Source organism: Psittacula echo (genome assembly GCF_963264785.1).
Source record: "Psittacula echo genome assembly, chromosome: 3".
NCBI lineage: Eukaryota > Metazoa > Chordata > Aves > Psittaciformes > Psittacidae > Psittacula > Psittacula echo.
The window spans coordinates 124,013,598-124,156,885 of NC_137736.1; the positions used below are offsets into that span (position 1 = coordinate 124,013,598).

A 143,288-nucleotide genomic window follows, 5' to 3' on the forward strand; every position below is an offset into this window, starting at 1 on the left:
ACTCTGTTCTACTCTACTCCTTTCCACTCCATTCCACTCCACTCCACTCTACCCTATTCCATTCTATTCCAGATGATCTTAAGGTCCTTTCCAACCCTAACTATTCTATGATTCTATGATTCTATGCTACGTTACCCTGAAGCAGCCAAGGTTGTCTGGAGAACACGGCTCCAATATTGTGCCTGTAAATGCCTTTTGGACACTAAGGCCACCTAAACTTGCCACACACCCACTCAGTTAAGACATATATTTGCATGCAGGATCAGACCTGTGGGTGAGCCCCAGTGCAAATAAATGGGAATGATGAGCCCACACCATGCCTTGCTTTGCTGGACCCCTTTGCCCAGCTGGGGTGGGAACAAACATGCCCCTAACGCTTTCTCATGTGGAAAGAAGGGCTGCAGCATCCCTTTGCAATCTCACCAGTATCCCTTTTTCATTGACACAAACAGCCTCAATTTTCAGGCTTTCTTTTAATGGAGAATCAGGAACAGCCATAAATCACTTTTCTTCCTATCCATGGGAAACAACTTGGGAAAACCCCTTCCGGCTCTAAACCCTCCAACCTGCCTCGTCAAGCATGCAGGACTGATTGAAAGTATCTTGTTACACCAAAGAGCAACATGATTTGGTCATCAGACCAAATTAGTTACCACGTTTGGGTTGCCATCCCAAGGCAAACGCATGTAAGGCTGCTAAGGCTGCACTGGTGACCAGACCCATTTGCTCACCAGATCTGAGTTGCCATCCCAAGGAAAATGCATATAAGCCTGCTTTAGCAATGCCAAAGCAAAGCAAAGCAGATTACCTCCAGGACTTAATCCTCCTACTGCCTATTTTCCTCTTTTAAAACTAATCTTCCCACTCACTGGAACCAGGACACCAGGGCTTTATGCCCCCCGCAGTCTGGACAAGGATTTTGTGCATCCAGTCCTGTGGTATAAGTATGGCACTTTCCCTGTGTGGGCTTGGATTAATATAAAGCAGTTAACTTAACTAGCAACATATGTCTGCATCTTTTTTCCCACTGCCATCTAATCTCTCTCATCCACTGACCATGCAAGTCTCCCCTAATCACTGCAGAGTAATTATGTCATTATTCCAGCCCTCTAAATTACAGCTGCAGAGTGGACCCTAGCAATTGCAAGTGACACAGCAAGGCTGACTTTCTCCACTGTTAGTTAATTACAGTAAGGCAGAAAGCAAAACCAACCACACCAGGATAATAATAAAACAACCTGCCAGCAAATGCAACTACTGCTGAGAATTTTCACCCCAATCTTTCTCATCACAAGGAAGATTAGAGTGGGAGCCATTAATAAGATGGCAATTTATGTTAATTTATCAGCACCTAAGCCCAAGAGCCTTAATAAAACTAGCTAAAAGGAGATTTATGACAAACAAAGGCAGTTATGTGGTTGCAGTTAGTACAGCAGCCTTCCAAATCCTGTTGTGCTGGGTATTACTGTCTAACTGGCTTGGGAGGGGAGGAGGAGGATGGGGTGTGCAGTGAGAGGGCTCGTAGGAGGTCAAGGAGAACATCAGATGGAGTCTGCGTGTCCTCAGCAGACCCTGTCCTGCACATCCAGCAAACCACAAGGTTTAAAAAACAATGAAATCAGTAGAAATAAGGCTTTTACAAGGGAGAAGAACTGCAACAAGACCAACCTGCTGTCCCTCTCCTTGCCTTTACGGCCCTTCCCCGAGTGTGGCTTTGCAGTGTCAGGGTCTATCTGATGCCATTGGGCTGAGATCTCCCCTCGCAGTAGGGAAGGGAACAAGGATCTTAAGACAAGAAGATCGTAAAATAACAGGAAGTACAGAGGTAGGAGAACATCCCCCCAAAATCACAGCCCCCCCTCCGTTTTTCCCCTAGAATTTCCGATGAGAATTCCCAAAATCTCGGTGCCTTCACGACTGGTGAAAGAATGGTTAAATGTTAGACATCTGCAGGGCTGGGCCTTTTCTTTGGCTGTTACACTGATTGTGGATTGAATGAGATCTATGAATGTCCCTTCTGAATCTGGCAAGTTTCAGCCAACTCTACAGCAGGCTGAAGTGCCCTGACCTTTCCTTCCCTGCATCCTGACATCCCCAGCCTGGGGAAGAGAAGTAGGGAAGAAAGCTGGAAAGGGCATGAATGAAAATGAAAGGAGAGGTGATCTCCATCAGACATGAAGAGGATACAATCTTCATCCCATGATGATCTAAAATCTCCTGAAATCAGTGGAAAAGCCCCAGATGATGTTTTGATTCTGATGCGGAGCCACGCACTCTTCTGCCTGGGCTGAGAAGAGCACACAATGATGTAATTCCTCCATGGATGTAAATCCTCATTACCTGCAGGATTTGATCCAGTGTTTCTGTCTGGTCTCTGCTTATTTCCTTTCCATTCAAGCTCAACACCCTGTGCTGCAGCATGACTGAAGACAGGTCGTTCATCGCACTTAAACTGATCCACTGGACACACCATGTTGCCCGGTTGCTCCTGGGTTCTTTAAGGGCTCACAAAGGGGCCATGAACTGGAAGCATGGCTCTATCTGTAACTCTAATTGATGGCATCAGCAAATTCAGAGCCACATTTAGGGCTGAAATACTGAAAGAGGCCATTTTAAGAAAGAAATGGTGTTGGGTCAAATGCTTTATGGCGGTAATGAGCAGAATCCTGCAGAATAGCAAACATGTCTATGTACAAATACCCATGGGGCACTTAGACCTCAAAGAGACAATGTTACGGTTTTGCAACATGGCATCACAGGGCAATAAAAATAAAAGGAAAGGGAGGAAAAAGCTCTGGTGATGAATTGCAAAATAAACTGGTTTTCCAGCAATAAAGGGAAAAGAATATCCTCCATTTCCAGAGGGAAGATGGAGAACGGCAAAGATGCACTTTACAACCCATTCTGCTGGTAGAGAGCAGCGGTCTGCTGACATTACTTTTACACATTCCCTTCTCTTCCCTCCAAAGAAAATCAAGCAAACCACTATGACTTAAGAAATGATAGCCCAACAGGCTTGCACTGCAGGCAACCTTCATCAAACATTAGCCTCTTGGCTGCACTGCAGAGCAGTCAGCTTTCAGTCTGGTTTAGAAGATCCTTTTTGTATCGCTTGCTGGTTATGATCAGAATATTTCATCTATTTCCACCAAAGCCTTCTGCCAAACTCCCTGTTCAAGTGGAAATAGCAGGAGTTTCTCAGTCGCGTGTGGGAAATAGTCATTAAAGTTCAGAAGGACTTTGCTGTTGGCATCACGCTTTACGAAAGAGATTAGAATTGAGTTTGTTAAACCACACTTCAAAAACATAAAGAAAGGAAAAGTTTCAGCTCGTCTTCTAACCTGGCTCTGTTTGCTCTGTATTAATCTGTGAAGTGTTTATGTCTGAATTCATGTTAACAGCAAGCAAGCACAGCAGTCAATTATTTCTTGTGTATACCACATTTGGGCTATTGAGTGCAAGGACCTGAGTGAGGAAATGGAGGAACATCAAAGTGATCAAACCAGCCAAAGATAACATGACTCATTGGTGTAAATGGGAATGAAAGGCAAGTCGTCTGGCTTGGCAAGGTTCCTGGGAGCTGTTGGCAGTGCCTGCACCGGCGCTTATGGCCAACAGAGATAGTCACAAGGTGACCAAGTGGTTCAGAAATGCTCCTGGCCTTACAATAGGATGAGAAAGGAGCATAAAACCACCAAACACTTCTGACGCATTACTTACACCAGGGAATTAAACATTCCCATGGCAGTGCCAAGCCCTGCTTGTATTTGCATTCTGGGAGGATGCTGTGTCCTCTCTTACACACAGCAGTGCTAGTATTTATTCATCCAAGCTGTAGTAAGCCAGCTTCTGCTCTCCCTCTATCCAAACCTGGGTGCCTCAATGGCTACTCTAGACATCAGGTTTTTGGATGCTTTGTGGATGGAGCTAATCTCAGTTCTGATTTCAGCTGAAACACTCGGAGCCAGGAGTGATCAAGAACCCAGAGTCACCCCAAGAGGGATGACCTGGTTGTGGTCTGTGCTGTGAAGACAACACTACACAAAAGAGCAATGTTTGTTGAAGCAGAGCCCAGGCCCTTGTCTCTCCTTGAGCTCTCTGGGTGCAGGGCTACAGGTTAATGCACATTTTTCCTCATACCAGATAACACAACGCACCCACATCTCATGGGACAACCTCAGTGAAAGGTGCTGAGACCACTAACCCTGGGACAATGATGGCAGCAAAGAATCCAAATGCAAAACCCACTGGAAGAGGAACCAAATGTGATTCCGTCTTTCTGGAAAGGTGCCCCAACCACCACATGCTGGAAGTAGGGATCCTCTACTCCTCCAGCCTTGGTCAATGTGGAGCACAAGGTTCACACCATCACTCAACCTCAGCTCACTACCCCTAATACTGAGAAGCTTCAGGCCAGGGCCAGATTTGGGGTGTAAGGGGAGGTTAAGTAGCAAAAACACAAGTCTGTGAAGAACACAGCCACCTACAGAAAGAGAAGCAACCAAGCAGGGCAGGAGGATGATCTCCACTTTGCATCCCATTGCCTGCAGGGCAGTCATGCTCCTCAATGACCATAGCCTTAGGTACTTTAAGCACCTCCAAAAAATGACACCTTCTCCTCAGTGACTTGTTTAATGAGGTCCAAGCACTGCAGCCCTCATCCTAAGGGAAGGACCAAGGATGCTGCTAGGGAATCCATTATCTTCTTGTGCTTAGCTCACACTGTTCTGTTTAAAAGATTAATGAGACATATCTTCTCAATCAAGAAGCTATTTCAGAAGCTCTTACTTCCAATCAGTTGTACAGTTCACTTAGCAGCAGCATCTGCCCTTATTTTGGTTGGAGGTTTTAGCAAAATGATTTATGGATATTTATTTCCCAGGGAAGCATTTGCACATTGATGGACTGAATATTGATGGTGCTAAAGCCAAATAATCAATGCACGTCTAATGGGGCATGGAGTGTGCTAAACTGCTCCACAGTAATTTGGGGTAGGAAGGTGCACAGATGAGAATCCCCGAGCTTCTTCCTTGAGTGATGTGTGTCTTTTTGCAGTTGAAGAGCACATGCATGTTGTCAAGAGGTGAATAAGGAGGTGAATAACATACACTCATCTTACCACCTATGGTTGTAGATTAGTGAGGATCCACAGATGGTGGGTCTCAGGCTGAGCTCACCTGGCTGAGCTGAAAAGGACTCGTCCCACTTAAGAAGATATTACCCTATCTCAAGAACTCATAGTTTGTGTCTTGTGGGTCTCATCTTGTCCACACCAGTGCTCATTCTCCCATGTGATATCTGGTCCAGCACAAATCTTCTTGTCACCATATAGCTCAGCATCACGCCAGGGCAGCAATATGTGCAAAGGGACACCTCCAAAGCAGCATATTTCTGTCCTCTGACTGCAAAGATAAGCTAAAAGAACCAGTAACACCTCCACTCTAGACACCTATAGTGGAATTACATGACTTGCAACCAGAATAGAGAAAACCAGAGGCCATGTCCTGCCTGGGATGCTCAAAAGGGAAGGTTTGGACCATGGATTTGATGGAGGAAGAACCAAGGCACTAAGGGTCTCATCAGGAAGGCAGCCTGACACTGAACTTGCAGTAGAAAAGTCAAGTTACAGTTCAAACATTAAGCTGACTCCAGAAGCCTCCCAGCTGCTTTTTGGGCATATCTGGGCAGTATCACCTTGTTTCTTGTTCTGGAAATAGTCAATATCCTCATAACAGCACAACCCCTTGTTTTTCAGCAGCAAATTAGCTCACATTGCAATTTGTATTACAGCACTTAGGGAAAAAGAAACCCACATTCAGCTCCACTTTAACTGTTTTAACAGCACTCAGTGAGTCTCTCAGGAGCTCCCAGAAGCACTGTGTGTGCTGGCTGCTCTTCTAAGAGGCCCATCCATCTCTGTCCCTCTGCTCATTCCTTTACAGCTCTGCAACATTCTCATTTTTAACTTTACTTTTAGGGCTATTTCTGCAGGTTTCATAACCCTATTGCTCTTACTCAGAATAGCTTGCAATTGCACTCAGATCCTTCCACAAATCTTCCTTAGGAGTTTCTATCTCCCTAATCCTCTGCAGCCAGCTGAGCCTCTGCAATACCAATGTGTTCACCAACTGCAGGGTTTTGAACCCCTGGGTTCTTCTGATCAGATTTTGGGGGCCACACTGCAGACATCGACCTTTGCAGATAGGTTTTCTGCATGGGGCAGAGAGGAACTCAAATCCGTGAGCAAATACAACTTGTTTGAAGTCTTGTCCACTGAAGCAGCAGGTTGTTCCTGCTTGTAATTATTGCTGGGATCCTATATCTGGCAAGTATCAGACTAATGTGAGTGATGATGGGTTTGGTGATAGATTTTCCACTAAAGCAATCCTAGGGCACGGTGAATAAGCATAACTAAGAGATAGTCACTGTTCTATTAGTCACTGTTCTATGTATGTATCACAGTATCACAGTATGTTAGAGATTGGAAGGGACCTCAAAAGATCATCTAGTCCAATCCCCCTGCCAGAGCAGGAACACCTAGATAAGGTTACATAGGAATGTGTCCAGGCGGGTTTTTAATGTCTCCATGTGGACCATGACTTCAAGAAGTTCTGATTTATCAGCATAAGTTCTTGTCCGCACTGCATTTTTCATCAATTTCACACATTTTCTCTATGTTTCACTTTGCATTTTTTGGCCTCAAAAGTTCCTTTTAGGCCCTTCTTCAGGATCTTTAAGTACATCCACTTAAAATTCCGTATTTTTCTGAAGCATTTCAAAGGACACAGCACCTTTGAAGCCGATGTGGTTATCCCTTCAGACCGTTTGCCATGAATTGGCACAGTGCTTCAGTTGGAACTGGAAATACCAGTTAGGTGTATGATTCCCTGGCCAGCACACAATCCCAGCCGTGATGGTTTCCATCTCACCCTCTGATGTAAATTTATTCCACGCTGGTTTTGAAACTGGATGATTCTTTCTGATCAAACATGCTTGTATTATACTCTTCCCTGTATCAGTGTCAAGTACAGCCTCATCAAATACTCTCAGGAGTATATCAACTATCAATAGTTTTCTTGGTTGATCCTCTACTTCACTTCCTACATCTGACACTGGAACTGCAGCCTCTGTATTACAGAAGAGATATCAGTCAGTGCCTTTGGTGCTGTGAATATAAGATGTCCAGAGTCAGGTTTTTGCTACAACCTGTGAACTTATACATAGCATTCCTCATCTGGCTCCTTTTCATTTCATTTTAAACAGTAAAATACTCCTGTTATTCCAGTGAAATGACTCTTGCATTGGAAACCATGATTAGCTATTTAGCTTCTCCTTGTCACTCATGATTTTATAGACTCCTGTTTCCTTCTCAGCTGTTCATACAGAAACCATGCCATACCTTTCATTATCTTCTGTAGTGATAGGACAAGGGGGAATGGGTTTAAATTGAAACAGGGAATATAAGGAAGAAGTTCTTTATTGTGAGGGTGGTGAGGCACTGGAATGGGTTGCCCAGGGAGGTTGTGAATGCTCCATCCCTGGCAGTGTTCAAGGCCAGGTTGGACAGAGCCTTGGGCGACATGGTCTAGTGTGAGCTGTCGCTGCCCATGGCAGGGGGTTGGACCTGGATGATCTTCAGGTCCTTTCCAACCCAAACCATTCTGTGATTCTATGATCCTCACTGCTCTCCTTTCTGCCTTTTCCACTTGTAATAAATCAGTTTCGAGACAAGGGATGCAGAACACAGAACTTCAGAGGGTTTTGCCCAACAGCACGATGGTATCTTCTGCTTTTACCTGTATTGTTTTCCTTTCCAATTGTTTGCTTCCCAATAATGCAAATACACCCCACGCATGCAATAGTGCTGCAGACTGAAGTGCTTGCATATGTTTTATCTTTATAAACACTGATAAAATAGGTAGGGAAATTACAAACTTGAAAATAAGAAGCATCAATATTGTTGACTTGCAAAAAAGAAAGGTTACATCCTCTCATATTGTCATGCAAATGGGGAAGAAAATCTTCATCATTCTGGAAGAAAGCTTGGGGAAAATGGCATCTTTATATATATTCAGTATAATTCAGTATAACAATGCTCTGTAAGTAGCAGTAGTAAAGTCTAAAATTGCTGGAAATCGTTACTACTAATATTATACATTTTGATATACACTGACATAATTCAGAATATTTATTAGTAAAAGGAGCAGTAATATCATAATAGTTACTCTAAAAGTTCCCAGGTTTTATTCGGAAGGTTATATTTCACACAAAGTGGTTTTTCTTCATTTCCCCAAATTTTTAAGTTTTCTACATTAGACTCCAGAAGGAAACTAAAGGCAAGGCAGTCAGAAGAGAAACTGCAGAAGTCAGGTTCTTTCCATCTCTACTGGCAATACAGTGCAGCACTGGGACATCAGTCAATGCTCCTTGGCTTGTTCAGTCCTGGCTTTCCAAGGACAATTTGATTTCTAAAAGGCTTGATGCTTTTATGCATAGAATTTGGCTTTGCCCATCCTGAGGCTTCCTTGTGTTTAGCCACAGATGGACGAGCTGGGTCGTGGTGTAACCATGGAGTGTGTCTATTTAGGCAATCAACAATAAGGAATCTGATTTCACTTACATAACGTTCATAGAATCCCAGATTGCTTTGCGTTGGAAGGGACCTTAAAGCTCATCCAGCTCCAGCCCCTGCCATGGGCAGGGACACCTTCCACTGGAGCAGCTTGCTCCAAGCCCCTGTGTCCAACCTGGCCTTGAACACTGCCAGGGATGGGGCAGCCACAGCTTCTCTGGGCACCCTGGGCCAGCGCCTCAGCACCCTCACAGGGAACAGCTTCTGCCTAAGAGCTCATCTCAGTCTCCCCTCTGACAGGTTAAAGCCATTCCACTTGTGCTGTCACTACTTGCTCTTACAAAAAGTCCCCCTCCAGCTTTGTATCCCCCCCTTTATGTACTGGATTTTAACCATCAGAAAATCATATATTTGGTCATAATTATCTACTTGAACATCTTCCACAGCAAGCAGAGAAGAAACACTTAGAAGAGGGATTCGTCTGATCTTAAATAACCACAGAGCTCTCTTCAGCCAAGCTCGATCGCGAGCATCCCAGTGAACCAGCCAAAGGCATAGAATCGTAGAATCACAGAATCATAGAATAGTTTAGGTTGTAAAGGACCTGAAGATCATCCAGTTCCAACCCCCTGCCATGAGCAGGGACACCTCACACTAGACCACATTGCCCAAGGCTCTGTCCAACCTGGCCTTGAACACTGCCAGGGATGGGGCAGCCACAGCTTCTCTGGGCACCCTGGGCCAGCACCTCAGCACCCTCACAGGGAAGAACTTCTTCCTTATATCTAACCTGAACTTCCCCAGTTTATGCTGGTGGTGTAGCTTCCACCAGCATAGCATAGAGATATCCTTTGAGCACAGCAGCAAATCCAGAAGAGCCAAAGCGTGCAGCATTTCAAGACAAGCTCTGCAATAACATCATCTGCAGCTTGGCATCGCTTTCATGCAGCCCAGAGGTGGTCTGATGGGGTCTGAAGCATCCACTGTGGAGAGCTGCGGCTGCCTTCACACAGACCACCCAGCCACCTACAGACAGAAAGGACTTGCTCACCCAAACTGATGGCCGGCAGATGAGGTGCTCCCTGATACTGTGCAAAAAGCCTTCTCCTATGTCCATGCAGCTTCCTTAATGCAACCAAAAAGACATTTAAAACAGTTTTACAGCACAGTTAATTTATCATCTCGAGCCAAGTGCCCAAGATTTCACGGGAAGTCGGCAAATTCAAGCTTACTCAAAGTAATTCCTTAGAATAATTTACCAAGTCAACTGCTTTTTGACTGTATCTCCTTTGGACCTCCATTAGTTTTATATTAACACGTCTTAAATTAAATATACAATTCATTACAGATAAAACCGTGGCTCTTTGTAACTGGTTCATTGCAAATCAAATGAATATGTCATACACCCTTGGACTGTTTAAAAGAAGGACTTGAAAAGCTTTTCATTATCTTTATGCTTTCTTAAAACTCATTAAACAAGTATTCCCTCCGCTCTCCAAGGTGTAATATCATTACTTGGTGTTCTCCTCTCAAGATTAAGTGTCTTCAGGAAAATATACATTTGTCAACACCAGGTTTGGGGCTTAAAAGAGGAGTAACAGGGTGGAATTGAGCGGGCTGTTATACATCCAGTCACATCAAACAGCTCTTTTGGCCTTAAAATCTACAAACATAAAATTACCCCTTCTCTTTCCCTCCCTTCTCCAAATCAGTAGTTAAAAGATGGCAATCCATATAAGCTAAAGCTTGTATTTTAATTACTAGCCTTGTGTTTACATAGGAACCAAGTAGTTCAAAGTTGAATGCACAGTAATTAAAGCATTTCCAGATGTGTTCAGTGATCCCACTCTGTTTTTACAGCCTCCAGTTGTCATATATTTCCCTTCTGCAGCTGTACTAGACCCCAAAGTTAACAATTTTAGTCGAAATGGTGTTTTCTGAACAAGAAAACAGAAAAGAAATAGTCCCGGATCTCAGAGCTGGTGTGACCAATATCTTGATAATGGGAGCTCTGATCCAGCAAAGCACTTCAAGATGATCCTGGCTTTCAGCAGTTGAACCGTTCCCTATTGGCTGAAATCTCTGAAACCCAACAGAGCTGAGAATTCCATAGATAATGTGAACCACATTGTGGGATTAAAAACAGGAGGAAAAACACTTTCCCACTAAAATCTGCTACAGAAAACGTTCTAATTTTCCTTTCAAAATTGTGCTGGTTTCCTTGACAGGCTATAAAATATGATTATTTATCATGCTTTCTATTTATCTTCTCAACCTGGAGAAGAGAAGCTGAGTGGAGGCCGCAGAGCAGCTTCCAGTGTCTGAAGGGGGTTACAAGGATGCTGGAGACGGACTCTTCATTAGGGACTGTAGCAATAGGACAAGAAGTGATGGGTTCAAACTGAGACGGGCAGTTCAGGTTAGATCTAAGGAGGAAGTTCTTTATTGTGAGGGTGGTGAGGCGCTGGCACAGGGTGCCCAGAGAAGTGGTGAATGCTCCATCCCTGGAAGTGTTCAAGGTTAGACAGAGCCTTGGGTGGCATGGTCTAGTGTAAGGTGTCCCTGCCCATGGCAGGGTATTGGAACTGGATGATGTTAAGGTCCTTTCCAACCCAAACCACTCTATTATTCTATGATTCTATGCTTGTGTTTTACATCGGTGAGTGATGGGGACTGTTGACTTCCCAGCCGGCTTTGCAGGTGAAACACAAATAATGGCATTATCAGCACATGAGTTAAATGTTCTGAGCTACCAGAAAAGTGCAAAGTGAAAATCTAATCTCCACCCTGGCAATGCCTGAGTGCTCCTGCCCGTCCCAGCAGGAGAATTACCAATTGAGCAAGAGGCAAAGATGATAAAAGAGGCTTCTCATGCAGAGAGATGCGCTATAAGCAAGGGAGCGCAGCTGTAAAATTGTTAGGATGAATAAATCTGTGCACAAGGCCAAGAAAAAACCCTTGGTGCAAATATAAAAAGCTTTGCAGCAGCGAACAACTTGACAAACCTTTGCTTTTCCTGATTGGTTTTGATAGGCCCTAATTAAAGTCCTATCTGGCAACTCTCTGTGAAATCAGAAGAGTTTAAGAGAGTCATCTCTCATGTTTTCAGGCTTCGGAGCCATTCCCTTCCATACACACCTACCTCTACCCACTCGGGAGATTAAATATAGCAGTCCAGACAAGATGAAATGCAGTGCTTCTACAGTTTTATTTGATTTATTAAAAGGAGAGAAGTAACCCAGTGGGAGGAAAAAAGGTCAACTGTTCTAGATCCTTACAAAAGGCTAAAAGCATCGCTCTTGGTTTTCAACCTTTCTTTCCAATTGGTACTGTGTGTTTCCAAGCAGAGATTAAGGTATAAGAGGGGGCTGGAGTTGAAGGAGGAGACCTGGGTTGCTTAAGGATGCTGATGAGTGGAGAGAAAAGCAAAAAGATGACTTTCTGATTGCCATGTGAACATCGCACCGCCCAGAGGCACAGCAATGGTGCCACACAGCAGCATTGAACAGAACCGCCTGCCGTGCACACATCTATGAGCCGAAGCTGTGGTCATCTCATCTCCATGAAGTTGTGTAAAACACTTTCCCATGAGAAACATTTTCTCCTTGCCATTAAAAGGGAGGTAGGGGCTTATTGAACAAGAAAAAGCTATTTCCCATCTCTTCCGCCTCTGTGGTTTCTGTGAGCCTCCACCTCACCTCTCTTGATTTGTCACCATGTCCCTTAATGCCATATTTCTCCATTAAAACATCCAGCTGTCTCGTAAACCAATCTTTGCTCCTTGTTTCAGTGGCATTATTGGGTTTATTACTCCATATATTACCACAGGCTGGTCCTCTGAGGAGTATATCCTTTTTCTTCCAAGTGTAGACCTTGTTGTTATCAGTCCTGGGACATGCTGCAAATAATATAGTCCTTTAATTGACCACCAGTGGAAAATAGCTGGGGACCACAAACAGCTACTGAGTGTGTATTCTGTGATCAGCATTAGCAGAGTGCCCCTGTTTGACCATGTTCAAGTCAGCTTTCGTGCCTGGGAGAATGGACTGAATACGAAGAGTGGTTAGACACTGCAGCCAAGACAGAAAGTAAATTCAGATGGGAATACGGAGTGACTTCCTTAGGGATTTCCTGGGAAATTACCTATCCAGGAATACAGCAGCTTCTCCAGAACTTGGAGTCTTTAAATCATGGGTCAGTGTGTGTTGGTAACTTTGGAAAGGCCATCAAAAGAAGACACAAACATGAAATCCTGCAAAATATGACAAGTCCCCTCATGGCATCTTTGGTTTGGATTCGAGCTGGTCCTCCTGGCTCTGGGTCCCCATGGCAGATGCTCAAGCACAGCCTTTATCTCAGTCTTTCCTGCAGGCATAGCACTTTGCACTCAGCCTCCACACCTTCCCCCTGACTCCCTCTGGCTTATCCACTGCCAGTTTTACTCTTTAGAGGACACAGAGATCAGCAAGGATAAACACTCCCCCCCTCAACATTTGGCATAGAAATTGTTTTGATCATGTCATGTCACTTTTAGAAAGCATCTTCAATCTTCACCAGATAACTGAAGGCTTTAGAGGATGCTGTCCCCCTGGGCCAGACCTTGTTGCCATTTTAGAGGTCAACCAGCAGCTGTGTCTTCACATTAGCTTTCTTGCATGCGATAAAGGATAAACTTATCTTCAGAGCCCTCACAGCTAGGCACAGGTTTGTTTTCTCCATGCGTCCCACCAGGAAGCATATCGCCTCCTCCAATGTGGAGTAAAACATCTTCAAATGTATGGCAGTGATCTCACATCCAACAGAATAAGCAAAGTAACTCTAGGCTACATTAGCTTTTGCTAGGAAAAGCTTTTGCAAGAGCAAAATGCTGTGATGGGGGACAGCACTACTGCCTGACACATCATAAAGCAACAAAACACAGCAGGTTAAACTGATCTCTCTGAATAACAAGGTTCTTCACCATATGGAAAACACATTCAAATGATAGCTCTTTAACCAAGTCTGTTCTTACCGTCTGTTAAACCAGACTTACAGCTGCATGGGTGTACCTTTCCTGTAAGTTTGATGTTGGCCTATCCATACACATTCCTGCAAAGAGTACCATGCTTGTTCATGAGGTTGTTGTATAAAGATTAACTTGTGAACTAAACAAAGGAAAACCTTTGTCCTTTCTAATCTGGTACATAAACATAAAGCAAATGGTGAATTAGGTGGGCTAAACCCATACACCCCTCCCGCTGATGGGTTCCTGGTGTCACATAGCCCAAGGAAGAACATTCTGCTGGTGTTAGGGCCATGCATGGTGATAGCCACAGTTTCTCTGTGATAATGTCTCAGGGATGTGTCAGGCTCTTTCTTTGATCAGGGCACTGACTGCCTGACATTGCTCTGATCTTGCAATGAGCAGGGTGTAAGATATATCAACAGAGAACATTAAATGGATGTTTTACTCCCAAGCTGAAATTACAATGTTGTGCATAAGTCAACACAGAAAATGGGGTTCATAACTTGATGCACGCATTCGGGTTGGCCACATGAATTATCTTGCTAAGAGATGTGCTACAAGCTCAAGCAAAAATCATGAACTCGACACAGACGTTAGTGGCTGATGTTTTTTGTGCTTTGTGATGCAGAAGGTGGGGCTATATAATCATAGTGGTGTCTTTAGAATCTATAAATACAAAGCCCCCCTTGTGATTAAATCGTCACGCACCTCCATGAGGAAAGGGACTTATTGTCTCCCCTTTATGGAGTGGGAAATTAGGCACAGCTTTACACCAGCCATAATTATCTTCTCCACCTATGGGTTCATAATGCTTGCTGTGCGGAAACACTCTGCTGTGCACGTAATTCATGAAAATGACCATGACTCATTTTTAACCTATCCCCACCACAAAATAGCCCAAAATGTGTAGTTGTAGATGTGCCTTTTCTGCTATCAGCAGGAAGGCTCCAGAGATGGGAATGGAAAGACAAGATGCATGAAGACAGGCTCAGAACATTGGGGCTGTTCAGCCTGGAGAAGAGAAGCTGCGTGGAGACCTCAGAGCAGCTTCCAGTGTCTGAAGGGGGCCTACAAGGATGCTGGAGAGGGGCTCCAGGAGTCCATCAGGGACTGTAGTGATAGGTCAAGGGGTGGTGGGTTCAAACTGAAACAGAAGTTTAGATTGGATATAAGGAAGAAGTTCTTTACTGTGAGGGTGGTGAGGCACTAGCACAGGGTGCCCAGAGAAGTGGTAAATGCTCCATCCCTGGCAGTGTTCAAGGCCAGGTTGGACAGAGCCTTGGGTGACATGGTTTAGTGTGAGGTGTCCCTTCCCATTGCGGGGGGTTGGAACCAGATGATCTTAAGGTCCTTTCCAACCCAAACCATTCTATGATTCTATGTGGTCCCAGGGTGTTTCCAGGGGGATGGAGAAAGCAAGAGGGTGGTTGCGCCTGTGGTTTCTCCACCATGCTCTGAAGGATGAAGGAGACTGACTCTCCCCTGAGCTGGGAGGACCATGGGTAGAGGAAGTACCTCCTGGGCTACAAGCCTTGCAGGTCCTCAGCCTGAACATAGGTTTGAACATGGGGAGCTGCCTCCCATCACCAGAGTGAATTGCAAAGGGATTTTGTGCTTCACACAGCCTCTTCTAAAGAGGAGAATGCTAGGTATATAATTTGGATTTCATACGCCAGGCCTCTGTGGAGACACTGGATTCTCATCAGAAATGCCTCATAGAAAGCAAGCCTGCAGGGAAAGGCTATTTCACTGCCTTTTGAATTCTAACAGCAGACTATTTTGTGCTGTTACCAAGCGCCTGGAAATCACCTGGATTCTCTAGAGAAACAGATCCCTGGGAGATGCGTTGCCTTTGTTTCTTGTGTAATGTTCTGCATGGGGATGGTGGTCTATAAATGTCAACATGTTCTAGTCCAGGAGTGACCAAAGTCATCATAACTGGGTTTTGCTTTACCCATGTTAAATGACATTGGTGACTATAGTCCGTTTATTGTGGGACAGGCTGGATTATCAGTGTTATGGCAAAAAGAAGAGTAGAGACTTTGCATGGGACTAAAGGTCTTGGGATATTTGGAATAGAGATCTTGAGTTTCTGTGTTAGGTTTGTGATGGAGAGGACTTCAGGCAGGAAGAGAAGAAATCTAGGGAATTACAGTACAAAGGGCTCTGGCCAGGAGGGACTGGGCATTCCCTAACCTTCCTGACCAGGACATCTCCAATGGAAACCTATATGCAGGAAGAACAAACTCCCTGAGAACCTTGTTCCTACCTCCTTCTCCTGTGGGAAATAAGGTCAGCATCCAGACTGGATGGATCCCAACCTCTCCTTTCTTCTGTAGAGGATCTTAGCACTGGTGCTGGAGGATCTGAATTAGGAGGAAGCCAGAGGTTGGTTTCAGCTCTGCGTGCAGGTGTCGATGTGCAGGTATCTACATTAGCCACATGTATGAGCTCCTGCTCACGTATATGAAGAGCAACTGAGCCATGCAGATGGAGGTGTTTGCTTCCATACACGCTGAATTGCTCCTGATCTCCATGGGTGTATTGACTAGCAGCTCTATTTAGCTGCCCATGCATAAGTATTCATACATATAATATGACCTGGTGTCCAGTTGCTGAACCAGGAGTGCACAAGTGTCTTACAGATTCTGTGTGAAGACTCACCAGCCCTCTTTCAGGTGTCCCAGGTATCCCATGGCCTCTATGTTGCACCAAGTGCTTCCACACAGGCAAAGCAATGAGCCTTAGACCTTCACTGACTTAACGCAAACCATCTAGTAATGGGCATCTAGTCTAAGTCGACCCCTGGGCTTCCCCCATCATCAGTGAACAGGTGAGGGAACAAGGTCCCAGGGAGTGAGATAGCTGCTGGGCTTCAGAAGTACCATTTCCCTTTCCTACCAACACCTGCAGAGCAGCAAAAGGCAACAATCCCCATATGATCCATATATGAGGAGTATAAACACTGAATATTAATGGTAATATTGTGGTCAAATTCTGCATGGCAATACTAACTCACAGAAACTCAGCTGAGCTGGCCTAGCAAAGGGTAAACCTGATGCTTTAACAATTGCAAAGCTTTTTGGTCTCCACTTTAATTAGAATCATAGAATCATAGAAGAGTTAGGGTTGGAAAGGACCTTAAGATCATCCAGTTCCAACCCCCCTGCCATGGGCAGGGACACCTCACACTAAACCATGGCACCCAAGGCTCTGTCCAACCTGGCCTTGAACACTGCCAGGAATGGAGCATTCACAACCTTCCTGGGCAACCCATTCCAGTGCCTCACCACCCTCACAGTAAAGGATTTCCTCCTTATATCTAATCTAAACTTCCCCTTTTAACCTGTTACCCCTCGTCCTGTCACTACAGTCCCTAATGAAGAGTCCATCCCCAGCATCCTTGTAGGCCCCCTTCAGATACTGGAAGCTGCTTTGAGGTCTCCACGCAGCTTCTCTTCTCCAGGCTGAACAGCCCCAACTTTCTCAGCCTGGCTCCATACAGGAGGTGCTCCAGCCCCTGATCATCCTCGTGGCCTCCTCTGCACTTCAATTAATCCTCATTTCCCTCGTGGAGGATGGGAAAAAAACATGGGGCAGGAAATGCAAGCACAAAAAGATTAAGAATAATGCTTTAATCCGCCTGGAAAACTATGATCAAACTCAGGACTAGATCTCTGGAGCACTTGACTCCAGACCAGCTCCTAATCCAACCTTAGCCACAAGCCTTTTGCGCAGTGGCACAGGAAAACCAGCACTGTTTCAGGGCTGTGGGATTTTATCCTGCCACATAGAGGACCGCAGCCTCCAGGGTTGTCTCAGCACCTTTTGCCAAAACTGAGCTATCACGAGATTTATGCAGTTTTGCTTGATTTACTTTGTTCCTTTGATGTGCAAGGATTTAGTGGCATGCTTCGCAATACAGCAGCATGAGACACATTGCATAAAATCAAATCACTGCTGGGGCAGATGCTTCCAGATTTAAAAGCTCAATTGGCACCACAGACACGTAGCTGCCTAACTGCAGGCTGTTTCGCCTGAGACTGAGCCTGTGGGGGCTTCTCAGGACCCCTTTTAATCCCAAAACCGCAGTAACAAGGCTTAGAAGTCATCCTTTGAACCTCAAGGTGAATGTTTTAGGTCAGCGATAGCTGATCTATAACATTCAGGCTGTGCCAGTGTCTCTAACGATCTGCTTTCAGCTCTGATGCATCAGCAAGTGCCACCCTTCTCCCTTCCCGTTGCCACTCTGCCAGCTGTGGACATGGCCAGGGTGACCTAGATAGTTGTCATCTCCAGGGTACATTTTACCTTGATTCACAGTTTCTAATAGAGGACATGAAACAGATGGATAGTTCCTAGCTGGTCCACATAGGAACTGCTTCATGCTTTGGGACCTGTCAAGCGATGTTCAAGGTGATGGGCCAGCTCCCAAACACAGCCAGGCTCTCTCCGTGATCCATCAGCCACCACCTGAGCCATGTGTCCTAGGGACAGGGCAGCTCCCACATCAGAGGATGAAGCATGTGAAATCAGGCAAAAAGCATAATCAGTGACTTCAGTGGGAATGAGGTATCTGTGTACTGGTTTATGAATATTCCGCCTAGTTATACCTGCAGAAGCTTAAATATCTTTCTCATCCTGTCTGTGCCATCCCATCCCTCCTTCTCCTCTCTCCTTTCCTCTCCTCTCCTCCCCTCTCCTTTCCTCCCCTCTCCTCTCCACTCTGTTTCCCTCTTCTCCTTTCCTCCTCTCCCTTACTCCACCCTACCCTGACATATTCCATAGGTTCAAGTGGACACACACTAGATCGCTCAGGACATACAGGAAATGATCTCTGACCTCTTCCTTCCAAGCAATAGTTTTCATCTCACCCAAGTGTCAGCAATTAGTCTAAGTAAGTGACTCATCTAAGCTCTCCCTTTGTGGCCAACTGAGAGACACGAGCTTCTCTTGACTTTGCCTTACTCCTATTACTCCTCCCTACTCCTATTTTAGATGTTCATGTTGGGAAGAGCAGAATCATTTTGGGGAGTTATCTACCCAGCTGTTTTGTCATATGCGGATCCTATACTGCCAGCTTAGTTTGACTGCCTACTATTTAGATGGCTACAATGAACTACGAGACATCATTCCATAGAAACCTCCATCTCCACTACCAGGAACAATTAGAGCACGACATCAAAGAACTAATATCATCCTTTCTCCTTCATTCAGCTGTGGATTGGACTGACTGATCAGAAAGAAAAATGCTGGGTCAGTTTTCCATCATAATGCACCACAACAGCTCTTTAGGGCTGTGATCCTGCATGATTGAAGTCAATAGGAGTAGATGGTCAAGGACTTACCATGAAGGTCTACCAGTATGTTATTGCTGCCTTCGAGGGTAAAAATCATACTGCAGGGAAAAAAAAGGCAACAACCACAATGACTATAGGAAATAAGGTGGAAGCTTCATCTAGTCACTGGCAAGAAGCTTGAAATACACTTTGTAGTTCTGCAATATCTGAAAGATTCAATGTCTTGGTATCTCATCTCCTCTGCTGTGGTTTGGACAAGAACAAAAGCCTGGGCCATGCCCAAGAGCTGCAGGCACTGAAGATTCCTGTTGAGGCTTCAGGTTGGAAAATTTCATAATGAAAATCCTCCTTGTAAAATATTGTCCCAGAATCTGCTATGAAACTAAGAGTAAATCACAGAGAATGTCTCCTAAAGAACATAAATCCTCCTGAGAACACAAATCACAGCCTCACCACAGAATACCTTTGTACAGATCAGAGACCTGATGCAGAGCTCTCTGCTAGACCACAGTTTGAATCAGCCTCCTCCATAGCATCCCAGATACAGAAATCACCCATTGGTTGACACATGTGTCAAAACCCTTAGCCTTTTATTCCCTGTTATCTGTACCAGGTAAAGGTATGCCTGATAGCAGCACCATTTATAATGAAATAATTCTTTCAAATCCCCTTTTCACTCCTTATCTACCCCTCTCAATTATCTGGCCTGTATTCCACCAGGAAGAAGTAATCACTGCATGCACTAAAATCCTCCCATCCATCCATCCATCCATCCATCCAATCTTTCCATTCTGTCTAAAACATTTATACCCACATTTAGGTGCCAATTCCCAATTATCACAGAATTCCACCTATTCCTTGGGAGCTCATCTCTGTGTCTGCAGGTGTTGTATAGGTTGTACAGGGCTGGAGAGTGTTGCAGTTGCCTGTGTCTGTGAGCATTCCCGTTGGATTAAACGAGGTGGGTAGTGTCCATCTTCAGAGAGCACAAGCCTAGTTTAATACACAAGGCATCGAGTAAGGGTGAGAGAAATACTTAGGGATAGGATGGGAATGACAGAAGCAGGAAAACACACACAAGTAGCTACACAAAACTCCCCAAAAGGGGGAAGTTTTGACTTCAATGTAGTATTTGTATATAATCTGACAGATCGATAAGTAGATAAAGAGTTGTTAAAAGGTGCCTGGATGATTTGAGGCACCGAGCGGGCTGTCCCAGCCATGAACTGCCCGGTATAGAAGCAGTACCTGCCCTAGGTTCAGAGCACTCCTTGGTCTTGTAACTCCTTGTTCTGAGACCTCTGCTGTCATCTAGTGACAAAAGGGAAGAAGTAGCCGAAAAGGAAAAGGAAAATCTTTGGATGAAAGGAATGTCAGTGCAGGTTGTGATGGGAGAAGCAGAAAACGGTGTATTTTGAAGACCTGGCTCACCAGCAGCGGTGAGGTCCCACCTGTACACACAGAGCCAGCTGAGGTGGTTTTTAAGATATTCCCCCCAGTAATGCAGGAGTGCTTTAAATCCTCAAGCATTGCCTATAGCAAACACATCTCAGACGGGTACACCTCTCCTAATCATGGAGGCCTTGCCATCTGAGACTGCTATCTCAGGCACCCTTGTGAGCATACACCCAGGCTATTTTGGATGTCTGCTTCAGGATGAGAACATCTTTGTCCCTAGAGGAGCTTATTTGTCTCCATCAGCTACAGGAGTTTAAACAACAGTTCAGATGCAGACAGACATCTGCATGGAAACACTCTGGAGGTAGATGTCTGCAACATAAGGACATGGAGCTGTTGGAGCAAGTCCATAGGTGGCCATGAGGATGATCAGGGACTGCAGTACCTTCCGTATGGAGGCAGGCTGAGAACATTCAGGCTGTTCAGACTGAAGAGAAGCTGCGTGGAGACCTCAGAGCAGCCTTCCAGTATCTGAAGAGGGCTACAAGGATGCTGGGGAGGGACTCTTCATCAGGGACTGGAGTGACAGGACAAGGGGTGATGGGTTCAAACTGAAACAGGGGAAGTTTAGGTTAGGTATAAGGAAGAAGCTCTTCCCTGTGAGGGTGCTGAGGCGCTGGCCCAGGGTGCCCAGAGAAGCTGTGGCTGCCCCATCCCTGGCAGTGTTCAAGGCCAGGTTGGACACAGGGGCTTGGAGCAAGCTGCTCTAGTGGAAGGTGTCCCTGCCTGTGGCAGGGGTTGGAACTGGTTGAACTTTAAGGTCCCTTCCAGCCCAAACCAGTCTATGACTCTATGAAATGGCTGCTATCGCTTAACTTGAAGGTGACACTCTCCTGGAGAACAGCTCAGAATTTCTCCTGGAACCTTTTTATCCCTATAACCATTTTTGCTGGTTTTGTAGGGGAGAAGCTCAAACTGGCCATCCTGCAGAGCAGCACAAGGCAGCTTCTTCCTTCTCACAAAGGAGGTTGTCCAGCCTTTTGGGGACATATGAGAACACACTGGAAGCAGCAGAAAAGCATCATTGGCAGCTGGGAGAGACTGAAGGCAGCAGAAACTATCTGGAGTGAAATGAGGCATGAATAAAACAAGAGCTGATATGGCACGCACAGAACAAGACATCTTGGCGGTGTTCAAGGCCAGGTCGGACAAAGCCTTGAGTGCCATGGTTTAGTGTGAGGTGTCCCTGCCCATGGCAGGGGGTTGGAACTGGATGATCTTAAGGTCCTTTCCAACCCAAACTATTCTATGATTCCATGATTCTATCTTAAGGTTGGAATTCAAATCCCACGCGTGACCTTGACCTTTTATGTGATTTAGGACAAGGTGTTTCACCAGTGTAGCCCAGTAGCACAAGAGGAGATGGGTTTCCCATGAGAATTCTCCAAAGGCATAAAACACCACAGTGATGCTGTGCCCAGTACATTGCAGATACTCCAAAGACAATTCTGGTTTTGCCAACAAAGAGCTGGTTTCTTCTCCCTACTTTTTAAACCCTCTGGTCACACTAAAGGTTTCATTTGTCTCTGAAGCAACTGAATCTGAATTTTGCCTTTCCCCCACAGTATTCTTCAGCTGTGTTGCAAAAGTGGGTATGAAACCCTACCAATGCTGCCTGCTCTGCTAGTAACAGGCCCTCGGTTCCTTCTGTATCTCTATGAACCACTTCATTAGGCTCCCAGACCTGCCAAAGGATATTTCAGAGATTCCCTTTTAAGTCTTGAAAACAGAATATTAAGCACAATCAATCATTTCTTGTGACAGCTTCTTTGCCCGTGAACTCTTTCCACTCATTAGAAACCATCTATTTAAAGGCCACAGTGCGTGGGAGAGGGGTTGGTATTAAAGAAACCCCAAAAGGCACTTTTTGATCCTAACAGTGTCAAAGCATGGTCTAATTTTCTTTGTTTTCCTGCTACAGTCACATATTTGAGGCACAGCCATACCTTGAGTAAGGCAGGAGTACTACGGATGCTCAACTAGGTCCCAGCATCTAGGGCACCGCGCTAAGGGCAAAGACTTGGCTTTCACAGTGGGGAAGTTTCCATTCACATGATGAGCAAATGAAGCTGAAAGGGTTCAGGAATGTCATCCTGTGCCTGCTGAGGATGTGATCCCGATGTGAGCTCCGGAAGGATGAGTTCATGCTGGGAGCTTAAACCGCAGGAGGTCTGAAGAGTATGATGCTCCTCGAGACCAGCTAATGCTGGAGACCACGTTGGGCATCAGCAGTGACACAGGTTCATGCCTCCAAATTAATTCCTCCTGCTACCCCAGAAAGTAGCAGGAAATAATCTGCCATCTCTATGTTTTCAGGCCAAGTGGGATATTGCTGAGCAGGGCTAAGGGCTTTTATCTTGTCCTGCTGCTAAAGGCAAGTTGAGGGTGAGGGCAGGACAAAGGTCTAAGCTTACCCTGTTCTTTACACTCTTACACAGCAAGAAGCCACAGCATCTCTTCATCAAGCAGATTTTCTTACAGCCAAAGGATGCTGTGAGAGTCACCCATGCACCCCACATTGCTTTGGAAGGGGTTACAGGGCCCCCAACCCAAAGAGAGAAGTGAAAAGACGTAGTACAGGGTAAATAAAGGCAGCACTTCACAGCACCACATGGCACAGGCAGCTCAGCTCAGGTAAATATGCCATGGTCGGATAATAAAAGCACACCAGTAGCTCGAAGTGGAGGCTGTCATGGAAACCCTGGCAGTGAGCGGCATCGCTTAGGAGAATCATTTAGGAGTGACAGAATAAAGGGCATTGTTTCTTGGGAGGCAGCAAGATTCAGAGATTAAACACACTGAAGTTTGGGAGCAGGAACTCTTAAGCAGGTTGCCCATCCAGCCTGGGAAATCACAGCCTTTTCAGTTCCTCTCCTGCAAACAGGGTTGGATTTCCCCCTGTTAGACCCTGTTGAATAGGTATAAACCCTTCAGGACAATAAACATCTCTGTGTGTTATTACTTAGGCTACCACGAGGAGACTCTTTGTAACCATGAAAAGGTGGTTGTTGTGAATATCCACCGTGGAGTTTGGCAGCAGAACCTGAAGGAAAAGTGGTGGAAGGGCCCTGCATGCATCATCCTCCCTCTGAAACATGGCCCAGAAGGTCACAGTGATGGGTTCATACTTAAAGAGGGGAAGTTCAGGTTGAATATAAGGAAGAAGTTCTTTACTGTGAGGGTGGTGAGGCACTGGAATGAGTTGCCCAGAGAAGTGGTGAATCATAGAATCATAGAATAGTTAGGGTTGGAAAGGACCTTAAGATCATCCAGTTCCAACTTCCCTGCCATGGGCAGGGACACCTCACACTAAACCATGGCACCCAAGGCCTCATCCAACCTGGCCTTGAACACTGCCAAGGATGGAGCACTCACAACCTCCCTGGGCAACCCGTTCCAGTGCCTCAGCACCCTCTCAGTAAAGAATTTCTTCCTTATATCCAATCTAAACTTCCCCTGTTTCAGTTTGAACCCGTTACCCCTTGTCCTGTCACTACAGTCCCTAATGAAGAGTCCATCCCCAGCATCCTTGTAGGCCCCCCTTCAGACCCTGGAAGCTGCTCTGAGGTCTCCACGCAGCTTCTCTTCTCCAGGCTGAACAGCCCCAACTTTCTCAATGCTCCATCCCTGGCAGTGTTCAAGGCCAGGTTGGACAGAGCTTTGAGTGACATGGCCTAGTTGAGTGACATGGCCTAGTGTGAGGTGTCCCTGCCCATGGCAGGGGGTTGGAACTGGATGATCTTAAGGTCCTTTCCAACTCTAACTATTCTATGATCCTATGGTCAGCAGTGCACACTCTCTAGTCCAGCATCTCTCAGCGCTGAAGTTTCAGGGCAGCTCCATGCTCTCCATTTGACCTGAATTAACACTAACCCCCTTTTCCAAACCTGGTTTTATCCCCTTCTCATTGGAAGATCTCAAACCAGGATGCCCCTCTTGCTCCATCACCTCACCAACGTGCAAGTATCCTCCTGCTGGCATTTGGTGCTGAGGTTTATCTCTTAATTGTCATCCCCCAAACCACTCCAGCATGAGGACAGACATCCCAATAACCTTCCTTTGGTGCCTTTCCCACCATGCTTCCCCTTCCAGGCAGCATGAGCTGGTTTATCTCTTTCTCAGAAGGAGAGCTCTGCCGAGTCCCCAAACCTCAAAGCAGCAGAACACTGGAGATAAGGCAGGGAAAACACTTCACTCGCAAGGAAACGGCGCTCGTCTCGCACTAACATCCCCATCCTCTGGAATCCAAGGCAATAATTACAGCAATTTGTAGATAATTATTTGTTAATTAAAACCAGCCTTGCTGGGTACAGTCACCAATTTCCTCCGCTGGCTGCATAGGGCTGCGCAAAGAGGCACTGGGGGATTGCTGGTTTCATGCAATCATTTGCTTGCTTGGTTCAGAGAAAAGCCCCTGGTGCATCATCTCCCCCTTCTCCTCACATCCTGATTCATTCTCCTAAGACATCCCGGAGAGATCCGCGCCTGCCTTTCCCTTGGTGATTTCCAATCAAGGTGACTGCTGCATCCCCTCACTGCAGCCTGTTTCTCCAGCTGATTTAATGCTTGCACAGACTCGTTTCCGAACACATTTAATCTTGTAACTCCTAAAGAAGGAGTTGTGACCCCAAGTTGAGGTTATGAGCCTGAGAGAAGCTCGTCTCCATCCCATGTTTACATTAGCAGTAATTAATGAACAGCGTGTAGATGGAGTTACGGAAGGGAACATGATGCTGCTGGTTTAAACAGCGCTGTTGGGGGCTATTATTCTACCCTAGGTCGGGCAGTCTGTGGTTCTTGGTAGCTTCCCAGGCATAGCTTCCTTGCCAGCTGTGAGAAGAAGCAATGATGGGATTTAAGATGCTCCCCACTAAATACTGCATCCACAAGGTGTGTGTATCAGCATGATGGCCTGATGTGCAAGGATTTTCAACCTTGGGAATCCTGTCTCTGTTTCTCCTATCGAGTACACCTTCTCCTGGGCCTACCACCAACCCACCAACATGCTCCAGGGTCCCACAGATCCAGAGCCAGGAGGAATTATTTAGCCTTGGAAGCAGGAAAATCCCATTGCTCCTGCTGGATTGAGCTGGCTCTGGGCAGTTCCTTCAGATGTCCCTTCTCCTGTGGCACTGAGGAAACAACTCATGGACATCTGAGAGTCAGCTGTGTGAGTTGTACACCAAAATACTACCTATAACACCCATATAAACCCTCGCAGAAAAACAAGTCCATGGGGAACTATGGTGAGAAGGGAGAGGGAGCATCCTCCTCCTGGTTGTAGCAGAGCAGCTTGGACTCATGGTGACAAAGATGGAACCAAGGAGTAACATGGCCATTTTGTCATCAGAAGATTGTTCCCATTACCCTTAGCAAAGCAGTGGCATCGATAAGAACAAATCAGTGCTAATGGGGAGGGGAAACAAATTAGACTGTCAGCATCCTCTTCATGGAAATGATCTCCCAGGTTGTTAGTCACACAGGGCTGGCTTCTCCCCTCTAATTTTCTCCTGTACGTGGGCTTCCATGTTCCTCCCATCACCTTAGTGGCTCAGTGCCTGCACCACGTGCAGAGGAATCACAATTAAGCAACGTGGCTGGATGTCATGATATATGGGACTACATCTCTGCTTCTGCAGCACAGAAAGCTAGCAATGAGCTGAGATTAAACACTGGGTTAATTAGTGCATTTAATTAGCTCCCAGTTATTAAATCCTTGCAGACACTTAGATAAATCGCTCAAAGGACAAAGCATTTCTTAGAAATGCTCTTATTTATCCCTCTCTTCTCTCTCCAGGTGAGTGCAAGGCTGGGGAGCTCTGGCTTTCCTCCTGCAGCTTCTTGCAGCAGTATCATAGAATCATGGAATGGTTTGGATTGGAAAGGACCTTAAGATCATTCAGTTCCAACCCCCTGCCATGGGCAGGGACCCTTTCCACTACACCAGGCTGCTCCAAGCCACATCCAAGCTGGCCAGAGGTTGGAACTGGATGAGCTTTAAGGTCCTTTCCAACCCAAATGATTTTCAGTTCCATTTCTGAGAGACCTTGGAGACCTACCTAAGGCATTTATCCCTTGGATATCTTGAACAACAGAAGCGCAACAAGCTCAGGCTCTGATCTGGCTTGAAAACTGGTTCCTATAGAGTCGGATCTACACACTGTTCTCATCATAGCTCCCTGGGAAACTGATATTTGGGTCGAAGGAAAGGGGTTTCAGCATTTTCAGCACCAAGCCTTTTCCCTAGTTATTAACAGCTGGGATGGTGGGCAGGGAATTCAGCTCCTTCTGATGCTGGTGACCTCAACCCATAGGCTGAGACTTAATGGGAGTGAAGGGATACATTGGATGTGGCTTGCTTAAGGGAGTTTGCTTAAGGAAAAATAACAGTATAGGATGAAGCTGAGTGATATTCCTTGTTAAACCATGAAAGATACCACACAACAATGACTTACCCAGCACTTGCTTGTACTTCTAATACTCTTAAACTATTAGAAAGGAGAAAGCAAAGGCTGGGTAAGATGCTGTTACCCAAGCCAACATTTTGAGAACAAGCATGCATCTTCCTGGAAGATAATGTTCTCTCCCTTTTTTCCCCTGCTCAGTTTCAAAAGAAAGGAATTTAATCCTTCCATAAATAAGCAGGAATGTATTTGTTTCTAGAAAGTACAAAATACATCTGCACCAAAGCAATGTGGAGACATTTGCGAATGGAGTAGCTAATTTGGTACTCGTAAGAAACCATCCCTATAGCCTAGGACTGTATCTCAGAGGACTGGGCTGACCTTTCAGCAGCTGATGATAGTTCTAAAATGGTTTCTCGTCACTGAAAGCCCAATCTAGCATCAGTTAAAATAAATTAAAAGCTATCACTGCCTTCTGCGGATATTGGATTAGGCCATATAAAACCCACTTGAATGCTGGGAACCCAAGGAAATGATCATGGTAAATCTGAATTCTAGTGAAGCCTTACAGGCTTTAAAACATCTCTCTGCAGCCCCATTAAGAACGGGTTTCTACTTAGCTCATTAATAATCCACCTTTCTTCTTCTTCTAATAGATGACGAATACCACCACAATGAAGCCTAAGCCCAGCACAAAGCCCAGCGTTACAGTCATCTTCTTGCAGTGTTCAAGTTCAGATTGGAAGGGACTTGGAGCAACCTGCTGTAGTGGAAGGTGTCCCTGCCTGTGGCAGCAGTTGGAACTGGATGAGCTTTAAGTTCCCTTCCAACACAAACCAGTTTGTGACTCTATGAAAAGCCATCTGAGAGCCTGTCAGCTTTGCACTCTGCTTCATCACCATTTTGACTTGGGACTGATGGACCACTGAGTGATACCATTTGGTCTTTAGAAGAAAATATATCCCCACACCACACCATAGGATGTCAGCTCAGCATATAGAGCTGGGGGAAGAAGGAGAAAGAGGGAATGCTGGGAGTGATGGCGTTTGTCTTCCCAAGTCACCATTACGTGTAACGGAGCCTATCCTGGAGATGGCTGAACACCTGCCTGACCATGGGAAGTGGTGGATGAATCCCTTGTTTTGCTTTTGCTTTACCTGTTAAACTGTCTCTATCTCAACCCATGAGTTTTCCCACTTCTCCAATTCTCTCCCCCATCCCACTGGGGTAAGTCAGTGAGGGGCTGTGTGGGGTTAGTTGTGGGGTTAAACCACAACACACTCTGACAGAGGGTCAACGTCTCCCCTTTATCTCCCAGGACGCATAAAGCAAAACCTAAAGGACATGGTAGGAAGTTTTTGCATCTGCTTTGGGTTTGTTTTCAGCAAAGGATTCAGGAAAAAACCCTGGAATTTGAGACAGAATGAATGAAGCATCTAAACTAGTGGTCTGCTTAGGGAAAATCAACTGTATTTATTGGAAGGAATGTGTTACATATTGTATCTCATCTCACTGGGAAGTTACTACTGTGAAACAAAGAAATACAGATTCTTTGCTTTGGAATAAAGACAAATGTGCTTCATTTCAGGTTACCAAGGCATCACTGCAGAAAAAGGCCAGCACTTTCTAACCACAGTGTTCCCATTCCTACCTCTAAGGCACAGCAGGATGTTGGCTATCTCGCACATCCAAGTTTCAAGCTAGGACCTTTAAGGACACCAAAGGGCATCTGCTGATACGGTGAGAAGATTTCATAACCACAGGGAGTCTGTCAGGTTGAAGAACTGCATATTATCCACAGGTTAACAAGGATTTATCTATCTGCCTTACTCTCCTTCCTTCTGGGAGGACATGCTCATGCTCTGCATGCATAGTCCTTTATCTGCCCTGAGGCCACTATATCAAGCTTTAAGTAGGAAGTACAAGTTGATGTCCTAATGTAGTCAAAAGGATGCTGGACTCTCTAGGGATACTCAGGACTCCAGACAGATCCATGAACAGCGGATCCTGCTGCTAATAAAAGCCCTCACTGAAAGATGCCACTGCTGGCAAATGCATCTTCAGGGCTCTCAGAAGGAGACATGGAAAAGAATTCCACATACTTAGCCCTGAGAGGAGTTATTCTGCAACAGCATCTCCAATTCCAAACTACATGGACAAACCAGGACAAACCAGACACCAGTCAGGTGAGTGTCATCATGGAGGAGGCAAGATCTGATTTCTTGCTTTGTACCATTCCCACTGTTTCTTGCCTTTGTTAGAGTCCCACTCCCTGGCCAGGTCTGGAGGATCTCCGAGTCAGAATGGAACAAGGACAGATTCACTTCAATGGCAGGACTGCGTGGAGCTCTTCCTCCTCCATCCAGTGGAAAGGACAAAGTGAAGGAACAGAAGGATGTAGAGGGCACGGGTGAGGAGGCTCCATGTGGAAACAGTCTGGAGCTAAAGCATCAGGCTGAAACATCCACAGAGGAGGCACTTCAGAGAACTTCTCCTACCAGGTTGGACATTACTATATGGATGGTGCTACAGAGGTGACAAGCATAAGGCTGATTCTCCACTCCTGCCTGTTTGATGGCCTTTTCCCACCACTGCTCCATGCTTCCTCTACAGCCCCTGCACCCCACTGGGAGTAGGGAAGCATCATTATTTCTCACCATCCTTTAAACCTCCCTCCCTGCAGACACCCTGACAATCAGCTTCCTGCCTCCCAGCCAGACTTACATTAAAGATCTGAGCCACAAACAGCAGCAATGCCCTCTGGAGAGCCGTTAGAAGAGCTCTGTTCTGCAAGGAAAGAAACAAAATGTACACTCAGACGCTGCCATGTCTTTGCAGGCACCTGAAATGGCTCTAAAGCACCCAGGTCATGTAGAAGAGAACGAACAAAGCAATAACTTCACTTCAGCACTGCATGGACCCATACAGACCTACTGAAACAACCTGAGATCTAGTGTTATCAGCGAGGCCATGGTTCAGCTCTGGAATAAACTGATGTTTGCTGGAGAACACAGCAACCCTTACCTATTCTAATGGCATCTTAATACAAACTGCTGTCAGCACATGAGCACTGTCTGCACTCCAGGAGCCTGGAAAAGCTCACAGCAATGTAAGAAAGCCCTGGTAGCATCAGCCCCAGGTGAGGAACTCAGCAAAAGGGAGTAAGGTGTAGATCAGGGTGTATGGAGCAGGAGCTGAGGCAGAGCTGAGACCAAGAGCAGAACAAGTAGAAATAAAAAGAAAAGTCAGAAGAGAGTAAATTTACATTAGCCCCTAAGCAGAAGCTCTTCCCTGTGAGGGTGCTGAGGCGCTGGCACAGGGTGCCCAGAGAAGCTGTGGCTGCCCCATCCCTGGCAGTGTTCAAGGCCAGGTTGGACACAGGGGCTTGGAGCAAGCTGCTCTAGTGGAAGGTGCCCTTGCTCGTGGCAGGGGTTGGAACTGAATGAGCTTTAAGGTCCTTTCCAACACAACCCACTCTGTGACTCCATGAAAAGCCATATGAGAGACCATCAGCTTTGCACTCTGTTTCGTTACCCTTTTTGTTTTGAGGACCAAATTCCTGCCCTCTCCGGTGATATTATTTGGCCTTTAGAAAAAAAATAGATTCATCCAGATGGAAAAAGTTCAGTTCCAGTCTTATAAACTTGAGGCCAGACTTTCCTCTTCCTTCCAAAGACCCATAGCTGGCCCTGGAGCAGATGAGTATGAGAGGAAGGACCTTACCCCTTTCCTGGTGTATTTAAACTGTCATTGGTGTTACTTCCTAATTTTTCCCTAAATTAATTCTTTATTTGGCCTAAAAAGGATTTTATGAGTCAAATAACACTGGAAAAAGATATTCTATTGCAGTATGGGCTGGACAAGAGAGAAAAACCTAGAGGTGAGAGCAGTAAGAAATGCACTGTCTGTGACCGGACAGAGAGAACACATAACATGCACTGAACAGCCATTACACACTTGTTTAATCCTCACATTAAGCCAGGAGTTCCCTGAACGATTGAGCCCTCATTTTCTACCACTTTACATCCTGTATCTCTGCCTGACACTGAAGCAGCACCAGCTCCTTCCTGAGCTGTGATTGTCTCAGAGAACACATCACATCCCTGTACCAACAGCCACCAAAGCTCAGTGCTGGCCCTTACAGGAGGGGATGGTGCCTGGCATTAAAACAAAACTCATTTCGTTCACTTAAGAGCACCAAGACATGTGTGTCCCTGTGTCCCCAGTGCTAAGGCACTAACCTGCATGTGTACAGGCAGTCTGGCTCATTCCTTGGAGCAGCATGGAAGAGACAAGTTGTCCTCACTGGCTGAGGATGCGCACTTGCAGCCCTCCCTGCAGTCTCCTGTGCTTCCTCTTTCTTATCCACCCAGTTATGTTGTGCCCTTGCCCTGCAGCTCTAATTCCTCAGGACGGCCTTTCAAGGCAGCTCAGAGCTCAGGTCTACACTAAGAGCCACAGGCAGGGACAGGGGCTAAATGAGAGCAAAGGCAGAGGTGAAGGAAGGCCCTGGCAAACAGCATGGGGACTTTGAGGACAAGCAGCTTTTCATGCACAGATAAAAAGCACCGCAGGGGAAAGCTGAAACCAGGCATCTACAAAGCTTTGCTCTTCTCTTTCCCATGAGCCCAGCTTGTTCCTTTTAAATGAGGTCTCTGGCTGGCAGTTCTTTTCGCACCTGAGACTTTGACTTTCAGCGAGGCAGGGATTTGCTTCCCTAGCAAAGCTGCCTCCCAGCATCTCCTGGCCCTGGGGCATCACACTGCTGCTGTTTCTTGTTTCACCCACCAGACTCCAAACATCAACGCACAGGAGCGAGACAACCTCTGACCACAAGCACAGCAGATACGTTCTGCTGCTGCCTTCCTGTGGTGTGACTGTGCAAGAAGAGGAACACACATGGACCAGGCAAAGGGCAGAGTAGGGTGGCAAAGCCTGGGCTGGGTGGGGAAGCAGCACTGATGTTATCCCTTTTTCATAGAACACAGTTTGGGTTGGAAGGGACCTTAAAGCTCATCCAGTTCCAACCCCTGCCACAGGCAGGGACACCTTCCACTGGAGCAGCTTGCTCCAAGCCCCTGTGTCCAACCTGGCCTTGAACACTGCCAGGGATGGGGCAGCCACAGCTTCTCTGGGCACCCTGGGCCAGCGCCTCAGCACCCTCACAGGGAAGAGCTCTCCTTCACGTGCAATCTAAATCTCCATTCTTACAGTGTAAAACCACTGTCTGAGCCCTGTCATTACAGGCCTTAGCAAAAAGTCTCTCTCCATCTTATAAGCCTCCTTTAAGCATCAAAAGGCTGCAATAAGGTGTCCATGGAGCCTTCTCCTGGGGCTGAATGATCCCACCTCTCTCAGCCTTTCTTCACAAGAGGTGTGCTCCAACCTTCTGATCACTTTCTGGACTCGCTCTAACAGGTCCATGTCTTTCTGGTGCTGGAGATGCCACAGCTGGACACAGACTGCCAGGTAGGATCCCACTAGAGCGGAGCAGAGGGGTAGAATCCCCTCCCTCGACCTGCCAGCCATGCTTCTAATGCAGCCCACAATAGGGTTGAATCTCAGGGCTGTGAGCGTGCATTGTCCACGTTTTGCCCACCAGCATCCCCAAATCCTTCTCCATAGAGATGGAAACACTTCTCCTTCTGCAGAGCTGGAAGGCCACAGGGTTGTGAGGCTGAAAAAGGGACAGAAGAAGGGCTTTGTCCCCCAGCAAGGCCTGCAGAGCAGAACCACATCCTGCGTCCCTGATTAGGAAAAGCACAGCTCGATCCAGTGCTTATCGCCCTGTATAAGAGAGGGAATCAGCAGCACAGGAGGTTACAGATCACCCCTGAAATACACTGAGGAGGGCAGCTTCTCCCTCCATCCTGCTCCTACGAGTGCTGGGTGAGGAGCAGGGCTGCAGCCTGGCCTGGCTGAGATCCCAATTGGAATTGTCTTGTGCCTCAGGTGTTTCAACCTGGCCCCTTCCTCTCCTTGTGCAAAGGAACTGGTGGGAGACCAGGTAGAGCTCCTGAGGCAGAGGAGGCACCCACAGCACTGCCAAGGTCCCAGAGAGCAGCAGCATCCCTTACTCGAGCCATGGGATCCCTTGTGTCCCAAAACAGGGATCCCTTCCCGCCTGCCATACGGATTCCTTCTCTCCTGTCACAGGGGTCCCGTCGTCCTGCCATTGAACTTTACGAACTACATTTCCCATCAGCCCTTGCGCCGTGGCGGCGGAAGAGGCGGTTCTCGCGATGGGTGCTCTTCCGTTCCGATTGGCTCTCTGGGGCAGCCCCCTGCGGCTATTGGTTGAGGCGGTCACATGATGCTCCGGGAGACGTGTTGCCTCACGGAAGCCGTGCGGCAGCGGTCGGCCGTGGCGGGATGTGGCCGGGCTGCTGTCGGGGGCGGTCCCGCTAGGCCTGTGCTATGCTGCGGGCCCCGGGCGGGTGGTGGCGGGGCCTTCGCTCCTGCTCTTCCCTGCCGCGGGCGCTGCGGGTCTGTGAGGCGCTGCGAGCCCCAGAGCCGGTGGAGCAGGTTAAAGTGCAGGTGTGTGGCGGGGAGGTCGCGGTGTTCCTGGTAACGACCGTCACGTACAGCCTGAGCGGGCGGGAGGGGGCCTGGGCTGTGCTGGCCACCCTGGTGCTTCAGGGAGATGAGATAGAGCCTCTGCAGAGCGTTTTCGTGGGGTTACAGATTCCCTTTACAGTCTGCAGAGCCAGGTTTCGCTGTGTTAATTCAGTTTGCCATTGTTAAATCAGCTCCAAAGCTGTGAAGTTACTCAGGATGTGCAGGGAGAGGCTGCTACTGTAACGGCTTGTATTGAAACATGCTCTTTGCACGTTTGGATTTATCACATGGTTGGTTTGGGAGAGTGAAGCATTGCCTCTGTGCTGGTGATTTTACAGCTTTGAGGGCAAGATTCCTGCCAGGCTGTGTAAATGCAGCGTTCCCACAGAGATTCAGGGGTTTCCATGGCATGGGGTTGGAACTGGATGAGCTTCCCACCCGCTTCCAACCCACACCATTCTGTGATTTGCTTTAAGCCTTGTTCTGCATCTAGGTTTATAGCAGTGTCAGCTAAAGCCAATGATAACAGTTTCATTGGTGTTCATATCCACCTCCTGGTGTGCACCAAGGTAAACTGGGATAAATGGGCTTTTTAGCAATGGAGCTCTTGCACTTTCCTCAGCACACAGTTGTGTGTCCCCCTGTTTTCTGGTGCTCTCCACAGACAGAGCAGTGGTTGCAGGTCTGTAGTCCCTGTTTTAGTGCAAGGCCCTTGGCTAGGACTGCGCAGTTGTCAGTATTTCTGGGTGAATCTGTAAAGGACTGGGCTACTTGTAACAGTGTTAAACTGAAATGACAGAGGGGAGACTGAAATGAGCTCTTAGGCAGAAGCTCTTCCCTGTGAGGGTGCTGAGGCGCTGGCCCAGGGTGCCCAGAGAAGCTGTGGCTGCCCCATCCCTGGCAGTGTTCAAGGCCAGGTTGGACACAGGGGCTTGGAGCAAGCTGCTCCAGTGGAAGGGGTCCCTGCCCGTGGCAGGGGTTGGGACTGGATGAGCTTTAAGGTCCCTTCCAACCCAAACCAGTCTGGGATTCTACTAACCCAAAAACCAGTTTGAAACACACTGGTGTTCCTGCACACACATAGATGAAGCTTAATGGGGTAGGAGGAAGCTCATCCAGTACCAGGTGCTTTTCAGTTGTAGTTCTGTGAATAATGCAAGCTGGAATAAACTGATGCTGAAATTGGCAATGGTGCCTTTTTGTTACCCCAGGTGCTTGCTGCTTTGTTGCTCTGGTTCTATGCTGGCAAAACCGTGGGTGTTTTTGTATTAAACTGGGTTGGGGAACTGGTCAGGCTTAAGCCCAACCTTCTTCTAGCCAGGTTGTTGGAATGTGCAGTCTGCTCTGAGTTGGGATTGTCATTACACATTGCTTCTGGTAAAGCCTGAGCCTGCCGCAGCCGCTGCTGCTCCCATACAGGCCTGTGGGTATGCTCCTATTTCCTGTTGCAGAATGCAAGGCTCAGCTCCTTAACAGATCCCAGAACAGCCTGATGAGGTGGAAAATGTTTCATTGTTCAGGGGTTTTGTGTGTTTTCTTCAGGAGCACTTAAAAGGAAAGAAATTAAGAAAACCATCTGCCATTATACATTAAACATGCATCAAGTATAATGTATATGACAGGTTCTGGGGATTTAGTGGAATGCAGAGGATGAGCACAACAGCTTCAGGTGTGTTACTGTGTGAAATACCTTTTAAACACCTGTTTCTGTAGTCATAAGAATATGAGGGTGCCCAAATGATCAGACTTTAGTTTTAGACTCTTGTTTCTTGCAGTAGTTCTTGCCTCAGGTGGAAACACCCTGCAGAGGTCATTTAGGTAAATGTCTGAAATCGTGAGCCTGGAGCAAAAGCTGAAGTTTCATTGATTATTGGGCTTACGGCTTTAAAACCTTCCATAGTTCTTGTATGCAGTTGTCCTCTTCCTGCTATACAAACCTGGCTAATGCCTGGTGTGTGTTAGTGGTAATGTTGTAGTTTTAAGAGTGCTTTTGGTACTATTCAATGCCTGAAGATGGTTTAGTCTAGACAACAAAAGTTGATGGATTGACATTTGTTTGGCATAAAATCCCTAAAGCACTTGTGCAGTTTAAAGTTACTGGAACAATGAAACTGCTTGGAAAAGAGGCAGTTTGGTTCTTTAATCAGCACTGGTTCTGGTTGTTCTCTATAGTATTATTATAAGATGAGCTGGGAGCTCCCCAGCAGATAGTTTTGCTTTTAAGGGCAGCTTTGTCTCAACACTTGTGAACTGGGGAGCAACTGAGGAAGTTGTATTTTGAATGCTGTTTCTTTTGCTTGGTGCCTTGGTGCTGACTTCATTTCTTTTAAAGGAAATGTTGTTTTTCATTGAAAACCTCAAATGAAAATGTTAACGTAACAGGTACATGGTCAGTTCTGTTATTTTGCTGTCACAAAGAACTGCTGTGTTACTGTTTTAATTCTTTTAGTCAAACTGGACAAGAACATGGCTAGATTTCTTCTTAATGCATCTTTTCATATCTGTATTGAATTTGAAGTATAAGGGAAAGCATCCAGGGCATTAGGTTTTATTTTTGTGAACAGATTTCAGTCAGAACCTCCCTACAGGTGATGCAGCAACAAAAATTGATACTAAAAATCATAAAATCATAGAATCATAGAATGGTTTGGGTTGGAAAGCACCTTAAGATCGTCCAGTTCCAACCCTCTCCCATGGGCAGGGACGACTCACACTAGACCATGTCTCCCAAGACTCCGTCCAACCTGGCCTTTGAACACTGCCAGGGATGGAGCATTCACAACCTCCCTGGGCAACCCATTCCAGTGCCTCAGCACCCTCTCAGTAAAGAATTTCTTCCTTAGATCCAATCTAAACTTCCCCTGTTTCAGTTTGAACCCGTTACCCCTTGTCCTGTCACTGCAGTCCCTGATGAAGAGTCCCTCCCCAGCATCCTTGTAGCCCCTGCAGACACTGGAAGCTGCTCTGAGGTCTCCACACAGCTTCTCTTCTCCAGGCCGAACAGCATCCAAACAGTCTTGAGTGTGTTATAAAGGACTGTGCATCTCTGCTCTCTCCTGTTTCAGTACAAAGTGTTTTGAAGGGACATCGCTAATAAGAATATGTACTTTGCTAAAATGCTTTCCATCTTCAGAACACAATTTCTGTATTCTCAGCACCTCAGAGATGCAGGTTGGTTTTAGCTACCCCTCCTGGACTCAGGAGGAGATCTGAAGTCTGCCTAAGGATTTTTCTCTTTGCTTTGAAGTCAGTGTAAAAACTGAAACTGATTTTTCCTTTTAATTATTTTTCTTTTAATTTTTTGTTGTCCCTAAAGAAATGTTTCCTTTGATTTCAATAAGAAGTTAAAATAGGGCTAAAGTAGCTTGTCCTGCTCAGCTGGAAAAAGACTATCGTGACCCTGAGCTGGTGCCAAGAAATAACAAATTCCTTTTTCTTTTACCTCTAGGGCTGGGTCCGCTCTGTCCGATCCCAGAAAGAAGTTTTGTTCCTACATATAAACGATGGGAGTTCTCTGGAAAGCCTCCAGATCGTTGCTGATCCCAGCCTGGAAAACAGGTTGGTCTGTTTGAGATACCTGAGGATATATGTGGTGACCAGTGCTTGGTGGGGTCTGCTCAGGCCTCCTTTCCTCTTGCCAGTCACTTACCTGACCATGGGAAAGGCCGTTTGGCATTCTGGGCTCTCTGGATGTGTTTTTAGGATGGAGCGTGTCTGATTGCTCTATCTCCATTGAGCTGAGGCCTTGTGGTTCAGTGTCTTGTCTTCTGAGATTAATTTGGACCTCATTTTCTTAATAGCTGTAGCAGTGTGGTCGTTCTGGACTACCGCTGGACTTGCTTGGATATCGCACGACATAGCCAGGGATAACCAGGAATAACTGTCTCTCAGGTTTTGTAAGGCTGTTGTTCTTCCTGTAACTACCTCAGGGCAGGCTTGGTAGGCATAACACCTAGATAGGCATGTCTGTTATATTATAATAAAGTAGTGCACTTGGTTTACAGCTTCACTTTGTTTGTTACTCTCAGTTGCTCTTTGGGCTGGGGTTGGGAGTTCTGGGATGATCCAAGAACCTTGTAACTTGATTGTTTCATTTCTCTATAAGCCTGGTTCGTCCCCACAAGAGCCCCTTGTCTCTTTTCTCCTTGCTTGTTCAACATTCCTAACTTGTCCTGAATTCTTCTACAGCTTTGTGAATCTATTCACATTCCCACCTATGCATTTAATAAACTTTCAGTTCATGGATTAAGCCCTATAGCTGCAGTACCTCTTGTGATCTCAAGTGGTCCAGCTACATGAACAGGATTCTGTCTTCTGAATGTTGTTGTCTGTGTATCTGAATGTTGGTTTTCCCTGGTTTTTTAGGGACCTGACTTTTGGAAGCGCAGTGGAAGTGCAAGGGAAATTGGTCAAAAGTCCTCATAAGATGCAAAACATGGAGCTGAAAGCTGAAACCATCCATGTGGTGGGACCTTGTAATGCTTTGGTATGTCACTGCAGCAGGAGCCCAACTGATATGACCACTTTGGAAATGGATTTCAGAAGGTCCAAATATGCAGCAAAGCTTGCTCAGACTGTTTCTTTAAGTCTGATTGATCCTGCAGGCTTTGATTTGTCAGCAGTGTCTGTAGGGTACCTCGAGGGTGAAACATGGGATCACCATGAAAGCTCTTCTGGAGCAGAGCTGTTTCTACATGGAAATGGGCACACATGCTAGCAGCTTGTCCTGCCCAGAAGCACTTGCCTGTGCCAGGTGGTTCACCTGATTCAGTCTGGCTGGGATGTGAATTGGAGAAGCAGTGAGACTGGCAAAACACTCCAGATTATGCAGGAGAAAGAACCGTACCTGCCACAGGCATGTTTGGAACTGGCTTCCTGTTGCAGCAGTGAGATGAACTTCAAGAAGACTCAATGTCCAAAAGGGTGCAGTATTCAGAACACTACTTTCTTCTCTTGTGTTCATGGCTCTTGCTCTGCTGTAAGCATTATGAAATCCACAGAATAACTAGAAGATAGGCAAAAGCATCCAGTTCTTCCCTGTTGTGTAATGACAATTGAGTTTTAGTAGACAGAAATAGTATCCCATGAACGGCAGTAAAACTACACTGACTCCAAGTTCTCATCCTCTTATTTTTCTTTCCCTGTTTTCAGTTGTTCCCCCTGAAAATGAAGGAGAGGCACCCGTTGGAGTATGTCCGCCAGTTCCCTCACTTGCGATGCAGAAACAACACACTGGGCTCCCTCTTGAGAATCCGCAGTGAAGCCACTGCAAGCATCCACTCATTCTTCCAGGTACTCCCCTCTGTACTGAGCTTAGATCTAAACCACTCCCCCAGTCTGGCTTCGTGAGAGCACATTGGGAGGGAGGGAATGTTATCCTGAATGCAAGGTGTGGATTCAGCTTTGAGGGCAACAGCACAAGAGGGACTTGGATCTGTTGGAGTGAGTCCAGAGGAGGCCACAGAGATGCTGCGAGGGCTGGAGCAGCTCTGCTCTGGAGCCAGGCTGAGAGAGCTGGGCTGGGGCAGCCTGGAGAAGAGAAGGCTCCTGAAGGGGAGACCTGAGAGCAGCTCCAGTGCCTAAAGGGGCTGCAGGAAACCTGGAGAGGGGCTTGGGACAAGGGCCTGCAGGGACAGGCCAAGGGGAATGGCTTGAACCTGCCAGAGGGGAGACTGAGATGAGCTCTTAGGCAGAAGCTCTTCCCTGTGAGGGTGCTGAGGCGCTGGCCCAGGGTGCCCAGAGAAGCTGTGGCTGCCCCATCCCTGGCAGTGTTCAAGGCCAGGTTGGACACAGGGGCTTGGAGCAAGCTGCTCTAGTGGAAGGTGTCCCTGCCTGTGGCAGGGGTTGGAACTGGATGGGCTTTAAGGTCCCTTCAACCCAAACCAGTCTGGGATTTGATGATTTTAGACATGATGGTTTTCTTTTCAGGCTTGGGGCCTGTCTGAGGCCTTGGTCACTGTGTTGCTTTTGATCAGGTCAGCACATCTGTGGTCTTGTTAGCATCTTTCCACCCACTTCCTGTTAGTTATTTTATCTCTTTCCCTAAGTTGCAACACATTTGCCTGTGAGTGTGTGTGGTCTGTGGAACACAACATAATATGGAGTTGTTCAGCCCATCCTCTGCAGTGACCTTACAGTCCTTGGATAGAAGCCTCATCCCACACAGAAAAATCTGTGATGCAAGAAGGCTCTGACAAACTGACTCAGAGCTTCACACTTCTCAGTTTTTACCTTTCTGTTACTGGGTTGCAAGTCTGTATGAATGCTGTTAGCTGAGACTGAGAGACTCCTGTTTTGATGCATTACAAACTGATGGGTGGGAAGCACCTCTGTTTTATGAATGTGTCTCATTCAAGTTGTGGGCATGGCACAGGCTGTGTGCAGGTGGTGGGGCTACAAATTAACTCCACAGATACTGTATAGAGAAAGTGTGATTCTTTGTGTGAGTAGATAAAGGTAGCAATTCCTCTGGCACACCTGAGCTCTTTCTTTTAAAGCTATTAATTGAAATCATAGAATCCCAGACTAGTTTGGGTTGGAAGGGACCTTAAAGCTCATCCAGCTCCAACCCCTGCCACAGGCAGGGACATCTTCCACTAGAGCAGCTTGCTCCAAGCCCCTGTGTCCAACCTGGCCTTGAACACTGCCAGGGATGGGGCAGCCACAGCTTCTCTGGGCACCCTGTGCCAGCGCCTCAGCACCCTCACAGGGAAGAGCTTCTGCCTAAGAGCTCATCTCAGTCTCCCCTCAGGCAGGTTAAAGCCATTCCCCTTGGCCTGTCCCTACAGGCCCTTGTCCAAAGCCCCTCTCCAGGTTTCCTGCAGCCCCTTTAGGCACTGGAGCTGCTCTAAGGTCTCCCCTTCAGGAGCCTTCTCTTCTCCAGGCTGACCCAGCCCAGCTCTCTCAGCCTGGCTCCAGAGCAGAGCTGCTCCAGCCCTCGCAGCATCTCCATGGCCTCCTCTGGCCTCGCTCCAACAGCTCCACGTCCCTCTTGTGCTGCTGCCCCAGAGCTGGATCAGGACTGCAGGGGGGGGTTTCCCCAGAGCACAGCAGAGGGGAAGAATCCCCTTCTTTGACCTGCTGCTCACGTTCCTTTTGATGAATGTTTTAGTTGAGATCAACTGGTTTTAGTTTGAGTAAAATCATATTAAAAGCATTCTGATTAAAAATTTTGTGTGTAATGGTTAGCGCAACCTGAATAACGTGAAAATCATTGGGATTCGTTTTCTGGTCCCAAATATGTTTGTACGTGTCTTCTGCAGTGGCAGAGAAGGCTTGCTTGCTCTAGAAGTTATGTGTATGGAACTGGATGGTATTTGGAAGACTTTTATGTAATTTTAATTTTACTTTCCTAATAGAATAAGCATGTCAGGTAAAGCTGCTGCTGTTTCGGTGTTGTGCCAGCTGGAAGGACACAGCACAGCTTTGTTGGGAAGCAGTCTTTGCTGCTGTGCAGCCACTAGATGGCATCGCCTACAAGCATTTGTGATTTCAAACATGGGCAAGGAAGCCAGCCCAGATAAAGCATCTTACTGTGACAAAGGCTTTCCTTCAAATTAATTCCTGTTCAAGCTCTGACATACCTTCCTCTTCAAGACACTCAAGAGATGAGCAGCATTAAAATATGTAAAGTATCATTAATTTAGCAGCAACAACTGCAGGAAAGTTATATTTAAAAGGATGAGGAAGATTTGGTCCCAGACCTGATATTTGCATTACTTATGTCATGACTCTCCTCTCACAAGGAACATCTGTAGTTTGCTCCATTTCTGATGGAAGGAAAACTGCCTTTAAATTGCCACCTACCAAAAATGTTTGCCATTATCCCCAAAATGTTGCAGTTTCCAGCTTGACAGTGTCAGAACATACCATAACCAGGAAGTATAATCACAGTGAATTATACAAGGATGCTGGAGAGGGACTCTTCATCAGGGATTGTAGAGACAGGACAAGGGGTGATGGGTTCTAATTGAAATAGGTGAAGCTTAGGTTGGATATAAAGAAGTTCTTCCCTGTGAGGGTGCTGAGGCGCTGGCACAGGGTGCCCAGAGAAGTGGTGAATGCTCCATCCCTGGCAGTGTTCAAGGCCAGGTTGGACAGAGCCTATTCATTTCCATCAGTGAATGTCTAATGCCAAATGCCTTTGGTTTGGATGCTGAAGCCTAAAATGTCATCTTTAAATCTTTTCCTGAGTCTTGTGGTCCGTGTGGGATAGGCACATTGTTCCTAGGCACAGTGAAATAGTTGCTGTGTGAATGGCAACCTCCACTTTGTGCTTCAACTGACATCCAGGTTTGTCAGAACCAATAATGTGACTTGAATAATTTTGAAGTGTTTTAGGAGCTTTTATAAGGGGAATTACCCAAGAGTCTTCTCATGGGTTTCTCGTCTTTGAGACCTGTGCAGTTCCCATTCCTTTCCAAAGCGTGGAAGGGATCCTCTGTGTGAAATGTGCTTCTTTGCAGCATCTCCTACCACTGTCAGAGGAATTTAGGCAATTTTCCAAACCTCATGTAGGGCTGGGAGGCCACATGAGCAGCAGATCTCTGGAGTATGCATGGAATTGTGGCAGAGACCTGAATTTTGATAGACTGAAACCACCCTCCCCTGGCAAAGCAAGTACTGCTGGCTCCAAAACTTCTTCTGTAGTAACTGGATCTAGGTGAGGAGCTCCTGCCAGGCACTGAGCAAGCTGAGGTCTTTCACCTGTAACCAAGGTAGCATAGAGCTGATGGTAGGGACTTTGCTCCCTCTTGTTGTGTTGTAGTACTTCCACAAAATGCATTGCCTGTCCTTATGAACTCTTTGGTCCAAATTAGTTTAGGTTTGATTCTCAGGATGGGCAGTAAATACTGCTCCTATCTTTCCAGCCTTTTAACTAGCTGATGGTAAGGACCAGGACCATGTGAGTTTTCAGTTTGTATGAATCTGGTACAAGCTGTGAAACTACGGCTTTAAAAACATTTCCATTTTATCAGTGTTTTGAGTAAACAGACAGTGGGTTATGTTACGTCATTGCCTGCGTCATGGTAGTGCTGGCACACCCTGATTTTAAAGGGATTCCCTTGTTACAGTGGTGCAAGAGAGAAGAACAAATCCCTTGTTCACAGCTGAAGTCAGGTTGTTCTAGGTTCTTGTTTGCCTTGACATGCACAGGTGTGATCTGTGCTCCAGCAGTAATCTCTAGAGTGACATTAAGTCAGGAAGGTGATGGTCAGTAGAGTTCTGTTCCTGGTTTTGCCTCTTAACATGCTGTGTGGGATTGTCTGAGGTCAGCTTGATGTACCCATGCACTGAAAATCAGGTTGCAGCTGGTTTAAAAACCATGTTTGCACTACAGACAAACCCAGAGAGCAGGGGCTCTTTCCTCATACAGCCTTGGATGCCTCTGCTGAATCTATGGACTATTACATGAACGTGTAATTAATTCTCCAGGTACCTAAAATATGACCAAGCCAGGGTATAACCTGTCTCTTGAAATCAGTTTGACTTCCATATCTCAGATGATGTGAGGTGGAATTGACATTTTCATGGTGGTTGGGTGTTCTTAAAACCTCTTTTCCTATGCAGTGCTACCTAACACCCTTGATCATTTCTCTTAGTGGAGAACACAAGAGTATCCTCTGCCTAACCACCATCTTCCAAAAACGTGGAAGAAACTGAAGTATTGAGGCCATAGAGGTGAATCTGATGGAAACTGCCAAAAAATATAATATTACTGGAGGAGGTGAGAAGAAATGGGAAAGAAGTGGAGATGGGCAGTTGCAAAACCCCATAGTAATGACATATATCTCATTTCTTTATGAAGCATGGAAGAAAAAGCACAAGTAGTAAATCATGCTAGTATTTAGGTAGTTCTCTGTCCATGAAAGGCAGAACTCGTCTGAAAGAGCAGATATTCTGTCCTGGTTGGGGTCTGATAGCTGAGTTTTGATGGGTGCCGGTTGATGCCATCCTTGAATTTGGTATCTTTAACGTGAGTGTTCTCTCTATTCCAGGACAATGGCTACATGCATATTCATACCCCCATAATTACATCAAATGACTGTGAAGGTGCTGGGGAACTCTTTCAAATTGGGGTAAGTTGGCTTGTTGTGTAAAGTTTGGTTTGATTTTTGTTTGCAAAGCAGTTCTGCAGTCACTGAAGGCTGGAAGAAAGGTTTGTCTTTGCAAAACTTCTCCTTTATGTACTCCTGTGAATATATCTTTAATGTAGCAGTCCTTTGCTTCAACTAATAATTCAGAGTTAAACAGATACATTACTTTATATTCTTGTTGTTATTATTGCTGGTTTGGACATTACTTAGCACCTTTTGTAGTGATGAAGTTTTTCTGTCCCTGGTGCTGTGGAGGAGTTTCCAGCAGAGAATAACAGAGGGAGGTGGAACATCTTAGTAAGCAGAAAGATGTGATTATAAGAGGCCAAGAGATGGGATGGGATGTTCAGGACAGCCCATGACACACTGCTTTCTTAGCTTTTTAATGAAGAATATAATTCATTATGAGTTAACTCCTTAAAGTCAGCAATATCTAAAACCCCTTTCACATAGAACCATAGAATGGTTTGGGTTGGAAGGGACCTTCAAATTTCATCTAATCCAGCCCCCCTGCAATGAGTGGGGATATCTTCAACTAGATCAGTTTGCCACCTGTGTATCTATTCCTACATGCTACTCCTGTTGCATGTTAGAACTCTCCCTCAACATTGCCAAGTCACCCCATCCATCCACCTAAGTACTGCCACAATCTATCATTATTCACAGTACTTCACATCTTGGTTCAAAACCTCCCATGAAACTTCAATCCAGCTAAACCACAAAGAGCTTCCCCACAGACCTCTCATGATTCCTAACCCCTACATCCATGAATCATAAGAAATTCCATCTGCCTTTTATACTTTTGTATTTGAAATTCACTCATCTGTCTCAAACAATTACATCCATTGCCACTTATGCTTGTTGGCTCCAGCCTTGCTGGTGAATCATCTGTAAGCAAAAGAAAGTGTTGAGGTAGCAGTTGCTTGTTGCAAGATCGTGTCTTCCACTCTCTGCAGACAAAAAGCCTCCATGTGCTGGCTCTTCAGGATCTCAAGGTCTAACCTGCACTGCTAGTGATTCCCTTCCAGCCCAGCTCAGCTTTTTGCTTGCTGGAACAATAGAGTTTGATTAGCTGAATTGTTCCTGGTTTAATTGAGATCCCTTAAAGCTACCAAAGGTTTGTTCCAGGCTGTTGCATGTAAATTAAGATGGGAAAACAAGTGAGAGTTAATGATGAGAACATTATACAATTTGCAGCTGTACATGTATTACGTCTTTGGTACAAATTGTATCCACTTGAAAGCTGTAGAGGATGCAGGACTACAGCGTAGGTGGCTGGTGGTAACAGAAGCACTGATGCACATGTTAATTGAGGTGCTAAATTGTGAGCCTGAAACTTGTATAAGCTGTATTATAATAAAAACTTGTATAAACTGCACTAAATAGGCAGTTAAAGGCAAATACCTTTCTCTTTCTCAGTGTGATTGCTTAGGTGTAAGTAATACCTGTCTTGGAGAAATGCAGTGATGGCTGTACTTGAGAGGTGCCAAGCCAGATCCCGTTAAATGGCCCATGCTACAAAGAAAAGGCTTCAGAAACCCACTTGCTGCTAGGAAGTGGGAAGTTCTCCCTGATTTCCTGTTTCTTCTTTAAGTACCACTTCATTGTCTGGCCTAGTTTAGGACTTGGGTTTGTTTCTGCAAAGCTCTGTTGGAGTTGGTCTTGGCTAGCAGAGACCAAGACCACTTCACAGTGACACTGCTTCTTGACAGTGGAATCTGGGGAGGATTAAGCCTGCTTTAGGCCGTGCATGAGAGGCTGTCAGATATAAAAAGAAGGATGACAGAAGGGTGTCAGACATAAAAATGAGGGTGTGGTATTCACAGGAAAGCTCAGAATCTTTATATGCTTTTAATCAAACCAACCATCAAGACCTTCCCCATCTGCTGTATTCAGTCACTTTTAAACTAGCCCTTAGTTCCCTGCTTGAACAAACCAAGGAACAAAGTAAGTTCCTGTTCCTCTTATATTTGAGCAGTAGCCAAGAATTATGGTGAAAGCCACCTGCATATTACATTCTTCAGCTTAACAAATGTTTGAATCCTCTACTTCAAGTTTTAAGACCTATTCTCCAGTTGCAACCAGAACATAAATTGGTATCCTATTGATCCTGCACTTACAGTAGTTCTAATACACCTGCTACTTAACAGGTTGGTTTTTCTACTTTGATTTGTGTGTATAAAAGTGATAATCTCCGCAGTTTTCCTGCCCTGCTACAGGTGGAATAAGGTTAAAACTTTGGTTGAGAAGCCTTTAGGACCCAAGCAGAGGCTGCTTTTGCACTTGCTGTGAGCCACTGCCTTTTAATAGCTGCTTTCTCTTGAGTGGCACAATTGTAATCCTCTGACTAATGTCTGAGGGCTGCTCAGGCCCCTGCATTCCTTGGGACTGGTGGAAAGTGAAGAGGAATCTGTTTTTACATGAGACTTGAAGAGATGGGGTGGGAAAAGTATCTTGAGTTAGAAGGAAAAGGCTTTCTGAAGTCCTATGATCTTTGATTCCTAGACCTCTTAATCCTGTAGGATTTATGTTTGTTTATATGTTCAGCTTCCTTATTATCTTTGTTTGGTTTGGGGTGTACTGATTAGTCTGTGCATAGCTTTGGCTGGGATGTTCCCATACTAGGGCTTGGGCTGGGGGAGAATCCCTTCCCTGTCTGCTGGGCAAATCAACTCAGCTAAACGCTTCTATCATGTAACAGTGAAAAGAGAGTGGTAAGCAGAGGAGGTATGAAAAGAGAAATCAATCATAAGAACTCCAAAGACATCTTTTGCAATTGAGGCTTTCCACACCTGGAAAAGTGAAGGTTTGAGGAGACATCACCACAAGTGGTCAGCCAAGCCGCCCCTATCCCACGTGGAGAACATCAGCAGCACCAGCCTGTGGATTTCTGCACCTTGGGTGGTCCCTTCCTTTGGTGGAACCTTGTGTGTGTGGGGGTAGCATCTTGCTTGTGCTGCCCTCTTTAAAGTAAAGGTACTGAAAACACCAAAAGAGCTTTGAATATTGAAAGCTGGGTTGTAGTGGAATGAGGGGGAAAGTAGATCCAACAGCGTGAGACAGCCCTTTTAATTTAATCTAAGTTAGTTCCTCTGTACCAGCAGTCTGAGCACTTCAGGGCAGATTCTTTCCTTTCTTCTTTTTGTCCTTCTGAAGTCTAAAATTCTTGGCAGCTTTGTATGGTGCAAGAAACTTTACCCAGTCCCTTTCTGGGGCTGCTTCCTAGGAAATCTGCCTTGCCTTTGTGACCCAGCTGCATGTCTGCGCCCTGCTATTTTCAGTAGCCTCCCACTCTGTCTGCAGTGTTGAAGACTCCCTGTTTTCTGGGTCTTTTGCTCTGTCTTTTCCACTTTGCTCCCTGGAAAGTTTCCTTGTTTGACTGTCCTCAGCTGCTGTGGAGAAGCGGAGGCTCCTCTATACTCTAAGGGGGAGTCTTGCTGGCCCAGGACACTCCAGCTTGTGTGAAGAGGCCCTGGAAAGCCACTTTCCGTGCTGCTTCAATGGAGCCTTTTAGAAGAACTCAGCATGCAGTGAGTTACCAAGCACAGTAGCTCTATTGGCGTTCACGCTCTTTAAAGCAGATCTCACGTGTTTTGTATTGCCTGTGGCCATATTCCTTGGGACGTTGCTCTGTGCCTAAGAACTGCTACACTCTACCTGTTGGCTGCAGTAGAGAGTATGTGCTCTGTATCAGACTTGTCTCTTACCTCGCACATACCTCATTATCTGCGTGGTGTTTAACTAAATCCAGGGTCTGGATCAGACAATTTTATTATTTAAAAGGATCATCATCATAGAATCCCAGAATGGTTTGTGTTGGAAGGGACCTTAAAGCTCGTCCAGCTCCAACCCCTCCCACAGGCAGGGACACCTTCCACTAGAGCAGCTTGCTCCAAGCCCCTGTGTCCAACCTGGCCTTGAACACTGCCAGGGATGGGGCAGCCACAGCTTCTCTGGGCACCCTGGGCCAGCGCCTCAACACCCTCACAGGGAAGAGCTTCTGCCTAAGAGCTCATCTCAATCTCCCCTCTGGCAGGTTCAAGCCATTCCCCTTGGCCTGTCCCTACAGGTCCTTGTTCAAAGCCCCTCTCCAGCTTTCCTGCAGCCCCTTTAGGCACTGGAGCTGCTCTCAGGTCTCCCCTTCAGGAGCCTTCTCTTCTCCAGGCTGACCCAGCCCAGCTCTCTCAGCCTGGCTCCAGAGCAGAGCTGCTCCAGACCTCACAGCATCTCCATGGCCTCCTCTGGCCTCGCTCCAGCAGCTCCAAGTCCCTCTTGTGCTGCTGCCCCAGAGCTGGATCAGGACTGCAGGGGGGTCTCCCCAGAGTGCAGCAGAGGGGCAGAATCCCCTCCCTCAATCTGCTGTTCACATTCTGGGGATGCATCCCGTACAGTTAAGGAGACTTTACTGTAAACCTGAAAAAAACATCCAGGCATTATTCTTCTCTAAAATCCAGCAGCATTTGGCTTTTGGGATTGTTTTTTCTACCCTCTCATAGGAGAGAATGTAAATGTTTCTCAATACCTGAAGGGTTCAGGTTCATGGCTGTGCCTACTGTGGCACCAGAGATGCGTGTCTGCTGCAAAAGATGCAGGCAGCATCTACTGTTCCTTTGGTACTGCTGAAACAGCCTTGTCAGCACCAAGGAAGGATCTGCTGGGGAGTATCACAGTTAAAGGCAGCAGTATTAGTGTCTGTCAGGTGTTTTCCCCTTTAGAGATGCGTCACAGCCTAAGAGGCAGCCAGGCCCTGTGAGACAGGGATTTCAGAGAGGTGCTCAGCATGGAGCAGGGTAGGCTGGAGCTGAGCTGAGGGTGTTTTTTAGCCCTTCAACTTTCTGCTCACTTCTACCTTGTTCATCTCTATCTGTAGTTGCAGTCTGTATTTGAGGTGTTTGTCTCAGCAGAACCAGCTGCTGTTGCCCAGTGCAAGTCTATCTGATTGGGATTAGGACTGAATTGCAAGGAGGACTTCTTGGAAGTCATGAATTTTGCAGTAGTTATCTAAAGAGGAAAACCCAAACATGTTTAGAATGGGACATCACAGAGGGCAGGTCTGGATTAAAGATGTGGTACTGTGAAGCTTCAGCAGGATGATGGTGTGGGCCTGGGTTAGAGCTACAGCAGTGATTTCTATGGGCTTTTCAGATCTTCTCTGATCCCTTCATGCATTTGACTTGCATCGAGTGAAAGACAGAATCAAGTGGTTTATACCTTCCCGAAGCTAATTGCCTCTAGTAAACAGTACTACAAGACTGACATCAAAGGGAATCATCTTAAATGAAATCATTAGCCATTTGAAAAGATGGAGAACAAAACAGGTACTAAATCCAGTTGTTCTTGTATTTAGAATGAGAATAACAAGCTTTTGATGTTGATGTTGAATCCTAGTGTGTTTGTAGCATGGTTATTCTAAAACACCAAAATGTTTCATACAGATTCCCCCTCCGTCTTTCCCCATTGTGTTTTGGGTCGTTTTTGACTAGGGAATGGAGAGAACTTGGAAGCAAACACATTATTCCCCCCTAATCATTTACCAAGTAGGTATTTTAGGGTTGGGAAGTGGGAGAAAAGTCCATCAAATTGAAATAAAAGCATCACAATGTTGTCACTTTGTTTTGCTTATCATGGACATGAAAAACAATGTCAGAGTCAGCAGTGAAGGGATAGCATCACTTACTGTTTATCTTCTATCAGGGGTTATGCTTGTGTATAATGAAGAAACATGCTTGATCTAGAAGGCTGAGCATAAATCTGGGGCACAGGCACTTGAAAACAGGGTCCTGTGCTTGAATGTGTGAAGTTGATTACAGGATACCTCCTTGCTGAAGGGGTCCTTTCTGAAGGAAAAGGGAGATACTTCATTCTCCCTGCCTAGCAAATGGATTGTCTTTTGCAGCTCGCAACCCCTGTTCATCAAGGTTTCTGCCTCAAAATGAGGGAGAGGAGGTGGGCAGCTGTGGAGAGGCAATCGGATGGTGATGAGGAAATAACATTCACCTTCTCTTCACTCTTCATCTTCTGTTGGAAGCCCTCCAGGAGCTGCTCACAAAGCAGACGCGCATCTGGGATCTCTCAGTGGCCTCTCAAACTGGCTGCAGTTTCTAAGCCCACTTGAGCTCTAGACTTTCTCACACTCTTCCTTCAGTCCCTCGCTGTTGTGTCTATTTTCCTTCTCCCTCCCTGAGATTCCATCTGATTTGGAGAATGAAAAATGACACAAAGTCATTATAAATAAACCAAGCCCCAGCTCCTGCAGACAGCTGTATCCTGTTTGTGGATTTGCAGGGAAGCGTGGAGATTTCATGGCTAAGCCCTTCTGTTCTTTTCCTGCTCCCAGTCTGCTCTTTCTCCTTGTTTAGAAGTTGCATCCTACAGGATTAGGTGGGATTTTTCACTGGTGGAATGAGGAATGTAGCGAAGCTAAATTGGCAGTAGGAGGAGCTGGAATGGTACGTGGCCCTTCTCTCTAGTGTTCTGCCCATGGCTCTGGGGCTGTGGCATGTGGATGTTCGTATGTTTATTAATATCCTTATTGTTTTTGAGCAAATACTCTGGGTTTATTTGAAGAAAACAATAGGGGCCTGTTTCTGCATCCTTGGGATTTGTTCTTTGGGTTTTGTTAGAGCTGCAAAACCTATTAAACAAAGGAAGCAAGCCACAGATTGTCGTATTTTCATTGATCTCTGTGGAACAAGGCAAGCTTGCTCTTCCTTCTAGTGTGATGCTATGATGCCTTGTGATCTGAAGGGTTTGGCAGCCTCTGTTTTATCTTTGAGAGGAGCAGCAGAGCTCTTCGAGACAAAAGCAACACCTTCAGATTCTTTGGGGAAAATGGCAGCTTGTGGAATATCAAAGCCTGGCAAACAAGAAGTTCTTCCCTGTGAGGGAGCTGAGGTGCTGGCACAGGGTGCCCAAAGAAGTGGTGAATGCTTCATCCCTGACAGTGTTCAAGGCCAGGTTGGACAGAGCCTTGGGCAGCATGGTTTAGTATTGAGGCGTCCCTGCCCATGGCAGGGGCTTGGAACTGGATGATGTTACGGTCCTTTCCAACCCAAACTATTCTGTGATTCTATGAAACAAGCCTGAGCTTAGCAACATCCCTGTAACTAAGGGGAGTAGAGTGGCTGGAGATAGTTCAATGCTTAGCTGAGCTGGTAACACTGAGCATAATTCCTAGGAACTACACATTGAAAAGTGGGTATTTGAGACCTCACTTGGAGCATTGTGTGCAGTTCTGGTGTCCTCAACATAAAAAGGACATGGAACTGTTGGAACAAGTCCAGAGGAGGCCACGAGGATGATCAGAGGCTGGAGCAGCTCCTGTATGGAGACAGGCTGAGAAAGTTGGGGCTGTTGAGCCTGGAGAAGAGAAGCTGCGTGGAGACCTCAGAGCAGCTTCCAGTGTCCGAAGGGGGCCTACAAGGATGCTGGGGAGGGACTGTTCGCTAGGGACTGTAGTGACAGGACAAGGGGTAACGGGTTCAAACTGAAACAGGGGAAGTTTAGATTGGATCTAAGGAAGAAATTCTTTACTGTGAGGGTGGTGAGGCACTGGAATGGGTTGCCCAAGGAAGTTGTGAATGCTCCATCCTTGGAAGTGTTCAAGGCCAGGTTGGGCAGAGCCTTGGGTGCCATGGTTTAGTGTGAGGTGTCCCTGCCCATGGCAGGAGGGTTGGAACTGGATGATCTTAAGGTCCTTTCCAACCCTAACTATTCTATGATTCTATTTCAAACTTATCTCAGAAGAAAGGGTTCATCAGATTAGCTTTGAAATTTCTTTCTGTCTTGCTCCTGAACCTTTGACTCCTCCAAAGCTTAGGGATGACACTGAAATATAGGAAAAGCTGAAGCAAAAATCTCATTTATCTTCATGGTTTTTTAAAAATCACAAAATTGTGACCTCTAGAGAGCATCTCATCCATCTCACTGTGCTCAGACAGGCAGCTAGAGCAAGTTGCCCAGGACTCTGTGCTGTTAAGTTTTGGATATCTCCCCAGCTGGGGACTTCACAGCCTCTCTGGGCAACCTGTTCTAGTGTCTGACTGCCCTCACAGCAAATAAAAAAGGCTTATTCTTGTTTTCAGATGAAATGTCATGTATCTCTATATAAAATCACTGCCTCTTGTCCTACCAGAGAGCACAGCTGATATGAGTCTGGTTCCGCCTTCATTCCCTTCCATCAGGTATTTATGCCCAAGGATAAGGTCCCCCCAGAGCCTTCTGTTCTCCAGGCTGAATAGTCCCAGAGCTTTCTCAGCCTCTCCTCATATGGAAGATGCTCCCGTCCATTAAGCATCTTCCTTTGGTCCTTTGCTGGAATCACTCCAGTATGTCCATGTCCCTCTTGTACTGGGGAGGCAAGCACTTTGTCCAGTGATCTTCATGAGCCACCAGTGCTGTGCAGAGGGGAGGGATCCCCTCCCTTGTCCTGCCATGTAGAATCATAGAATCATAGAATAGTTAAGGTTGAAAAGGACCTTAAGATCATCCAGTTCCAACTCCCCTGCCATGGGCAGGGACACCTCACACTAAACCATGGCACCCAAGGCCTCATCCAACCTGGCCTTGAACACTGCCAGGGATGGGGCATTCACAACTTCCCTGGGCAACCCATTCCAGTGCCTCACCACCCTCACAGTAAAGAATTTCTTCCTTATATCTAATCTAAACTTCCCCTTTTAACCTGTTACCCCTTATCGTGTCACTACAGTCCCTGATGAAGAGTCCATCCCCAGCATCCTTGTAGGTCCCCTTCAGATACTGGAAGCTGCTCTGAGGTCTCCACGCAGCTTCTCTTCTCCAGGCTGAACAGCCCCAACTTTCTCAGCCTGGCTCCATACAGGAGGTGCTCCAGCCCCTGATCATCCTCGTGGCCTCCTCTGGACTTGTTCCAACAGCTCCATGTCCTTTTTATGTTGAGGACACCAGAACTGCACACAATGCTCCAAGTGAGGTCTCCCGAGAGCAGAGCAGAGGGGCAGGATCACCTCCTTCGACCTGCTGGTCACGCTCCTCTTGATGCAGCCCAGGATACGGTTGCTTTCTGGGCTGCGAGCGCACACTGCAGCCGGCTCATGTTCATTTTCTCATTGACCAACACCCCCAAGTCCTTCTCTGCAGGGCTGCTCTGAATCTCTTCTCTGCCCAACCTGTAGCTGTGCCTGGGATTGCTCCGACCCAGGTGTAGGACCTTGCACTTGGCGTGGTTAAACTTCATAATGTAGATGAGGTCCTTAGTGACATGCTTTACTGGTGGCCTTGGCAGTGCTGGGAAATGGTTGGACTTGATCTTAAGCATCTTTTCCAACCTAGTTGGTTCTATGATTCCATTTGCCATGTGTGCTCCTCCCTGTCTTGTGGTCAGCTTGATTCTGGCAGGGAGATGGTGAAGCTCAGCCCTCATACTCAAATTACTTTAAAAGTGCTTGACACAGAGGTCTTCTATTTTTGCTTTTGTGCCTGTAAATTAAAACCCCAAAATATACCATTCCTTTAAAGGCACTTTGGTTTTTTAGAGTTTTTTTCACCATGAAACACTCAACTTGCTACATTTTCCATTACTCCTTGGTTTTTTTTGCTGAAAATATCTGAAAAAACACACAAAAGCCAACATGAACCGTAGTTTGTTCTTCAGTGCCTGTATGATGTGTAAGCTGTGATGGTTCCAACTCCATATTGTCTCAGTTCTGCTTTTCTTGAAGCCTGAATAACAAGTCTAAAGAGGATGCTGCATTGTTTTTTCTTTGTTCTGATTACTCTTTGTCTTTTTGCAATGGAAACAAATTCATTTGCCCATGAAAAGGAACTAACAGTGGTTTGAGAAGTCTTTGCTAAAAGTTGAGGCACCTCATGTGGAAAATACTCCTCCATTTTATCATCAGATTTGAAACTGGATTTTGAAGGCAATGATGTGTGAAGCTTCGAACTTCAGCATGATAGAGATTTTTCCCTTCCCCCTCACTGTTCATCTTATCATAGAACACTTTAGGTTGGAAGGGATCTTCAAAGTTCATCTAGTCCAACCTCACTGCAATGGGCAAGGAGATCTTCAACTAGAGCAAACTAGATCAGGTTGCCCATCTTGGTAGGAAGGAGTGAAAATCACTGCTTATATTTGGCGACCAGGTTGATAGGATGGCGTCTTTCTTACGTTGCTGGTCAAAATGTTCTTCATCATATGTTTCAGAGGAATTTTCATTTTGTATACCTGCATTTCCCAAAAACATGGGATGTCGTTTCTTTACCTGCTCCCAAACACCTAGGTAGAAATGGAGCGCGTAGCTATGTAGTTGCTGTTCAGCCTGGAGAAAAGAAGCTGCATGGAGACCTCAGAGCAGCCTTTCAGTATCTGAAGGGGGCCTACAAGGATGCTGGGGATGGACTCTTCATCAGGGACTGTAGTGATAGGACAAGGGGTAACGGGTTCAAACTGAAAAAGAGGAAGTTTAGATTTGATATAAGGAAGAAGTGGTTTACTGTGAGGGTGCTGAGGCACTGGAATGGGTTGCCCAGGGAAGTTGTGAATGCTTCATCCCGGACGGTGTTCAAGGCCAGGCTGGACAGAGCCTTGGGTGCCATGGTTTAGTGTGAGGTGTCCCTGCCCATGGCGAGGGGGTTGGAACCAAATGATCTTAAGGTCCTTTCCAACCCAAACCATTCTGTGATTCTATATGTGTTACTTTACAAGGGAGCCAAAAATCAGAGGCTGCTGTAGAAAATCTTAATTTCTACCACTTCTGTTCTCATCCCTGCTTTTAAAATGGTGAATATAGAATCACGAAGTGGCTTGGGTTGGAAGGGACCTTAAAGCTCATCCAGTTCCAATCGCTGCCATGGGCAGGGACACCTTCCACTGGAACAGCTTGCTCCAAGCCCCTGTGTCCAACCTGGCCTTGAACACTGCCAGGGATGGGGCAGCCACAGCTTCTCTGGGCACCCTGTCCTTCCTAACACTTTATTTTGCATTTTGTTATCTTGTACTTTTCTATAAGGAAGAAGTTCTTTACTGTGAGGGTGGTGAGGCACTGGAATGGGTTGCCCAGGGAGGTTGTGAATGCTCCATCCTTGGCAGTGTTCAAGGCCAGGTTGGACAGAGCCTTGGTTACATGGTTTAGTGTGAGGTGTCCCTGCCCATGGCAGGGGGGTTGGAACTGGATGATCTTAAGGTCCTTTCCAACCCAAACCATTCTGTGATGCTATGATTCTACAATGGCTTTTCTAATTCAGCTCATCCATGGTCAAACGCATAAGTTACACAATTCCTTCAGTAAAATTCAGAGCTCCTGACATACCAACATGTGAAGGTGAGAGGTGAAGAGCTGCAGATTCTCTTAGCTTTGTATGAACTCTGTGCTGCCCTCAAAGTTAGGGGGAAACAGTAGACTCCATGAAGCTGTATCATATTAGGTTACTTCCCACTCACTTGAATGGATATAACTGGGGATCCAGTTTACAATCCCTGTTAGTCTGAGAAACGTATGAAAGAACTCTGTATCCTTTCTCTGTGCTTATGTGTCCAAGCTTTCCTGGTGACACTGGGGGTATGTGCTCCAGTTCGCAAACCTGTTCTGCAAGTTGTTGTGATGCCCACAAACCCATGTCCTTATGAGTCATTGAAAGTGGAAGTGGGAGCTGTGGTGTTTCCCACTGAAAATAGGCTTTTCGTTACAGACACACATCATTGTGTGGAACCCTTAGAGAAGTCCTGAGGAATTCTTTATCTTGATGTGTTTTGATTGAGAAGGTTTTAGAGCCAGTCTGAGCAAAGAGGGGGAGTGTTGTGTTGTGACCTCCCACACTGTTGGATTCCATCTCAGCAGTGTTTGGGTTGAATCCCATGGAATTTCCGAAGAGAAAATAGGGGAAATAAGCCAGGAGCTGTGATTTTTAATGAAACACTGATGGGCTGACTTCTTGTTCATTGTTTTGATTTACAGGTGTCAAATGAGGCAAAGGAATCTGCAGAAAAGACCCATTTCTTCAATGTGCCTGCTTTCCTGACTGTTTCTGGCCAGCTCCATTTGGAAGTGATGGCAGGGTGAGTAAAACGAGAAGGTTTTGGCTTGATCTGAGTGGTCGTCCTGATTTTGCCCCATTGGTATCCGTTACATAACTGCCCCATGTGTGCCAGAAACCAGTGGCTGGATGATGGTGTGAGAAACAGGGCAAAATCAGACTGCTTTTTAGTTCCGGTTTATGAGCTAGTTTTAAATACTAGGAGTCTCCTGCTTGCCATGAATTGGGAATATTGGATGGAAACTTAATCTTTATGGGAATGATTGTAGGATTGTTGCTAATCACTGTAATACCTTAAATGTCTTTTTGCTATTGCTCATATCTGGCATGTCTCAGCAAGAAAAGCTCTTTCATTTTAGTTATCACATTCCTTTCCTCTTTACTCCTTTTCTACAAAGCTTTCTTTTCCTGTCTCCTTGAGTCTTCCTGTGTGTTTCTTCCTTCTGCCAATTTTCGCTTCTCCTGTTTCATGGCATTCACACTTGATGCTTTATCACAGAATAGAATCATAGAATAGTTTGGGCTGGAAGGGACCTTAAAGCTTATCCAGCTCCAACCCCTGCCATGGGCAGGGACACCTTCCACTAGAGCAGCTTGCTCCAAGCCCCTGTGTCCAACCTGGCCTTGAACACTGCCAGGGATGGGGCAGCCACAGCTTCTCTGGGCACCCTGGGCCAGCGCCTCAGCACCCTCACAGGGAAGAGCTTCTGCCTTATCTCCAGCCTGAACTTCCCCTGTTTCAGTTTGAACCCATCACCCCTCATCCTATCGCTACAGCCCCGGATGAAGAGGTTCTGATGAAAGTTTCTAATAGTGTTAACTGTGCCTCATATCCACTGCTGAGAACCAGTGGGTTCTATTTAATCACTATAGTTCAATTGGCTGCTGGTAAATAGCTGCAGTTCAAAGTGCTGAGTTTTGTGTAGAAATCAAAAGGTATAAACGTCTTCAGAAAGCTGTTTTCTGCCTGGCTTGTTCTCTCTGAGACACTGTCTCAGACCACCTAGATGGTTATCATCTGCTGCCATGCTCCAGCTAAAGGTTCTCACTGGACAGGATGTTTAACATGTGGTGCCCTGGCTGCTGCAACCGAAGCACAGGTCACTTGGCAGCGACAGGCTGATGCGTCATCTCAGCCATTAGCTGGGGAAAGCTAATGAGGAGGAGGTTTGTTTAACTGGAGGGTGGTGAAGTTTGTGTGTCCCTGAAAGAAGATGGGATGACATGGATTTGTACACGTAGGATTTAATTGACTGTCAAATGTTGTGACCTTTATTGAAAGATGTAATTCCACAAATCAAGTAAGTCCAAAGCAAAACTAGGGATTGTAATGATTAACTTGAAATACAATCTCACTCTCTTACATCAGTCTGTTCCCTTTAAATAGCACACAGCCTGCTCTGGGATGGAGTGGAAGCTGAACTGGGCAGATGCAAGACCTGCCTGGTAAATGTATTTTCCATTGATATCACTCAGGTGCACCTTGGCCTCTAAGGATGGGTACAAATAAATCAATGCTCTTCAGTGCGCAGTACATGACGTTAAGCTTCATGTTCCTATTTTACAGTAGCGTGTTGTTCTTACAGGAATTTTAAATTGATCCAGTGCCATCTAAATATAGATGTGTTTATTCATAATGGGGTATAACTCTGTGAACCTGCTCCTTTATTTAAGCACACGGAGTTGTTGATCCTATAGCTCAAGTGGTATTGAATCCTTTTAGTCTGCAAAAATAGATCAAGCTCTTCTAGATGCAGAAGCACTGTAGTGATGCATCACAGTATTAACCCTCTAGATGGTGTGAAACCCTTTAGATCTGCGAAGGTTTTACCTGTGATTATCAAATTGGGCCATACTCTGTGTGAATGGGACTCCTACCTGATCAAAGAATGTAAGTGCATAATAGCAACCAGAGCTGCTTGGCAAATTGAATGTGTTGTGATGGATGTGGGAGTCTTTCTGCCCCCAAAACGGAAATATTCTGGTCTTCCCAATAAACAAAGCAGCCAAAACAATGAAGATTTATGTGGTTTGGATTTGGTCCTGTGCAATTTACCCTTTGTTTTAGCCAGACAGAGTTTTTCCTGCCCAGAAAAGGAACTATTATTTGGCTTAAATAAAAGGTTAAGTTGCTGCAGGCTTTCAGGAGCAACTGCTCCTTGAGAATCTGTGGGAGGAGAGTAGGGTAGGAATGCTTGGGAGCCCTTTCCCCTTCCAGTCTTGGCCTGTAATCCTGTTGTGACTTGCTGTGGGACATGGGAGCATAGAGAAAGCGTGCAGGGGTGAAGCAAGATAGGTATGACAGGCAGGGAGGCATTTGTTCATTATGTTTATGCAGTAGGAAACAGAAAGCTTGGCAATCATCTCTGGAGTTAGCTTGGAGGCTGCTCGTGAGCTTTGTAAAGCTAAAACCTGTGGTTGGAAAAGGCTGGGCAAGGGAAAGACTTAGCAGATGTATCTGGAACCAAGTCTTCTGCTGTCCTTGCTGAGGGTTCATCTGCAGCCTACAGGCTATCACCTGAGTACACATGCCAGTGTGTTGTCCAGGGCTCAGAGCTTTATTTTATGGCAGGGGTGCTTGGTGCCATTCCTGATAACAGAGAGAACATTGAGCCATTTATGATCATAAAATCATAGAATAGTTTGGGTTGGAAAGGACCTTAAGATCATCCAGTTCCAACTCCCCTGCCATGGGCAGGGACACCTCACACTAAACCATGTCACCCAAGGCTCTGTCCAACCTGGCCTTGAACACCGCCAGGGATGGAGCATTCACAACTTCTCTGGGCAACCCATTCCAGCGCCTCAGCACCCTCACAGTAAAGAACTTTCTTGTATCTAACTTAAACTTCCCCTGTTTCAGTTTGAACCCATCACTCCTTGTCCTATCACTACAGTCCCTAATGAAGAGTCCGTCTCCAGCATCCTTCAGACATCCTCCTTCATCCAGCATCCTTCAGACACTGGAAGCGGCTTTGAGGTCTCCACGCAGCTTCCCTTCTCCAGGCTGAACAGTCCCAACTTTTCCAGCCTGTCTCCATACGGGAGGTGCTCCAGTCCCCTCATCATCCTTTTTCCATGAGGAAAGGTGTTTAGAGTGGTGTTCCTGCACTTGTTGTCTGTCTGCTGTGCTGTGTACGCTTCCTATTGAAGGCAAGGTCAGAGAAGTTTGTTCTGTCTCAGCCTGACACGAATGGCCTAGTTGGCACAACTTGTCATTTCATTGTACATCATCTTTGCAGTGACAGCATCTAGGTTGGCTGCTCAGGGTGTCTGAGTCATTGTCAGCTGTAAATCTATAGGCTCTTTAAGGTCTCCAGAAAGTCTTTATTCAGTCATACAACTCTCCCTTTCAGTTTTAGTCTCAACTGAGTCAGTAACCAGTGTATGTGGTAGCAGCTTGTAGGACTGTGTGTGTTCTGACAACTGGATTTAAATGTCATTGGTTTACTGTGAAGTCCCTGTGGTATTTCCTTGCCCAGTGATCCTTTGGTGAGGATAAAGGCCCCTTTGGGGGCCTGAACTAGGCTGGAGGGCTTGTGACAGCTGAAGATGATTCAGAGACCTATTGAAGACAGCCAAAACCAAGCATTGCCAAGAAGTGCAGCTCACTGGCTGTATTTACTCTGGTTTTAGTGTTTGTTTTTTGCTCCTTTAACCCATCTGCACCTCCCACAAGCTCAACCTGCTCCTCTCCCTTCAACCCCTCTTGCTCATAGCTTACATCATTGTTTTGCATTGCTTTTCCTTGTGCCACGTTTCATCCCATGCACTGTCTGTTCTGCCTTTTGCATCATAGGTTTAACTAAAACTGCTCTTCCTAAAACCTCTGGGGGCTATCCCCTCCCTAAATCACAGAATGAGTCATCTCTTCATTCCCTGCCTTCTACCTTAGCTCAGTTTCTTTTATCAGGCCTTCAGGGGGATTCTCATAGAATCACAGAATGGTTTGGCTTGGAAAGGACCTTAAAGCTCATCCAGTTCCAACCCCCTGCCATGGGCAGGGATGCCTTCCACTAGAGCAGCTTGCTCCAGGGTTAAAACAAGAGAAGTTTTAAGTGGATGTAGTGTGGGGAAAATCACCAAGAGATCAGTCAAGCATTGGAAAAGATTGCTGGGCAAGACTGTGCACTCTTCATCCTCAGAGATTTTCAGGACCAGCTAGATAAAGCCTTGAGCAGCCTGATCTGGCCTTCTTGCTGACCCTGCTTTGAAGAGAAGACTGGACCAGTGATCCCCTGAGCTCCCTTCTGGCCTGAATTATTCTGTCCTCACAAATTTGTTCTTGGCTTAATGCTCATTTTCCTCGCCAGCAGTCTCATCCACAAGACCATCGTGGTGAATTTTCTCTCTAGTTCACTTTCATTTCAGCATCTCGCCCCAGGACCTGTATTTTTCTGCCTAACTTAAAATCTCAGCCTTTCGTACTGACATCTGCCTGTTCACGTCAAGCTATTAAACATGGCTTAATTGAAATAGAATTAATCCCATTCCTCCCTCCTCAAGCTCATGCCCTTGATTTCCAAACCAGCATGGATTTTCTGCCTATTCCAGATACTCTCTGCAGTCCTTCAGCTGAGTTTTCTGGTTGCAGAGAGGCTCTAAAACAATCTCACACATCCAGACCGTTTTGGCTGTGTCTGCCTGAGTTTGTAGAGAGCTGAATGCAGTGAATTTCCTGTTGGTTAAAGAAGATACTGAGATCACACTGATTTCACTTTTTAAATGGAAGAGATAGACAGCTGTCATTGTTGGTGTTCAAGAAAACCCCGCAGAGCTGAAGAGAGATGTGTTTGAAGCTTCATTTTCAGCAGCCTGGCAAACAGGGCCTTAAAATCTGATTCCAGAATGACTTGCTAATGATGGAACAGATTGCATTGTCTTTAAGCAAATATTTGCTCTCCATTGTAGCATTTGAAATCCTTCTGAATGCAGCTGCAGGAATGATGTCCAGTTGTATAACATTCCTGTTGCTAAGAAGTAACAAAAATAAGTGTAATTATTTATCTTGGATGCCTGGAAATAAAAAAAAGCCCCTCTGACATTTCTTGCACAACGTTTGGTTGAGGCTGACTCACGACGCAGACTCTTATAATTAGCACTAACTTCCATTAATTAGGCTGACACTTAATGGGAGCTATAAAAAGCAACTGGGACATGTCTGGTTTTAATCAGTTACCACAGGCTTCAGTCTGGTTCATGACTGCTGCAGGGATTGATAATGATTCTGTGTTACTAAGAGGCCAAGTACATGAACTTGGTAGGTGCAACCCTCAGCTTAGGGTCACTTAGGCTGGGTAGAGATTGCAGTTCTCATAGATACGCTGTTGGTCCTTACCCCTCCTCTGGTTTTTTGGGAGGGGAAACAGGTAATTCCTTTACCCAGAGAAGCTGTGAATGCTCCATCCCTGGCAGTGTTCAAGGCCAGGTCGGACAGAGCCTTAGGTGACATGGTTTAGTGTGAGGTGTCCCTGCCCATGGCAGGGGGTTGGAATTGGATGATTGTAAGGTCTTTTCTAACCCAAACCATTCTGTGATTCTGTGAAGCATGGTGAGTGGGCTCAGAGTATCTGTAGTTCAGTCATGTCCTTGGGATCCATGCGTGAAGGGCTGAATGCAATCCTAGCAGTGTCTCAGGCTGTATGCTCTGTGTTTTAATAGAAACATGTGAAAAAAGGACTAAGAATTTCAGCTGATGCCACCTGTCACCAGATGAATGTAAAGCCTCTTCTGCTGCTGCTACCTGCACTTGATTTTTACAGTCAGGACTTTTATAGTCTCAGCTCCGGAGCCCTAAACACAAGAGGGATGTGGAGCTGTTGGAGCGAGTCTAGAGGAAGCCACAGAGATGCTGCGAGGGCTGGAGCAGCTCTGCTCTGGAGCCAGGCTGAGAGAGCTGGGCTGGGTCAGCCTGGAGAAGAGAAGGCTCCTGAAGGGGAGACCTGAGAGCAGCTCCAGTGCCTAAAGGGGCTGCAGGAAACCTGGAGATGGGCTTTGGACAAGGGCCTGTAGGGACAGGCGAAGGGGAATGGCTTGAACCTGCCCGAGGGGAGACTGAGATGAGCTCTTAGGCAGAAGCTCTTCCCTGTGAGGGTGCTGAGGCGCTGGCCCAGGGTGCCCAGAGAAGCTGTGGCTGCCCCATCCCTGGCAGTGTTCAAGGCCAGGTTGGACACAGGGGCTTGGAGCAAGCTGCTCTAGTGGAAGGTGTCCCTGCCCGTGGCAGGGGTTGGAGCTGGATGAGCTTTAAGGTCCCTTCAGCCTAAACCAGTCTGGGATTCTAATTTGAGGCCTTGGAGAGTTTAAGTAACTGCACCTGAACTTTTTAAGTTGCCTGAACTGTGACTCTCCGTGTGCCATAATGCACACTCTGATGCAGTTTCTTGCTGTGATTCATATTTACAGAGTTTGTGGATGCAGTGCCCATCTGAAAAACAAATCCATTAAAAAAATCCTATTTGTAGGTATTATAATGCAATTTCTGGAGGAAATGTTTTTTGAGCTCTGAAAGGACAAAGGTTTAACCCAATTGTGTCTTCCCCCTCTCCATGTTGGTTAATGTATTCTTGTGGTTTAAAATAGGAGTCCCTGGGATGACTGAGATTTCAAAAACATCTTTGCTGCCTGTTTTATTTAAAGCTGTGAAACATTTTGTATTACTCCTTTTGTAGAAGTTCTCTGCTAATTGGGCTGTGGGGAATGGTTATTTGAAAACATGCTTAAGTACTCCGATGGCTTTCATCAGCCCAACTTGAGTTCTGTTAGTGTTTATTATTATATAACAAATAATACGTTTATTATTATGTAAAACATCAAAAATTGGTTGGGGTATTCACTTTAATTAGAAAGAACAATACCAAAACTAGGACAAAAGAAGACTCCACTGAGAATAAAATACAGCAGTGTCACATGAAAGGGCACTGGACGCAGGTTGATGAGATCTTTGAGCCTAGGGCAGAAGACACTGTATGGCTCTGAGTAACTATTTCCTTTGTCTCCATTTTCCCCTCTTCTCCTGCCGTCTGTAAACCAACACCTCAGTGTCTACGTGTGCTGTGAGGTTTAATAAAGAAAATGCAGGTGCTTTGCCAGATAGTTATGATATATAGGTCACATTGTTAATAACTCAGATGTGCCTGCATTATATTCAGGCAGAGGTGGATGACCTGGGTGGGATCCTTGTCCCATCTTCTCCTTTTCTTGCTGCTGAAGCTGGAGCAGAGGATGTGGCAGGGTGAGAGCTGGTCCTGGAGCGTGGCAGGAGGATGATGCTTTGCACAAGACCTTGCAGGCATGGTGGGACTCATTGGAGGTTACAATAAGGGAAACTGCTGCATTGCTTCAGCCTGACTGGCTGGCGGGGAAGTTGGCACTTCCCAATCCCTGTCTGGGAACTTAGACAGCATCTTTTTTTCTTTTAATTTATGTATTTATTTTTGGCTGCTTACAAAAGGAAGCACAGTCCCATCTCATTGCAGCACGAGTTGAAACCTTAGCACACAGCACACCAGCTCTGCTGCCCGGGCCTAAGCCTCACACACTACTGTAACAGTCCATATCAAGATGCAGCTTTTCTCATCTCACATCCTCAGGGGGCAGACAGAGGTGGCATGTTCAGTGAGGAATCTTTTAAACCCCTTTTTGCTGTATGAAATTGAATCCCCCAACTGCCTTTTCAGCCCCACTTGGAGCATTGTGTGCAGTTCTGGTGTCCTCAACATAAGGACATGGAGCTGTTGGAGCGAGTCCAGAGGAGGCCACGAGGATGCTCAGGGGCTGGAGCAGCTCCTGTATGGAGCCAGGCTGAGAAAGTTGGGGCTGTTCAGCCTGGAGAAGAGAAGCTGCGTGGAGACCTCAGAGCAGCTTCCAGTGTCTGAAGGGGGCCTACAAGGATGCTGGGGAGGGACTCTTCATCAGGGACTGTAGTGACAGGACAAGGGGTGATGGGTTCAAACTGAAACAGGGGAAGTTCAGGTTAGATATAAGGCAGAAGCTCTTCCCTGTGAGGGTGCTGAGGCGCTGGCCCAGGGTGCTCAGAGAAGCTGTGGCTGCCCCATCCCTGGCAGTGTTCAAGGCCAGGTTGGACACAGGGGCTTGGAGCAACCTGCTCTAGTGGAAGGTGTCCCTGCCCACGGCAGGGGGTTGGAACTGGGTGAGTTTTAAGGTCCCCTCCAACCCAAACTATTCTATGATTTTTATTGTGCAAAATCTAAGCCACCCAACAATAGTAATGGGAGTATTATTTTTACACTGAGGCTGAAAAACAGGTATCTCTGTCCAACTCTGAAGTTTTATTTTAGCACAATCTACCCAGCTCAATGATGTAAAATGTTCTTTCTCTTCTCCAAACTGCTTGGTACCTGTGCCTCACTGGCAGTATTAGGAGCTCTGGGCTTCCAGCTCTTCCAAAAACTAGACCCTGGAGGTATTGGATCAGTATGTTTGAATTGTTGTCTGTGTGCTTGTGGTTTTGTGCATGGGGCCAGAACATCTTCGAACGTGCAAATTTCAGCATCGCTGAGCAATCCCAGTTGTACTGGGCTCGAGCACTGCAGCCAACTGGTGTCTCCTGGCAGCAAAGCGAAGTCATCTACTTATGTCGATGGAGCAGGTAGGTCCTCCATGCTCCAAATGAATACAGTCATGCTAGATCAGAGCAGAATTAAATCAGATGGCTCACTTTATTAATTTGTTCCCTTCCTGGGGGAAAGGAAAATGTGGCTGACAAAGCTGAGCTCCTGGGCTTTAGGGTCACCTTGCTCTCCTTTCCTCCTCTGCTGACATCATGTGTCATTTTGTCCTTGCGTTACAAGCTACTGTTTCATAGAATCCCAGACTGGTTTGTGTTGGAAAAGACCTTAAAGCTCATCGAGTTCCAACCCCTCCCACAGCAAGGACACCTTCCCCTAGAGCAGCTTGCTCCAAGCCCCTGTGTCCAACCTGGCCTTGAACACTGCCAGGGATGGGGCAGCCACAGCTTCTCTGGGCACCCTGGGCCAGCGCCTCAGCACCCTCACAGGGAAGAGCTTCTGCCTAAGAGCTCATCTCAGTCTCCCCTCTGGCAGGTTAAAGCCATTCTCCTTGGCCTGTCCCTACAGGCCCTTGTCCAAAGCCTCTCTTCAGGTTTCCTGCAGCCCCTTTAGGCACTGGAGCTGCTCTAAGGTCTCTCCTTCAGGAGCCTTCTCTTCTTCATCTACATTTGTGTGCGTGATTGGGAGGTTGGTGAAGGATGATGTGGGGGGAACACACTGTACCTAAGAGTTGGCACCACTTTCAGCTGATCTCTTCACTGCAGACCTTGTCGGAGTAATCACTGCACTTATGTTTATGCAGACACCTGTATTGTGGGGTGAGCAGGCGGGCACCCTACAAATGGATAGAGTGTGCTGGTGTGGTTTAGTTCTTAACCCTGAGTCAGAACAAGCAGCTTCTGCCTCCAGCTGTGTCACTACAATGTGGTGTGACCTTGGCATAGGCTGTGAGCTGGCTGTGCAGGGATTGCATCTTCTTGATTAATAGCCTTGCTCTGAGTTCTATCCCCTTGGTTCGACAGCACAAATAAGTCTTTATTACCCTGGTAGCAGCATGGAGTCCTGGCTCAGAAAAGGAGCACAATCCATTCCTGGCTTGGGAACTTTCAGTACAATTAATTATATTGGGATTGCAGTGTAAAAAGGCAGAGATGCTCGAGCCTACAAACACTGTGTGAGTTTAATTAACAGAGTGATTTTGAGCAGCTTTGGGCCCAGCTCCTTTATACTTCTCTATTGGTTTCTATCACTGCCTCAGTAATGAATTGTCGAAGAGTTCAAATGAAATGAGCTTCCGTTCTGCGTGGTGTAAAGCTCTCAAAAGGGGAGAGGAGCTGCTTCTGAAAAGGGGTTTAGTAGTGTGTGAAATAAGGGTGAGAAGGGGGAAGTTTCTCCCTTCCTGTTCACAGGGTGGGGATCACAAACTCAGCCAGTGCAAGAATGAGCCTCCATCAAGTGATCATCCATGCAGAGGATGCTGTGCTCTAGCAATGCATCCAAGCACTGCTGTCTGCATCCAGAGAGACTCTTGTGAGCCTGTACCTGGAAGGTGGCTAATCCCTTCACTGGGCTGGAGCAGGCAAGCTCAGCGTTTTCATAGCATCATAGAATGGTTTGGATTGGAAAGGACCTTAAGATCATCCAGTTCCAACCCCTTGCCATGAGCAGGGACACCTCACACTAAACCATGGCACCCAAGGCTCTGTCCAACCTGGCCTTGAATGCTGCTAGGGATGGAGCATTTACCACTTCTCTGGGCAACCTTTTCCAGGGCCTCAGCACCCTCACAGTAAAGAACTTCTTCCTTATATCCAACCTGAACTTCCGCTGTGTAAGTTTAAACCCATTTTGCAGGATGGAGCCCTGCCTTGTGCAGCATTTCAGCTCATCGGAAGGAGCGCTGTGGGTATTCTCTTGGCCTCCCCATTAAGCTCTCAGATTTTCCCAGAGAACTGGGCAGAGCAAAACAGAGCCCCAGAAAGGGAGCAATTAATTAAGCAGCTCTGTGCCTTCTCCTGGTGTCGACCCTGGCAGTGCCTGTGAACAGCATAAATGCACTCGGCCTTGCTGTCCAGAGCTCTGATCTGGGGGAAGCTGAGCTGCAAAGGGTCTCCTTTCAAAGCCTCTCTTGTCTTCTTTGCTAGCACGTACAAGGACAGTGTTGCAGACATTACTGCTCTGCCTGGAATGGCTAAGGAAAAGAGCTCAACAGATTATTGGGCTTGCTTTTTTCCCCACTTGTGTGTATGTGCTTTTGTTGGAGATGAGGAATTAGCACTACTGGTGTATTTCAAAGACTCTTGAGTGCACACAACCCCATCTGACCTAGGCACTTTTGGATCCTTAAGGCAGAGGTTTCAAGTTTTTTTTGAATGCTGGAAGTCTTGCAGAGGTCTGGGAATGTTAAATGATTGATTATTTGCATCGGAGAGCATCAGAGTCATAGTCCTGGACTGAGACTCCATTGTGCTAGGTGCTGAATGCACACAGAACAGAGTGGCTGCTTTTGCCCTCTGTACATAGAAATCGGAGCTGGAGTCAGCTCCCATCCCTCTTCTCTAATGTGTTTATACATGCTCAGTGTGATACAGAAGCATATCAAATCACTGATACGTTTTTTAGTAGCAGATGAATTACAAATAAAGGTCGGATTTGTGTAGCATGCATTTGCTTGATGTCTGGAATGGCAGAGGACAGTAAACAGTGTGTGATGCCTGGATGAAAACTAACTGTTCACGCTTAGAGTTGATAACAGGGCCTGTGTGTATTTTTGGCTCTTTCTCTGTTATGTCCAGGCCTCTGATCAGTGCTACACTGCCATGACCACATGACTTGAATTTACAGCACTCCTTTGATCACTTTGCCAGCATGACATCTGGCTAGTTTCCCTTTGCCAGGGTCCCAGGATTGTGGTGAGGTTCTCACAGTTATTTGTATCTATCTTTTTCCCTTTACAATTTGCCTCAGCAATGAATAGTTCCTCCTCTCCCTGTAGATGTGGGTTTGGGCTTTATTTGTTTGGGGTTTGTTTCCTTCTTTCCAGCCAAATTCAGCCCTACACCAATGATGTGAGGTTCTGTACAGGCTATCCCAGGGCCCTTACCCTTGCTGTTGTTGAGCATCTTGGGATAGTCCATGAAGTTGCGGTGCTGATGGTTCATTTTTGTACACGTAGGTGGTACTCAGTGTACAAGTTAGAAAGATTGGTCCTCACGGGATGCCTGTTGCTGAGAAAAGACTGAAATCAGTTCCTATGGGAGTTGTTCTGCACTTGTCCTCCCCAAAAGCTCCATCTTAGGCACAGAGAGGCTTTATTCTCACAGCACAAAATCGATCCGTGACTGTGAAGTGTTTGACCATGGTTGACATCTTGGGAGCAATAAGGGCTTTATTTTTCATTACTTTCGGATATCTTGCAGTCAGCAAGCCCCTTGGAAGATAACTAGTCATCATGCTTGGGTTGTTAGTCAGTAGGAAATGAGAACCAGTTCAAAGTGCTCACAAGGAGCATTGCTGGAGACTCTCATCTGCCATAGTAACCTGTAGTCACTGAAATGTCAATGCCATGCCTGAACAGCCTCTGAGAATCATAGAATCCCAGACTGGTTTGGATTGGAAGGGACCTGAAAGCTCATCCAGTTCCAACGCCCCTGCCATAGGCAGGAACATCTTCCACTGGACCAGGTTGCTCCAAGCCTCATCCAGCCTGGCCTTGAACACTGCCAGGGATGGGGCAGCCACAGCTTCTCTGGGCACCCTGGGCCAGCGCCTCAGCACCCTCACAGGGAAGAGCTTCTGCCTTATATCTACCCTGAACTTCCCCTGTTTCAGTTTGAACCCATCACCCCTTGTCCTATCACTACAGTCCCTGATGAAGAGTCCCTCTCCAGCAACCCTGTAGCCCCCTTCAGACACTGGAAGCTGCTCTGAGGTCTCCACGCAGCTTCTCTTCTCCAGGCTGAACAGCCCCAGTTTTCCTAAGATCTGTGAGAAACGTGTGTCTCACTCAATCCTGTAGCTCTGTGGGACAGGATCTCCTGCAAGGTAGCTGGTAGCACACTTTACTTTCGAGTGTTGCATCAAGGGCTTCATATCAGCGAGACCTTAGAGACCTGCACATCAAACCGAGCAGACCCGAGTGGGTACTTCAGCAATTGCAAGCTTTTCAACATGTTTATGTCTTGTGTCCAGTCCTGGCCCAGTCACAGTTGTTTCTTATTTATTTAGGGGAAATTCTTTAACTGAAGAGCCTCAGATTGGAATGTTTCAGCAAAGCCTAAAACCTGGGCACAGGTAGCAGAAGAACCTGCATCTCCTGTTTCCCACTGCAGGCAAATCTCTGTGGCCTGGCAAGCAAAAGTGATATTGAACAATTTTGGCCAGTGACTCATTGTGTCATGTTTGTTGTTTGTATTGCTATAGCAGTTGAGGCTCTTAAGCTTTGGATCCAAGACCTTGTTGTGCCAGGTGCTGTAGGAACATGGAAAACTGAAAAACAAACCAGCAGGGCCTTGTGAGGAAGGACGTGGGTTTCTGTGTGACCCAAGACAACAGATGGCTCCAGATGGGGGAGCACAAGGAGCTGATGAGATAATAGTGACCTGTGCAGTGAGTAATAGTCTCGGTACGTCACTTATCTAAACACTGCTGAGGTTTTGTAGACACTACAGCAAAGGGCAGCTTGAAGGAGGATGATCAAGTGACGGCAGAAGTTTATAGTGACATCCCAGCAAGAGAGAAGGGCAGCAGAGGGAGAAGAGGCAACTGAAAATGATGCTTGAGGAAAGATACTTGCCTTAAATGTGGTGAGCATCGTAGGTGCTGTGGTCATGTGTGAGAGAGTGCAGGTGTTGGAACAAAGCAGAGACAGAAAGTGTGTTTGTTGGAGCAGGGAAAGCAGAGCCCATGGGGAAGGGAAACCTACCGGCACATTACGTATTCAGGCTTGACCTGGCACTTTCCTCTGGTGTGTTTACTACTAGAAACTCAAGGAAAAAGAAAGTTCTGTTTCTCTGGATCATAACCTTTAGCCATCATGTGACATGAGGGAACAGATGAGAGAAGCAGAATGTGTGTGTTCCTTTATTTGCGGTGCAGATGCCTCCATCAGGGGTAAAGGGAAAACGCTGCTTTTTGTGGTGGTGTTTATTTAAACTTCAGTTGAACAAAATGAGCCTGTGCAGAAACTCCAGTGAACATCCTCGTTCAGCTGAAACCTTGCAGAGCAAGATGCGAGTCAAATGCCAACCCCAGCAATTAGCACGCAGCCTTTCATGCGTGTTAAACTGTGCTTAATCTCTACTGATCAGGTTCTTTCGCTCCTACACGCTGCCTTCAGCTATAATAATGTCAAGTTAAAGATGTACCCAGAGACAGCAGCTGCCCGGTCCATGGTTTTTGTGAAGCAGATCACTCTCTCATCTGGTTTGCTTCCCATGCAGCATGAGGGGAAACACAGCTGACTCTCTTTGGGAAGCTCTCACTGGCTTGAGGATGTCCAGGAGCCCAAGTGCTCAGAGCCCCACAGTGTAAAAGGTATTGCTTGGAGTGTGGCTTCCCCACAGCAAAACTAAACCTTTGAAAGGTGTGTTGCTGTTGATAGGAAGGTTTCTTACCAAGGAAGTGGAGAGTCAAGGAAGCTTTTTGTATCCTGTGTAATACAGCATGATGTGGCTGCAGAACAAGAGAGGATGTGTTTAAATAGAGTCCCCAGAAGGCTGCTGGAGAAATAGCTTCGTAATAGGAAATGCATTGGTTGCTTCTGCATAACGTGATATCCCAAATGTGTGCTCTGCAGTAGGAGCATCTTTTAGCTGAAGCGTTTTGAGTTGTGTGGAAGGAGCCCAGTTCTTTATCTGGAAGGCTCTTTCAGCAAAAAGCTTTGGGCTTGCCACTAGAGGGGGACTGCAGGCCATACACCGTGCATCCATCCTGGGACCTTCCCCAGCCACCTCTCAGTGCTAACACCCGTAGCAGGACCCTCTCTGGTTTGCTGAGCTTTGGGATGTCACAGCACCCATAAAGGTCAGACCTTGCAGCCAAAAACGGGCCTGGACAAGGGGAGCCCGATTGGTGCAATGCCTGGGTGCTTCTCCAGTGATGTAGTTCTGCAGAGCAGCATTGTTTATTCCTACACAGCTACAGAAAGCTCTTTGAGCATGAATGGTGTTAAGTGAAAGCTGAATAGGGTTTGTGCAACCTCCCTGAGTCATGGAGAGGTGTGAATAACCCCTCTCCATCCCTGGACGAAGGAGCTTAACAGCGGCATACCCAGCAGTGCCATTAAACTGGTCAAAGATGAAACAGAAACATGAGTGCTCCTGTCTCCTGGAAGAAACCTGAGGGCTTTCTAACAGACTCACCTGTGTGCTGGGCCTGACCTACCTGTTTCCTGTTGCTTGCAGGGCTTTTACCCGTGTGTTCACCTTTGGCCCGACGTTTCGAGCGGAGAACTCACAGAGTCGCCGGCATCTGGCAGAGTTCTATATGGTGGAGGCTGAGCTGTCCTTCACTGAGAGCCTTCAAGACATCATGCAGGTGAGCACTCCAAGTTGTCTGCACAGGACCAGTGCCAGAGCTGCTTCTTCCTCCCTGAGCTGTGTTTCTGGTCCTCAGTTGAGGTCATGGCTCCTTTCGCCTTGTGTAGAGGTTGCAAAGAGGCTTCCCAAGGATCAGGGTTTGCTCAGCAGAAGTGAAGCCACAGAGGGAATTTGAAAAGGAAGAGATAGGTGCAAACACAGCCCTCATCTGAATGGGAGGCTGCACAGTTGCTGTGTTGCCAGGAAATGTGTAAAGGTGCTAATGAAAGTGGCACTCTCCCCTTCCAACTCTTCAGCATCTCTCCAGTGAGTGAGCAGTATCTATGCAGTGTGTCCCTGGATGTGCTTGGAAGGAGCTCCTTGAAACCCACATTGAAATCTGAAGCAGAAACAGCAGTTCCTGGCATACACTATTCACTGTGGCTTTAGCAGAGGACTGAAGGAAATCCTTAGTCAGTCAGCTTTTGGTTTTTCAGGATTGACCTCTTGGTTGCAGTTTAACCTCATGATGGATGCTAATGCATTTTACTAGTCTCAGCACAAGCCAGCTTGTGCCCAGTAGGACTTGTAAGTAAACATCCACATGCTCTCATATATCAGATAAGCTCCTTGGGAAGCTATTGGAGAAACAGCCTTAAAAAGAAAAAGACCTGAGGCACTGTAAAAAAGAACATCCACGTGTTGGTTTCTTCAGCCTGGATCATATACAGGCTGCTGAGTCAGTATGGCCTGAGCATCCTCTATCCCTTGTGTGTGCTGCTTCTGCATCTTGGGTGTCTGGATGGCAATGGGCTGTGTGGGCTGACCTGCTGGGAATCTGTGTTCATTCATAGCATCCCATTCTTTCTCTTCTTTCTCCTTTTCCCCAGGACAACTTTGTGTATTCTTAGAGCTCAGCATAAGTCTGCATTTATGCTTCCTGAGCCCCATTTCTCTAGGTGATCAGGAGCTGATTGAAGTCTTTACTGCCTTTATCTAGTATAATAAGCAGGATCTTCCCTTTGAGCCTTTGAACACATCATTAAGATATAGAATCTTAGAGTCACAGACTTGTTTGTGTTGAAGGAGACCTTGAAGCTCATCCAGTTCCAACCCCTGCCACGGGCAGGGACACCTTCCACTGGAGCAGCTTGCTCCAAGCCCCTGTGTCCAACCTGGCCTTGAACGCTGCCAGGGATGGGGCAGCCACAGCTTCTCTGGGCACCCGGTGCCAGCGCCTCAGCACCCTCACAGGGAAGAGCTTCTGCCTAAGAGCTCATCTCAGTCTCCCCTCTTTCAGTACTGTTTCTGTGTATCTGTACTTTTGTGCTGAGAACCCTCATTTCTTGCATTTTTAAAGTGCAGATAGCCAGTTCAGACAATTCAGAGAGTTAGATTTGAGAACTGTTCTGGACTGTGTAGGGCTTTTATTGTAGGGAAAGGAGGAACTTCCCTCCTTGGCTTGGCTTTTGTTGTTGCTAAAGAGCTTGTGAAGTCTCTGCTTGTGCTCTTCTCTTTCTGTTCTTCCCTCTGTTCCAAAATCTTACCCTATAGCAGAAAGCCTCCCAGCAGCCATCGTTTTGTATTCCTCATAGCGAGCTTGCATTGCAACACACTTACTTCTGTGCTGTTCTCATTTGCAGAAGTGGAGTTCCCGTTTCCCTTATTTTTAAACCATTGGGCAATCTCTCCTTCAAAACAAAACAAACCTGACAGCTGCTCTAAAGCCTGAAACTGAAGTTTCTCTTTCCCCTCATCACTGACCTAAATTCAGTGCTCTCTCATGGATCGGCCCCTTGGGCACTTGGTTTGTCGTCATCTCTATATTCTTTGTTCAGTGTGGAACACCCAGTTGAGAGCCTCGGGGGCTCTTGGCCAGGGCGAGCATCTGAACTTTGTCCTCACATAAGAGCCGGATTGTTTAAAACTTGAGTTTTAAAACTGGTATTCAACATTTGCACTGAATACCTCTTAACTGCAGCAAGTCAGTGTGCTGGGAATGCTCTGTGAGGTGTGTGCTTATACACCATGAAAGAAGAGCCTTACTATGAAGAGGTGCATGTTTGCCATTCGCTGGCTTGAGAGCTTTCTCTCAGCCAAAGCTCCAAAAGACACGTTTCCTTACAAAATAAAAGGGAAAGGAAGAGTTAATAACAAAGTTACATGTATTTGGGAGCAAAGGGCCTGGTATCTTGGAGCAAGGGCCTTTTTTCCCCCACCGTAATAAGCCTGGAATAGTGCTCAGTTATTCCTAAATTAGTAACACAATTCCTGTGAAGTCTCATGTGTCTTGATCATGCAGTCTAAATGTGTGTTTTGTGCCAAAATGTGTTTTAGTGCTGCAAAGAAGCTTAAACTCATGGTGCTGGTTTCACAATACTTTCTGTGGAAAGTCCCATGTGCTCAGTGTAGTACTCAACCCTGCATGGCTGGGTGACAGTGTTAGTAATTCAGGGCACAGGGTTTATGTGAGTGTATCTCAGAAGAGGCCTCTGTGGCCTCTTCCAGAACAGTCGAGTCAGGTTCCCCTAAGGCACTTCTCTCTCAAACTGAATGAGAAAGAGAAGAGAGTTACACAAAGATCAGGTTAAGACAGTATCATAGAATCATAGAATAGTTCGGGTTGGAAAGGACCTTAAGATCATCCAGTTCCAACCCCCCTGCCATGGGCAGGGACACCTCACACTAAACCATGGCACCCAAGGCCTCATCCAACCTGGCCTTGAACACCACCAAGGATGGAGCATTCACAACTTCCCTGGGCAACCTATTCCAGTGCCTCAGCACCCTCACAGTAAAGAATTTCTTCCTTATATCCAATCTAAACTTCCCCTGTTTCAGTTTGAACCCGTTACCCCTTGTCCTGTCACTGCAGTCCCTGATGAAGAGTCCCTCCCCAGCATCCTTGTAAGCCCCCTTCAGATACTGGAAGCTGCTCTGAGGTCTCCACGAAGCTTCTCTTCTCCAAGCTGAACAGCCCCAACTTTCTCAGCCTCTCTTCATACAGGAGGTGCTCCAGTCCCCTGATCGAATCAGAGAATGGTTTGGGTTGGAAGGGACCTTAAAGCTCATCCAGTTCCAACCCTTGCCACGGGCAGGGACACCTTCCATTAGAGCAGCTTGCTCCGAGCCCCTGTGTCCAACCTGGCCTTGAACACTGCCAGGGATGGGGCAGCCACAGCTTCTCTGGGCACCCTGTGCCAGGGCCTCAGCACCCTCACAGGGAAGAGCTTCTGCCTAAGAGCTCATCTCAGTCTCCCCTCTGGCAGGTTCAAGCCATTCCCCTTGGCCTGGCCCTACAGGCCCTTATAAAATGGACTGTTGTCATTAAAGGAAGGAGAGTCTTGTCTGTCAGACCACTCCTTCACAGGCCATTGAAGCTGAACAGTAAATGCTGATGGAGGTTAGGGAACAGAGAGTGTCAGCTATGGCTGCTGGATGCCACTTCATAGAAGGAACCTGTAGCCCTGCAGATACCCAGATGTCCCTATAGAGCGCTGTGCAAGGCACTTGGAACAAATCCTTTCCACATGCTTACTAGTGTTTGTTCCCTGGAGCCTGCAGTCAGATTTGCTCAACTGCCTTTGCCTTGGCACTGAAGACAGAAAATACTCCGAGTGCAAACTGCTTTGGGAATCAACCCACACCTGTGTTTCAGATCTGAGGTGCCCTGAAACAGACGCCCAAGTTCAGCACTATTGCAGCTTCATTTCATGCCTCGAATCCCGTCTGTAAATGGAGGTAATAATGCTCCATGTCATTGGGCTGTAATGACAGCAGACTAATTTTGATGAAGTACATAACCAGTGGAAGACAATACTTCTGCCCTCAGGACAGAGCTCAAATACTGGGTGTTAAATTGTATTCTTCATCTTAAAGAGATGTATTGTACACCTCTTAAAGAGACAATGCTGCTAGGATGTGACCTTGTCAAGGAAGACTAATGCTATCCATAAACTCCTAAAAATGCCCTCAGGAAAACTTCCTTCTGGCATTTCCTAATTTTGCAGCCTAAATAATGTGGTTTTTAACATGGGTTTGTATGTGTGTTTGAATTCAATAACGTCTGCATGTATGGCCTATTTGAGACCCCAGTAGTGTCCTGAGTGAAGTGGGATACTTTAAATCCAGTGCGCTGCCAAGACATTCAAGACCCGCCTGGACACATTCCTGTGTAACCTTATCTAGGTGTTCCTGCTCTGGCAGGGGGATTGGACTAGATGATCTTTTGAGGTCCCTTCCAATCTCTAACATACTGTGATACTGTGATACTGTGAAGATGACGACCTACAAATACAGCTACAAGACACAGCACTGAAGAGAGGAGGAGAGAGGGGCAGCCGGCATCTCAGAGGACAGATGAGTGTGGAGACCTTGGACTTTCAGTTCAGGACTGGAGGAGCAATGGCTCCAGTGAATCCAGAGATTTCCATACAAACTGGACCCATTCTACAAAGATGCTGCGAGGGCTGGAGCAGCTCTGCTCTGGAGCCAGGCTGAGAGAGCTGGGCTGGGTCAGCCTGGAGAAGAGAAGGCTCCTGAAGGGGAGGCCTGAGAGCAGCTCCAGTGCCTAAAGGGGCTGCAGGAAACCTGGAGAGGGGCTTGGGACAAGGGCCTGTAGGGACAGGCCAAGGGGAATGGCTTGAACCTGCCAGAGGGGAGACTGAGAGGAGCTCTTAGGCAGAAGCTCTTCCCTGTGAGGGTGCTGAGGCGCTGGCCCGGGGTGCCCAGAGAAGCTGTGGCTGCCCCATCCCTGGCAGTGTTCAAGGCCAGGTTGGACACAGGGGCTTGGAGCAAGCTGCTCCAGTGGAAGGTGTCCCTGCCCGTGGCAGGGAGTTGGAACCGGATGAGCTTTAAGGTCCCCTCCAGCACAAACCAATCTGTGATTCTATGTTTGGTAAATGAGGGAAAAAGCCACTGGAATAATAGCAATTAGTTCACCCCAGAGGTGGGACTCCTGATGCCCCAAAGCCCATTAATATGGGTGCTTCATAATGGGAATGCAGAAGTTGTGCTGGTAGGAGGGCAGAGAAGGAAGAGAGATGTTCCCCCTTCTCCCTCCCAGCCTTTCTCACTTCACCTTTCAAAGCAGTTCAGCAGTATCAGTCCTGGCTTTCCCTGATGTTGCTGTGGAACTTAATGGTTAACTGTCCAATTTTGATGAGGAGCAGCTCCCAGCTGTCTTGTTTAATTTTAACTTGGATCTTCTGATATTGCAACTTATCCTCTTCCCAAATAAAATTATAACCAGAGCTGAAACAGAGAAAAGCATCCAGAAATCAGCACTAAACGTCAGCAGCAGAATTGGAGGTGCTGTGCACTACAAGAAGGGCTCAAATCACCATCTTTATTGCACAAGACACTTTCAGGAAACTCACAAGAGCAGCCAGTAGAATTTGTGTTGCTGCATTTATCTGGGCCATGCATATGGATGCAGTGTAGATGACAGGCTATTTACATATGAAACATTCACCAAGTGGACCACTATTTCTTGCCTTCATACTTGCTCACACACACCATACGTGTGTGCACATATACACACATACACACAGAGGGGAGGATCTACATCTGATCTTGGTCATAAAGTCTCCTCTCTCAGCTATATGACAGCCCACAACCCACTCTGGAGAGATGCTGTTGCTATAGAATCATAGAATCATGGAATAGTTTGGGCTGGAAGGGACATTAAGATCCTCCAGTTCCAACCCCTGCCATGGGCAGGGACCCCTTCCACTAGAGCAGCTTGCTCCAAGCCCCTGTGTCCAACCTGGCCTTGAACACTGCCAGGGATGGGGCAGCCACAGCTTCTCTGGGCACCCTGGGCCAGCGCCTCAGCACCCTCACAGTAAAGAACTTCTGCCTTATCTCCAAGCTAAATCTCCCCTGTCTAAGTTTGAACCCATTAGCCCTTGTCCTATGACTACAGTCCCATGTTTCTTTCAGGATATGTTCAAACCAATCACTTTGCCTGTATCTCCAGCTCATGTCTTCCCTCAAACCGGTGAGCCAGTGCTTATGTTTCCCCACTCATTTTCACATAGCCTGCTCTCCAGTCCCTCATTATGCTCAAAGCCAGAACTTCTCAGTTCAACAGCTTTCCCCCCCTCCCTTTCTTTATCCCCTCCCCTGTTCATGCCTATTGCACATTTGGCATGAATAAGAGCTAAGAGCAGCGAGGAGGCCAGCGCCTGACCCACATGTCTGTCTCTTTTGCCAGGATAAAAACCTCCATTTCAAACCTGGAAATGTTTCTCAGATTGTTTTTCCCATCCCACCCACCTCTTTTTTCCACAGGAGGAAGCTGCTCATGTGGAATGCTGTGGGAACCTAACTGTTACTTTATCGCACAGTGAGGAAAAGAAGTGCTAATTAAACAACATGCTCTTCTGAAACCAGATGATACTTTCATTTGCTAGAAAGAGGAAGCTTCATGTAAAATCCCTTTGTCTCTGCCTGGTGAAACCAGATGAAATGCCAAGAAGTTTTCTAATTTCATTTGCATAAGCCTTTTTCTTGCTGCTTTGAAGAAAGTTCAAAGCTGCCTGGTTGGTTATTTGCTACTCAGCAGCAGGAATGCTGGCTTTTCATTTCCTCTGTGTTTTGAGTACCAGGAGGGGGAAAACTCTTCCATCTGCATATGGTAATGCTGTTCCTTTATTTGGATCTTGAGGGCCCACGTTGATGCAGGAGTCTAGAGGCTGAGTTCGGCTCCAGAGGAGTCAGAATGGATTTACCAGCTTCTCTGGGCTGATGGGATGCAGAGGTGGTTCAAGTGATGAAGGATGTTCTTCTAAGTATGAGAGTTTGAATAACGTGCCTGAAATCTCATCTCGGCTATGTCAATAGCTCAGCTTCTTCTTTTCTGTGCCTTTTGTTCCTCTTACCCTCTAAGATCTGGTGCCTTGTAAGGCAGAGACCTGCTCAGATCTGCTGACTGAACATCAGGTTTGTCTTGTCACAGTCTCCCGTGAGCTTTGCTGTGTCTAGGGACTGCTACTCAGTTATCATCAGTGGATACTTCACTTCTCTCCACTCTACAACTAAAGATGCTCATAATAAAAGCCAGGAATGTACCAAGACTTTCAGAGGTGGGAAAAACCTGGTCCTGTCCCAGGCTGAGATGTGCAGCCCAGTTGCATGGCTCTGTTTCTTAAGGCGATAAGAATAGGGATGGTGATTTTGGAGAAGAGTTGGGATCGTCAGTACTAGACAGGTACCAACTACCTCTTTGTGCAGGTGTAGGGCTATGGGGAGCCATGGAAACTCTTTATGTGCACAACAGCAAGTGTTTTGGATGGTCTGCTTTGCTTACCCAAAAGAGAAGATCACTCTCACAGTTGATCAGAACACCACAGCATCCCACATGGGGCCTTTTTTTGGTCAGAACCAAAATGGCATTTTAATTTCTTCATGAAATTAAATTTTACTGGGTAAGTATATCCAAATTGGATGATAATGGCGTTTAGTTAATTCACATTGGTTTAGGGAAATGAAACCACATCTATTTTAGTTTCTCAAACATCCCTGCATTGCTGTCCTCTGCTTTAGCTCTCTCCTCTTCTCTGTACGTGTTCTCTTTGCTTTGCTCTTACTGAGTGGTTTCTCTAGCTGGGATCTGTTTGATGGGCTGGCTCTACACAGTACGCTTTCCACAGAATCACAGACTGGTTTGGGTTGGAAAGTACCTTAAGATCATCCAGTTCCACCCTCCCTGCATGGGCAGGGATGCCTCACACTAGACCATGTCACCCAAAGCTCTGTCCAACCTGGCCTTGAACACTGCCAGGGATGGAGCATTTACAACTTCTTTGGGCACCCTGGGCCAGCCCCTCACCACCCTCACAGGGAAGAGCTTCTTCCTTATATCTAACCTGAACTTCCCCTGTTTCAGTTTGAACCCGTTACCCCTTGTCCTGTCACTACAGTCCCTGATGAAGAGTCCCCCTCCAGCATCCTTGTAGCCCCCTTCAGACACTGGAAGCTGCTCTGAGGTCTCCACGCAGCTTCTCTTCTCCAGGCTGAACAGCCCCAACTTTCTCAGCCTGTCTTCATACAGGAGCTGCTCCAGCCCCTGAGCATCCTCGTGGCCTCCTCTGGACTTGTTCCAGCAGCTCCATGTCCTTTTTATGTTGAGGACACCAGAGCCACCCACAGTGCTCCAAGTACTCCTCTCCTTTAGTTCTGCCTCTTCTAACAACAAAGCACAAACCCAGAATTGCTCATTGCAGAACAGACACCTCACTAATAATTAATCTGAGACCAGGCACCACAAGTGGTTGCAGAGTGGGTGTTTGTGGCTGCCCAGGGCTGCTGCTTGAATACTTCAGCTGTGCCTTTTTCACTGGAGATACCATACTGAAGGTCCTGAGGACAGCAGAAATACAGGTTCCAGTCCTCTTCAGCTACTGAGCAATCCTGTTAGGCAGTCTGACCATGCAGAAGGACAGAAGCTCCTTCTCTACCCTTTGGCTGATGTGCACTGTGTTTTATTTATAGCCTGGGACATCTAAGCAATGTTAATTTTTCATGCTCCTGTTTTCTCTATTAGGTTATGGAAGATCTTTTCAAGACTGTAACAAGCACTGTGCTCTCCAAATGTCCTCGTGATGTTGAGCTATTTCATAAATACATAGCTCCTGGCCAGAAGGTAATAAATGTGACAGGAAAGAGCTGCAATTTATGTGTTTTGGGGGCTTTTTACTATAGGGGGCTTAATTGTGTTATTGTTTTTATTACTGTGTTGTCCTGTGTTAACAAACTATGAGGAGCTAAAGGTCAGTCTTGAGCTTAAGTGAGTGTTCAGGCCAGCAGAGGGAGGACACAGAACTTTCTATAGCTGGTAGCCCGTGTGGCAGAACTGTAGCTGTCACATCATCCAACCTCTGAATCATCAGCTGCTGTAACGTGGTACCCTTTAAGCACTGAATAGCTGGGATTTTGGCCCATATTTAGATGACAATGCAGAACTGCACATTAAAACTTAGAAGGAGGTGCTTTTCTGAGTTTCCTCTGGTTCCTTGAACCCTCAAGAGTAGCTTTACATTTTCATTTTCTCTTGTTTTGACCAAGGGCAGGTTGGAACAAATGCTGAAGAAGAGATTTGTAACGTAAGTACTTCTGTTTCAAAGTGATCTGGAAGAGGGCTTTTGGGGGAAGAGTTCCTATTTTGTGTATGTCCTTTTCCTTTCCCAGCTCAGTGTCTTCTGGGTTAGCGTGATGTCTCCAAAAGAGCATGAATTGCAGTTCCCTTTGTACTGTACTGCATGAGACCTGCATCTGAATCTGCTGGCCTTTGACTTTTGCTTCCCTGGGCAAGATCCTTGTTCTGTATGGGTATCTTCCTTCCAGCATGTACCTGCACAGTGGTTTCCTCACTGCCCTGCTTGGGTTTGGCTTTGGTGCTCTGCCTTTCTTCAAGCTACCACTCCAGTGGCTCCGTTTTTATGAAGCTACAGTTTGCTGTTTTAACATCCCAGTTGGTTCTCTATTTCCAATTGCTTGTGCAGCTCCTTTTCCCAGTTCCCTGTGTGCTAAAGAACTGAAGGATTTTGATTCCTCTCCTTGGCCCCCAAGAATACATCTCCTTCCCTACTCTTTCTTGCCTGTCTCTTCAAATAATGATGCTCTCCATGGCACAGAGCACTGTAGGGCTGCTCAGCCCAGCACTGGTTTTCCTATTAAGCTACAGCCACGCTTGGGCAATAGGATGATGATAGATCCTCCCTGTGCCTCGTGCCTGCATTAAGCACTGTGGGAGACCTCAGTGAAGTCAGTGTCTCCTCATTTCAGTCCTTCTCTCTTCGGACCTAAGTGATATTCCCAAGAGGAAAGAGTTGCACTCAGCTTCTCCCATGGTCCGAGGGAAAAAAGAGTGAGTCAGCCCATCTCTTTCTGCCTCTCTGTTTCCCTCTTCATCGTCTGCTGGCAGGGGCATTCCTGGCTTATACACATCAGTTACATGCGTTGAACCTCTGCCAGTGCTGTACCTCACTTGGACCATGGCCTCACATAACCCAAACACATGGAGGAATATATTCCTTCTTCAGGTATTTCCACCAGAAGCCTTCCCTGTATTAGTGAAACCCTGTAGCCGGGTGTAAGGAGCTTGTGCCCTTTAGGGAATTTGGTTTATAATTGGATTTAGGCAGTGATACAGAGAGATCAAATCATAGGGATCAGGTTATACTTTCTTCACTCTGCCCACACATTTGCTTGGTACATGGAAAATGTGTCAGCAAAGTATCTTCCACTGAGTCTTGATTTCCAGTTATCAAACCTGCAGCATCTTCCAGTGCACTTTTGTTGTTTGCTATTATTTTGTTCTGGTGGGATTTGGTGGAGAATACACTCTCAGATGAGTCAGAGGAGAAGAGAAACATTGCTGCAAATCATGGAATCATAGAATAGTTTGGGTTGGAAGGGACCTTTAAAGCTCATCAAGTTCCAGCCCCCTGCAATGAGCAGGGACATCTTCAACTAGATCAGGTTGCTCACATCCAGCCTGGCCTTAAACGTCTTTAAGGGTGGCACATCCACCACCTCTCTCTGGGCAACCTGTGCCAGTGTTTTACCGCCCTCATTGTAAAGCACTTTTTCCTCACTTCCAGCCTGAGATAAATGTCAAGATCTTAGCAAAATAAAGTGAAAATGTTTGAGCTCCAAGCCCTTTGCACTCTGCGCTGTTATTTTTGCCTCACACCACCCTGAACGGGAGAGCTGTGTTGTTGGAGCCATACCAATGAGGAAATGTTTGCCACCAATTTCTAAGCAGCAACTCTCTGCAGAGCTCACTTCTGACTCAAATGCAACACTGCAATAAAGCAAAAGTATCTGGAGAGCTTGGCACTTCCTGCCCTGCGTGTAGCACAGGAAAACAACGTTCTTTGCCATATAAAATGGGGTTTGGTTTCTATCCAGAGAAGCATTGCTGGGAAGTCTGACATCACAGCACAAGTTGGCATGGTGAGGGGGAAATGCCTCCTTCATTTTCCAGCGCGGCTCTTAGCCAGAAAACTTTGTTATTCCTCTCAGAGTTATCTTAAAGACTTTTTTTTGCCTCCTCTGCAGCATTTCCTACAGCGAAGCAGTGGAAATTCTTAAGCAAGCTTCTCAAGCTTTCACTTTCAAGCCAGAGGTAGGTGGTTCCATGGTGGTTTGCCCCTGTGCCTGCTCACAACCAGCCTGAACTTCATAGATCTTCTATTCTGATACCACAAGAGCTGTTGCTTCATACAGTAACGTATCTGCCTCCTGGGGTGTTTGCACACTCGTAACCCAGGTATCCCTTTTGCCCTTTGGGGTTGCAATGGGAGCAATATAAGGAGTGAGATCTGTAGCAGGAGAGCATGTAGCATGCAGGGAGGAAAGTGATGAGTTTGCTGTTCAAGGACCAAGACTTTAGCAAAGGCGCTTTGTGTTCCTGTATGTGGGTAGTGCTGAGTGTGTTGTGGATTCAGCAGCAATCAACTAAGGAGAGATGCTGCAATAGTCATCAAATAAAGGAGTGATATTAGGAGAGCACACCACAAGTTTGACAAGGACTAATAAGCCAAAAACATGTCAAAATACCATGTAATCAAGATGTAAGTAAAGGGAATCCGTTGACTTTCCAAAACATAGATGTTGACGGGAAAAAGAATCGTATGCTCCTGTTTTTAATACTCTTAGGTTGTGGTATTATGCCACATCCCTGGCAGTGTTCAAAGCCAGGTTGGACAGGGCTTGGAGCAACCTGCTCTAGTGGAAGGTGTTCCTGCCCGTGGCAGGGGGTTGGAACTGGATGAGCTTTAAGGTCCCTTCCAACACAAACCAGTCTGTTATTCTATGGCTTTCTAAAACTCGTGTTTTATCCAATTTCAAACACACAGAGCAGTAGGGAGAGCATGCATTTCGTGTATACTGATTTATCTTCATCTCAGTCTGATCCTTTGAGGAAGATAACCCTCTGGCTGAAGCCAACTTCGTAGACGGTGGGTAACTGTCTCATCTCTGTGAACAAGAGGGTATAGAACCTCAAGTCCTCTACCTGGGTCTGAGACAGCAAACATAGTTCAGATAAGGAGTCTGCAGAATGTCTGTTCCACTCTTCCCTCTCCACTCCCCTGGTATTCTGTGCACATCCTATAATGGTCTCTAGTCAAAAGCCACAGAATTTATAACATCACTGGGAGAAAGGAGATGTGAAGGGCATTGCAAATGTCCATGGTTTCTGATAACAGAGAATTGGTTAATGGGATGCTGGGTTTTCTTAAGTGAGAATTAATGTAGCATGTAAGAGGACCCAGCGGGGAAGAGAGCGGTCAGCCTAGCAAAGCTGCTTCCTGTATACCTAAGGTAATACCGACATAAGGCTGGGTTGCTGGCTTGAGTAAGCTGACTTTGGATAGGTGCCTGTTTCCCTTGAGGTGTGTAAAGTGTGGTTTTGGGGTTTATTTTCTGTTTGGTTGGGGTTTGTTCTGGTTTGATATTAAATGCTTGGGCTTGATGCAGGGATGATCTGTCCCTGTTCTGTGAAAGTCAAACCATGTTCTTTTCATTGCTTTACTCTGCCTTAAAACTCATGAAACTCTGCTTAACAGATGGCCTGTGTGAGAAGTTGCTGTGCTTTGTTTCATGCTATTCAGAGCTGCACATCTCTCCTACACAGGGATTTTGCTGGGTCTCTTGCCACAGGCAAGATGCACCAGAGCAGGATCCCAAGTCCATTTTGCTGTCTTTACAGTGGGGCTGTGACCTCCAGACGGAGCATGAAAAGTACCTGGTGAAGCACTGTGGTGAGGTTCCAGTGTTTGTGATTAACTACCCATATGACCTCAAACCTTTCTACATGCGGGACAATGAAGATGGACCTCAGCACACAGTGAGTCTGTGGGTCACACTTCCAACACTTCTTTGGCTAGGCATGTGTCTTAGCCTATAGATAGGTAGATACATGCATGCATACATATATAGATACGGATAGTCTTCTGTGCCTCCCCTCAAGAAGTCCCAGATAAGACATGACCATTAAGTGATCCTCTCCAATCTTTTTCCTGTTGTAGAATAAATCCTCAAAGCAGGAACAACAGGATGGGGAAGATTCAGGAGCTGGATAGTGTTTTAAGTTTTTGCTTAGGTCCCTTAAGAGAAGTTTGCCATAGTTTATTTTCCTGGTAAACTTCTGCACTACTGGGTGAAATGCCTACAATTGCAGGGCTGCAAGTAGTCCATGATTCTCTTGTCATCCAAATGTGGCATCCATGTAATCCTCAAACAGCAGATGGGCACAAGAAGTAAGCTCTTTTGTCACAAGTCTCATGCTTTGAAGGTGTGATTCCCAGTTGAACTGAGGCAACCTGAAGCATTGCTTCTGCTAAAAGGAGCAACAACCCCACCTTGTACCACTGTGGTACTTCAGTGGCTTTAATTCTAGCAATGGTTCAACTATGGGATAAGCAAAGTATCCCTAGAATACAGAGGAGTCTGCCAGCCCAAACCTAACAGCAGAAGTGGTAACCCTGGGACCATTTATCCATTGGTATCATTACCATTAGTGCTGGCTGAAGAAATGGGGGCAAACACAAGCTGCAGCATCAGAGCAGCTTAAACTCTTAAGGGAATCAGGGCTTCAGGAAAGCTGCCAGTGCGTCTTTGCTTCCTTCTGAGTTGCTATTGGGTTCTTTAAACCCTGCACAGGCTTGCCTACATACATAGGTTGTCACCAGAGTGACCTGGTGGGATTCAGTTCATACCGCCTGCTGTAGATGTCCTCAGTCTGGAACATCACTGCACTCATTTAGGTTTTCTGTAGACTTACTGATTGTTATCACTGTAAAGTTCCCTCCCAGCCTTCTCCTGTCAACAAGAGACTTTTCAAGCACATGCAAGTACTTTACCTAATTGCAAACAACCATCAATGTCTGTACTTCTGCCATAGAGGTATGGCTGTACAGTATGGCTTAAATCAGTTTTCTTCCTTTCAAGGTGGCAGCGGTTGATCTCCTGGTGCCGGGAGTAGGGGAGTTGTGTGGAGGCAGCTTGAGAGAGGAGCGACTGCCCTTCCTGGAGTCACGCTTACAGAGGTATGGAAAACCCACAGATGCCAGGAGATGGCCTGACCAAGAGTGTTTCAGCAGCCCTCAGTGGTTGGTGGGACGGGGCAGAAGGCAACTGATGGTATTTAAAGGAAGCCTGGTTTTGTCTTTGAGATACTTATTTAACTGAGTAGGTGATCACAAACTGATGAAGAAGTTCTTGTGCTTCTGCTGTAGGTATGCAAACTGCCTCTCTGCTTTAGCTCATCAGAGAACAAGAGTCTGTTTTATGCTGGGGCAGCAGAATGCCTCAGATCTGCTGGGACTATCTGGATCAGGGTCTGATGCGAGGCATTTCATCCTTTAGCCTTTCCTTCACAGCTTTTGAGGCTGAGATTGGGTTGCAAAGGTGGAAGTTGTCATGTAGGCAGAGCTTGGATATATTTGTCATCACATTGTGTAACCGAGGAACTGCAGTTTTGGTCAGAAGCTTCTCTCACTATGATGCAGCTGGCTCCAGTGGCATCATTTCAGAGAATATGGTTCTTTACTAATAGCTTTGTGGGAAGCCTGGGACCTGTACTGTGTCATACAGGCTCCTTCCCTCTTGCTTTATTCTGGATGATGTGACTTTAATTCTGGGCTAAATTCAGTGTCAGAATATCAAAACTGATGTTTGGTTAACAACAATTGACTTAATAGATAGAATAATTCTCCATAGACAATTACTCCCATAGACAATTAATCATGTTTGATCAAAAGAGCCATTCATAGGATCATAGAGCAGTTTGTGTTGGAAGGGGTCTTAAAGTTCATCCAGTTCCAACCCCTTGCTATGGGCAGGGACACCTTCCACTAGAGCAGCTTGCTCCAAGCCCCTTTGTCCAACCTGGCCTTGAACACTCCCATTTGGACCAGTCATACGTTTGTGCAAAGCAATTCTGGGAGGAGGATTAATCCCAGAGTAGCACCATTTACACACTGGGAATGAATTTGTTGCTTAACTCAGCCACATGCTCACAAAGAGAGATCTAGTCAATGGAGAAGAGCAACATCCATTTCAGCATAATGAGTCCAAAAGGCGCAGGGCCATTAAAATCACCAGAACATTGGCTCTCAATTTGTAGTATAGGATATTATTCCCTGTGTTTCCTGCTATTCTCCTTGCAAACTCTGCCAAAGCAGGTATGCTTCAGCTGAAGCAAAGTACAGTGTTGCCTGCTGCACATTTGCCCTTGCAGTGTTTGCCAGTGAGATCTGGAGTTTACAGCCCTTAAGGTGTGGGGCTGGAAGAAGGGTCTATGTGGAAGTTGAAGACAGACTTCCTTGTTTGTCAGGGAAGCCATAGGAAGTATTTCAAGCTGCACATAGAATCATAGAATGGTTTGGGTTGGAAAGGACCTTAAGATCATTCAGTTCCAACCACCTGCCATGGGCAGGGACACCTCACACTCGGTGTATCTTGAGTGACCTTAAAGTACAGCTCTGCACTGAGGATGACCTGGGAAAGTCACACCTCTTTTGACATGTTTTTCCCAGTTTTGAGTACTCAGGATCTGATCTGCTGAGCCCAAGTAATTTGTTGAAGCTTTCAAATTCTGCTTCCTGCAGACCCAGCATAACTCAGAGAAATAAAGAACAGGAGGATTCTTGTCTGCTTAATACACGCTTCATACAATAGCTCACCAAGTCGCAGTCAGAGACAGCTGCAGTGCACTGGAGATGAGAGAATTGGTCTCTGCTGTCAGGGTTTTCTGTTCATGCTCAGAGAAATAGGAAAAAAACCCAACTTTGCTCTGGTTCTGCCAAGGCAGGAAGAGGAGAGAGGGTTCACTGGTGACAACTGGAAAAAAGCCTATTTATTTAGTGGCTTTACAGAAGTTACACACATAAATAAAGCTACAGGAGTCAGTGGGTTCCTGCACTATGGAAGGGGAGCCACGTAGCCACACATGTGGAGAGACTTTGACTCACTCACAAACGAGAATTTATTGGCTGCATGTCCTTGTATATTTAATATTCAGGCCTGTACTCTCCAAACATTCACAAGCAGAGTTTACTGATATGGTTGAAGTTAAGAGCATGCACAAGTCCTTGCATGAAGCTGGGATCAACCCTGTATGTTGACAAAACAAACTTCATGTTTGAAGAAGCATGTTGGGAACCTGTTCAAGACTGTCTGCTAATTACCAGAGCTGACAGCCACTGAGCATGTCTTCCCTTCAGTTCCTGCCTTTCCTTTTCGAACTGAGCTTAATCATCAGAGCTTCCCTTTCCTTGTAGCGTTCTCTTCTAGGCAAGTACTGCTTGTGTGGATCTCCGCTGTTCCTTAACTTACAAGGGGTTTTCTTTTTGTTCCACAGATTAGGACTCGCAGATACCTACCAATGGTAAGACACTATCATGATCTTCAAGCTCTATTTCTTATTTTGAGACTCTTTAATCAACTACGTTGTTCCTATTCTTGAGGGGACATTTCTTGGTCCAGTTGCCATCGCTGCCAGTCTGAATGGAACAGCCGGTTCATTTAAACAACATTTAATCTAATGCTATTTAGCTTGTCTTCCTGATTTGTCCACTCACAGCACAGGTCATTCCTTTCAGTATTGCATGAAGTGGATTAATTTGGAACCCATAATGATTTTTGATATTAGATCAGTAGGCTGTGTTCAGAATTGAATAGATTCTGACCGCTGTTGCATGAGATAAACAGGCTAGAGAACCACAAGCACTCTATGACCTTTAGCAGCTCTGTGAATGACTCCCTTTGCAATTGGCAGGGCAGTTGGATCGAAAACTCTTCCATAACAAAGCAGTTGAAGCAATTAAAACTCTCCAGCAAAGGAGACAAATCAACCTTTGAATTAACAATTTAGCCTATTAAAATGACGGAAGGATCCTAATGTTCCTCTTGACAAGTGTTTATTGGGATGTACTTTGTAGTATCTACTGTGGAGAAGTTTAGATTTAAAAGAGTGGATTCAACTAGTCTGCAGTATTTGGACTGCTCATTAGGGAGGCTGCCTTGAAAGAAAGCAGAGTAAGTGTAAGATGCTTCACTCTCCTATTTCCACAACATGGAATCACTTGGGAGCAGCCCAGTGCACGGCAGACCTTTATGTCATCCGTTTGCAAACAGCATGGATTAAATATCTCCCTTTATTGTTGGCATTTATGGGCTAGAATTTAACACATCACTTCATCTGAGGGAAGGCTTATCCTGAACTGGGATGATCAGTTGTGTGGTTAGATGCTGCGATACAGCCTTAGGAAGTCTGATGTTCAGTGGAAGAGCCTTCCAGCATGACTAGGGTAGCACAGCTCTGCCTCATGCTTCCTGCAAGAGAGATTACAACATTGCCCATCACCCCTTTGCATCACATTCTAGAAACTCCTCCTGTCGTCTTGTTTTGAAGACTCTTTCCTCCTCTGTTCCCTCCACTCCATCAAAGAGGATGCAGGTTCCCAGAGAATATTAATACTGTTGTTACTCTTTGACATAGCAGGGTCTGGTGTGCTAGGGAGGTGCAAGGTAGGACTAATCCTGAATGCTTCTGGACTACAGTCCACACTCTGCCAGAAAACAGGGAGATGGTTTGCCAGCATCCATCTTTTCAGTGGAGGTGGCTGGAGAGACTGAGATTAATCTCCTCCAATTTAGTGATTGAATTTAGTCTCCAAAGTTGGCTCTCAAACTCCTTGAAGAACAGTTGAGTCATTCCCTTTTCGATATAATACTTGCTGACTAATAGTGGTCTGCTCTATGAGATGCTGGCCCTTTTGATATCCCTTATATATTGCCATATCTCTGTTTCTGCCTGTTTTCTTCTCCCATTAAGCATGAGGGTATCGTGGAGGCTGACTTCTAGGACAGCTTCAGGAGTGTTGTTTGTGCAAGAATCAGTGGGCAAAGAGGCAGCTGATGAAATAAAATGCTGTTGTGCTCCTGCCCTTTTAGAAAGCTTTTCAGAAGAAGTAAATAAAGGGACATGGTCAAACTCCTCTGAATCTTCTTCAGTTCACTGCCTTGTAAACAGGACGTGATGCTGTTGCAGCCTCCAGGTGCCAGCTTAGCACGAGCAATAACAGAGCAGGTACTTTGTAATGAGCATCACTAGCATCAGCTGAAGCAGCATTTCAGACAGTCTTTCTACATGCAGGGCACCCATTTCCTCACTCTGGTTATCATCATGCACATCAGTGAAGAAGATGGCCTCATGCTGAGCCCTTTACAGTCCAGGTACCTTATGTTCTGGTGTAACACTGATAAAGGTGCACAGTTGCAGAGCAGGTGTTATCTGCTGTCTTACAGTCTATATTACTGTGTTGTCTTGGCCTTGCTCCTGCTCTGGATGGAGAAGATTGAGATGTGTTCAGCTCTTTAATTCCTAGTTTTCTTTGAAGCCAGAGTGTTCTGTTAGGTCTTTGTGTGGCAGGGTAGAAAGAAGGAGTTGGACTTCAGGAGCAGCATCACTGGTGAGCCACTTGCAATCCCAGGCCAATGACAGCATTCATATCATAGAATCCCAGACGGGTTTGGGCTGGAAGGGACCTTAAAGCTCATCCAGCTCCAACCCCTGCCACGGGCAGGGACACCTTCCACTAGAGCAGCTTGCTCCAAGCCCCTGTGTCCAACCTGGCCTTGAACACTGCCAGGGATGGGGCAGCCACAGCTTCTCTGGGCACCCTGGGCCAGCGCCTCAGCACCCTCACAGGGAAGAGCTTCTGCCTAAGAGCTCATCTCAGTCTACCTTTAACCTTCTCCAGAGCCCAGTGAAAATGGGTAGCCCATCACTGTCCTTGGCAGCTTCCTGGTCCTATTACTCCTGCTTTGGGGAGAAACCAGAGCGCTGTGCTGGGCCATACAGATGCGGGCTCAAAGTCAGTGCTAAAGCCAGCCAAACCATGCCCAGACCCTCTCATGCCAATGGGAGTGTTTTAGATTGAATGCTGGTTTTGTGGATCCCCCAGAAGTTGTAGCAGAGCCTGAAACCAAAGCCAGCCTTTAACCCAGCATCAGAACCTGGTGATGTTTGTCCTGAAACACCCAACAAAATGATCCTGCAAATGGCTTTTCAGAGTAGCCTTTTCAGTAGTTCATTAGCCTTTCATTAGCCGTTATTTTCCAGTAGAATGTAAAACTTCATGCACCACAATATCTTTATTCTTTCAGCTTTCCTTTTTTCCAACTGGCTGCAGAGGCTTCAGTAGAGCAAAGGGGTTACACAAAAGATCAAGATTATATTTGTTTTGAAAGGAGACCGAAGAGAATACACTCTGCTCGTGAGCGGTCACTAAGAGAGCATTGATGCTCACAGTGTTTTGCCGTGCAACGCAGGAGCTGGCGATGATGATAAAAGGGTATAGGTTTTTAAAAGGATGAAAGGAAATGCTCTTCTAACTTGGCGCATAACAAGCTCCTGGAATTCATTGCTGGGGGATGTTGTTGCAGCACATACTTCAGTAAGATTCAAATCTCTGAAGACCTCCAGGTCTAGAATATGAATTCTGGGGCTAGCTGGGGTCACAGAAACTTATTTCCCCATGGAAATATGCTGCACAGTCCCCTAGTTGCCAAGGGAGGGCTCAGCTCTCCTCTTAAGTATGAGTTACTAGGAGGAATAGCAAGAGTAGTTCATGAGTGTGTTTGAGGTGAGAAATATCCAATGTCTGGAGACTACTGAATGAAGGAAAACCTCAGGGAGCATTTTCCATCCTAAAGGGAATTTTCTCATCATCTGCGGGCAGTTACTTTTTCTTTCATCTGGGAAGAATGGAAAATTTCTCAATTCTTTTGCTGCTTCTAAGCACAGTCACCAGAAGGGATTCACAGTCTTGATCCTCAGCATGTTTAATTCAATGGACTTTTTCCATTAACTTTAATGGGTTTTGTTTCGCTCCTTTTGCCAAGATGGCTTCTCCGAGTGCTTTGAGATCTACAGATGAAAGCCCTGGATAAGAAAGAGTAGAATTTATTATTATTGTTCATCTGGAAGAAGCTGAGTTATTTCATCTCCTTAGAATGACTTCATAAACTCTGCTGCCAGCAAAAGGGAGAGAAAAGATGCTGGGCTTAGTCTCAACTGTCTTTGGAAAGGATGAGATATGCTTACAAACGTCATCAGAAATGGTTGTGCTGTTATTTGTATGACTGGTTTCAGCCAGAGCTGTCACCAGTTCTGCTCAGAACTACTGGCCTGGTAGAGATTGATCTGCCAGGGCCAGCACCCACATCCCTCACTTTTACAAGGTCTTTCCTGTTTCACAAGTCACCACCACCCTCAGCATCAGATCTGCCCATCAGCTTCCTTGTCAAGCCTTGAGAAGCTGCTGAGTGGAGCTCCCCAGGGGCAGTTCCAGTGTATGAGTGGAAACTCAAATTCTTCTTATGAATCTCTTTAAGCCTGCTATTCAACAGAGTATAGGCATAACTGCACTTTATAGAACCATAGAAGGGTTAGGGTTGGAAAGGACCTTAAGATCATCCAGTTCCAACCCCCTGCCATGGGCAGGGACACCTCACACTAAACCATGGCACCCAAGGCTCTGTCCAACCTGGCCTTGAACACCGCCAAGGATGGATCATTCACAACTTCCTTGGGCAACCCATTCCAGTGCCTCACCACCCTCACAGTAAAGAACTTCTTCCTTAGATCTAACCTGAGCTTCCCCTGTTTAAGTCTGTGTGTCAGTGCTAGTACGAAGAATTAAGAAGTTCTATGATTTTACAAAGTTCTGCTTCTGGTTTTAGTGCTTGGGCGGTAGAGGGGAAAACCACTGTGGGGAAAAAACACCTGAAGGCTGGATTGAGTGTAATAAATATAGCTTCCTAGATGTTTAACTGCTGCTAATGAACTGCAAGGGAAAACAATATTTCATGGTAAAGTCCTTTCCAACCCAGACCATGCTATGATTCTATATGGTATGAAAGGCACAGTGTCAAAGTGAGCTTGCCAGGGCGATCTCTTGCAGATGTAGAATTTACTGGAGAGTATTTTATTTTGCAAGTAGAGGTGATCAGTGGCATTACTTCATAGAATCATGGAATGGTTTGGGTTGGAAAGGACCTTAAAGCTCATCCAGTTCCAACCCCGGCCACGGGCAGGGACCCCTTCCACTGGAGCAGCTTGTTCCAAGCCCCTGTGTCCAACCTGGCCTTGAATACTGCCAGGGATGGGGCAGCCACAGCTTCTCTGGGCACCCTGGGCCAGCGCCTCAGCACCTTCACAGGGAAGAGCTTCTGCCTTAGATACAACCTGAACTTCCCCTGTTTCAGTTTGAACCCATCACCCCTTGTCCTGTCACTACAGTCCCTGACGAAGAGCCCCTCTGCAGCATCCTTGTAGCTCCCTTCAGACACTGGAAGCTGCTCTGAGATCTCCACGCGTCCTCTCTTCTTCAGGCTGAACAGCCCCAACTTTCTCAGCCTGTCTTCATACTTCCACCTCACTCTTAAAATGTAGTCTTCAAGGCAACAATATTCTGACATCCAAGCAAGTTGCTTAAATAGATGCATATCTAAGCCATACAATAAGGTATGTTTTACATATTTTTATATATATACACACACAAGTATACTTCTTTCCTCACAGTTCATTAACAGTAGTTAAAACCCTGGAAGCCATTTACTGCAATCAATCCAATCTTCAATTTTTCCAGTGTTTTTCCCCCTCTACTCCACTGCCTAAGTAGTAAAACACATATTTGCATTTATATTTAAGTGTACTTGATTTCTCTGTCTTTAAACTGGGATGATTAAATACACGCAAAGATTAGAAGCATGTAATGCATCTGGAGTCACTCAATCCCTTTTATAGGGCATTCATATAAAGAATAACTTTGTGGCCACAGCAAGCTCAGAAGTGGCCCCATAAATCAATAGAACCACTGAGATGTTTTTCGCTCCTATTAAAATAAAACTGTTGGTGACAATTTATAGCTGCAAATGTAATTCACAGCAGCCACAGTCCAGCTGGGAAATGGGGAACTCTAAAGAATCATAGAATAGTTAGGGTTGGAAAGGACCTTAAGATCATCCAGTTCCAACCCCCCTGCCATGGGCAGGGACACCTCACACTAAACCATGGCACCCAAGGCTCTGTCCAACCTGGCCTTGAACACTGCCAGGGATGGGGCGCTCACAGCTTCTCTGGGCACCCTGTGCCAGCGCCTCAGCACCCTCACAGTAAAGAACTTCTTCCTTATCTCTAACCTGAACTTGCCCTGTTTCAGTTGAAACCCGTCACCCTTTGTCCTGTCACTACAGTCCCTGATGAAGAGTCCCTCTCCAACACCCTTGTAGCCCCTTTCAGACACTGGAAGCTGCTCTGAGGTCTCCATACAGGCTTCTCTTCTCCAGGGAAGAACCATCAGAGTCTTGTTGACACCCATAGAGTTGGAATATCTGCTTCCAAATGTTTTCTGAGTTTCCTGTGCTGTTCTCCAATATGAAATGTCTTGGTCCAGGTCTCATTTTGTGGAGATGTCCAAGATTTTTTGCTGACTTACTGTGGAAATAAATGACTCAATCTGTAAGAGTGATGAGGGAAAAAGCAACAAAACCCCATCGTAATTACCTTAAGAGACAAAAGGAAATCTGAAGGAATGTTCAGCTGACAGCAAGACGAGATTGGATATAAGGAAGAAGTTCTTTACTGTGAGGGTGGTGAGGCACTGGAATGGGTTGCCCAGGGAGGCTGTGAATGCTCCATCCCTGGCGGTGTTTAAGGCCAGGTTGGATGAGGCCTTGGGTGCCATGGTTTAGTGTGAGGTGTCCCTGCCCATGGCAAGGGATGTTGGAACTGGATGATTTTAAGGTCCTTTCCAACCCAAACTATTCTATGGTTCTAAGACCTGTTTAGGCTTCTGAGAAATTACTGGAAATGAAACGATTTTGACTATTAAAAAGAAGACAGAAAAAGACTAGCGTAGGGCAGATTTCCACACCAGCGTGATGAGGGCTAAACAAACCCAAGCAGGCAACTCCCATCTCCAGCAATGGAAATGTTTTGTGGTTCTACATGAACTGGGGTTTGTGCCTCTGCTGGGAGTATTTTATATACTAAAACTTACCAAGATGCTTTCAATATGAGCAGAGCTGTTCTTTGTACCCAAATGAGTTCTTGCTTCTAACCAAGACAGGCTCTAGTGTAGCTGGGCTGCTTTAACTGTGTTTGTGCTTGGGGTTTCTGCTAACACAGTTCTGCCTGTCAGGGAGCTGCACCTCTTCACTTCCCTGACCACCACCACCTGTGCTGCCAGAAATCCCCAGTGATCAAAGCAAAGTGATGATGACAGAAAGCAAAACCCACAATAAAAAACTCACTCTAATTACATAGAATCACAGAATGGTTGGTGTTGGACCTTAATATGATCATCCAGTTCCAACCCCCTGCCATGGGCAGGGATGCCTCACACTGGCTCATGTCACCCAAGGCTCTGTCCAATCTGGCCTTGAACACTGCCAGGGATGGAGCATTTACCACTTCTCTGGGCACCCTGTGCCAGTGCCTCACCACCCTCACAGTAAAGAACTTCTTCCTTATATCCAACCTGAACTTCCCCTGTTTCAGTTGGAACCCATCACCCCTTGTCCTATCACTACAGGCCCCTGGTGAAGAGCCCCTCTCCAGCAGGCTGCAAATGTAACTGTGTGTTTAAATTACAGGTATCTAGACCTCCGAAAGTTCGGCTCAGTTCCTCATGGAGGCTTCGGCATGGGCTTTGAACGCTACCTGCAGTACATCCTGGGAGTTGACAATATCAAAGATGTCATTCCTTTCCCCAGGTTTTCTCACTCCTGTCTCCTGTAGCACTTCACTCACGTGGAGAAAACTGCTGGTGTGCTAAATGGGTATAACATAGCAGGGTATGACCGAGTGTGGTTTAGTGGGAAATCAAGGTCATTTTTGTGTCAGTGAAACCCTTGGTACATGTAATAATGGCTTATTGAAAAGATGAGATGTTCTGGTAGGATTATGGAAGCACATTTGATAGCAGTTTGTGTCCTCAGTGCGCTGTTGGGAGTATTAATAAATCCCATTTAACTAAAGGGTTAAGATACTCATGAGACCAGTACAAGCCATGGGAGTACTGAATAGCGTTGTTGGGAGTAGTGGGGGTTTTATGTGAAATCCTAATAAAGAGGTGTGACCTAAAATGGACTGGGAGGCAGGAATTCTGTGAGGCTTTAATAGGCATTCATTAAATGCCTGAACGGTGCTTTGAAGATTGAGTGCTATAAAATTGGGAAGTATTGTCATGGCCGTGATGCACTTGCGCTTACAAAATGGTTACTGTAAAGCATGAATGTCCCCACCCCGAGTTGTAAGCAGATATTGATTACCTTGGAAAAATCAGCCAAATCTAGCAAGGAAAAACGTCACATTGGAACCGCTGGGGTGAATTAGGTGAATGGTGTTTGAGTTTGTGAATCCTCAATAAAGATGTGCGCTGGGTTGTTTTGTAACTCTGTATGGTTTCTTCTGTTTTAAACCTGTAGCACCTGGCATCAGTGTTCTTTCCATTGTCTTGGGTAGATGTTTCCTTTCTGTATACCCAAAGTAGTTACCCAGCTTCTGCAGGAGGTATCTGTTTTCTGTCACTGAGACAGCCCCTGTCCATGGCACAAAGAAATACTCACTTATATGAGAGTTCATTCATCTCTCCAGAGCCAGTTTGCAATTTATTGGTGTTTTTTCTTGTTGCTCTGGTTTTTTATTGTGGTTATTGAGAAAACCTCTTGTGTGCTCATCAGACCAAGAAGTTCTGTCTGTATTTTGAAACAACAACCAACATATGCTCCCAAGCATTGCGTATGTAGTAAGTAATTGCTTATCACCCTAGGATCTGAACTCCTTGCTGTCTATAATGGCTTTATTCTCTCAGCTTCCCTGCCAGGTAAAGAAAAACTCATTTCTGTTTTGAAGACAGGATTATGGGCACATCAAGTGACTTGCCGAAGGCAATTGGAAACCAGTGGTTTATTTGGGACTTGAACTGAGGATTTCCAGCATCCTTCTTCCCTTCCAAATTATCACAACCCAGCACATGGACATTTGCATAGTGCTTACTGCTCTGGAGCCCAAGCCTGCTGCAGTATAAACAATATATAGAAAGAAAAAGCAAGGTGACAGCTTCGTTGCTAATGAACATTAGCAATGTGCCGTGTAAATTGGCACATACAACGTGAAGTGGCTGCAGAACAGCCTTGAAGACTTCTTTTCCAAGTAGATGAAAGAGATTGAAAAGGGGTAATCAACAAGCATTGCGCTGGTGATGCTGCAGTCACAGTTCTCTCGGGTAGGGCTGGATAATAGTGCACCTGCAGTGCCTAAAAATACATATTTATGTCATGTGGCACCTGCCACGTTTCAGTTTGGTCCATGGTGGGGGCTTTTGAGTGATGTGATCATGCAGACAGCATCACCACAAGGTCAGTACCGTGGGGTGGTTGTTGCATGCACTGGGGTATCCCCTGCATATCGAGATTGGTTTTGTATGTCCTCTCTCTGCTTGATCAGGCAGGTGTTAAGTGTGCATGTGCTGGTTTCTGTTGCCTGGTACAGTTCATAGAATCATAGAATGGTTTGGGTTGGAAGGGACCTTAAAGCTCATCCAGCTCCAACCCCTGCCACGGGCAGGGACACCTTCCACTGGAGCAGCTTGCTCCAAGCCCCTGTGTCCAACCTGGCCTTGAACACTGCCAGGGATGGGGCAGCCACAGCTTCTCTGGGCACCCTGTGCCAGCGCCTCAGCACCCTCACAGGGAAGAGCTTCTGCCTAAGAGCTCATCTCAGTCTCCCCTCTGGCAGGTTCAAGCCATTCCCCTTGGCCTGTCCCTACAGGCCCTTGTCCCAAGCCCCTCTCCAGGTTTCCTGGAGCCCCTTTAGGCACTGGAGCTGCTCTAAGGTCTCCCCTTGGGGAGCCTTCTCTTCTCCAGGCTGAACTCCAGGCTGAGTTGGTAAGTCTGGTTCCACAAGACAGTTCAAGCACCTGCCTTCCCTTTGCAACCATTGAAGAGTTCCTACATCACACACCCGAGTGTCTTCCTGCATTTGGACCATCCCTCCCTTTAATGCATTGTCTTAAATGTTACTGCCTTTATGTTTCGGAATTACTTCTCTCAGCAGAAAGATGTGGCAGGAGTGCAGTTGCCAAACAGCCCCATCCACACTGTGTGTGATGAACCAGTGTCCTCACTGAGATCCTTAGTCACTGCTTCTGCCACAGTTGCTGTAAATGAGAGTGCTTGAACTGGAAGCCCATCAGAAAAGAGAGTGGATGGATGGCAAACCCATCCCCTGCTCACTCCGCTGTCATGCCCACTGCAGCTCTGGGCTGGCTGTGCTGGGTTTGGCATCAGCAGGAGGTTGTTGATCACGCCAGATCTGATGGGCAGGGTGAAGCTAAACAAGGACAAGTGAAAAACAAGGTGTAGAGAAGAAGACAATGGAAGGTGCCAAAACATCTTAGGACGATGTGTCATGAGTCACAAATTACAGGGAAGGACGGCAGGGCTGTTTCAAACAGAGTGGTTGTTAGGGGCCGATAGGAGATGACAGCTTGCAAGAACCAAGAACTGCTATAATCCACCCTTCATTCTTTGCCTTGATAAGAGGTCACTGCAGGACAGAAGGAGTAGGTTGAACCTTTGGTTTGTAGATGGTAGGTTCATGAAGGCATATGGTAAGAAAGATGCAGCAAGCGTGCACTGTGAGTGCTTATTCATGTGTTTGCAACTAGGTGTCCAAGAGGAGCAGTCTCCCTCATCTTCTACATGCATTTCTGTTTCGTTCAAAGGTGTTTGGTGAGTTGGAGATCCCACGGACGGGGCTGAGCTAAGGGGACATTATCCTTGGGTCTAAGAGCTCATCCAAAAATAACTACCCCTAATAATATGTCAGAATAAGCAGGAGGAGAGCAGGCTTGTCCCCAGAACTGACCAGGTGAACGTTCAGGCTCTGAAGGGAGAAGACAGGGTTGTCCAGTCTGGAAAACAGCCTTAAACATCCATTGTTTTTCCTAGTGATGGGAGAGAGAAGGCAGAGGCTGAGGCCCATGTGTGTAATGATATTGCTTAGGGTTAATACTGAGACTGGTGTTCTTGTGAGAAGCCTGATTTATGGGTACTCAGCAAGGGTGGGAGCTGCTCTCTCCCTCCAGGCTGGCATTGTTTGCCTCGTGCTATGTATATACAACATGGGCTGGTATTGCCAAGGAATGCGACGTGTTTTCCCTGGGATTTCCATGTGGAATGTCATGTATTTCCTTCGGATCTCCTCTCCCGGAACGAAGCGGAAGTTAATCTGGAGGGAGAGGGGAGGTCACTGCTCTTGGACATGTAGGCAGGGAAACACACTGTGAATTACTTAGATTGAAGCAGGTTTCTGTGCTACCTCTTCTCGTAGAGCCTGCACTGTGAGAAGGGCTGAAGCCAGATAAAACCTGACACTTCTTCAAATAAACAGCCATTATTCTTTGCACACAGGAATCCTCTCTTAGCCTGAGTATGCAGTGCAGTGGCTTACACTGGGGTGTCCTCAGTGCGGTAAGTGGTCAGCTCCAGCCCAGGTAACCAGCACGGTCTCTTCTAGCATCCTTTTGGTGAGTATCTCTTCAAGTTTCAGTTCCTCAAAGCCTCTTCTCAGGTTTATCCTCCATGTGAGCATCAGAGGAAAGAATCAGCGTCATTGATTACCGCATCTGTGGCTTTGCAACATTAGGATAGAGGGATGGGAGAGCAACACCGCTGGGAACAAAAGAGCAATGCCATCAACTTTGCATAACCAAATGCCAGCCTCTCAGGAGAGTGTTTAGAGGGAAAACCTTTGTTTTCACTTCAAGAATATCAGATAATCCCTTCACTTAAGATCCTTATGCTCAGGATCAAAGTATCCCAAAGTCCTCTGGTTTTAATTAAAAGAGTAATACCTGCAGATCTAACACTATGTCTCAGTCTTCCCGGTTTTAAATCCACAGGACAGCAAACGCGTACTCTGAAGCCAATAACAGAGATTGCTGTTCTCTCCCTTATGATTTACGTTGCAGTGTTTAGATCTTGGACTGTCGCACCAGCTTCTGTACGAGCACAGACAAAAAGATGCATCTCTTGGCCAAATGTGAAGAAGCCAACAGAGCAGCACAGGGATTTTAGCTGGATTACCTGCCTTTGGGCCCCAGAGCTGAGGGGAAAGCAGCAAGGTGCCCAGCTCAGCACTCCTCTCTCCAGTTTCTTTGGTAGTAGTTGTGATTTCTAAAGCATCCCTTGTTTGAGGGAATGCCAAGGTACTGATGGGAAATGTACAGTTTTGCTTGCTGGACTCCTATTGATTATTTTGGAAGTAGCTTATAGATGTGTTTTGCTTTGAGGGGGGAGAAGGCATTAATTTGCCAAGGAACACTTTGGTTATTGTTTCCATTAAATGTGTGTATAGAGATAAACGTGGCTTTGCTGCTGCAGAACCCAATAACAGCCATTCTTACTGTTGTTTTCGCCTCTGCCTTGTGCTTAGGGGGGAATTGGGAGATGGGTCCAAAAGGAGAAATAAGAGTTTGTATAAAGATTGTCAAAGTTCTCATTCCACAGATCTAACCAATGCTTCCAAAGCCACAGAAATAGGGGTCTTGGGGTTGAATTTATTGTCTCATTTTACTGTTTGTTGCAGAGTCGTGACCTTCCGAAGAGCTGTAAAGTTCTACTTTATGGTGCTGCCGATAAAGAGACGCATGTAATTTACTATAGGAGTTCTTACAGACTTGGCTAACAACAAGTTTGACCCAAAGTTCAAAGAAATTACAGCTCCCGTTGTTTTATTGCTGCTGTGAAACGTGTTATTATGTGTCCTACAGCTGTGGCTCTGTGTGCTGCACAAGGTGCTCGGCAAAGATGCTGGAAAGGGAGAGCTTTCACGTGAAGGGCAAGAGTAGGGCAAGACTGTGCGGCCATTTAAAGGCATACACAGTTCCAGCAGAAACTGTAGGCTGGGTTGGACGTGGCTTGGAGCAAGCTGCTCTAGTGGAAGGTGTTCCTGCCCGTGGCAGGGGGTTGGAACTGGATGAGCTTTAAGGTCTCTTCCAACCCAAACCAGTCTGGGATTATGGTTGAAACGTGGATGAAATGACTGCAGAATCTGTGCTTCTCTGACTGCTGACACTGTTTTACTGCAGGAAATTGGGGCATGGAGCAATTAAGCTGCTTGCCCAAGGTACTGAAAGATGTGGCAGAACCAGCTACAGGTTGGGTGGAGAAGTGATTCAGAGCAGCCCTGAGGAGAAGAACTTGGGGTGTTGGGTGAGGAGAAGCTCCCCATGACCCGGCTTCAGTGAGCGCTTGAGCCCAGAACCCCCCCGTGTGCTGGGTGCACCCCCAGAGCGTGAGCAGCAGCTCAGGGAGGGGATCCTGCCCCTCTGCTGTGCTCTGGGGAGACACCCCTGCAGTCCTGTGTGCAGTTCTGGTGTCCTCAACATCAAAAGGACATGGAGCTGTTGGAACAAATCCAGAGGAGGCCATGAGGATGCTCAGGGGCTGGAGCACCTCCTGTATGGAGCCAGGCTGAGAAAGTTGGGGCTGTTGAGCCTGGAGAAGAGAAGCTGCGTGGAGCTGCAAGGATGCTGGGGAGGGACTCTTCATTAGGGACTGTAGTGACAGGACAAGGGGTGATGGGTTCAAACTGAAACAGGGGAAGTTCAGATTGGATATAAGGAAGAAATTCTTCCCTGTGAGGGTGGTGAGGCGCTGGCCCAGGGTGCCCAGAGAAGCTGTGGCTGCCCCATCCCTGGCAGTGTTCAAAGCCAGGTTGGACACAGGGGCTTGGAGCAAGCTGCTCCAGTGGAAGGTGTCCCTGCCCATGGCAGGGGTTGGAACTGGATGAGCTTTAAGGTCCCCTCCAACCCAAACCATTTTGGGACTCTATGATTCTATGAACTGACCCAAATCACTGAACTGTTGCTCAGCACCTCCCCACAGGACTTCCCTCTGGTTGCCTTTGGGTGCCCTCCCACACCAGAAGCCGGGCAGGATGTTTGCAAGTGCTCCGCTTTCAAAGGCATTTTTGTCATTTCTAAGCTCCTAGACTGTGCTTCAGTGATTTTTATCTCTCCCGCATGTCCCGAGGCCCTTCGGAGGCAGCGATCCTGCTGTTCAGTTTTAGTGCTCCTACAACTGATTTTTGTTCCTGAATAATTCGAGGCAGCCAAGAGAGCACATTTTTATTTCTCTTTGCAAAGCCTGATCTTCCTTTTGCTCTTCACCAATAGCTCTTTATCTTACTGCCTTCAGCAGGTTAATGTGCTGATACTTGTATGCCCTGGAAGCGTGGTGGTCTCAAGGTTCAGAAGTCACTGATCATGCAGGCTGCTGGCAAAACACACAGAAGAAATCAGCGTGGTCTGGGAGGTGGCCTCAATGCACAAGGCTCGGGGGGGACCTGATGGCTCCCTACAAGTGCCTGACAGGAGGATGGAGCCAGGAGGGACTGGGCTCTGCTCCCAAGGAACAAGGGATGGGACAAGAGGAACCGGCCTCAAGCTGCACCAGGGCAGGTTTAGATGGAGCTGAGGAACAATTCCTGCCCCAAAGGGTGCTCAGGCATTGGAACAGGCTGCCCAGGGCAGGGCTGCAGGCACCGTCCCTGCAAGTGTTCACACCCCGTGGAGACGAAGCCTCAGTGCCATGGGTTAGTGGTGGCCTTGGCAGTGCTGGGGTAAAGGTTGGACAGGATGAGCTTAAAGGGCTTTTCCAACCTGGTTGATTCCATGATTCTATAAGCTTCTATGTTGGATTATTATCTACTCTCTGCCATGACTTCTAAAAGAGCCAGATTTCCATCCCCAAGGAGAAACGGTTCTATTTCATAGGCACGGTAGTTTTGTAATAATGCTTTTATGGTGTCTTTACCACCAAAGTGGTTTTTGAGCATTAATTCAGTGCTATCTTTGTGGCCCCTAGAAGATCCTGGGCTCCAAGTGCTCAGTGCTGTGATTAAGCTGTGTGAAGCAGGCTTGTGATCCGTACTCGGCTGAGACACACATCTCCTGTTTGGTGCCTGCCCCTCAGCTTTGCTGCTGCTCTATAGATGAAGGCATGGCCACAGGCTGCCCATCCACTCATGAGACAGCCAGACACACACCAGTGACAGCTTCCAGGCTTACTGACCTCTGTGTTGGTGCTGCCAGGGCTGTTCGCATAGCTGGGATGCTCCAGGTGGAAAGTCAGGGACAGACAAAGGGGCTTGGCAGAGGCTATGGAGAGAAGCACAAGAGGATCAGGAATAGATTTCCAGGCTCCCCTGGCTGAGTCAGGAGCAGGTTTCTCCCGTTATCTGCACTAAGCAATGGAAATCAGTGCTCAGTCAGTAGCCAGTTTGCATCTCCAGGGATGCAGCTGCGAGCAGTCGCCTTCTGCAGGGATTCTGGCATCACTTTACCTGATGATGCCTTGTTCTGGCAGGTTGGAGTTATACAATGGCCATCTCCATGAAGCACTTGAAGTGACCTCTGCTTTTGTTAAGTGTAAATAAATCACTGTGGGCATCCAGGCTTGCCCAGCAGCGTGTGCACAGGGTCAGAGCTGCGAGAAGGGGCTCTGCAGCAGCTGAAGTGCTGGGCAAGGTGTGCTGTAGGTGCCTCTCTGTACACAGGCATTGGGTGCTGCTTTCCCAGGTCACCCTGCACGTCTGAACCTTGCCACCCACAGAACCCGAATAACATCACGTCCAAAGGCCTGGTTTATGCAGTGATTTCAGTCTTCCAAATCCCATTCTTACTAATGGCATTAATAAATTACTAGTGTTTAGGGTGATTTAGGAAGTGTAGAGTTCAAGTATTTAAAGGATTTCATGAGCCTGTTTCTTAACGAACCTGATGGATGACTTGCTGGGCAGGATTGCATTCTGTGTCATGCAGTCATGGAATCAACCAGGTTGGAAAAGCCCTTTAAGCTCATCCAGTCCAACCATTGCCCAGCACTGCCAAGGCCACCACTAACCCATGGCACTGAGGCCTCGTCTCCACGGGGTGTGAACACTTGCAGGGACGGTGCCTGCAGCCCTGCCCTGGGCAGCCTGTTCCAATGCCTGAGCACCCTTTGGGGCAGGAATTGTTCCTCAGCTCCATCTAAACCTGCCCTGGTGCAGCCTTGCATTAAATGCTAAACCACGGTGGGTTTAGCACTGTGTTACTGCAGTCCCTGACTGAGATCTAGTGCCATCTGTAACAGTGCTGGTATGGAAAAAAGGAAGAAAGTTTGTGCTAACGCCTCTGAGATGCAACATTATCAAGTGTTCATTTCCCAGATCATTACAAACTCGGAATGGCCATCTGGCCAGACCCAGGGATGCATATGGCTGCATCTACAGCTTAGCAGCATTCAGCTGTGAGGGTGGCTGCTCAGAAACATTTGGGAGCTGGAGAGCATCCTTTAGTGCTGACCTTAGAGAGGTCTCTTCACACTTTGGTCTTTTTATGGTTAATCTGCAATGCAAAACTGACCTGACTTTTAGGAGGTGTCTGTCTAAAATGCAATCGACACTTCAACCAGGAATACAGTTCACTTCCTATGCCTCCAAACGGCCTAAAATGCTTTCAAACCACAGGAGCCCATCACCTCCACACCTCACTCCAGTCTTCATTTTCACTGTTGAGCAAGTGCCGTGTTTCAGTCTCCATTTGCGTGGCCTCTTTCTGTGTCAGGAGGGTCTCCGTGTGTCTGAGCTCGCAGCGTTGCAGGGCATTGGAAAAGGCCATTTGCAAAATTTGACTTCCAGTGTAATGGGAACAGGCTTCTAGGTGCAGCTGCCTTGACTCAGTGCTGGTAGGAGCTGAGGGGGTCTGAACATCATAGAATCATGGAATGGTTTGGGTTGAAGGCACCTTAAAGCTCATCCAGCTCCAACCCCTGCCACAGGCAGGGACACCTTCCACTGGAGCAGCTTGCTCCAAGCCCCTGTGTCCAACCTGGCCTTGAACACTGCCAGGGATGGGGCAGCCACAGATTCTCTGGGCACCCTGGGCCAGTGCCTCAGCACCCTCACAGGGAAGAGCTTCTGCCTAAGAGCTCATCTCAATCTCCCCTCTGGCAGGTTAAAGCCATTCCCCTTGGCCTGTCCCTACAGGCCCTTGTCCAAAGCCCCTCTCCAGCTTTCCTGCAGCCCCTTTAGGCACTGGAGCTGCTCCAAAGTCTCCCCTTCAGGAGCCTTCTCTTCTCCAGGATAAGCTCCTGGCTTTGCTCTGTTTCCCAGGTGCCACTCTCTCAGCTATAAGTTACCTGTAGTAGAGCTTTAAGTCTCCTATAAACACAGCATTTTGTCTATTCCTTGTTCTCAGCTGGTGATGCAGAGTGGAAAACAGGACCTGCGGGATTCCTCCCTCATCATCCATTCACTCCTGCTCGTGCTTCCCTACTTGTACAGTAAGAACAATCAGATTTATATGTCCCAAAGCTCACGTGCATCCTAGGTTTATGCTCCAGTCGCTTTAGCTCTAAGCTGTGCATGGTCTGTAGTTGTAAACAAACACACTCTAAATCATTTACACTTTGTAGAGAAGGCCTGGATGTAATATGACAGCAACGACTTCCTTCTTCTAATAGCATTACACTGACTGTACCGTGCAAACCCATCCCCTGAAGGGGTGTCGGTGGAAGGAGGAGTAGAGGGGAAAGCATCTGGTTTTATTCTGGCTTCTGGTTTTGACCAGCAGATATAATGGCACATGACCATTGAGCTGACAGTAATGCAGTTAGAAAAGTCCTCAGAGTTACTGCCCCAACCAAATGAAACTCAATTAACATCCCATTATGCTGAAAAGCCAGACAACAGCTCTTAGCTTGGGGTGAAGTAACTTCTTGCATGGGGAGGGGGGGGCCTTGCAGGGTGTCAGGAGGATAATTGCTCATTTGCTCTACCACAGAGCACCATCTGCTCTTGAAGTAATGCCTAAGGATGTGAGAGCAGAGCGGGGCTGGATGGGCAGGCAAGGCAAAGATGCCTCCCTGCTCGGTTTAGCATCATTCGGGTTCTGGTTGCTGGCCCTGGGCCCAGCATTGTCCCAAAGAGTGTCCGTAGAGGGAGTCTTTTCCATACAGAGCTTCTGGGCTCATCAGGAAAAACACAAGGATGAAGTGGCCTGGATGCTTAAACCAGAATAGTGCCTGTGTCTGGAACATTGCCTGGTGCTCTTTCCACTGAGCAATGGGTTTCTGTCCTGAGAAGGTGAAAAAACATGGGAAAACTCCCGGTTTCCTTCTCTTCCATGCTGAAAACAGCGTAAGTGGAAAGAAAACAGGGTAAACATGAAATGTATCTGGATCCAGGCTGGAGAGTTGCGTGAGGAACTCGTCCATCCTAGGAGGAAGGACCAGGCATGAAGAAGCTCTACCTGGGCCCAAGACTGAGAAATGCTTCACTAATGTTCTGTCCCAGCTCAGCTCCAGACAAAATGACTTCGAACTGCCCAGTTTACTGAAGGAAGCAGGGCTGGGCCTTGGTTTGGGCTGTGGTTCCAGAATAGGAAACCCCATTCATCATAGAATGGTTTGGGTTGGAAAGCACCTTAAGATCATCCAGCTCCAACCCCTGCCACGGGCAGGGACACCTTCCACTAGAGCAGCTTGCTCCAAGCCCCTGTGTCCAACCTGGCCTTGAACACTGCCAGGGATGGGGCAGCCACAGCTTCTCTGGGCACCCTGGGCCAGCGCCTCAGCACCCTCACAGGGAAGAGCTTCTGCCTTGTATCCAACCTGAACTTCCCCTGTTTCAGTTTGAACCCATCACCCCTTGTCCTGTCACTACAGTCCCTGATGAAGAGACCCTCCCCAGCATCCTTGCAGCCCCCCTTCAGATACTGGAAGCTGCTCTGAGGTCTCCACGCAGCTTCTCTTCTCCAGGCTGAACAGCCCCAACTTTCTCAGCCTGGCTCCATACAGGAGCTGCTCCAGCCCCTGAGCATCCTCGTGGCCTCCTCTGGACTTGTTCCAACAGCTCCATGTCCTTAATATTTAATAATGTTCAATTGCAAGCACTGGAAGTGTTCTCTGGCTGCATCCACCGACACCATCCAGGGGTCTGCATCCATTCCTGATGGGATGTGCTGGGTTTTGCCAGGATTTCCAAGAGAGAAGGGACAAAGCAGGTTTAATCCATTGTTTTCCCATCACCACTACTAGCAACTCAACTGGACCAGCAAATCCAAAGGAGCACCTTGAGCACTGCAGACCCACAAGCCATCCCTTCTCTCTTTTGAGTCCCTATTAAGGCATCAGAGCTCTGATGCCCTGTCTTTGCCACAACGCTCTAGTGAGGATGCTTCGAACTGTCTCACTATGTGATCAGATCACCTTGTGCTGCTCTTCCCCCTCCCCATGCTCGCTGCTGGAGCTCCTGCCTATCGCATGAAGGAAAGGACCATCTTGAGGTTTGCTTTCCATTGCTGTGCCCTTTTACATCTTGAAAAGGCTTCGTTTCTTGAAAGAGATGATTCATTTTTTCCCTTTAACCTTGACAGTTCTTGATGAAATAAAGAGGAAGAGCTGCTTCCATCTCGCTCTGCTGTTGCATGAAGATAAAGTCAGGTCCTATTGTTGTGGAGCTGCATCTCCTGAGACTGAGCATTCGCTTGGAATTCAAAACCAGGCACGTAGCACCCAGGCAGCACTGATTTGCTTTGCTCCCCCCAGCATGTCTCGGTTTATATTAACCTCAGCACAGGGCATTTCCATGGGATTAGTGCCTGGCTGGGGTAAGGAGCCCAGAGCGTTTTAACCAGCTGGTCCCTAATCCACAGGAAATTCCCAATGTCTCCATCCATCCCGGCTGCTTCCACCAGCGAGCCGGAGCGAGGAATTGCTCTGCCTGCAGCACTCCCTATTGCCAGTAGATGGCACGGCTCATTTGAGTAAGCGCGGAGCAGGCGGGAGGAGCGGAGGCATTGCGGGTTCGTTCTTAGAAGTTGTGATTTCGGTTTCAGACAGCAAGGAACGGCGCTGAAGGTCGTGATTGAAACCCTCGAGGTTTCTGCCAGAGGCAGCGAAACGTTTTGCTGCTCTCTGGCACATTAAACATGAAGAAAAAGGTCTTTTTTCACGGAAAAATGTTTTCCTTCTGCACTATTGTGTGCAAAGAACATGGTTTCTTATCAGAGAATCACAGAATGGTTTGGGTTGAAGGGACCTTAAAGTTCATCCAGTCCCAACCCCCTGCCCCGGGCAGGGACACCTTCCACTAGAGCAGCTTGCTCCAAGCCCCTGTGTCCAACCTGGCCTTGAACACTGCCAGCGATGGGGCAGCCACAGCTTCTCTGGGCACCCTGGGCCAGCGCCTCAGCACCCTCACAGGGAAGAGCTTCTGCCTAAGAGCTCATCTCAGTCTCCCCTCGGGCAGGTTCAAGCCATTCCCCTTGGCCTGTCCCTACAGGCCCTTGTCCCAAGCCCCTCTCCAGGTTCCCTGCAGCCCCTTTAGGCACTGGAGCTGCTCTAAGGTCTCCCCTTCAGGAGCCTTCTCTTCTCCAGGCTGAACCCAGCCCAGCTCTCTCAGCCTGGCTCCATAGGAGAGGTGCTATGGGCATCCCCATGCTGCAGAGCATCCCAGGAACCTGCCCTGGACCTCTACCTTGACACACAGTCACGCTGAGAGGAGCAACCCCTGTTCCAAGCAGGACTCCACAAAACCAAGATACAAAAAGCAGTATTATTAACCTGATTTGACGTGTGGCAAGCCCGGGCTTGGGAGGCTGGAAAAACCTACGTTTCCAAAGGGGTTGATTAGGGATTTTACTGTGAAACCCTTTCCTCCATCCTCCTGCTTTAAGGTTCCCACTGTGATTCCTGGGCCCATGTGGGTGGCTGGTATTTCACCCTCTGTCTCCCCAGCCGCACCAGCTTTCTTGTAGCCCCTTTAGCTATTGGATGCTTGTTCTCCTATGGCACCCCTTCGTTTCCCCCTTGCTACGCCTGCTGGTTCTGCTGTTCCTCCTTCAGTCGCTCCCGCTGGCAGGGACGAGCTTCTGATGGCCCCACATGAGCCTCTCCTCGCTTTCAAACAGGGCGATGTGGGTTTCACAGCTTTCTGCTGCCTGCTGGCTCGGCCTGCAGGGATTTGCACCGGCAGCCGGGGCCAGCCCGAGTTCAGGCTCCATCGCCCCTCGGAGGAACAGCTTGAAGTTGATAAAGCTGTTAGGAACGTGCGAGCGCTGCCAAAGCCGAGCCGCGTTCATGACGTGCAGCGTCTGTAGCTGCTAAAGGCATTGGGGTAATATTGATCTTCCTGGCCAAACGCTTTAAGTAGGGCCAGCATTTTACGCCATTGTAACGTTGCATGCGTTGGATCGTATGGAATCTGGCAGCGTTATCTCGCTGTTCCCACTCTGTGTACAGCCACAGCGGGATTGGGGAGGCACGTTCACATGGAGCATCTTTGGTTTGAGCCTTTTCCTGTGCAGAGCTTGTATTTCACATTCGAGATGGCAACATATTGAAGTGTATAGAAAATGCAACCTGTTTCCCATCCAGAATCCCAGGAATCTGAGATACATGTGTCAGGCATCACCAAAGGCATGGAGAAAAGGGGTTCTTCATGTTTTGGACACTATTCAGCACTATGTTGTGATATAACCAAGTCAGTAAATGTGATCCAGAGTAGGGGATGAGTGGGGAGAAAAGGGAGTGCAGCAAGGGAGCAGGGTAATAAAGCAAAGGCTGTCACAGAATATGTAGAATAATTCATTGCAGTTCACACAGTGATAATTAAGGAGCCTTTCTTTAAACACCCATCGCCCAAACGATGCGGTTCAGTGGAGCGGTGGAAGTTGTTAACATAAAAATGCGGATGGGGTTCTCTGCAACTGGTTTCCAGACTTGATACCACTTTGCATTGGTGTCAGTGCAAGCGAATTCCTCGGCTGTGAATCATTAACGTACGCCACGGGATGGCTCTGCACGGTACCTGCCTATTAATCACGGTCGTCTGCTCTCGATTGGGTCTCTATAAATCCCCAGTAGGTCACCAGCATCCCTGAAATCGCTCTGGGGTTTGGGAAGATCCCTCAAGCACAGGTCACCAGGATGCAGTTTTCCCTGCAAATCCTAACACAGGAGGGTTTGAGGGCAAGGCTCTCAATGTAAATTGATACAGCTCCAGTGCGCTGAATAAGGTAACGCTGGCTGATGCCAGTGCAGAGCTGGTTTCTCCATCCTCCCCTGCTCTCAGCTCCATCGCACACAGCTCACCCTGGGCGAGCTGATCCAACCATAGCCCAGCTGATCTGACCATAGCCAAACTGATCTGCCTGTAGCCAGCATCTGTGCAGAGATTGAATAGGATCAAGGCCTTCCTTTGGGCAGTGAAAAGGTAGAGAAACCTTTCTGAGGCTGTGCGTTTCACTGGCAGAAGAACAGAGCTGTTGCAAAGATACATTCCTCGCAAATGGCATATTTGCTCTTTAAGGGGTTACCCCTCTCCTTTATGTATCCACAGAGATGATAAACAACATATGGCTTAACTGTGCTGTCCCCATCTTGAAGAGGTGTCCTGCCTCCCTCCCAGAGGCAATGAGAGCCGCAATTACTGCTCTGAAGTGATGCAAGATCCCCTCTCGAGCGGCGTGCTGCAAAGGTTGTTGTTGTTTGACATGCAACAGAGCATCCAGCCAGCACGGAGTTGTTGTTGCACCAGCTACAGCACAAACACAGAAGGAGGGACCGTCCCTGCCCACAGAGGTTGGACAGGCAGGGAAGTCAAGGCAGGGATGAATGTGGCCAAGCAGGTTTGGGGCAGAGCTGCTGTATAGAGGCAGGTCTTAAAACTCCATCCCCAGCAAACAGCCATGAGTTGTATGTTCCTAAGTGGGCAGCATGGATTAGAAATGGGCTTTTAGGGTGCTAGATCCAGGTTGAAGGATGCAGCACAAGGAGGGTTAGAGCATAATCCTTCTCACAGGGCTATGGAGGGAAGTTTCCTTGCTGCTGAGAGGATCAGACTTTAAAACACACAGTGTTCCCAGATCTAGAAGATGATAGTTCATCTCAGCCAGGGCATAACAACGTTGTAATGCAAACCCCAGCTTGTCTGCATGAGGCTCCAGCAGCAGTTGCATCCCCTCGCAGTGGACACTGCTCCATTATTTAAAAATCAATAATAAAATATGAAGCTTTTATCGATTCTCCCCATTTTTTATATATTTCTTTTCTTCCTCCAGGAGGGTTTTTTTGCTGTCACTGGGGTTTGGCTCTTTCTTGCTCAACCTCTTTGTTTTCCTACGGGCACCTTCATCTCACACACAAACCTCAGAGTGGAGTGAAAGCCAGAGAAGGAGCTTTCCCATCAAGACAGTGGAAGGGTCCTGGGGGGGGGGGGGGGGGGGGCTGCAGTGATTTAACCTCATAGTAGAAGCGTTTGGGGGGGGTCTTCATTAAGGCATCTCTCTGCACATCACCCCTGCGGTACGTACAAAGTTTACAGGCGCTGGATGAGTGCGGGGGGCGGCAGGAATGAACCAAACGCCCCCCCCCCCCCCGGGTCTGCGGGGGGGAGCAGCCGGGGGCCAGGCAGCCCTCGCTCCCCGCGGGGTTTGTATCTTTAAAGCGGGCTGGCGGGGCGCCGGGCCGGGCGGGAGGCGTGGTGAGCCGGGGAAGGAGCCGGTTTCCTGCTTCCCCGCTCGCAGCCGAGCGGCGGCGGCGGCGGGGGAGGCGCTCATCGCACACCCCCCTCCCTTTCCCTTCCTCCCTCCCTCCCTTCCATCCATCCATCCATCCATCCACCCATCCATCCATCCGCACATCCATCCTGCCACCGCCTTCCATGGGCGCTGAGCGCCGGGAGGCAGCGCCCGGCCGCCGCGATGAGCGGCGGGGAGGTTGTGTGCTCGGGCTGGCTCCGAAAGTCACCGCCGGAGAAGAAGTTACGGAGATACGTAAGTCTCAGACCTTCCCTATGGCATCCCTACCCCTTCCCTGTATCCCCTTCACCCTTTGGTACCCGGTGCACCTGCCACCGCCCGCCCCGAGGCTCGCTGCCCCTTACCCGGGCATGGAAGGCTCGGTCTTGGTTCTACTCTGCTTGGGAAGGGCGGTGGGAGCATCTCTGAGCCCCCTTTCCCCACCTCACCCCCTGCCCCGGGTGGTGGCAACGGCTGGACCGGACACCCGCTTATCCCACCCCTCTTTAAAGTCGTGTGTTTTATACGGGGAATACGTTGGTCCCAAAGAGAAATAACACATCTTGGGTGTCCTCCCCCTTCCTTACACCCCCCTTAACGGTCGCTTCCCCCTCCCCGTGCACGGTTCCTATTAATCATTGAAGGTTGCAACCCTTTGAAGATAGCACCAGTAGCGCTCCTATAGCCTTTGGTGTCATTAGCGGCTGAGATCAAACACTTCAAAGAAGTTGTAAAGGGAAGGGTCCAAATGCCAGCCCTGTCACATTCCCCGCTCCCTGAAAGACGTAACTGTTCCTTGCTCCCTCCTGACGGCCCCGCCGTGCGCCGCGAGCGTTGGAGCTCGGGAACGCGGCGACGTCCTGCTGCCATCCCATGACTCGGCACATCGCTCCCCGCGATGAAGCCGGGGTCCCGTTCCCTGCCTCCAGTGTCCTCAGCCAGGCTTCGGCTGGATGGGATGCAGCCTGTGGGAAAAGGCTCCCTTCCCGGTTGGGGGGGCACAAACCAGGCTGAGTTTGGTCGTGTTGCTTTTGCCTGTGTGTGTTTCGGGATCGGCTGCAGGACAAGTGCAGCTGGTGGCTCCACAGTGCCGGTTATTGATGGATTGAAGCGTCGCTGCCTGCCCTTAGGAGGGAGGGGGGTGTCTGTAGTATCACAGCCTAGGGCAGGGCTGGAGGAGTATCCAGTGTGTGTGATCCCTTGTTATCAGCCTTGTCCGAATGGGTGCAGCCCCATAGACTTCAGCGGTGCCACATCCCTGTGCATTAAACAGTGTGTTTGGTTGCTCTGGTGTGCCTGATCCCCTCTGAAGAAGGATCAGATTGACGTGGGACCATGAGGGAACTCGGTTCTTTTGCTCCCTGTCCCCCCAGATACACTGAGACAAAGGTAAAACAGGGTGTTTACATGGGAAATATCAAGCCCCTGATGTATGTAGCCAGCTTTGTGGGACATGAGCAGAACGACTTTGTGCACGCTGAACTGTGGAGGATGCTTTTAGCTTAATGGAGCAAAACACCTTCCTCCCTCCCTCCCTCCCTCCCTGCAGAAATCAACTAATTGCTGATCCTGAGTCACCAGTGGCCTTAACTCATCAACCATCATTAGCTCCCCAGCATCTGCCCCGTGAAAGGGCGCTCACATCGCCTTCTGAATATCCAGCTTGTGCTCCGGCATTCCAGCGGGAGCCGAATAAAGCTGCTTAAGCACTCCCCACACGGGTGTGACACGCCGTCGGTTCGCACTCGTTATCCGTGTGCAGAACAGTGCTTTTCATCCCCACAACATCCCAAACTGCTTTGCAAAAGCCACCTTGGCTCTCCAAACATCCTCATTCCCCCTTCCCGAGGAAATGCGGCCGTGCTGAGACGGGCCCGGCTTGTCCCACGCAGGGCAGGAAGCGATGCTTGGCACGTGTCGCTCGAGGGGATCTCAGTGGTCAGTGGGACTTCCCTTCCAGTCACATCAGTTGTGCCAGCTTCCTGCTTCGATGGCTGGAGTTGGAAGTGTTGGGCTCAGCATGGATTGTGTCTTGCGTGGTGGTGTCCCCATCCCCTTGCTTTTTAGTGGTTATTAATGTATTTATATGGCCGCGGCATGCGTTCACAGTGTTGGTGTGTTGATCGGGTTCTCTTTGAGAATGGCTCAAGATGTGGTGGAGCTTGAAGCTGATGTTGTATTCCAACCATCCCCAAGGAAGTGGTGGAGTCACCGTCCCTGGAAGTGTTCACAAACCAGGCCCTCAGTGCCATGGGTTAGTGGTGATAATGTTTGGAGTTGATCTTAATGTCTCTTTTCCAACCTGGTTAACTCTATGTTTCTATGACGGCTTTGCTCCCATCAAGCCTTCATCTACAGCAAACCCACACGGCTGGACTTTGGGTTTCATGCACAGAAGGTGAGTTTCAGCCTTGTGCCTTTGGTTTATGTTCTGCTCTGAGACCTCAAAGGAGGAATCTCAGCCTGCAGGATGCTGCTAATCGGGTTTGAAGTTCCTGCTCTGGCTCTATCGACACAGGGTAGATGATAGATCTATTTTCTCTCTGACAAGTGCATTTCAGACGTACGTGTCTGCTCATGGGTGTGTTGCTGACACTGTCCTTGAAGTGCTGGGCTTTCATAAGCCTGCTTTTGTTTTGGTTTTACTTCTCAAGGAGATCTTTGGCAAGGCAGGAAAGGGCTGAATGTACTTTCTCTCTCCCATGCAGAGCAGTTGGGGAAGGGGATTCTTCCCCACACCTGATCCATGGAGTGTTAATCTGCATTTATATCAGGACCTGCTCTGTTCCGCTTCAGAGGATTGTGTTTATGTGAGATGGAGTTATTCTATGTAGGACCTCTTCGTACAATGCTCTGGGAAATGCCAGTGTCTGGATTTCCTATTCCATTGGGGAGCATTCACACCATGACTGCTTCGAGGTTGAGATGAATGGTACCTCTCTTCCATCTCATAACTGGGGGCTGGGGTTCATGTAGACCCTAGGCAGTTTGGCCATGAGCTCAGATGAGCCCTATAATATATATATATATATATGAATATAATGCTGCCGTAGTACTGATAATAAAAGGTAACAAATAATTGAAGGTCAAAAGTGGTGCAGGTACCAAAGTACCACTTCCCATCTCCCTTCTGCGTGGATGCCAAGCTCCATCGTCAGCTTGCTTGGGGTTCTTTCCAGATGAACACTTTTGCACCTTCACAGACTGGCTTGTGTTGGAAGAGACCTTTAATGGCATCTTGTCCAACCCCCCCTACAATGAGCAGGGACACCTTCCACTGGAGCAGGTTGCTCCAAGCCCCTGTGTCCAACCTGGCCTTGAACAGTGCCAGGGATGGGGCAGCCACAGCTTCTCTGGGCACCCTGGGCCAGCACCTCAGCACCCTCATTGTAAATGGTTTCTTCCTTCTATCTACCCTGAATCAATGCTCTTTTAGTTCAAAACCATTCCCCCTTGTCCTATCACAACAGGTCCTATTAAAAGCCTGTCCCCACCTTCTCCCCTCTGCCTTTCACGCATGGAAGGGTCTCCTTGGTTTTGCCACAAAGCACGGAGCTGTTTTTAATTCTCCTCCTTCAAACACCCATGAAAAAACCCCAGTCCCTAAACAACCCCCTTGGCTTCAGCTGTGTGACCAACGAGCCGAGACCGGCGCATGTTGTGCCGGGCTGCACTGACTCACTGTCTCCTGGTGCTCCCGCTCTGGACGTGCCTGTCTGTTGTCTCTCACGTTAGACGTGGGGGTAGAGTGTGGTGTTCTGTGTCTATCCACTGCCACTGATGGGGCTCCCTGGCAGGAAAGCAATGTAAAGAATAAGGGCTGTCGATGTCGAGAGCAGCTCTTTGCTTCCTATCATTCGATCAGTGCACTGCCGGCTCCTTTATGGACTGTGAAGTCAGAGGATTCTCTGGCTGGCTGAGATGTGTGTCTGCAGTTCTGATTAAAGAGCTTCTTGCCTTGTTTTACAATGCCTTAGTGCTTTTTTGGTTTTCCTCGCTGGGTTGTTTGGGGGGGAGAGTTTGGCTTTTCTGTATCAGGGGTCGTTTTTATATCAAGCAGAAGCAGTTTAATCAAGCTTATAAGAAGATCTGCTCCTCCCTGATGGGGTGAGCAGAAGAGGTTAAAGGGGGGTAAAATGGGCTGGTTGCAGCTGGATTCCTATGGATAACTCCATGACAAAGGGCTTGTTTTGGCCGCTGGAGTAGATCCTTCATATCCTGCTTGAAGATGCACAGCAAGAATGTCCTCTGTAAGGGAGGATATAGGATTTTTAAAGGGCATGGAGTGATAGGACAAGGGGGAATGGCTTTAAACTGAAAGAGGGGGCTTTTCTGACTCCTATACCTACAAATGGCCTAAAATGCTTCCAAACCACAGGAGCCCATCACCTCCACATCTCTCTCCAGTCTTCATTTTCACTGTTGAGCAAGTGCCGTGTTTCAGTCTCCATTTGCGTGGCCTCTTTCTGTGTCAGGAGGGTCTCCGTGTGTCTGAGCTCGCAGCGTTGCAGGGCACTGGAAAAGGCCATTTGCAAAATTTGACCTCCAGTGTAATGGGAACAGGCTTCTAGGTGCAGCTGCCTTGACTCAGTGCTGGTAGGAGCTGAGGGGGTCTGAACATCATAGAATCATGGAATGGTTTGGGTTGAAGGCACCTTAAAGCTCATCCAGCTCCAACCCCTGCCACGGGCATGGACACCTTCCACTGGAGCAGCTTGCTCCAAGCCCCTGTGTCCAACCTGGCCTTGAACACTGCCAGGGATGGGGCAGCCACAGCTTCTCTGGGCACCCTGTGCCAGCACCTCAGCACCCTCACAGGGAAGAGCTTCTGCCTAAGAGCTCATCTCAGTCTCCCCTCGGGCAGGTTCAAGCCATTCCCCTTCGCCTGTCCCTACAGGCCCTTGTCCCAAGCCCCTCTCCAGCTTTCCTGCAGCCCCTTTAGGCACTGGAGCTGCTCTCAGGTCTCCCCTTCAGGAGCCTTCTCTTCTCCAGGCTGCCCCAACCCAGCTCTCTCAGCCTGGCTCCAGAGCAGAGCTGCTCCAGCCCTCGCAGCATCTCCATGGCCTCCTCTGGACTCACTCTCACTGCTTTCATGTTTGCCTGTGCCAGGCCTGATTCAGGATGCTCCCCTCTATGGATAATAGGAAACAATTGCAGAGACCCCAGAGAAAAGCACCAAAAATGAGAAGAAACTTAGAAAACATGAAAAGACTGAAGGAAATTCGGGATGAGAGGGCTGAAAGGAGAAATAATGGCTCTCAAGTATGTCAGATGTAGCTGCAAAGGGGAAGGGTGTAAACTTTTCTCCATGGCCAGCGGTGAGAGGCCAAGAAATGCTGAGCTCAAACTGCACCAAGGGAAACGTGTTAGGAAAAAACTTCCTAACTGCTGATTGCCAGAGGAGCGGAGCAGTGGAACAGATGGGTTGGGATGGGCTTGGAATCTCCATCAGTGGAAGTTTGGAAGAGCAGGTTGGCCACACTGCGCTTAGGAGAGCTGATCCAGTGGAATAAATTCGACAACTTCTCCACAAGTCCCCTCCAGCGTTGGTTTGGGTGAATTCATGGGTTTTGAGCTTGAATTCAGGGGGGGATAGCAAAGAGGCTTAGGACACTCATCACGTCACTTGGATCAGCTGATGGGAAGTCCTCTGACCCAGTGCAAACAGGTTCTTTGTAGAAGGTTTTGACAGCACTGAGCTCCATGACTTTGTGTCTATCAAGCTGCCTCGCTGCACCCTGCTCTTCCCCTGTCATCTCCAGCCCTGATGCAGAAAGCTCATCAGAGGTTTTAGCTGCTGTCATCTGCCCCATGATTCAGAGGAGGGATGAGCCCTTGCTCCACCAGAGAAGGTGTTGCAGGTCAGGGGGTGCATTTTGCTTACAAGGGCAGTGCCCAACAGCACTCCTGCAGCACCACCTCTCTTGTGCAATGCTGCGCGAAGGTCATGCTCCATAACTCATTTCTCTGCTGCATCACTGCTGATGAGTCAGAGCCTCTTCCTTGCAACCTTCTCTTGGGGTTAGTTTAAGTGTGGGGCTGCGTTCCTTCACCCACTGTAGCATCTCCTGGCAGATGGTGGTATATTGTCATCATAGAATCATGGAATGGTTTGGGTTGGAAAGGACCTTAAGATCATCCAGTTCCAACCCCCTGCCATGGACAGGGACAACTTCCACTTCAGTTGCTGCAAGCCTTGTCCAACCTGGCCTTGAAATACTCTCAACCTAATAACCTGCAGCTATTTGAAGGATGGTTTATGGGGATGATGGAGTCAACCTCTTCTTTGCTGTAGCAAAATAAGGGGCAACAACCACAAACCAGCTTTGGAGGTTCAGGTTGGGTTATGGGGAAGCTCCTCCAGTAAAAGGGTCATGGCATAGAGGAACACGCTCCCATCGAGTCTGTAGGGTCTCAGTTTGTGGAGGTTGTCAAGACTTGGCTGATCTGATCTAGTCACACCTGCATGCAGGGTTGGACCAGAGACCTCCCAAGGAGCCTCCAGGCCAACATTTCTCATACCTCTGTGGCATTACACAGCATGGAGCCATCAATCTAGGAAGCAATGTAGCTGCTTTAGCCCAGCTCCATGTGCAAGTGGATAGTCCTTGTTTTGTTTCCTACCAACACAAGCTACCTGGAACTGGAATGGGTTGCCCAGGGAGGTTGTGAGTGCTCCATCCTTGGCGGTGTTCAAGGCCAGGTTGGATGAGGCCTTGGGTGCCATGGTTTAGTGTGAGGTGTCCCTGCCCATGGCAGGGGGGTTGGAACTAGATGATCTTAAGGTCCTTTCCAACCCTAACTGTTCTATGATTCTATGATTCTAAGTGCTGTGCTAGGGCGGCTCTTCAGCTGCTGAAACTCAAACTGGTTTGGTCAGGACATGTCTTACCAAAGCATTGCATTGATTGAGGTGGACATGCCCATAGAGGTAAGGAATCCGTGTGTTGCGTGGGGAGTGAAACTGGTGTATTCTCCCAGTGCTTTGGCTTTGCTAAGACAGCTTGAGTGACTCTTCAGCTGCCTGTCGTGACTTCAGAGTAGGCCGATGGTCCTGGCAAAGCCCACAGTGAATGCACAGGATTGACGGTGGCAAAGCACAGGTTGAACTTAAGGAAGACAAACAATACTTAAGGACAATGTAAGAGGAAGCTGGCTTTTTTCTCTTTAGGAAAGAGCAGAAGTGATACTGAAAGCCTATATTTTCCTCTCTTTTTCTTCTAGCCAGCGTCAGATACAAGAGGTGATGTAATGGTGTTTACCAGACCAAAGCACTTAATTTACAGTAGTGACTCAAAGGCAGAGCAAGTGTTATTTATTTGGGTTACAGTAGCAGCTGAGGTGACTGGGATTAGGGCTCGATGCTCTCAGTGTTTGATGAGACCACATCTGCCCTGAAGGGTTTGGTCAGATGGGGAAATGGAGGCACGGAGCAAGTCAGTGGTTTGGCTGCCCTTGTGTTCAGTGTCATTCCCACAGCTGGGAACTCAACTTGGAATCATCGCTGCTACCTGAGCCAGGGGGTTCCAAGTTGCTTGCAGGCTGCTGGGGATGGGTGAAGCTATGGAAGCGGATTGCAACTGGTCTACTTCTAGCAGGGATATGGCTGGTAAGGTTGCCAAGGTCATCTGGTGCTCTCCAAGATGAGCTGATCCGAAATCACTGCTCTTAATACTATCTGCCCTTCCTTTCAGTACTCCTTTCAAGTCTTTAAAGTCTCACTTTCCTGTCATACTTCTTAGGTAGCCCTTATAGCACCTGACAGTTGTAACGAAGCACATTTATCCTTATCTCAGGAGGTGGGAGAAATGAGGAAGAGAGATTTTGATTCACTTCAGGGCACATGAAGAGCAGCAACAGAGCCAAAAGAGGTTTCTAAACTGCTGTTGCTGCTGTTCTGCACAGCCTCTTCTTCTCCTCTTAGCCCTTCTCTGTGGGATAGACCCATTCTGCCAAGGATTTGGGTAAAAAGAGGTTAAACCCAGTATCAGCAATATGCAAATGTTTATTATCCCACAGTGTCCTTCGGCTGGGTGATCTTATGGAATTTTAATTGCGGCACACCTTGGCATATCCTTCGATCAAGAGCTGTCATGTAAATACAGCCTGTTGTGATTTCCTCATCTGGAGCTGTGAGTGGGAAGCCTGGCTGCGTCACTGTGGGGCTGTGGAGAGCCCATGGCACCAGCTGGGGCACCTGCCTCTGGAAAGGCTCCCAAAGCTGCTGGGACATTCTGGATCTCTGCTATGGGTCACTGAGATGCATTTGCAGTAGCATTCCTCATACGGATCAGAGAATGGGTTGGAAAGGATCTTAAAGCTCATCCAGTTCCACCTTCCTGCCACGGGCAGGGACACCTTCTGCTAGAGCAGCTTGCTCCAAGCCCCTGTGTCCAACTTGGCCTTGAACACTGCCAGGGATGGGGCAGCCACAGCTTCTCTGGGCACCCTGTGCCAATGACAATGATTATGTCCAGATTCTGGGATAAGACAGGGGTAGACCTGGCCTCCAAAGTTTCATTTGGTGTCTCCACAGTCTAGCAATGGCTCCTGTAATTCTGTTTAAGTAATAAACATAGGTTGAGACAGGAAAAAATCCTCATTCTTGTTTGTACATCAAATGGTCTCTCTTCCTTATCTCTAGACCTTCCCCATCACACAGTGCTGCGGGCTTGAATGGAGCCAAGCAGGGAAAGGCTGAGTAGGGTGTTTATTTGCCTTTTCCAGATTCTCAGCCCATCTGAGAAGTCGTTGGTGTTAGAAGTGACCTGTTTACACTCTTACACACCACTATGTTAATATCCCACCGTGGCTGGATGCATTTAGGCAAAAGCTCTCAGAGTTGCTGGCCTGGAAATGCTGGTGTGAAGTGGTCCAGGTCTCGCTCTCACACAAGGATGGGTGGGTTTGCTCATCCTTAGGCTTTTTCAGTCTGAATCTGGAGAAACTGAACCAGCACCTGAGCACTCTGCTGCCAAGTGAAACCAGCTTTGTGGTTATCATGAGTTAAACCAGCAGCAAATTGGCTGTGAAGGCGCTGTATAGAACAGCCAGTGTAGAGCATCCCTCTTCTTATTCATGATTAGTGACAGAACAAGCAAACACTCAGCATGTGGAATCACAGAGCACAGACCTGAGACCTTAAGAAGAGATGCAGACCACGCGCATGCTTCCAGGCAAGCACGCATGCACCTCAGGTATGTCTGCCACTATCTGACCTCCTTTTACAGTGTACAAGGAGGAATTCCTCAACGCCAGTGCACAGTACAATCGTATGTATGTCATTAATCATATTTAGCCATACAGCAACTTATATATGTGCTGTGTTTAAATTATTATTATTACTATTACTATGAATAATAATAATAATTTATTATAGTAATGAATTAATAGTAATAAAATAATAATAATAGTGATTAATAACTAGAAACTAGCCTTGGTCAAAAAAACCCCAACTCATAATCATCTTTAGCCTGCAGGCTGTGCTTTTAAAGAACAGGAGGAAAAGATGAGTACTGGAAGCATGTTTCTTGCTGTAAGACAGCCAGCGGTGCCTGTTTCTCCAATGAATCTGGAGTCATTTGATGCCAGCAACCTGGGGGGAGTGATTTCATCTCTGGGTTTGTCCTTTTGTATTTGGTTCCTTGGGTTTTTTTGTGAGTTCTTGCGTAGTTTTCCTGAAGAAGGTTAGGAACTGGGAAATGTTGCATCAGTCTGGTTGTCTGCATTACACCAATACCTAGAAATGAACTTCTCCGTCCAAATGTGAGTATTCTCACCCCAAGTGATGCCTCTTCAGGACAGGAGCTTCACTCCTGGGCCAGCAATGGGGCGGTTTTATTTATAGTTTAAAGCTGGCTTTAAGGCAGGACCAGTGGAGAACAGCTCTTGGACATTTCTCTATACGCATTCAAATTGCTTCTTCGTTTCCATTGCTTGGGAAGCTTCTCCATCTCTGGCCACTCTGGACTCTTCTCCATGCAGCCTCTGAATTTTTAAATCCTCTACTTTTGGTCTCTCTTTTGCCTTTAATCTATTGACAGAAATATCTCCTGGTTGTGCTTTATTAGTATTACTTATTATTTCTTTTGCTTCCCAATGCCTTTTGTACACATCCAAGAGATTTCCATTCAGTCTCCTGGATTGAAGATTCTGTCCTAATAGAATCTCAGTACTTGTTATGCATCTTATTCCATTCAAACCTGGTGTTTTCCAAAGGCGTTTGCTTTGGAAGGCATTTAGACATCTCCTTGGTGGAGTTCCAGCTCCCGCATCCATATGGTAAGATGGAAATAACATTTTTCAGGAAAAGATTTGTGCTCTTTTGGGTTCTGTAGATTTACAGCCATTCAGTTTTGCTGATGATCACAGCTGCTCCCTCGCCCGTTCAGGTTCCCCCCTGACCTTCTGAACATCCCCATGGACTTTCATGTGGCTGCCAAAGGACACAAGTTGACTTGCTAAACAAACTCCTTAGCTATTTAATACCCAAATGGGGTTTATGACTTGTTTCCAACCCTGATTAGTAAACCTTCCTTTAGCTCCTCTTTTCGGGTGGCATTGAGGTGTCTTCTAAGTCTTCAGCTTCACAGAGTTGTTGTATGTCTCCTACTGTGCGCTGCTGTTGGACTGGGCATTACTTATGATTGTCTGAACTTTTTTATCTCATAGTAGTGATGCTAAACGGTTGTTGTTAACTGTTGCTACCAATCTGTTCTGCACATCTGCATCCACATACTTATGAAGCATCTTTTGGGGGGTTGTAGTTTCTTTGTAAGGGGGATATGTGGGTTTTGAGTGCCCTCTGGATGCTCTTGGCTTGAAACCGTGCCCCATGGAAAAGGGAGGATGTAATTCAGCTTAGGGGTTTGGTACTCCGTAGCTGCTTTTCCCTTGTAAAGTCTCACTCTCCACCCCTATAGAGGGCACCTCCAGAGCTCCTTCTCACACTGCTTTCATGCAGGTACTGTGCTTGAGAACGAGCCAGCACAGGAAGGGTCAAACACAATAAATGCCACTTGTGGCTCATGGACAGCATAAAATACCCTCTCTGCTTCCATGCCTTCAACGCTGCACACAGCTCCTTTGATTCTGGCTCTCCCTGTTGCTCCTAAATAACTCCCTCCAGATCGGAAGCTCCCAGGAAAACCCTTGTTTGCTTTGACCCAAGAAGAATCGATGACTTGAGGCTTGTGTTCTCCCTCCCTCTCGCCCTGCCTGCCCGCCTCGCCCACTGCCCATTACACGTAACATCAGGCTGGAGTTTCCAGCGGGGCGGTGGGGAATAGAAGGGCTCATTGTTTTGGGGGTCAGGGTGCAGGGCTGGGGTGGCAGGAGAGAGGGGAAGCAGCTGAGCCCCACTGCTACCTCCAGCCTGGCCTTACATCGTCCATACAGTGAGCTGTCTGTGATTGTGGCAGGCTTAAAGCCCTTAAGGGAAGGGAATAAATAAAGTAAATGGAAGAAAGAGATGGGATGTCGGGAATGCAGACTGGTCCCTGCTTAGGGCTTGAAATAGGGGATTGAAGTTCGGAGCTAGTGCTGGATGTGTGGATCCCTCTCTGAGCCCTCTGTGTGCATGGAGCAAGGCAGGACAGGGAGCTAGGAGTTTTCCTGGAGCAATCAGGGCTTTATCCTGCAGCAATGTTCACGTGGGTGGACCCCTGACACCAGAGTCTTTGGAGGAGGGTGACGAGAGTGATTAGGAGCCTGGGAAAGCTTCATATGACAGGCTTCTGGAGCGGCGAGGGACAGCCACCTTCCAAAGAAAGTGAATGAGAAAGTGCCCTGATAAGAGCCTGCCGGCTGCTGTCAGTGCAGAGCATGGACAGCATCTTAGCTTGGCTTGTGAGACTTCTGATGGGAGCACCCCAAGGTCCTGCTCCCAGGAAGTGTTTGGCACATCACCAGAGAGAATCATAGGATGGTTTGGGTTGGAAAGGACCTTAAGATCATCCAGTTCCAGCCCCCCTGCCATGGGCAGGGACACCTCACACTAAACCATGGCACCCAGGGCTCTGTCCAACCTGGCCTTGAACACCGCCAGGGATGGAGGAATTATCACTTCTCTGGGCACCCTGTGCCCGTGCCTCACCACCCTCACAGTAAAGAACTTCTTCCTTATATCCAGTCTAAACTTTCCCTGTTTAAGTTTGAACCTGTTACCCCTTGTCCTGTCACTACAGTCCCTAGCGAACAGTCCCACTCCAGCATCCTTGCAGCCCCTTTCAGATACTGGAAGCTGCTCTGAGGTCTCCATGCAGCTTCTCTTCTCCAGGCTGAACAGCCCCAACTTTCTCAGCCTGTCTCCATACAGGAGCTGCTCCAGCCCCGATCATCCTCGTGGCCTCCTCTGGACTTGTTCCAACAGTTCCATGTCCTTTTTATGTTGAGGACACCAGAACTGCACACAATGCTCCAAGTGAGGTCTCCCGAGAGCAGAGCAGAGGGGCAGGATCACCTCCTTCGACCTGCTGGTCACGCTCCTCTTGATGCAGCCCAGGATACGGTTAGCTAAAGTTGTCACACTCCAGCACCTGAATCCAGTCTTGGAGAGGTGAGATTTGCATCCAGGAGAGGAGATTCGATGTTTCTGATCCCTCAGCATCAAATGTAGAAGGGGAGGTGATCACAGATGTTAGAGCTTGTGAGATCTTTTTGTTTCTGTATCCTTCAGCAAGTTCTGCCTCCACTATAGATGTGCCATCGGGGAGAAGCATACATCCTCCTACCAACTCTGAGTTTGCACATTTTAAAGATAAGACATGAGTAACGTGAGTATCTGCTGTTGTAGAAGTTGATACCATGAACAAAACACTGAAAAGGGAACAAAACACTGAAAAGGGAACAAAAGGTTTTTAGGTTTAAACCTCAAACAGTTGAAATCCTAGTGATGGGGCTCCCTCCACTTGCCTTTTCAGATAGTTTCCACCTGCAGTGAGGTGTGTTTTGGTCCAGGACCAGCAACATCCAGCATCATACCAATATAGTTGCTCCCAAAGCCATGTTTTGAGCTCCTGCCTTGCGCTCCCTCCACAATCAACCCAAGGGAGGGCTTGGAAGGATCAGGCTGTTTTCTCAACCCCTTGCAAAACATGTTGGCTGAGGCTTCGACCAGGAATCAATCAATGCACTCTTTTTTAGCATCAAATCAGTACAGCCAGCTGGCGTGCAGATGGGCTGATGTATCATATGCTGTCACAGGGAGGTGTACTGAGAAGCGAGGTTTGAAGACAGTCATGTGTAGAGAATAAGGTTGTCTGCAGAGTGTTAATACAGGAGTTGCTTCACGTGCAGCAGAAAACAGCATCTTACAAGCTGGTGGTGTGGTTCGCAAAGGGTTGTGGCTCACAAGTTGGTTTGTGCTTCACAAAACACTCTTTGCACAGTAGTATGTGTTGGATGTTCCCAGTGGGGGTCAAAATTAGTGTCTTTGGGCAGATGGAAACTGGATCTCATGAGTTGGGTTGGAACTGAAAAAGAGATGTAAAGCAAAATCTGTCCTGTGCTACCTGTAGGATGTTTATTAGGTTTTTTGTATGAGTTTTTAGTTAAATATGGTATTTGATGAAAATATTCCATTAATGATATTTCTCTGCCTATCCTGCTTCCGAGAAGAGTCTGCCATGACCTGCTTGATGCTGTTGAATGCTATCATTAAGGATAGGTGGGGTTGAGCACGGACCTGCTGCTCTGACACTCTTGTCATTTCAGATAGGATCAAGTTGTTCAGTGCCACTCGGGGATGAAAAGCTTCAAGATTTGCATTTGTAATTAAGGAGAAGAGCTCTTAGAGTCTGTTCTTTGCATTCCTTTGTACCTCAAGCCTCCCACTAACTAACCGTAGCTTGGGTTGTGGAGGAAGGTGAGAAGCCAGAATGACATGTTTGGGGTTGATGTGCTCCCCTCTGCTGCATGCATAACTGCTGAATCAGCTGTAGCGTAGGCAAGGTTTAACCTTCTTTTTTCTATGTATTCAAAACCTTTGATGAAACTAGATGATCTTAAGGTCCTTTCCAGCCTTAACCATTCTATGATTCTATGATTTGCTTCCTTCCAAGCATGGGAAAGTGCTGACTAATTATATATATTTAAAACAAAACAATGAGAAATAGGTTTACTAGAAAACCAGACACCACAGCATGACCAGAAAAGAGCTGTAGTGCTCCCCATGTTGTATCTTAGGCATTCACTCCTGATTGGCATATATTCCTGGATATTACTGTATCTGCTTCTCCCATTTTCCCACCTATATCCTTCTGTACCCGGAGCCCAGTGGTGTGGCTTGGGCTTGGGTTCGTTTTCTTTCCCCCAAGCTTTTGGTTATAGAATCACAGCATGGTTCATGTTGGAAAAAACCTTAAAGCTCATCCAGCTCCAACCCCTGCCACGGGCAGGGACACCTTCCACTAGAGCAGCTTGCTCCAAGCCCCTGTGTCCAACCTGGCCTTGAACACTGCCAGGGATGGGGCAGCCACAGCTTCTCTGGGCACCCTGGGCCAGCACCTCAGCACCCTCAGTCCTACTGATATTCACCCTCCTACCCTGAACATTGCAAGCTCTTGGCATTATAGCACTGAGGCGTGTTGCGAACACAAATGATTTTAGCTTTGTACCTCCCAACAGAACAAAGAAGTGGTCCAAGGGGTTGGACACTCAGTGCGTTTCCAACCTTTCCACCCTTGTGCTGCCAAGTTGCTCTTGTATCTTTGCAGTCCCTGCTTTATAAATAGGAAATTAAAGTGTACAGGGATTAAGCGAATCTGTTAAGGTCTGCAACAAATCCATCGAGAGCTGGGAGCCAGACACCAACATCCTTCAATCTTATCTTCATCTTACCCATTTCTAAGCTGCATCCTGGCATGCCCTGTCCCTGCAGTCTCATGTTGAGAAAGTCCAAGTGTTCTGAGCCAAGTTCACCTCGCATCTGCCTTGCCTTGAAGTCCATCCAATGAGGTTAGGAGTGAATTCAGCCTGTCTAAAAACTCAGTTCAGCTGCTGGACGGGAAAATCTGATGAGTGGAAAGTCAATCAGACATGGGAAACGAGGGGGAAAGGCAAGTGGTTGTTGCCAATGCTGCATTCATTGTGGGCTTAGCAATGGGTTTGTGCCACATTGCAGAAATCCATGGATTTACTCTGGTTTGGGAGTAAACACGTGGCAGCGGACACCCCTGTGATGTAGGTTGGGCAGTAAGAGTAAATCTTGCTCTGCTTCTGAGAAGCTGAGACTACAATGCGGTATAATAGCGGTGCGTATAATTTTGTACAGTAAGCTGGTAATTTACTGTGCTGTTTTGGCCATCAGCACAACAGCTAGAGGCTGTTAAGGTAATTTAGTGGAGGTTTGTGGTTATAAATACGTTTCCATCCTGACTAAGGCTTCTAATAGATATTAAATTCAGCCAGCGGGGGGTTTAGTGTTTTGCCTTTTTCATTGCGTACTCCCCAGTGTTTCTGTTTTGACTTATTAACCTTAAGGAAGAAGCTGAGGGATGGCTATTAAATGGTTCTGAACGTGTAAAATAGGAGTTGTAAAAGAAAAAAGAACAACAGTGTATGATGCAATTACTTTACTGTAATCCAGTTGTTCAGAAGTGGGGCCTTGGGGTGTCCTACTCCTGGCTGCTGATGCTAGAGAGGTGTTGGGTGATGTGCAAAGCTATTGTAATGCAATTCTTCGTCCTGTACGTGTTTTTCACTTGGAATATTTGGAGTAAAAAGGAACCTGGCCTCATGCAAGAGAAGTAACACAACTGCACCTTGATGTCAAAGTGCTCAAGACCTCAAAACCCCACAGGACCTTAACTGTGGAATTCCCTTCATGTTCTTCATCCATACAAAGACCTCCCTTCCACCACTGACAGTGCGAGAAGCGATGTGATCTGCTGTGGGAATGCCTCAGCTCTCCTACTCTGCTGTCTTAATCTGAATAATAACAACAAGAAGTTTGAAGGCTTAGTTTGGAATTGGATAGCTCTCCCAAAATAGGCTCTCCCTGAAGATATCTCCTACTTCCTGCTGGGCTGGAAAAGCTGTGCTGACAGCCTTTGCGCTCAGATGTTTAGGCAACTCCTGGAACCTAGAGCATGAAGGAATGCAAAATAATAGAGGAAATCAGTTGAACTTGTTAGGTTTCAGAAGAGCAGTTGCTTGGATCTTCACAAAGTGTTGTCCCTCTGCATAGAAAGGCACCAGAGCCAAACCCCAGTATTTACAAATATCTTTGAGACCTTCCAGGTTTTGGAATTCCAAAGGTTTTGAGATCTTCCAGGCTAGAACCTCTTTCTCTAAGTAATAGATCTTGGCTTGAACACATCTGAGCTCCTGGAAAACATGAACCTCAAATAGGGTTCCTTGCATCCAGCGCTGTGTTGGCTCCAGCTCAATCTTCATGTGCTCAGAAGAGGAGGGAGGCATTGCATTAAAAATAAAGGCAAATAAACCTAACAGATTTCTGTTGTTTTGTTCTGTTGGAAGGTCTCTGACAGTCTCACAGAACAGCTGATACCATCTGGTGTATTGTAGGGGTTTGTCATCAGGAGTCTGACCTCCACTCTCCTTTGGGACAATGGCTGAGCCTGGAGGCGGTGGGCTCAGAGGTTTCCTCTGTGAAGCTCTCTGTGAGCTCCAAGTTTTGGTACCCTCATCTTCCCATTTTATTTTACTCTTCCTTTCTCCTTTACATCTAATTTCTAACATTTAGGGGGTTGTCAACAAGAACCCACTTTCCCCACTGAGTATCTTGCGTTTTACTTGCTGAGGGCGTAGTTTTGTGGCACTGAGTAGAGCCACCTCTTCAAATCCATCTTAAAGTGGAATGGGTACAGAAAGGATCAGAGAATCATAGAATGGTTTGGGTTGGAAGGGACCTTAAAGCTCATCCAGCTCCAACCCCGGCCATGGGCAGGGACCCCTTCCACTGGAGCAGCTTGCTCCAAGCCCCTGTGTCCAACCTGGCCTTGAACACTGCCAGGGATGGGGCAGCCACAGCTTCTCTGGGCACCCTGTGCCAGCGCCTCAGCACCCTCACAGGGAAGAGCTTCTGCCTAAGAGCTCATCTCAGTCTCCCCTCGGGCAGGTTAAAGCCATTCCCCTTGGCCTGTCCCTACAGGCCCTTGTCCCAAGCCCATCTCCAGCTTTCCTGCAGCCCCTTTAGGCACTGGAGCTGCTCTAAGGTCTCCCCTTCAGGAGCCTTCTCTTCTCCAGGCTGCCCCAGCCCAGCTCTCTCAGCCTGGCTCCATAGGAGAGGTGCTATGGGCATCCCCATGCTGCAGAGCATCCCAGGAACCTGCCCTGGACCTCTACCTTGACACACAGTCACTCTGAGAGGAGCAACCCCTGTTCCAAGCAGGACTCCACAAAACCAAGATACAAAAAGCAGTATTATTAACCTGATTTGACGTGTGGCAAGCCCGGGCTTGGGAGGCTGGAAAAACCTACGTTTCCAAAGCGGTTGATTAGGGATTTTACTGTGAAACCCTTTCCTCCATCCTCCTGCTTTAAGGTTCCCACTGTGATTCCTGGGCCCATGTGGGTGGCTGGTATTTCACCCTCTGTCTCCCCAGCCGCACCAGCACCAGCTCTAAAACCCATGTCGGGAACAGAAGTTCAGAAACACAGTCTCAACCTTTCCTGGCTTGTTTTTCCCATCTGTTTTTAACAGCGTGTTCCTGCCACTTGGACCTTTCTGGGCTCGATCTTGTGATCCCTGCTGTAGTATGACATTTCCAGTTTATTAGGAATGCTTTTGTTTATTTGCTGGGTGGGTTTTTTTCTTGCTTTCTTTCCTTTTTCTTTCCCTGTTCCCTAGGTTCTGGGGAGGTTTTCTGCCTTGGCTGCCAACACAAACGTCCCCTCGGTGCCGGGAGGTGCCACCCACACCCGTCCTCTCTGAAATCAGGACAGTTATCTCAGTATTTGCAAGTCCTTTGGGTGGTTTTGGGGCTTTTATTAAACAAAAAGGAAGGCTGAGTATGTTTTTTCCTCTACTTTTCTACTCTTCCATAACAAAACACCAGGTCCTAGAGCACTGAAGCAAGTGAGTTGAAAATCAGTCGTCTTGCTTTAACTTGCATAAGGAAAACCAGCAAGGGACTCAGGGCTCGAGTTTGCTGGTGGCATTTTCAGTTTGCCCATATTGTCTTTGCTTTGCTTAGCAGTCTGAGTTCACTGCCTGTTGCGTGCAAGTGTGAGTTGCTTCTAAGATGAAGATGAATGGAGCAGCTTTGCTCTGTCTTTCCCTTTTGCATAGAAATCACTGCGCTTCCCTCCAGTGCTGAGCAAATCTCATCAACATATGCCTATCAATGACAGTTCAATATTGGGACTGGGGTTCAGCTCTGCCCATAGAGTGCCGCTCTCTATAGCCTGTGTATCCTTCTCTAAAACCTCCTTTGTTCTCTGTGAAATAAACCAAGAGACACCTTTTGGAGATCTGTTTCCAGTTCCTGGTTGCATAAATCCCACTTCAGAGGTGCTTAGTAGCTTTAAAAAATGCTTTCAGCTGTACCATACCAGCCCATGAAGCATGTGGTGGCGTCAGTGGTGTTTCATGGGGGATTACATCTAAGAAGCATGTTTTAAATGGGAAGGAGGGTCCTGTGAGCGTCCGACTGTGAGAAGACAGGACTCATGGTAGAGTGGCTCTTGTGCTGGAGCTGCCAGCCCTTGCACCATGAGGAGCAGGTGCTCCAAGTTGTCTTCTAGGCCTGAGGGTGAGGAAGACATGGAGGGCAGATCACACATCTCCATCCTTCTTCTATTCATTAAACTGAACCAAATCTCGACTGCAGTCCTAAGCCAGGAGGGTAAATCTAGCAAGTGCCCATGCCTGCAACAAGGCAGGAGTAGAGACAAGGCTGATTCTTTTGGATCATTTCATCTTGTGCTTCAGTAGAGCTTCAGGACCAAATCTTTGGTTGTTGTTACATGTGAAGGATCCTTTGATCAAGTGAAGGTGCTGTTGAATCCCTCTCCTGCACCTGAGGTCCTGTACAAACACAACCCATTTGTTCAACGTGTGGGAAATCTTTGTTCTTTGCCATCAGGGTCAGAATTTGGGTCTGTAGCCATACGGGTTTGTAACCAAAATCATTTTCATTGTCAAAATAACCCAAAAAAAGCTCAAAAAGCCCAAAATAAAGTCCCAGGGAGCTCAGAACTACTGTGTCTGCTTTTCGATTCTTAAACATTGGCCTTCCCAGGAAAGCAGAGCTCCCTCCAGAGACCCCATGTGTCTGATTGCTTCCAGCCAAGCAGCAGGGGCAGGTTTCTGTCCGATGAATCTGGTTTCTGCATCAGCTTTCACTGGTGAGAGACCAGCCTTTGTGTGATTCCATCTTTCCATTTAGTGTAGAAATCACAACACTTCCCTCCATTGCAGGAATATCATCAACAGATGAGTATCGATGACAGAGCACTATTTGCTTTAAGGCAAAATGAGCTTCTTGATCATAGAATCACAGAATGGTTTGGGTTGGAAAAGACCTTAAGATCATCCAGTTCCAACCCCCTGCCATGGGCAGGGACACCCCTAAACAAAGTGGAGACCATGCCCTCTCCTGGGGATTGCTTGGGACATGCTTTAGGCAGCATCTGCTCCCAAAGACCTCACCTCCTCCTGTGCAGAGTAAGATTTGCTGGTACTCAGCATTAAACAAAGACGAGGTGAACTTCATCTTCCTGTTGTATTCATTAGGCTTGTGTAATGGCAGACACCATAAAAAAATAAAAGGAACCAGCTGTAAGAAGGGCTGATTGCAAGTGCAGATGCTCTGGAGCAGGGTCAGGAGGGACAGGCTGCATCTGGCAGCCGGTCCTTAACTGTGTGTGTTGTCTGGATTCAGGAGTGAGGGATACAGAGGATAAAACACGAGGCAGTACCACTCTGCTGGGATGGATTTGTCCAACTTGTTGCTGAATTTGCCTTTGTGGGTTTATTTTTAACACAGGGGAAGGCCTCTCTGCTGGAAATAAAATTGATCAATAGATGCTCGGGGTCCTCGTCTGTCTCGAAACAGCTCCATGATGGATGCACACTGCAGAGCCCTTGACCGTCACCCTCCACAAGCGCTCAGGGAGGGAGCTCAGAGGGGGATAAGGATATGATGGATGCTGCTGAGCCTGAGTGCAATTTGGCCTCTGTGGGTTTTTCCCCTGGGGATGCCGGGGTTTTGTGCCCACTCAGGGCCAGCTTTCATCTTGCAGCAGGACATTGCAAGGAATGGTAAGGTTTTCTCATCCCCGTGGCTGTTTTATGAGCCAGCCTCTAACCATGTCCCTGCTTCCCCAGGGAAAACGGCTGCTAATTTTGTTCCTCACTTATTAGGCTTGCTGTGGGTCTCCCGGATGGAGGATTTCTGACCAAGGTTTTCAATATTCATAGTTGTAACTGCATCGTGAAAAAGGGGCCATTAGTTCCTCTGGTTTGATCTCAGATCATTAACTCCATGCTACTGCTTTCCTTTACCATCTTGTATTCTCCTTGTCCTTCCTAGGTGCTGTTTGTTTTTTATCGCTCTGTGTATCCTTTCAGCAGTTGCACTAGCATCTTTGTTAGTATTAATTGGCATATGTGCAACAAATGTCACGCGAGGATCACAGAAGCCGTTGTCTTGGAGAAATCACTGCATTTATCCCACATGGGGAATCAGAGGCACCGAAGAAACCAGATGGGCATCAGCTGCAGGCATGCTCCAGCAGAGCTGACTGTGATTTCTTCCTAAAGGGCAGTTTGGACCTTGCAATCATTGGTACGTGCTTGCTTTGAACGACTTCAGTGTGCCCTGGAAACCAGGTTCTACTCAGGTCTTTATTCCAGCAAACCTGCTGGTTTTCACGCCACCTTCAATCCTGCATTGTTTATTGTACACTCCTCATTGTGCCGTCCAAAATCCCCCAGCCCATGGTGGGTTGGAGCGGTGTTGCAAGGCAAAAAAGGGAATAGTAGTAGTAATAATAACAATAATAATAATAATAGAGACCTGTTCAGGAGATGATAATGATAACAATTGTCTCAACGTCTCATTTCAGAGCTACTTATCCAGGTTTAAAAAGCAATGCAGGCAGAAGGACCAAAGCTGATGCTTTACCCAGACTTGGAAGGTGAAAGCGAAGCCATAAGGGCAAAAAGCAAGGCTGAAATGTCCCATTTTGTTATATTTTTACCCCAGTGAGCAGCCTGTCAGTCCCGACAAGGGACAATAGCCACTTGTTCCCAGCATCATCCCCCAGCCGACAGCCTGTGGTGCGGAGGGGACCGGGAAGGGGCTCCCAGGGCTCAGCTCAGCCTGGCCGCTCGCCCGCATCCCGCTGCGCCGGGGGAGTTTATTTTTCCAGTGCTCCTACTCAGAAACATTTGGCTGAAGGGAAAATTGTGGAGGAGGTTTAGCTCAAGTGAGCACAAAAACATGTGTCCGGGTAGCGCGGGGCTCGCTGAGTGCTTTGAGAGGGCTTTTTTCCTTGTCTTTCTTTTTAAGCATATCGCAGAGGCTTGGGAATCATGTGAGGAGGGTGGGGGTGATGCCTTTCAGATGGACACAGGGCTGTGTAAATACAAGGAAGGGAAATCTTTTCTGCCTGATGTAAGTTCTCCCTGCCTGTTTTTTCTCTCCTCTTTTCCATACTACTTCTTTGGGTGAATGAGTGTGGAGATGGCAGAGCTTAAGGAAATCTTTAAAGCTTCATCTAAAAGCCATACCTTAACCTACCGAAGTGACCACCTATCCTCTTCCCGTGATCCCCAGAAGTCCCTGCACGAGGAAAGGAGCTGGGTTGTCATGCCAAGTCATCTTTTCTTGCCATATGACCCGTTCACTGTGGGGGAAAAAAGCAACGAGGCATAAGAAAAGTTGGCTTCCGGACTTAAAGGGAGCAAAGAGCTGCCTGCTCCTCTCTATCTGATTTATTCATTTATATCTCCTTCTCTCTGATTTATTCTTGCACACAAGCTCCTCTCTCCTGCCCTCTGCAAGCGAAACATTGCTTCATCCCAAGACGAGATGCTGAGCAAACAGATCGCGGGTCAAAGTCTCCCACTCCTTTCCCTGCCACATTCCCATCCGCGCATTTCTGTGCACCATCCCCACTGCCTTTTCCCATGCCCTTTGAGGGGAGTGGGGTTGGTACCGGCTGTCAGCACAGTGAACACGGCCCCGCAGATGTGAGCTGCCTTTGGCAGGAGAAACAGGGAACGGCTTGGAAGCCTGGGCAGATGGTTTCCACCCTTTGCTGTGAGCTGGGGTTGGCAGAGTGGGTCTTGAAAGCAAAGCCAGTTGCAGGCTCTGAAGTCTGGATCGAATCCATGCTAAGTCCTCTCTTGGGTTTGTGCGGTGGTAACGGGAGGAGAAATAAATCGTCTCTAACCCCATGTAGATGAGGATGTGATGCACGTGGATTTGTCTACCCTGGGAGGGTGCATCCCAAAGAGGAGCTGTGAAGCTTGGCAAAGTGGGGGATGTAAAAATGTATGTATAATATATAAAAAGATATGCATTATATAAATATAATATAATATAATATAATATAATATAATATAATATAATATATAGAGATAAAAGCCCCAAGCATGCTGAGACAGCTGCTAGGAAGGAAGAAAGAAAGTGTTAGGAAAAGAGGGAACCACAGGATTTTAGCAATTTTGGAGAGAAAACCAAAATATTATGGGTTCATCTAACAAAGATGCACCCACATTTTCTCACCCATCTTCAGAAATCAGAGGATCATGGGGCAGAGGTTTAGCAGAGTGGAAGGAGGCATGGGACCGGGGGTTAGTGGGGTAGAAGGTGGCTGTTATTGGCTTTATCCTTTCCCCTATAACATCAGAATCATTTGCTGATCAAACCATGATGTGAGGTTAAATTCACACCAAGCCATGAGTCTGGAGGGCTTCAGTTTATGTCTCCAGACATGTGATGGACCTGAGTTAGGTGAACCTGAGGGTATTGCTCAGGAAGGCAGAGAGGTAGCAGTGCAAAACCACGGCTGCATCACTGGTCCTTGACATCTGTGCTGCCTTGGCCAAAGAATCCATGACCCAGATAAAGACAGAGACCAGGGTATGCAAGCTGGTGATTGCACTGAGTTTCAAGCACCTGCCATAGACAGAAGAATTCTCCTTGGGCTCTTTCTGTAGACAATTGTTTTGTTTTCTGACCCAGAGCTGATACAAAGACACTAAATGAGAATTTATTTGTGAACTTACTCATCTTGACTTGGTCATGCTGCAGGCATGCAAGTTGAATCACCGTCTGGAGTCTCTGTACCTGCGACTGCTGCGATGCCCACTCATGGGTGAGGAGAGCTGTGGCCTTCACGTGCATAAGCCATGCACAGGATGGGACATCCCATGGGCAGGTAGAGACCCATGGGCTGGTTTCTACCTGCTCTGGTTGGTTGTCCTGAGGACTTGGCAGATTTCCTCGTGCCTGCTATGGGATTGACCTGAGGTTGTTGGGTTACCCTGGGGTAAAAGACAATGGTCCCACATTACTCCACGGTCCACAGGAATTCAGGAGGGAGGCAGTGGGAGGACTGGAGAGAGGACCAGCTTACCCACCCTATCTTTCTTATTCAGGTTCACGAGCAATGGTTTTGCCTATTAGGGAATAACTTTGCTTTAGTGTGTGCTTCTCCTCCCACCTGAGTTCTTCAGGGTGGGAGACAATGGCCACAGGACATTGGATAAATGAGCGTGAAGATGTCTAAGGAAGCCTTTAAAGCCTCATCTAAAAGCCCTACCTTAAGCTACTCTTGTCCCCAGTTTGTTTAATCCCAAACTCCACTGTATCCTGAACACAGCCACAATGCTCCATACAGCAGCACAGAATCAACATGTCAAAGGACCCAGCTGGGTACCCTGAACTTCTTGTGGTAGACCTTGCACTCATGTAAAGTGCTCGTGTGGTCGCTGCTAGGAAGCAATTCCAATTTGTCCCCTTCAAATGGTGACCTTGCTGTGGTTTGCCAGGCTCTGGGGTACATGGGCAAGGGTGCCAAGTCTTTTGATAACTTACTATTCGGGTTTGTGGTGTGATTTTCTTCTTGTTTTCATCCTCTTCCCAACTTCTGAAGGTGCTGAGAGGTGCCATCTCTGAAGGTGCCTCTCAGAGAGCATCGTTAGATGTTTAACTTTGTCCTTGGGGATTTTTGTTTGTTTAAGTGGTGTTGGGGAAACTCCATCTGCTAAAGTACAAAGCTGATCGGGAATAAAAGGCACCAACTTGGACATTATCGTAAAGATCTAGCAGGACCTTATCCAGTTTAATCTCAATGGCTGCAAGTCGTCAGCTTGGAGTATAATGGGTTTAGGCTGACTTTTCAAATGGGTCTCTGCAGATGGGTGGGGAATCCAATAGAAGATAGGAATCCAACTCCCTTACACTCACCTCGAAAACCAGGAAGGAACAACAGTTCATCTCTGGCAGTGCCCTGCCAATGACATCCTTATCCCTAAGCCCATCCTTACCTCCTGCCCTATGTCTCCAGAGACCTATCCCACAGAACTACTGGGTAAAACAGGGGGTTTCTTCTCTTACAAAGCCTGGAAGCTGGGCATGTTCTACATCAAGTGCTGTGGTGTAAAATCCTGAAGAGAGCTGTCAATACGAGCTGCTAGTCTATGTCAGCCAAGGAGAAAGAGACTTTCACTTCTCACGTCCCTACCTTGCCTCTTCCGATTTCCCTGCCTGGCTCAGTCAAACCAGTCCCTTTTCCAAGAGCACACACCATGGAAATGTGACAATTTGGCTTCTTTCTGCAGCTTTCTTTGCTTCATCATGTCCAAAGCATTGACTCATCGGTCTTTCTTCACATGATGCCCTCAGAATAGCTTCCCTTAGGCAGACAGTGTAGGGACCCAACAGCCTCACCGCACGACTTCTCTTTGAGAAGCCGCCATCGTGGCTGGTCCCTCCGGGGCAATTCTGGTCTCTACAAGGTTTTTTAGCTCTTCCTAAAAGCATTTAAGAGGGAAAATCTTCTCCAGTGATGTTTTGTACGTAAAGAAGAACAGCTCTTGTGAAGATAGAGCTTAACCGTGTGTGCTGCGTGCCATCTGGGTCTCTCAAAGTGCTTTGAAATCCTGGACAAAAGGTCACTCATCCTGAAATGTCCTCCCTTCCTCCTGCTGGACATGGTGCCAGCAGGAACCCTGGCACTGTACATACACAACCTCATGCACCACCTCTTGTGGTATTATCAAAACCCTTCTAATTTAGACTTCTCTTACCTTTTAGGTTTGCTTTTTTGGAGCAAACCTAAGGGTTTCCTGCAAGAGCCCAGGGCGATTGTCTAGAGGAGCAAGGAGCAGTGATTGCTGCTGATATTGGTCTCTAGGATGACTCCGTAGCCCATTGCTTGCAGCTTTCTCAGCCCCTGAACACTTTCACGCCACCCGGGTGCCAGCTAGCATCACTGTCTAAGAATGAGAAGTAATTTAGTTCCTAAGCAACCTCTCGCCTGGCCTCTTGCTAAAGAGTGACTTAGCATTTTCCAAAGGGAAAAAAAGAGGCTGTGGATAGCAATGTGTCAAGGCAGGTTCTTCTCATGTGCTTAACCCCCCGGATGCTGGTTTAATAAGCATCCACCGAGCGTCGGCTGGCTGGGTTGCTGCCAGTGGGGTTGGGGTGCTGTGGGGAGCCAAGTTCAGACCATCTGGGTTAGTCTAGACTAGACTAGGCTAGACTAGACTATAAGGTTTATAGTGTGTAGCTGTTAGGAGTGTTTCTAGGATTGCAAAGACCGGCTTTTCCCTTACTTCTTCCTGCTTTAATTTCCCTCCTGACCTTAAGACTTTTTGCTGTCTGCTTTCAGCTTTTTTTGTCTTCCCTCCCACCCCTTCAAAAGCCAACAAATTACATTTTATAGGAGCTTCTGCTGTGGTGACTCTTGGGTTTATTTCAAATCCATCAACGCCTAGCCTGAAAAACGAATTTGCAGGTCACATCCGTGTCCTAACCATCTCTTACTATCTGAGATAGATAAATTCCTACTACCTCCATTAGAGCTGTACCTAAGTAAGTCAAGATCTTCACTATGTTTATCCCTGTAAGACAAGCTTCAGGTGAATCATGATTTTCCCAAGTTATTATTACAAAGAGCTACATGAGATATCAGAGCCAAAGCATCACTCTGAATTTGTACCTTCAGGGTACCCAGCTTTCACATGAGACATGCTGACTCCTGACCTGCTGTCTTTATTCGGTTCCTCCTCCATTGAGGGTCAGAACTCCTGCATTGACTTGGGAGGTTGGAGAATGTTGTATTTTGAGATGCAGCTGTAGGGAAACAACAAACAGCTTGAAAGGATGTAGGAACATCAAGGCATGAGTGCGGCCTTACACTAAGCAAGAGCTTCACCATATCTTGACATTATGTTGAAGCCAGGAAGACCTGATGGCAGATTTGGGGGTAGAACCCAAGCACGACCTGATGGTTGCTGATGACCCCCTCTACTACAGCAAGTTTTCTATATATAATATGAAAGAAACACTATTAATTTTTATTCCCCTTTATTTAAAGGAAAACCGAATGGCCTGGCAGAGAGTGAGCATGCAGGGAATGGGCAGACACACTGCCTCGTTTGTTGGAATGGCCAAGAGATTAAATTAAGGCTTAAAAAAAAAGGGAATTAGAGAGGGAGAGAGAGAACAAGTGATTTCTATGTGCAGAGTTCATTCGCGAGTCACTCATTTCTCTTGCTCTTCAGGGAGTGATAGGAGACAATTAGCTAATTGGTTTGGGGAGGTGACCTGTCAGTGACTCAAGGAGGAAATGTCTCCTGTGCAGTTTGACATAAAGAATATATTTTCAGCCCGTCATGACAGCTGCAAGCACCCCCCATTAAAATCAACCGTGTAATGGCTGTAATATGGCAAGCTTGGAATCCATCACGGCAAGGGAAAAGCAATGAAAACCCTGATAACACGCACTAAATTGCAGCTAGAGCGAGTCTGTTATGTTGTCAGGGTTGAAATATTTCTGAATTATCTTATCATTAGCGCTGCATAAGCATCCCAAGCCTTTCTGAGGTTGAAATCTGTCCCAAATTACCTCCTTAAGCCCTTTGGTTCCGCAGCTCATCCACCTTCAGAGCCAGGTACCTGCGTGTCTTCATGATGGAGCCAATGGCATGTCTTGGTGATGGAGCCGATGGTTGTGTGTGGAGTTTGGAGGACTTGAAATATGGGATTTTAGCCCAAGCCTATGGAAAAAGGGGCTGGTTGCTCATTTTGTGAAGAAGATGTGGATTTTCCACATTTTCCTAGGAGTTCCTAGGACCTGACAGTCAACGGGGTAGCTTCCTGCGTTGTGTAGCATTTGCGGTAGGACTCGGACTGAGGTCTTTATAATGTCCCCATCAACCTTCAGCCCTAAATGTTGAGTGCTTTGGCAAAAGCAGTAGGTTGGGAGAGAAGCAATGAGAAGGGGAAAGTTTAGCCAAGAAGGCAACATTGTCCTCATGCCTTGAGAACCATGCCTGTGCGCTCCTTCAACCACTGATCCCACCAACGTAGCAAAAACCAGAATACCAAAGTGAGCGTGTTGCAAAGAGACAGCAGTCATGAGGTAATCAGATGGAGAAAAGCAAGAAGTCTCCTTCACCTCAAATGATGTAAGTTTCCACAAACCAAACTTCATTCATGTGATTTCCCACCCCCCATCCCCCCTCTCTCCACCCCAAAAAAGGCAACTACAGCTTTTAATGCTCAATGGCTGAAAAAGGAAGCAGGTCCCAAACTGGTGCTAGAAAGTACCTGGTTCTCCTTAGGGTTGATCTGAATAGGAGGTGCCTGAAAGTAATAATGATGATAATAATAATAATAATAATCATATACACTATTATATATATTATGCATACATACTGCTTGCCATTACTACTACTACTACTATTACTATTGCTGTTGCTATTACTATTACTATAAGGTTTTGAAAATTTTGGCTAGCAAAACAAGTCTCCATCCCTTCCCACAGCCCCACCATTCACTCGTATTTCCATGTGCCATGCTCAATGTCCACATGGGACTGGTACAGCAATTGTGCAGGAGGAATGGCTTTGCTGATGCTTGGTGGGTCTGAATTTCTTGCTGACAACAAGGATGAGCCCTGGGGGTGGGTATGGCAGGAACTGGAGATACAGTGACTAAGCACATCATAGACTCCTAGACTGGTTTGTGTTGGAAGGGACCTTAAAGCTCACCCAGTTCCAACCCACTGTCATGGGCAGGGACACCTTCCACTAGAGCAGCTTGCTCCAAGCCCCATCCAACCTGGCCTTGAACACTGCCAGGGAAGGAGCATTCACCAAACTTTCCATCATGTTTTAGAGGCTCTGGCCACCTGGTACATCCTCCCCATCCCTGCCCTGCAAATCCCCATGAGAAAATACACTGCTGGCCCCTCTGCGGGGCTTGTTGGGACATCCAGAAGCACTGGGTCAGCCCAACACCTGCTTGTGTTGATGAGTTCAGGCAAGCGCTGTTTATGTGTTAAATTAGGAAGAGGGATGTTTTTCATCCTGGTGCTGTGTCTGTGTTGGTGTCAGACAGTTTTGCCGCGGCACAGACAGGAGACAGCTGCTATTTCCATCATTGCTGCACTAGAGTTTCTCGTAAAGGTCATAAATGAAAATAAACCTCGGTGGACTGACCCATCATTAGTGGTAAAGGCAGCTCTGCTCCACAACAGGCATGTCCCACAGCAGGGCAGCAGGACGTAGGCATGATTTACTCGAAGAAACACACATTTATTTTCATTTGTGTGGCAGAAAATGTCTAAAATAGCCAGTTTACTTCCTCTTCCTGAAGTATCAAAACCTGCTGAAGGGTATGAGCAGCTTGTGTTTCCCCATCCTACCCCCCTGACTCCCTGGGTTTCATCCCTAAGGATCACAAGCCAGAAAGAGGGGCAAAGCTGCACCATGCTGGATTTCACAGTGACTGGATTCATGCTGAGAGGGAAATAGGGGCAAGTTAAATCATTCCAACCACCTAGAGCAATTAAAAGCTCTTTCATTCTTTTCAGCATCCAGAAGAGCTTAATCTCATCCACCACTTTATCACTCAATGCAAGCAGTGTTGGAAGCTGTGATTTAATAACCTAAAGGGTGAAGCACTGATTTATCTAGTGACCTCATGCAACATTTGGGGTTGAAGTTCTCAAATCCCTAAATTGCATCTGCAGGGGTAAAACTCCTTCCTGAGCACTGAGTGTCTTTGGGGTTTATTTTCTCTGCTCCAAATACCAAACTCCAGACTGCTCCAGTAAATCTTCAGTGTGTTGTACAAGAAGAGGCATCAAAGCTCCTGCCAAAGAGCTCTCAAAACCTCTGTGCAGCTGAGGGGAGCTTCTGGCTGCTAAAGGGCTGGTTTTCTTAAAGGTTTTTGTCTGCAAAGCTTGAAGTCAGGCACCTTGCTCAGAGCCTGAAGAGAGGCTTGGCTTGAACCCTAAGGAGCTGTGCATCGGGAGTTATGCTTTAAACTAGATGAAGGGCTGAAGTCTCGCTTGTTTTAATAGACTGAGGTGGGATTTTTTGTTGATAAATCAGTTTTTGGGGGTCAGAAAAGTTGAAATTGTTAAAAAGAAAAATGCATGGAAGCTTTTTTCCTCACTCAAAATGGAAATTCAGTGGAAAGAAGGAATAACAACTCCTTCATGGCCAGACTTAGGCACCGTCTCCCTGGATTCAGGGCATCACTGTGGTTAGTAGGGGACCTTCTGGCTAATTTTGGCAAGGGTAGGATGGGGTTTTCTACATTAGTCTTTGACTGTTTTCCCGGTTCTAGTCTCCAGACTGATTCAGGCCATTTGCTAGGAAAGGTTTGCTGGAATCTCAACAGAACACAGCCGTGACAGGAGGTTTCTATACATACCTCACTCTGGGCTCACTGCAAACATCCTGCCGGGAAGAGGAAACATTTCCTCTGCCCCAGGATAACCTGCCTTCCTATAGAAAGAGAATTGATGTTTCCGGCTGGAGCGTATGCATGTGGAAGAGGAGCCTGCACATGCTCCTGCTGTGCCCCAAGGGTCAACTCTGCTCTTGGCCAAAGTCAATGGGATTGCTTCATGTGTTGAGTGGAGTAGGACCTGTATGAGGATGCTTCTTGGAGGTGCTCTCCAGGTGCCAAAGGGAGCTCAGGGCATTTGATTCACCCTGTGAATGCAGTGGAGGTCCATGTAAGGACTGGAGCTGGAAATAGAATGAAAGCTGCTGTCATGCCCTAAAATCCCACCAAAACCCATGGAAAATAGGAAGAAGTGAGGCAGAGAAGAAAACTCCAGGAAATGAGGTGGGTTTTTTGTTGTTTTGTGCTCTTTTTTGTAATAAAATGTCCAAGAAAAGATTTCCTGCTGCACCAAAGGGACAACAGAGGAGGAAAGCTCTTCCTAAAAATAACCCAGAGCTGCCTGGCGTCACTAGACAGCTCCTCCATGGGGACCCATGGGTTTGACAGGGGATGGATCAGCCAGCTCCCCAGGGCACATCCACTGCAGCACTCTCTTTCTCTTCTGATGGCAATGCATTGATCCAAAGCAGAATTGACTTTTTTTTTCCCTCTTCCCCCCCTGTTCCAAAAATATCTGGAGATCTATCATCTGAGGTGATGGGGAGGGATGGAAACATATGCAAAAGGGAAGGGCTGGGAGAAATCCTGGATTGCTTTCATGTGCCAAGCAAGAGGTTAGGAATAAAGAGGGTGAAATGGGATGTTTCACGGAGTCTGAAGGTGTATCTGAGAGCAAAATGTGACTCTGCAGCTGCTAGTGCTGTGAAGGTGAGTTAGCAATAGGGCAGCACCTCTGTATTCTCAGGTAGGTTGAAATAGTGTGATAATTGGTGTTGATGCTTAGTATGGGCAAGTGGGAATATATCAGTGCCTGGCTACCTGCTTGTCTTACTCCTGCTGCTATCCATCAATGGAAAGGGGAGTAAGGCAAGATCTGGGTGCAGAAGACAAGAGGTGAGCTCCTCTTGCCATCTCTTCGTGCCATGTCCAAAAGGGTAACTCCAGCTCACCTCCATCCCTGCAGACTCCAGGTTGGGTTTCCAAAATGCCACTTTTTGTTTCCATAGAATCATAGAGTGGTTTGGTTGGAAAGCACCTTAAGATCATCCAGTTCCAACCCCCTGCCATAGACAGGGATGCCTCACACTAGACCATCTCTTAGTTCAGTACAGAACTGGCCTTGGGATTTCTCTGGCTCAACTTGGCAGCCAAAGAGGTTCCCGGAGGAAGCTGATGCTTTTGTGGAGGAGATTATCCACCTTTTAATGCTGTTAAAATACAGATAAAAAGCTTTGGGACCATTGTTATCTGATCTGCTTCCCTGCGTCAGCCACAGCTGCCGTCAGTGGGTTGTTAACCCCCATGTGCTGAACCTGTCCTCCACTGCCTGGATTGGGAGGATGCTTTTCCCTAAACCAAGCAATTTCACTGTTTTGGAGATTCCTCCCCTTTCCCTGGGACATGTGATACCAGCCACGCTCTGGGGAAAGGGTAGAGGCTGGAGGACCTTTGGCATGACCCAGGCTATCAGATCCCAGGTAGTTCTTGGGAAGACAAGGCGCAATGTGAATGTTCAAACTGAACAGTCATTTGAATGTTCAAATTAAAACAGGAGAAGTTCAGGTTGGATATAAGGCAGAAGCTCTTCCCTGTGAGGGTGCTGAGGCGCTGGCCCAGGGTGCCCAGAGAAGCTGTGGCTGCCCCATCCCTGGCAGTGCTCAAGGCCAGGTTGGACAGAGCCTTGGCTGACACGGTCTAGTGTGAGGGGTCCCTGCCCATGGCACAGGGGTTGGAATTGGATAACCTTAAAGTCATTTCCAACCCAAACCATTCTACGATGCTGTGATTCTAAGACACACTGAGCGTGAGGTGTTCAGCATCCCCAGGCCAAAACTTCTCAGATCTGAGTAGGTTTTTAGATCTTCCTCTAGAAAACCAGGGGCATCACCCAGTAGGCAGATGGGACATTGCTGCTAACTAAAGCTTTCTCATAGCAGCCCTTATGACCAAGACAAGCAGCAGAGAAATGGCTGCAGCATCTGGAACAGTTCCATGGGGCTGTAGCTTTTGATGGCCGTGATGGTCTTCGATGGAGACATAAATGCAGGATAGCTTAAAGCCAGTGGAGGTTGTCTGGATGTTAACCTGAGTGTCTGAGATGGGAATCTAGCCCTAAATCTGTATTTCTCTGTGGTCGTGACTTGGGCCAGGCTGGAGCAGGTTTGGCTGTTGAAATCACACCTTGTTGCATCTAAAACCTGAGTCTCCCTGGTGCTTCCTTGCTGATGGCACCCTCCCATGAGGGCATCGCGATTCCATGCCTCATCCCTCATCCCATTCCAGGACCCAGAGCTCCCTGAGAGCAGTCACATCCTACAAGCTTTGCTTTAAACTTCTTTAGTTAAATAATTCCTGTCTTGAAAAATGCAAAAATATCCATTTTTCCATGAATTTTGCCAAATTGCACAAGGTATTTGGACATATGAGAGGCCACAACATGCAGGGACTAGGTTGCTGGACCTGACCTGAGCTGAGCCTGGGTGGAAAAGTCTTATTCTGAAAATAGCCACCAATTCTTGCTCATGTGTGGCATCCTGGACGAGCTTTTCATCCAGCCTTGATCAACAAGGTTGCAAGCAAAGGACATTTTATCCATCCTATGAGGCTGTGCATAGGGAATACAAACAAATCCTTCCTGGGGTGCCGTTCTTGTATGGTTTTCTCATATAACCTTGGATGGTTCCCGGATGCTCTGCATGGTGCCACATGATGAATTAATGATTGTAATCATTGGTATTTCCATATTGTTGCCCAAATAAACCTCAAGGCTCCCTGGAGGAGCTTCCCACTGCTGTAAAAACCCCACCTGGGGAGCACACAGGGGTGCTGAGGTGTGCAGGGTGGGATAAGATGGCTTTGTACAACCAAAGTGACGCTGTGAAAGGGGGTGAATGGGGCAGTTTTTGCAAGGAGTGGGTTTGAAATGGGGTTTGTTGCATGTAGCAAACACTGGGCCTGTGTCTTGCTTTGGAGTCCCATCCTAGAACCACTCTGCATTTCTGGAGGCCCACAGATGAGAAAATCTCATCCATTGCTACATCAGAATTGTCCCTAAAGCCATGAACATGGGTTTCTGGAGCTGTTTATGCCTGCTGGGCCAAGCACA

The 143,288-nt window shown here is 47.2% G+C and overlaps 1 protein-coding gene across 3 annotated transcripts; it reads left to right on the top strand.

Annotated features, from left to right (window-relative positions):
* Positions 1 to 33,106: 33,106 nt before the first annotated feature.
* Positions 33,107 to 94,880, top strand: NARS2 (asparaginyl-tRNA synthetase 2, mitochondrial). Of its 3 annotated transcripts, XM_080613146.1 has the most exons (14): positions 33,107 to 33,276; positions 36,746 to 36,855; positions 37,663 to 37,783; positions 38,449 to 38,589; positions 43,296 to 43,376; positions 55,331 to 55,431; positions 70,342 to 70,474; positions 79,004 to 79,102; positions 79,525 to 79,562; positions 81,523 to 81,589; positions 83,177 to 83,314; positions 84,418 to 84,515; positions 86,831 to 86,857; positions 94,135 to 94,880. In XM_080613146.1, exons 1-14 carry the CDS (start codon positions 33,157 to 33,159, stop codon positions 94,277 to 94,279), a joined length of 1,419 nt encoding a protein of 472 aa, XP_080469272.1. In that variant the 5' UTR covers positions 33,107 to 33,156; the 3' UTR covers positions 94,280 to 94,880. The 3 variants fall into 3 exon arrangements, with proteins under 3 accessions (XP_080469272.1, XP_080469273.1, XP_080469274.1); XM_080613147.1 differs by lacking the exon at positions 81,523 to 81,589 and having other exon boundaries at positions 79,530 to 79,562; XM_080613148.1 differs by lacking the exons at positions 33,107 to 33,276; positions 37,663 to 37,783 and having other exon boundaries at positions 36,424 to 36,855.
* Positions 94,881 to 143,288: the final 48,408 nt, after the last annotated feature.

Excerpts from the sequence above, each read along its gene's own strand:
- NARS2 (XM_080613146.1), top strand. The coding sequence starts at position 33,157 with ATGCTGCGGGCCCCGGGCGGGTGGTGGCGGGGCCTTCGCTCCTGCTCT. Across the intron at positions 55,432-70,341 it reads CATTTGGAAGTGATGGCAGG|GGCTTTTACCCGTGTGTTCA; the intron begins GTGAGTAAAACG and ends TGTTGCTTGCAG. Across the intron at positions 70,475-79,003 it reads GCCTTCAAGACATCATGCAG|GTTATGGAAGATCTTTTCAA; the intron begins GTGAGCACTCCA and ends TTTCTCTATTAG.